The sequence below is a fragment of the Rhinoderma darwinii genome, chromosome 3 (genome assembly GCF_050947455.1).
Source record: "Rhinoderma darwinii isolate aRhiDar2 chromosome 3, aRhiDar2.hap1, whole genome shotgun sequence".
Lineage (NCBI taxonomy): Eukaryota > Metazoa > Chordata > Amphibia > Anura > Rhinodermatidae > Rhinoderma > Rhinoderma darwinii.
Window position 1 is genome coordinate 111,550,224 of NC_134689.1, and position 144,179 is coordinate 111,694,402.

Sequence of the window (144,179 nt, forward strand, 5' to 3'; positions counted from 1 at the left end):
CTTCTGACATGTCTGTCATTGTCCCTTTTTCCGTAAGTCAATGTATCGGAGCACGGGCTCAATATAAAGTCTATGAGCCCGTACTCCGGTACATCGGCTTTCCGGAAAAAGCCGAACAGAAACTAAGAGGCTGAGCACTGACACTTCTGCCGCTTCGTTTTAGTGATTGGTGGGGGTCTCAGTGCTGGGGCCCCCACCAATCAAAACTTCTGACATGTCACTATGACATGTCAGAAGTTTGTCGAACGATTAGTTAACCTTTAAGGTATGTTTACACGGCTTATTTTCAGGAGTATATTGGAGCGTAAAACGCTCGTATTACGCTTTAAAAAATACACCTGATTTCAGTGGGAAATACACTTGTCTTGTTCATTTTTATACTGCTGAATTAAAAAAGCCTTCTAAAAATATGCCACATAATAAAATGTGTGATAAGTCACTTATTAGAGTGTTTTACAAACTAATTTTCCACTGACACTACTAAAATAGCCTTGAAAATACACCTCAAAATACGATTGAAAACCCTTTCAAAATACACTTCAAAAACGCTTGCAAAAATCAGAAATGCTTGTAAAATCACTTCTAAAAAATGCCTGAATTCAGAGGTTGTTTTTTTCATTACATCAGCCTCATATTTTTTCTGCCTCAAACATATGCAGTGTGAACACGCCCTTCGGCTTGTATCTGGTATGTACTGCGACTCTAGTGCATACAGATGTCAATCTGGGCATGTGCGAACTGTGCAAATTGTTCAATGGCAATATGAGAATGCTGAACTGGTCGGTATCTTTTACTATACCGATAAAATGTGGGGGACCATTGAACAGTGAGCCTAATTATGAAATGTGTTTATATACTTGCACCTGAATATTGTTAATATGCACTTTTATAAAGAATATATAATAAACGTATGAAATGTATTGTTACTTTTGAGGTCAGTTCACACAGTGCTGATTTCGACATGGAAACCGCGTTGGATTCAGCGACAAAAAAACGCCCCAAATCACCCCCATTGATTTCAACGGGAGGCAGAGGCATTTTTTTTCCCAGATGACTTTTGACCACTCGAGGAAATAAAAAAAGGTATGCTCTTTCTTGGAGTGGTTTCCACCTCTGACCTTCCATTGAAATCAATGAGAGGCAGAAAAAAACAAAGCGGTGCTTGTTAACCCCTTCCCGACATTTGACGTATCCATACGCCAAAGTCGGGTAGGGGAAGTATGGAACGGGCTCACGGAGTGAACCCGCTCCATACGATGCCGGTGTCGGCTGTATGTTACAGCCGACAATTTAGAGTAACGAGCGGCACCGAGCTCGAGCGCGATCCCGCTCGTTTAACTCGTTAAATGCCACGGTCAATAGCGACCGCTGCATTTAAATCGTTAGAAAGAGGGGGCGACCCCCTCTAACAGCTCATTGCGCCCGCCACAATGCAATCACGGGGTGGCGATGGTTGCTATGGCTGCCTGGGGGCCTAATTAAGGCCCCCAGGTCCGCCATCTTTGAGCTCCTATTAAGCGCTGCCTCCGGCAGGGCTTAATAGAAAACTGTCAGAATCATAATATACTGCAATACATTAGTATTGCAGTATAGAGTGCAATCGATCTAACGATCGCTGGTTGAAGTCCCCTAGGGGGACTAATACAATTTTTTATACATTTGTAAAATAAATTTAAAAAAATAAATATTACAATTTAAAAAAAAAAAAACGTTTCCCCCTAGAGCATAGTAAAAAAAAAAAAACATAATTGGAACACCGTAAAAACAAAAATTGTAAACGCCAGAATCTCTATTTTTTTGGTCACCTCATGTTCCACAAAAAAATGAAATAAAAAGTGATTAAAACGTTGCATGCTCCCCACAATGGTATCATTAAAAACGACAGCTTATCCCGCAAAAAATAAGCCCTCATACCACTTAAAAAATTGTTTTTACTTGTAAAAGTAGTAAAATATAGAAAAAACTATATATATTTGGTATTGCCGTAATTGTATAAAGTTAACATGTTGTTTTAATTGTACAGTGAATTCCATAAAAACGAAGCGCAAAAAACTATGGAGGAATCGCTGTTTTTTTTATTTTCTACCCCACAAATAATTTTTCCCCATTTTCTAGTACATTATATGGCACAATAAATAGTGCTACAAAAATCTACAACTCGTCCAGAAAAAATCAAGCCCTCATAGGACTATATCGACGGAAAAATAAAAAAGTTATGGCTTTTGGAATGTAGGGAGGAAAAAACTAAAATGAATATCTGAAAAATGGCTGCGGCGGGAAGGGATTAAAAGAGTTTTTTGTCTTGTTTTTGTACCAAAAATCTCCCACATTTTTGGGATTTGGTTAATTTAGAAACACGCCTTTAAAAAATGCCCGCAAAACTGTGGAAAAAAAGCATTAAAAAAAGCTGGCACTTCAAAATCTGCTCAAAATTTCTGAAGGAATTTTGAGGCAGATTGTTTCTGCCTGGCAAAAACCTCTGTGTGAACTGACCCTTAGGGCTCATTCCCACGAACGTAGAATACGTCTGTGTGATAGCCGTAAAATCAACGGCCATCACACGGATGCATGTATTTTAATGGGGCCGTTCACATGGCCATTGTTTTAATGGACCGTGTGAAGGGTCCGTTGAAAAATAGAACATGTCCTATTTTTCGCCGTTTTTCTCATCCGAGTTTGCACTCGTTCGTGTGAATCTAGCCTTATACAGATATGGTTGCTGTATGTATATGTAGCAACATAGAACTACATTTGTATTAGTCAAATTTATGGCAAACGCAGACTTAGGTCTTATTCTTGTCCATGTTTCTCCTCTGCAAGCACTACCTGGTTTTACTTTTTCTTTTCTCTGCATTTTTTAGCAACTGATGCGTAAAAAACGGACAGCAAACGGATGTTGTCCGTGTGCTGTTCGTGTTTTTCACGCACCTATAAACTTCAATGGGGAGTCCGGTTCCGAAAAACAGACCAGAATAGGACATATGGACGCAACGGACACACGCTCCATGAAAGAACACGGATATGTAAATAGTCCCATTGAATTGCATTGGTCAGTGTGCTGTCAGTCATTTAAATGGACAGCACATGGACATGAAATACGTTCGTGTGAATAAGGCCTTAAAGGGGTTTACCAGTCCATAAAAATGTAATGCCTATCCTCAGGATAGTCTATCAATAGCTGATGGCTCAGGGTCAGTCTCCTGGGACCCCTGCCGATCAGCTGTTTTGAAGGGGGTACAGCATTTGTGCGAGTGCTGCTTTCCCTTCATTTCTACTTGCTCACTGTGAATCGTTGGCACACATTTAGAAGCGATTCACAGGTATTGTAGCCTTCTTCCCCCGTTGAAGTGAATTGGAAAATGCTGTAATACTGTGAATCACCACTACACGTGTGTCGACGATTCACATTGAGCAAGTAGAAATGAAGGGGAAGCAGCGCTCGTACGACTGCTGCACCCCCTACAAAACAGCTGATCGGTGGGGGTCCCAGGAGTTGGACCCCAACCCATCAGCTATTGATGGCCTATCCGGAGGATAGGGACTGGAAAACACCTTTAGGGCATGACCACACGTGGCGGATTTCCTCCGCAACTGTCCGCATCAATGCCGCACCTAATCCGGGTTGCGGATTACGGCTGCGGATCTGCACAAAATGTGCAGAAAATTGATGCGGACTAGCTGCTGCGGACTGCGGGAAAAGTGCTTCCCTTCTCCCTATCAGTGCAGGATAGAGAGAAGGGACAGCACTTTCCCTAGTGAAAGTGAACGAATTTCATACTTACCGGCCGTTGTCTTGGTGACGCGTCCCTCTTTCGGCATCCAGCCCAACCTCCCTGGATGACGCGCCAGTCCATGTGACCGCTGCAGCCTGTGCTTGGCCTGTGATTGGCTGCAGCCGTCACTTAGACTCAAACGTCATCCTGGGAGGCCGGACTGGAGACAGAAGCAGGGAGTTCTCGGTAAGTACGAACTTCATTTTTTTTTACAGATACATGTATATTGGGATCGGTAGTCACTGTCCCGGGTGCAGAAACAGTTACTGCCGATCGCTTAACTCTTTCAGCACCCTGGACAGTGACTATTTACTGACGTCTCCTAGCAACGCTCCCGTCATTACGGGAGCCCCATTGACTTCCTCAGTCTGGCTGTAGACCTAGAAATACATAGGTCCAGCCAGAATGAAGAAATGTCATGGCAAAAAAGCAAGACGCATCCGCAGCACACATGACATGTGCATGACAGCTGCGGACTTCATTGCGGAACTTTGAATCTCCATTGAAGTCAATGGAGAAATTCCGCCATGAGTCCGCCACTGCTCCGCAACAGACAGAGCATGCTGCGGACACCAAATTCCGCTCCGCAGCCTATGCTCCGCAGCGGAATTTTACGCCTCGTCTAAACGAACACTGCTAAATTAAAGTGTAAGTCAATGGACAAACGGCTCCACTGCGGATTAACGCTGCGGAGTGTCCGCAGCGGAATTTAAGTGAAATTCCGCCACGTGTGAACCCAGCCTTAATGCATGCACTGTTCAAATGATTTGAGACAGGACCCATGGAGTAGGGCAGAAATGTTATATTTGGTGAAAAAATTGATCCTTTACTTTTTTCACCACTACTGGAGTCCTGCCTCATAATTGGATATATCTTTTTTCAGTCCAATAATAGATTTATTAGAACTTGACTAAAATATTTGCTTTTCTGAAAGTGCAAATGCAGCATTAAAAACAAGTAATATTTTAAAATGCATTGGTTATGATAAGTTTTAGTTTGTTTAGACTGCTTGCCATAGCTGATGGATTACATACAGGTTTAGCACCCTGATTGTGGTTGCTTTCTGGTTTAACTCTGGTACAAACTCTGCGCCCCCATGCTTCGTGACTATAAATCATATAGACATGCTTAGGAGAAAAATACTAGATAGAACTTTGTGTGAAGGTACTGAATATGTTTGTTATTGTCCTAAATTGCAGTAGCCCTATACATGATACCTGGCACCAGATCTGAAATATGTGGAGTATCTGCTTTTAACCCTTTAATGAATAGCCTATTTTACCACTTAAGAGGACCAGTCACTAGGTCATATAAATTGAACTGATTAACTGACCTGAGTAGAACTGTCTTCCTGATTCCAGCGCCGTTTTTATTTTTTTTCCTGTACCCCTCCGTTCCAGCGATATGGCTAAGTGTTTTGTTTCCTCACTATATGCTAAATTGCCGTAGTTAGCCAATGGGGTGGAGCTAGTTTCCCTGCCTCTGATGCTGATAAATCACCGTGAGGCAGTTTGAGGGGGAAAAAAGCAATTCCGTCATTGTTTTTTTGTTAACTTTATTGTTTGGGTCATTACGATTATGGCGATACCATATATGTATGCTTAATATAAAAAATAAAAAACACTTTTTATGGAAAATATGATTTTATTATTGTTTTACTGCGCACTGTTTTTTAATTAATTTGATTTCACATTGATTATTTTTTTTTAGTCCCACTAGGAAACTTCACTATGCTATCTTTTGTTCGCTTATATAATTCTTTTGTATACATAAATCTGACAGGCAATCTATTAGGCCATGCCATATACATACACACGAGTGTGAACAGCAGCACAGCTGTTACCAGTCGAGCAACCACTCTTCCCGGGATGGGACACCTGTGCCGGGCTTATTTTGAAAAGGCGTATGCATCAGAATAAGGCCCCTTAGTGATCTTTGTAAAGAGGCATATTGGCGGTCACTAAGGGGTTAAAAGTTTAATGCTACAGTATGTGGCAATGAGTTTGGATTGTCATGGTTTACATTTATGGGCGCAGCCATACATAATCTGGTAAACATTGGGCTTGTGCAGACAACCTAAAAGTTTTGTGTTTTCTATTTGATAGTAATTGCACAGTAAGACACAATGCACGTGACCATAGAATTTATCCGTAATTACAGTTCGTAATTATGGACCATAATTACGGGCCCATTCACTTCTATTGCCCATAAACACCTTCCCGTACATTTACGGGAAGGTGTCCGTGCCATAGAAAGGCTCTGAAAAAGATAGGACGTATTATTTTTTGCTTTTTACAGACCGTGCTCCCATACTTTATATGGGAGCATGGACCACAAATATGGGTGGCTGTCCGCAGCCGTCGACGGCCAGCCGTGCCCGTATTCAGGGACAGTGATTAAGGGCACGGTCTTGTGCAGGGGGCCTTACTGTGTGACAACATTCTAATTGCTGTTTATGGCATAAAGCGATGAGCAGTCGCATATGTTTAGTGAGAATAGTCTCAAGCTGAGACAGGAACTTTGTGGGGTACCAGTGGTAATTGAGACCGCTCTCCCTTGCCATTTACTTTGCTGCTATTGGCGACTTCCTCATCTGCTCCGGGTGGCCTTCAATATGGTGCCGCTCTCATTCTGACTTGGCGTCTGGGTCCTAGCATGCACCAAAATTCATACCCAGCTTTCCTTGGCTATTTAAGTTCCTCCCTCTCCTTTCTTGCCAGAACAATTTGGTTCATCTAGTGTTCCTTTAATGTTTTCCCGTATATTGAATTTTCCGTGTTTTGAATTTAGCCTGTACCTTGAACATCAATTTTGCCACCTGCCATGACCTTTTAGCTTGTTACCCATGATTAACTGTAGCCGTCTGCCCAGCCCATTAGCTACGTGACTCGTTTTGTACCTTACCTTCCGCTATACCAGACCACTCTATCTGTCTCTACACCTGTTATGTTGGCCTCTCACCAAGTCAACTACTACAGAACGTCTCGTCTGAAAGCCATGTCCACTCCTGTATCACGCGTGGTGCCTACTCCACCACCTCTAGCTGCTGCATGTAGCCCTGGACTGCATCTACCTACTCCTCCATGCTATGAGGGTGACTCCAAATCCTGTAGGGAGTTCTTGAATCAATGCACGATCCATTTTATGGTGATGGTGTATCAATTTGCTTCAGACTGGGCCGAGGTAGCCTATATTCTCATATTCTCTCTCTTCTCTCTGGTTAGGCACTGCACTGGGCATCTCCTCTATGGGAATCGATTGATACTATCATGAACAATATTCCAGCGTTTCTTGCATCTTTCAGAAAGGTGTTTGAAGAATCTGGCCGGGCATCATCTGCGGCCTCATCACTTCTCAAACTTCGTCAACTCATCTCTACTGTTGGGGAATATGCCATCCAGTTTTGCACCTTAGCCACAGAACTTCAATGGAACAATAAAGCTCTTGATGCTACATTCTGGGAGGGTCTGGCATGTCGCATAAAGAATGAATTAGCACTACTACTTTGGATGATTTGATTTCCTTGGCTACAGACTCATGCAGATGGAGAGAATTAAACTTTCTGGAGAAGAATATCTAAGAAGACACGCTAAAAACCTATGTTTGTACTGTGGTTGAAAGACGCACTTCTTAAATAATTGTCTGTTGAGACCTGGAAAATTCAATGCCCAAGGAAAGTAGCAGAGACTACCCTAGGCAGTAAGTCTGTCTTTCAAAAGATAACCATACCTGTCAGTTTGTATACTGCTGGTGTTTGCTTCTCTGAACTTTCATTTCTAGATTCTTGCTCCGCAGGGAGTTTTCTCTGCCATTCGCTGGTTAATCATTATCACATTTTAGTACTCCAATTGGACAACCTGCTTTCAGTTTCTTCTGTGAATTGGAAATTATTATCCTAAATTGTCTGCCAAGTCGCCAAACTTATCTCCATGCAAGTGGGAGCACTTCACAATGAACTGATTTCATTCTATGTACTGAGAAAAACCACCAGTCCTCTTCTTCTGGGTCTGCCTTGGCTTCAAAAATATTCTCCTTTCCTTGACTGGAAATCTAGTCAGATAGCCCGATGGGGTGACACCTGTTACCCACATGTCTGCCTGTCATTCATTCGCCAAGGCTGCAAACTACCGAATCAGTTCTATATGGTATACCTAAACCCTATGCCAGTAATGCAGATGTATTTTGCAAACGTCCAGCTCTTCCACCAAATAGATCGTACGATTGTGTCATTGACGTATTACCTAATTCTATTCCTCCTCTGGGTACGGTATACACTTTGTCTGTTCCTTAGACTAAAGCTAAGTCGCAATCCCCAAGGAAAACCTGAAATGGATTTATTTGCCTGTATTCTCCTGCTGAAGTAGGTTTCTTTTTTTACACGGAAAAAAAGACCTTAAAAATTAAGAACTTGTATTGATTATCGTAGTCCAAATGTAATGATGGCAAAAAAAAAATACCCTCTGCCTGTAATTTGTGAGCTCTTTGACCATTTACAAGGGGCCAAGATTTACAGTCCAAGTAAGATTTACAGGGTGTTTACAACTTGAGCCGTATCCATGAAGGACATAAGTGGAAAACTGCATTTAACACGATAACTGGACACTTCGAGCATCTGGTTATGCCCTTTGGCCTCAGTAATGCTCCCACAGTCTTTTAAGAACCAGTTAATGCTTTAAAAAAGGAACAAAAAAAGAGAGATGGCGCTCCTCTGGGGTGATGTATGTACTGATGGTATTTTTTGTATGGTGAATGTAAAGGATCTGCCAGGCACTACTTCTGTGTATACGCCCATGGGTAATCAGTCTGCACCTGGTTCTATGTCTCTGAGACTGACTCCATCTTCCACCACTCAGGATGGCAGGCTTAGGAGTGGGAGAACCTATCACAGCCTGGCCAGACGGAGCTAGCTCCCGCCCTCTGTCTATTTATACCTGCCTTTCCTGTTCCTCCTTTGCTTGTGATTCTTCTCGTGTGGTTTCCTGGCCTTGCTGCAGCTTCTAGCTATTTGACCTTGCTTCATTCTGACCCTGGCTTACTGACTACTCTCCTGCTCTGTGTTTGGTACCTTGTACACTCCTGGTTTGACTCTGCTCGTTCACCTCTCTTGTTGCTCACGGTGTTGCCGTGGGCAACTGCCCCATTTCCCTTTGCTTGTGTCCCCTTGTCTGTTTGTCTGTCGTGCACCTACTGAGTGTAGGGACCGTCGCCCAGTTGTACCCCGTCGCCTAGGCGCCTGCAAGTAGGCAGGGACTGAGTGGTGGGTAGATTAGGGCTCACTGTCTGTTTCCCTACCCCCCTGTCATTACAGTGAAGTTGTAATCGACTCACCTGATGTAGTTGTGCAGGATCATCAGCACAACTTGACTTTATTGCTCATCTGGTGAACTTTCCGGTAAACTGTGCTAGCCTCTGGAGCGGACCCACGGTGTATGCCTCCTGTGTTGGAGTTTCCTAGACGTGGTCTTCAAACGTGCTTTTTGGGATAAAAAATAGATCCTTGTGTTGGGCGTTTCTGTGTAGCTGGTGCGTTGTTCATTACAAACCCATTGGATAAAATATGAATGATTTATTGAACATTGCGTATATTTAAAAAACAATAAAAAGAGGTGACAGAGAATGTGCTGCAACGCGTTTCAAACTCAATGTAATTTGATAATTGACTTGTTAAGGTTAAGGTTAATTCCTTAACAAGTCAATTATCACACTACATTGACTTGCATTTGCAAAGTTTGGTAACAGTATTACCATCTTTTTTAAAAGACTCTACAAGTCTCATTAGGGATCTACAAAAATACACTTGGAAGGACAACTATATGCTGATGACACTAGATGTAACATCCTTATATTCAAATATTGATCATAAACTTGGTTTAAGAGTGACCCAATATTTCTTAGAGCTAAACTGTACGCTACCAGAAGAACAAAACACATTTTTATTAGAAGGGTTAACCTTCATTTTAAACCATAATATTTTTACACACAATACTAACCTATACAAACAAAATAGAGGCACAGCAATGGAAACAAGGGTAGCACCCAGCTATGCAAATCTATTTATGGGACACTTCGAGCAACAGAATATACAGAACAACTGCATATACACAAAAAATATAATGTATTACCGAAGGTTTATTGATGACCTATTCTTCATATGGGCCGGCACTCAAGAAGAGGCTGATGACTTCATAAATCATTTAAACACCAATGAATGGGGAATACAATTTATCCCCAATACATCAAATTAAGAAATTATATTTTTAGATCTGGTAATCAGTCAAACATCAAATAAATTTATCACGAAGACTCATTTTAAAGATGTAGTTAAAAGTTTTTTAAACTTCAAGAGTGCTCACTACAAAAGGTGAACCACTAGTATCCCACACAGTCAATATAGAAGGATCATAAAAAATAGTTCATCAACAGTAATATATATAGATCAGTCAAAAATTTTAAAAGAAAGGTTTGAAGAAAACGGTTACCCACCAAGTTTGATTAAATATGCATACCAAAAAAATCTGGCTATCACACAAGACATCTGCCTTGAAGAAAAAGCGAAAGAAAAATCCAAACCTACTCTAGCACGGATATTACATGTAGATAATACTCCAGTAACTTTTTAACAGCATATAATTGTGACCACAAAGTGATCAGAAGTTCCCTATGCAAACACTGGGGTATACTTCAAAGTGATCCAATCTTAAACAAAATTATTCCATCAAAACCAGGGATCACCTTCCGCCGTGGAAGAACAATAAAAAACATGCTAGCACCGACTAGATTAAGGGCCAAAACCAATGTCTCCACTCCTCACCTTTTCAAAAAACCAATAGGGATCTTCGGATGTGCCCAAAAAAAACTGCCTATGCTGCCAAAGCATTAAGGCTGGAAAAAAAGAAATCATGTCAAACATAACTAAAGAAAAATTTCCAATTTATTCACACATGAACTGTGACTCTGATCATGTGATCTACATGATCAAATGTGAATGCATGCTACAGTACATAGGGAGAACCACTCAGACACTCCGTAGCAGGCTCAATGGACACCGGTTCAATGCCAAGAAGGGATTTCTCGAACATAGTCTATCTAGACATTTGCTACAGTAACATCAATCTAACTTTAAAAATATCAGAATTTCCCATATCGAACAGATAGACATAAATACACACAATAGAGTACAAACACTGAATAAACGGGAATCATTCTGGATCTTCAAGTTTGAATCCCTGAGTCCAAATGGACTCAATGAGAAAATAGACTCAGTCTAATTCATTATAAAAAAAGAAAGGGGGAAAAAATATAAGATACATTCAACAAGATTCCCAGAGAATAAAATATATATTTTTAAAACAATGTAACAATCCCATTATCGTGTTCTTCTCCTGGTTGGGTCTTTTGATACCAAGAGGAACTATGACGTCCTAAGAGAAACCGATAGAAGAAACTTCAATAGGAGGCACTAAAATAAGTTACCAAAATTAAACTACAACACATTTAGGGTATGTTCACACGAGGGCGTCCGTTACGGCTGAAATTACAGGGATGTTTCAGCCTGAAAACCTCCCCGTAATTTCAGCCGTACCGGCATGTGCAGGCGCTTGAACGCCGCGTCAATTACGGCCGTAATTGGCGCTGCTATTCATTGGAGTGAATGAAGAACGGCTCCAATTACGGCCAAAGAAGTGACAGGTCACTTCTTTGACGCGGGCGTCTATTTACGCGCCGTCATTTGACAGCGGCGCGTAAATATACGCCTCGTGTGAACAGACAAACGTCTGCCCATTGCTTTCAATGGGCAGATGTTTGTCAGCGCTATTGAGGCGCTATTTTCGGGCGTAATTCGGGGCAAAAACGCCCGAATTACGTCCGTAAATAGGCCGTGTGAACATACCCTTAGGGAGAAACAAAACTCACAAGAAGGACCCGTGGAATACAACATGATGTTGCCAGTAATAATATACATAATCTTGGAGGACTCTGTAATTTAAGGCAAAAGATACTTTCTTTACATATTGCTGATAAATACATTAATAAATAAACAATTAAAAAAAAAAAATGCCAGAAAACATATAATAAACTCCTTATCCAAAACAAATATGTGCCGCTGAATGAACCCAAAATAGCTCACTTAGAATGAAGCCGATTCTCGCTCACCTCTTTGAACTCCGACCCTAATAGTCTGACCCGGGTGTGAACCATATGACACGGATATTTAAGATGCATGTTTTAGTAAAAAAAGTTTATATGCCTGACGAAGACCTCAGCCCGAGGTTGAAACGCGTTGCAGCACATTCTCTGTCACCTCTTTTTATTGTTTTTTAAATACACGCAATGTTCAATAAATCATTCATATTTTATCCAATGGGTCTGTAATGAACAACGCACCAGCTACACAGAAGCGCCCGACACAAGGAGCTATTTTTTATCCCAAAAAGCACAAGAACCAGTTAATTACATTTTCTGTGACCTTTTTTAAACAGCTGTGTTGTGGTTTATTTGGATGATATACTTGTTTTCTCCCAAGATCACTATACCCATCACATTCAAGTAGGTCTGGTTCTGCAACGTCTAAGAGAGAGTCATTTTTATGCCAAGCTTGAAAAATGTCTCTTCGAGAGGTCCTGTCTGCCTTTCCTTGGATATATTATCTCTGATCAAGGACTTCAAATGGATCCAGCTAAATTGTCCACAGTACTTTAGTGACCAAGTCCCCAAGGACAATGTTTCTTAGGATTTGCCAACTACTATTGACAGTTTACACCTCATTTCTCTTCTCTGGTGGCACCCATCTCAGCTCTCATCAAAAAGGGGGTCAATGCAAAAATTTGGATACCTGAAGGAGAATCAGAATTTCTCAAACTCAAACAGCCTCCGTGCTACCAGATTAGGCGCAGTCCGTTATCAGAAAAAAGATAATGGGAAAACTTTCTCCTGTGGATTTTTTTCCAAGGCCTTCTCTCCTGCCAAGAAAAAGTATGGCATCGGAGAACGCACAATTTTGGCTATTAAATTGGCTCTAGAAGAATGGAGACATTTACTGAAAGGAGCACAGTATCCTATCACTATTTATATAGACCATAAAAACTTATCGTATCTGCAAATGGCACATTGTCTTAACCCTCATCAAGCACATTGGGCCTTGTCCATTTCACGATTTACGTTCTCTCTTCATTATCGTCCAGCATACAAAAACATGAATACCAATGGCTTATCTCGTTCATTTGACCCTGCAGATCAAGATCCTGAACTTTAATTTATCATTGATCCCTGTCGTATTTTATCAGTGGCACCTGTGAAAATTCTCAATATTCTTCCTGCAAAGGCTTTTATTCCTCCTGGTCTACGTAAACTGGTTCTCCATTGGGGTAAATTCTCCAAAATCTCTGGACATCCTGGCATCCTGGAAACACTTGATCTTGTGTCCCGTCTTTACTGATGGCCTTCTCCGTCCCAGGACATTAAAGATTATGTTGCTGCATGCACTAACTGTGCTTAAAATAAAGTTTCCCACTAAAGACCTGCTGGTTTGCTTCATACTTTGCCAGTACCTGACCCGCCTTGGTCTCCCTTCAGCTATACATCTGACTACTCTCTTTGTCAAACACATTTTGTGCTTGCACCGACTTCCTATGCATACTGTATTCGACAGAGAAATACACTTCACTTCAAGATTCTGGAGGGCACTTTACAATTTACTTCAAGTTAAGTTGGATTTATTTCTCTACCTACCATCCTCTAACGGACAAGTGGAACGGATCAACCTGGTATTAGAGAACTTTCTAAGGAATTTTGCCTCTCCTCTGCAAGATAACTGGACCAATCCCATGCTGTCGGCAGAATTTGCTTACAACAACCATACTAGGAAATCCACACAATCTTCTCCTTTCTTCCTGGTTTATGGACAACATCCTGGAGTTCCTCTACCAGGTCCAACCCTGTCTAAAGTTCCAGCAGCTAATATTTCTCATTCCCACTTTTCATGCAATTGGCAGAAGGCCAAGTAGTTTATTACTAAACTGTAGCTCGCTTCAAGAAAAATGCAAACAAGAAGCGCAGAGTTCCATTTCAAGCACATCCATTTGAGAATGTTTTATTTTGGCTCGCTTCTTGGGTCATTTTTGTTATTTTGAGACAAATCAATCCTGTCACTTACATACTTCGAATTCCTCAGTCTCTCAAAATCTCTAATTCTTTTCACGCTCTATCTCTCCTTGTGTAATTTTACCACGTGTTTTCCAACAAGCCTAAAAAGAGGGGGCATAAGGACTGTCACAGCTGCCGTTTACTTACCGGCTCTCGGCGGCTTCCTGACCAGCACAGCTCATCTGCTCTGAGTGGCTTTCCACGCCTATGCTTCTCTCTTTCTGGCTTGGCGCCTGGGTCCTAGCGCGCGCCAAAATTCACATCCAGCTTTTCCTGGCTATTTAAGGTCCTCCGTTTCCTTCTTTCTATGCCAGACGATTTTGGTTCATCTAGTGTTCCTTGAGTTCCTAGTAGTCTTAGCTTTCTCATATATTGACATTCCCATGTTTTGACTTCAGCCTTTGCATTGACGTTCTGTGCCTGCCGCCTGCCCTGACCGTTTGCCTTCTTTCCCATTACAAACTATAGGCGCTTGCCCTGACCATTAGCTATGTGACTCATTTGATACCTTGGTAGCCTGCCCTGACCTTCTGCTATACCTGACCACAATATCTGTCTCTACACCTGTTATGTTGACTGTCACCAAGGGAGACTATTCTGGGGATAGCGACCTGGGGTTCCCCTACAGCGAAATTAGATCCCTGAAAATTGAAGACCAGGAGTCTCCTTAGACTCCACTCCCCAGTTTAACCCCACGTCAAATCCCTTGGTGACAAGTTGTGTTCACAACGCCTTCCTCTGGCCCTGTGACAAAAAATCTCACAGGCTCCGTGACATGGTTGAGGGGGAAAGCTCTCCAGTTTTGATGGCTCTCACTCAATTATACTATATCTTACACCAGCAGTCAGAAATAGATGGCTCCCAATATTTTTGTAAATGTTTGTTAGATGTTTATCGTTTTGTCCATTTACACCATGCTATTATCTTAGGTAGGTTTTTCACTAACATAAAATTTTGGAGCTATTTGAAGACAATAGAGTTGACATTCTTCTTAAAGTCTAGAATGAAGACCATTAAAGAAACACTAAACACAAAAAATACACAAAAATATCAGCAATTTCTCCATTAAGCTCCTTTTCTCCTTTTGATTCTATTTTCTCATATTCCAATTAAAACTTTGAAATATAAAAATATTTATTTTCTATGTGTCCCAGAGGATCAGCCATTTCTCATCTCATCCTCACAGCGCTGTGTCTGGCTGTAATACAACTAGGCATTTATCGTTATGACAAGCACAACTGGGTTTTTCTCTAATATAAAATTTTAAAAATATTTGAGGACAGTAGAGTTGACATTCTTCTTGAAGTCTAGAATGGAGACCATTAAAGGAATACTAAATACAAAAAATTCACAAAAATACCCGCAGTTTCTCCATTAATCTCTTTTTCATCTTTGATTCTATTTTCTCATATTGCAATTAATACTAAGAAATATAAAAATAATTATTTTCTTTGTGTCCCAGAGGATCAGCCATTTCTCATCTCTTCCCCACATTTCTGTGTCTGGCTGTAAGACAACTGGCTGCAGATGAAGCTTAGTCGCCATTGTTCTGTCTGCAATAGGACACACATACTACCCCCTTTGCTACGACCCACCCCTCCATCATTTGCCAGCCAAAAATAGAACAGCAAGAAATGAACCCCTGTGTTGTCTAAGATTTTTACAAGAACACAAGGAAAATCCTAAAGACTGACAAACTATGTGGTCACGTTTATCTCCTGTTTACTTTTGGTATTCATTTTTAGATTTAGTGTTCCTTAAATGTGCAGTAGTTGAAACATAATTCCTTGAAGGGGTTGTCCTGCATTAGAAAAATCGGTCTGCTTTTTTTTCCGCGCTGCAACGTTTGGAGCCCCATAATTTTTCTCAATGCTTGGTAAAGAGGAGGCACACACAAAATGTCATGGTGTGTCCCAGTTCTGGTGCATGAGAGGATGCTGACAAAAGCGGTCTTGGTGTTCATATCTACTTGTGTTCTTATAAATATGCACCAAGCATCATATATGTAACAAATGACTTGAATATTCAAACTTCAATGTGATAATATAGTAAATATTGCTGAAGGCAATACTTTTTTAGGTTGGAATAAATGAGGATGAACATGGAAGTGCTGACACACAAGCCAATCTTCAAAGAGGGTGAGTAAAATTATATGATATTGGATGACGGTATTGCAGCACAGTCACATTCACTTGAGAATGAGCTGCAATACAAGACATAGCTCATGGACAAGAGTGGCGGTGTTTTTGGGAAAAAAGGCAGATCTATTTTTTTTAATCCCAGACAATCCATCTAAAATTCCAATTGTTTAAACAATTTATAAAATATGTTTTGCCTGCTCAAGCAATCATTACAAACGTGGCACCACGTGAACCTACCAACATTGTAAATTTAAATTTCAATAGTGATTACACATTTTTTGTGACATTTTCATAACCACTGGGAGAAGTAAATATAGTACAGATCATTCCATGGTTATCTTCTATGTCCATGTTGAGTCAATCTAAACCAGGGGCCTCAAGCACGGGGCCTGTGGGCCGCATGCGGCCCATGGGACACATAGCCGCTAGTATAGGCTCTGCTCAGAGACTCTGGAATTCCCTGACATCGCTGTCCATATATGAACAGTGATGTCTGGGGCTTCCCCAGAGCCGGAGTCCCGTGCAGAGTGCTAGTATATGCTCTGCTCCGGGACTCTGTGGAATTCCCTGACATTGCTGTCCATATATGGACAGTGTGTCAGGGTTTTCCCTAGAGCCGGAGTCCCGGGCAGAGCGCTAGTATAGGCTCTGCTCTGGGACTCTGGGGAAGCATCTGACATCGCTGTCCATACATCGACAATAATGTCAGGGGCTTCCCCAGAGCAGGAGTCCGAGTGATGTCAGGAGCACAGCTGGAGTCCCAGCGCTCTGCCTGGGACTCCAGCTCTGGGGTTGCCCCTGACATCTCTGTCCATATATGGACAGTGATGTCAGGAGCAGAGCTGGAATCCCAGGCAGAGTGCTAGAAGTGGCTCTGCTCCGGGACTCCAGCTCTGGGCAAGCCCCTGACATCACTGTGGCAGCATCTGCGGAGGGCACTGTGGCAGCATCTACGAAAGGCACTGTGGCAGCATCTGCGGAGGGCACTATGGCAGCATCTACGGAGGGCACTGTGGCAGCATCTACGGAGGGCACTGTGGCAGCATCTACGGAGGGCACTGTGGCAGCATCTACGGAGGGCACTTTGGCAGCATCTACAGAGGGCACTGTGGCAGCATCTACAAAGGGCACTGTGGCAGCATCTACAGAGGGCACTGTGGCAGCATCTACAGAGGGAACTGTGGCACCATCTACAGAGGGCACTGTGGCAGCATCTACAGAGGGCACTGTGGCAGTATGTACAGAGGACACTGTGGAATTATCTAGGGGTGTGTTGCATTATCTACAGAGGGCACTGTGGCATTATCTACAGAGGGCACTGTGACAGCATCTACAGAGGTCACTGCGGCAGCATCCACAGAGGGCACTGCGGCAGCATCCACTGAGGGAACTGTGGCACTATCTAAAATGGGGCTTCACAATCTTGACGTTTGTCTGCCAAATGTGTCTAACTGAGCTGCCGGTCTGCATTCAGCGACACTTAAACTGGAAAACTGGATTGTTGAAATAAGCATGTGGAGAAATATCTCTAATTTTAAACCTAGCAGTATTATTATAGTAATGTATTATTATTATTATTATTATTATTATTATTATTATTATAGTAAAATAGTGTTATAGTAGTTCAAATAACTAATTGATTAACAATAATTTTGTATTGTATAAAATTTGAAAGTAATGCGGCCCGTCAACTTCCCATTTTTTTTATGTGGCCCACTTACCCGCCCGAGTTTGATACCCCTGATCTAAACTGTGTACTGTGCCAGTAAATTGCAAAGTAGTGTAATTGTGCTTTTACGTGTGTATATGTAAGTATATATCACTTTCATCTCCCAAAGAAAAAAGAAGAATCCACACTTGAAACAAAATTATTTATTATATTTTAAACTATAATATATTAATAATCAATATTTAAATTACACAACTTTCCATAAAAAAACACTAAATATATATATATATATATATATATATATATATAAAATAGTGACTTAAAACATGTACCCCAGCAGACAACACACATAGCTTTTGTGTTCTGATATGTAGCTTGAGCAAATTCTTCTGCATATTTATTATACATGAAGGTTGGGCTGCTAATTAAGAAATTAAAAAAAATAACGACCATCACACTTTGCATTAATGTCTCCATCTAGGAGGGTTCACTTTTTCTTTATTCCTGGGTTGGAGGGTCTGGAAGTGACAATTGCTCTGAAGAAGTGTAGGAGAGTCTATTACACACCTCCCAAGTTATGTTAAGGAAAGGATGGGAGTTCTTGTTAATGAATTATACTCTCTATTAAAATTATTAAACAGCTTTAATATGATGAATCGGTGTTAATTTAAGGTTATAAAAATAGATTTTGTTTTTGTATTAAAAGGGGTGGTCGCGGCTGGACTGGGGTTGTCTCTAAATAAGGACCTCTTGATTACTGCACATCTGACAAACCCGGCAATGAGCTGTTATTGCTACGGGTATCAGCAGGTGGCTGAATGGGCAATCATGTAATACATGGCCGCGCTAAGTCCTCCAGGCTCCACTCTGGCTAATAGATGGTGACTCTCGTCATGAGTGAGGAACCTCTTTTATGACGAGAGTCACCATCTATTAGCCAGAGTACAGTGGTTGTCCTATGATCAAATACATTTGTTTGAAGAACCTCCCTTCAGTCCTTTGCAAAACCACAAATAATAAAATAATAATATCATGATGATAATAAATGGGAAACTAAGCTCTGCTGTTTGTAGGTTGCTAAGTTTTTATATCATTCAGTTAGACTCACCACATCTATAAAAGTGTAGCCACTTACCAGTTTACCAATTCCAGAGATCACTTATATAAAAATAACAATTCATAATAAATAAAATAAATTAAGTTGCCTCTTTCTCCACTTTTTCTTCTGTAGTAATGGGTCAAGTAGACTTTACAAAGTCCATGAGCAATGAAGTAAAATTCTTGACACAACTGAAGGACCATAAGGTCATTTCAAGATAAACATTAATTGATATTGTCCTCTAAAGATATCTTACAAAACTGATACCTATTAAAATTTGTGTCATTGGAGTATCTGTGCTTAACTTGCCATATCTGTGCTTAACTTGCCATATGATGGTTTATAATTATGTGCAGTTTCTACCGAGATTTGATAAAAACATTTTCAGCTTCCCAAAAAATGCTTTAGGATAATTCTTTTCAGTTTTAAATTCTCTCTGAAACAAAGATACAGATTTATCATGAAAACTGCCTCACCAGTTACATATATCGGATTACAGTTAAATTAGTACAGTTTTTTATTATCACTTCTATTTATTACTAGGTTCTCACATTTAAAAAAAGAAAGGGCAAGGAAGGAAGTAAGAAAAGAAAGGAAGACGCTTTTCCTACTGTTCGAAGAAAAATATACAGAATTATAAGGGTATGTTCACACGCACCTTTTTCAGGCGTAACTCGGTGTTTTACGCCTCGAATTATGGCACAATGCCACTAATACGCCTAAAAACATCTGCCCTTTGCTTTCAATGGGAATTACGATGTTCTGTTCCCATGAGCCTTTATTTTACGCGTGTCTGTCAAAATATGGCACGTAAAATGACAGCTCGTCAAAAGAAGTGCAGGACACGTCTTGAGATGTTTTTGGAGGCGTTTTTCATTGACTCCATTGACAAAACAACTCCAAAAACGGACGTAAAAAACGCAGCAAAAAACGCGAGTTGTTAAAAAAACGTCTGAAAACAGCTCCATATTTTCAGATGTTTTTTCTCACTGCGTGTGAACATACCCTAACTGTTGACTTTCTTTTATATGCCTGATCACAGCTACAAACTGTTACATTACTTTTACATAGACTTTTTTCCATACATTCCACCTTTAAAATTATTTTTTTTAGTAAATTAGCAATAAGTAAGGGAGAAAAGCAAAAGAGTATAACTGCAGAATCAGACTATACGGGATTTGTTTGTCAAAAATATAAGTCTGCATAGGAGCTGTAGACGCAAAATGGTAGGATATTTTTATTATTTGCAAAGTTGTTTTATTTTTATAAATCTTATATGAAAAATGATTGCAACGGTATACATAACCTTTAGGGGATTTCTGGTTATTCAAAATTGTGTGCAGATGGTTTAAATACAGTTAGATTAGTAATTTACCAGTGTACTGTCTGTAGCCAAAATGCTTAGGAAGCCAGTCTCACATGTAATCATGTGATCATGCTCCTGGTGTTTATCTCCTGCTTGTGTGACATCGACAGTACCTAGCCATTATATCTTAACACTGAATTAGAAGGTTGTTAAAACAAGTTCCATATGGTGTTTTCTCAGTAAATCCAATATTCAAAAAATTGGAATAGAAATCTCAATTGGGCTCCATTACTTAGCTGTCAGGCTGTCATTACCATTATATTTCCATGTGTATATTCTTTATAATATTCTAAAATTAATCTTAAGCCTAGGGCTACAAAAGGACTTTGTCAATGTTGCATTACAGAAGCATCTAAAGGAATGATTAAGTTGCACAGTTTGCAATTTAATGCAACACAACTGCTTCTTGTAGAAGTTGGCCCACCATTCTTTTTAATGGAAGTCTTGTACAACATTTTTATCACATAATAGTCTTGAGACTTTTGCTCACTTCTGGAAAAAACATAATTTTGACATAAGAAAAAACATGTTGCATGACAAAGTTGCCTGGAATTGAAAAGACCCTTCCTACTATGGGTTGATTCTATATTCAGTAAGACCCTAAATCCAAAGGAGAACTTTATCCAATTAAAGCACCTATGTTTTGACATCTTATAGCAGTGATGTGGGTCACTCTATAATGTTGCTGTCTATCCTAGTCATTACTAGTTATGACCATATATTAAGTGTAGATAATGCTAAGCAGGGTCGAACTCTAGGCACACATGTGATTGACTAGCAGAATGTCAAAAACTGTCAGTGGGCCAGAAAGTAAATCAATTCAATGGGTCCTAGGACTGCTCAGTCTAAAATAGAGGATGTGTTCACATGTCGCGGTCTATTTGAATTTTTAGCCTTAAAAAAAAACATGCCATTTTGCTACGATTTTGGGAAAATCGCAGAAAAAAAAAGCAAATTGACCGTGACGTCTGAACACACCTTAAAGAGTACTTAAGATTTGTAGTGCTTGATAAATAATTGATTCTTTTAGGCTGAGTTCTCATCTGCGTCAGGGCTCCGTTCCGACGTTCCGTTTCGGAACGGAGCCCTGACTTACACAAACAGAAAATCTTGATGGAACGTGGGAAAGAGCTCTGACGCAGATGTGAACGCAGCCTTAGTTTGGACATGTTATATAAAGAAATTTACAATCAACTCACCCCATGCTCTTCTGACTTAATTTTTTTCAAGATTTTTATTAGTTTTTCTATGCCAGGTATATTTTTTTCCAGTTTTACTAGTCCATCATGATATAACGCTACACATTTTGAACTCTGAAAAAGACAATAAAGGCCATTTAACAATAATGAAAAAGATACATTTTATACCTATAACTGATAACTACCGTAAGTTGTTCCAATTCATGCGCTAGGGTTATACTGTATCGTTTCAAAACTAGGCAATTCTGGAACAGCTAAGTAACAGCCCTTGTAGAAACTGTAGTGAGTCATATTGGTCAGCACCCAGCTTTTCCAGAAACCGTTATAACTAAGTTAAGTCTTAATTGTGTTTTAGTATGAAATACACAGAACAGGAGTGTAACAATCATAGGCACAGGGGAAGGGGTGACCGCAACTGGCTCTGGAGTGGAAGGGGACCTGCCAGCCCTAGGCCCCCATGTGCCGCTTAGTTTACTATGACAAAGCAGGGAGCCATTGACTCCCTGTCCTACCACTGATTTTGGTAGGCCACATGCTGTTTTAGTCACTGCATTGTGCCACCTGCTCCGGGCAGCAGGCAGTAGACACAGCAGCTCATCGTGTAGGACTGGTATCTACCACTATATGGTTACTATGGCGATAGTATTGGTCTTTGTATAGTGGATATTATTTAGTAATAGTAAGTTGGTATTATTCAGTCACTATGCAGTTTTAACAAGTGGTCATGGTGTGGTGGTTTTATTCAGTAACTATGTAGTGATATTATGTAAGTTATGGTTAGCTGTCATTGTATTAGCCACAACATGCTGAGGGAGCCTGAGGGTACCCGGAGGGGAGAAGAGAAGCGGTGAGGTAAGCATTCATTTTTTTTATTTTATTGTCTGTTTCGGGGGTAGGGGGATAGTCTTATGAGGGGGCAAGGCACGGTGCCTGGCACTGGCCTCTGCCTTGCTACGCCACGCAGAGTGAAATCTACGCCAATTTCCTGGCGTAGATTATAATAAATTTGTCAGTCCGTTGTGGCCTTGCCCTTTTTTGCATCATCTCGTCCCTTTCCACAAAAGTGGCGAAGGCAGTGTAAGAAGGCAAAAAGTTTGAGAGCAACTACTCCACTTTTCCTTAGCACTAGTTTTGATAAATCTCCCACCCTATGTGTGAAGCTGAATTCACACACGTTGTTTTGCTGCAGCCAGATGATAGTTTAAGGTCAATAGCAAAATATGAGGAAGCATACATACACAGCATTTTGGATTTTGTCGTGTTTATGGGGTCAGTGACATTTTTTTTACAAGATTAGTTATTTCATTTTTTTCTTGCATTTTATCCATAAGCTTAATTTTCTTTAGGATTTCAAAAATGCATGTTCAAAATGATATAACTATTCCCAGATATGTTATTGCTCCCAAATTCCACCTGAAGGGACATTTTTTTGGATCCCACTCTGTGCCAATATCCTGAAATTTGACATTGTTTGACGTAGCTGTACAAAACCTTGTTTTTTGCAATTTGTACTTTATGGAGGTTCCATTTTTTGGTACATTATCGCTTAATTTACATGAATTTTTATTTTGGCAAAAAATGCAGAAAAAAGCAGTTCCGTTGCAGTTTTTTATTTGACATTTTTTACAGCATCAACCATTAAAATTGATCCTATAAATGTGCTGTGCAGATTGCTATGGTCATGACCAAATATGTGTATATTATTTTATGTTTTTAAACTTATTTAATAAAGTTTATTTATTGTAAAAAAAATTGCATTTGTGTGTATTTCTCTACAATTTTTTTTATATAACATTACTTTTTTTTTTACTAATTTTACTTTTTTCATAAATCTAATAGAGGGATTTTTATTAGATTTTTATTTTTCAACTATAATATACTGGCATATATCTATATGCCAGTACATTAGCCTGTGTACTGACAATACACAGGCAGTTGTAAGGACATACCAAAGTATTCCCTAACGACAAGAAAAATGGTCAGACCGTCCTGGGGTCCTTCAATGGACAATGGCTGTCTGCCTTTAAAAGGTATGTCCCTTTATCGCATCACAGGTATTAACCCTCCCTTTTTTCCATTTGAATGACGCGATCAGCTATCATTGCAGCATTTAAGGCGTTAACTGCGGAGATCAGAGGTTTCTCTGATCTCCGCCATTAGAGCGTGGCTGCGGCTGTACATTACAGCCATTGCCCCAGTCCTGATGTTATGGGCAGACTTGCTATGCCCGTGCGATCAGCAGGACGTGTATGCTCGTCATGATACGGCAACGTCCTGCCACTCAAGACGAGCACACATGTCATGTGTCTTCAACCAGTTTACTTCATAGCTATTTACTTAGGATTTCGTTTTTTGTGGGGAACTGGGCTGACTTCTCTGTCAGCTGCAGGCCCTATCGTAGAGACAGGCTGAAACCTAAATGGGTAGGTTGCAGCTGTGGTAGGAGAAAAATCGGTTAGATGTTTGGAGGAGGAAGGGTAGATGGTGATACAAAAATGGGGTAAGATAGATTAGATAGGGAAGGGGAGACAGCAAGTCTTAATGGGGATTTAGTGGAAGTAGGGGTTATCAAGGCAATATGAATTTGACTAAAAATAAATGTAGACCTAGAAAAAGTAATAATGTTGGTAATATCAAATGTAAGCTGGCAAATGCAAGAAGTCTTGAAAATGAAAATTAATAAATTGGAGGTTCTACTGATGAGCAAGGGTTATGTATTATGTATGAAGTAGTGGTCAACAGAAACCTGGCTGTATGAGAGAGAAGACTGGGTCAATAATGTGGAAAGCTACACTGTGTTTAGCTTAAATAGGCTGAGGGATATGTCTTTTTGTAAAAGTCGAGCCTAAGACCAGTGCTGAATGAATACATTGGGGGAGTGTATGACAGTGTGGAGACTTTATGAGTAAATATCCATGGAGCGGGCAATAACTTTAAATTACTAATTGGAGTAATTGTTATAAGTCAACGAACATAGCTGAACAGGCAAAATATAGAACATTGCAACAAACAGAAAAGGCTATTCTGACATTACTTGGGACATAGAGGCCACTGGATGTGCTAAAAGTAAAAAACAAAAATATCCACAATTTGAGACAATTATTTAAATTAGCTGGTAGATGAACAAAACAGAGGAGATGCTTTGTTGGATCTGGTGTTATCTAATAGACAGGACATAATACCAGATTTGGAGGTCCGGGAGCACTTGGGTGTCTCTGGTCCCTGATGTTCCCAAAGAAGATTTGCCCATGCCAGGGCTTTGCCAGTAAGGAGCGAGTTTATGAAGGCGATCCTAGCGTCATCAGAGGAGAAGGCCCTGGCATGTAGTCTGAAGTGGATCTGGCACTGATTCAGAAATCCCCTGTAGGACCTCGTGTCTCCGTCATAGCGAGGAGGTAGCCGCAGGGAGCATAGGGGGTCAGCACTGGTACTGATAGGAGGTGTAGCAGGTGGAATAGCAGTAATAGGTGCGGTGACAACTGTGGCTTGAGTAACCAGCTGATGTGCAATGGCATTCACTGACAGGAGGAGTTGATCTTGCCGTGACTGAAGGTCTTGCATCTCTGCCAGCATGGCTTGTGTCGTCAAGGTCTCGGGTTGACCAGCGGGGTCCATGACCTGAGCGTACTGTCACGATCTAGGGGTATGTGCACCCACTAGGCTGCTCTGCCGTAGCAGAGAGGCAGCTGACCAAGTCACAGTCTATGCAAAAGTCTATACGAGTTCATAGCACCAGGGTACCTGAAATAGTCCAGATGCTGGCAGGGGCTCTGGCACGAATGGTAGTAGGTTGTGCCAGATGTGGCGGATGACAACGGGTGAAGTAGGTTGTGCCAGACATGGTGGATGACAACGGGTATAGTAGGTTGCACCAGACGTGGCGGATGACAACGGGTGCAATAGGTTGCGTCAGACGTGGCGGATGACAGCAGGTGCAGTAGGACACGACTCCAAATACTAACAGTCTCAGGAACACGGACACAGCACGGGATACAGGATACAGGATACAGGAAGCAGGGCACAGGTAACAACGGGAAAAGGATAACACTAAGGGACCATTTGCAAGACTGACATGGGAATACTAACAATGCTCAGGCAATAAGCAAAGGGGCAGGGCCCTTCTTATAGTCCAGTGTGATCATGGGCTAATTAATGATGATTCCCATGACTCCCTTTAAGGCCGGGCACGAGCGTGCGTGCACACCCTACAGGACACAGCGGCCTGGAGCGGAAGTGAGTGCTGGCGTCTCCTGGCGAGGAGATGCGGGCCAGCGCTCACAGATCCAAGGGGGGGGGGTAAGTAATCCCGGCAGTCCGCAGCCATGGACGCTACAGCCCCTTTAAAAGATGAGCGTGGAAATTTAATTGTAGAGAACAAAGAAAAGTCAGATTTTAAACATGTACTTTTCACAGATGGGCTGCCAGTGCCATATATCATTCAGGGGGACAGTATCAATGTTATCCACCCAATATTAACTACGCAACACTAGAGAAGCTGCGTCTGAGCAAATGAAATATTGTTAAAGACCCCAACCCAGACGGCATTCATCCACGTTTATCACAGGATTTGAGATTGGTAATTGATAGACCGTTTGGACTCCCTTGTAACAGGATCAGTGCCACAGGACTGGAGAATAGCTGATGTTGTACCAGGGTAAAAGGTAAAACTAGATAACTACCATCCGCTAAGCCTGACACCAGGGCTTAACTAGGAAAGACTGGGCCCGATAGCAAACTTTTGACTGGGGTCCCCCCTCCGCTGGGTATCACAAACCCCCCCTTGTAGATAGTGCCTCCCTATAGATTCCACTACACAGCGCCCCCCTATAGTTGGCACCATACACAGCCCCCTGTAGATAACGCTTTACACCCCCCCTGTAGATAACGCCTTACAGTCCCAAATCCCCCTGTAAATAACGCCATACAGCCTCTCTGTAGATAACGCCATAAGCCCCCCTGTAGATAATGCCATACAGCCCCCTGTAGATAACTCCATACAGCCCCCTGTAGGTAATGCCATACAGCCCCCCTGTAGATAATGCCATACAGCCCACCTGTAGATAACGCCATACAGCCCCCCGTAGATAATGCCATACAGCCCCCCTGTAGATAACGCCATACAGCCCCCTGTAGATAACACCATACAGCCCCCTGTAGATAACGCCATACAGCCCCCTGAAGATAATGCCATACAGCCCCACTGTAGATAACGTCTTACAGTCCCAAATCCTCCCTGTAGATAACACCATACAGCCCCCCTGTAGATAACGCCATACAGACCCCCCCTGTAGATAACGCCATACAGACCCCCCCTGTAGATTACGCCATACAGAGTCCCCCCTGTAGATAACGCCATACAGACCCCCTGTAAATAACGCCATACAGACCCCCTGTAAATAACGCCATACAGACCCCCTGTAAATAACGCCATACAGACCCCCCTGTAGATAACACTATACAGAACCCCCCCTGTAGATAACGCCATACAGACCCCCCCCTGTAGATAACGCCATATAGCCCCCCCAAAAAAAAAAACGGCCTATAGTTTGTCCTACAAAAGACATGCATAGGGGATACATGTCTAATCGCTGGCAGCGATAAGGAGAACGGGGGACCGAAAGTCCCCCGAAGTTCTCCATGACAAACCTCGGACTTCCGGCGTCTGCGCAGTTCAATAAAAATGAAAGAAGCGCTAATCACGCATGCGCACCAGCGCGACCGGTGTGCAAGTCATTTCAATGGAGCTGCAGACAGACCCCAGAAGTCCGAGGTTTGTCATGGAGAACTTCGGGGGACTGTCGGTCCCCCGTTCTCTTTATCGCTGGGCGTCCCAGCGATCACACATGTATCCCCTATCCTGTGGATAGGAGATGCATGTCTTTTGTAGGAACAACCCCTTCAGTGGCATCGCGCTGTAGAAGCCATAGCGGCTGCTAGCGGAGCCTCCGGCCATGGGGGGGCTGTGCCGGCGGGTGGCACTGGCCTCCCTCTTGCTGCGGGCCCCGTATCAGCCGCTACGGCTGCTATAGGGGTAGATACGCCACGGTCTGATACCTATAGCATGTAAAATATTTGAAGGTATTCTAAGATATGATTTACATGGCAGTAAATAATCTAAGCAATTTTTATGGAGCACAAAAAATAGATCATGCTTAACAAACATGCTCGGTTCCTATCCGGAGGTAAGTGCAAACCTGGATGTTGGTAATGTGGCTGATGTGATTTATTTGGATTTTGCAAAAGCATTTGATACTGTACCACACAACACCCTTGTATTGAAGCTACAGAGGCAGGGACATGTATGTTAAGAGGAAAAGAATTGGTTAAGAGACAGAAAACAAAGAGTCATTATACAGTGAAGGAAATAAGTATTTGATCCCTTGCTGATTTTGTAAGTTTGCCCACTGTCAAAGACATGAACAGTCTAGAATTTTTAGGTTAGGTTAATTTTACCAGTGAGAGATTGATTATATAAAAAAAAGATCACATAGTCAAAATTATATATATTTATTTGCATTGTGCACAGAGAAATAAGTATTTGATCCCTTTGGCAAACAAGACTTAATACTTGGTGGCAAAACCCTTATTGGCAAGCACAGCAGTCAGACGTTTTTTGTAGTTGATAATGAGGTTTGCAGATCATCTGTAAATCATTAAGATTTCGAGGCTGTCGCTTGGCAACTCGGATCTTCAGAGGGAAGGAGGTTGTCACTCAGGATTTGACGGTACATGCCATCCATTCTCGCATTGATGCGGTGAAGTAGTCCTGTGCCCTTAGCAGAGAAACACCCCCAAAATGTAATGTTTCCACCTCCATGCTTGACAGTGGGGACGGTGTTCTTTGGGTCATAGGCAGCATTTCTTTTCCTCCAAACACGGCGAGTTGAGTTAATGCCAAAGAGCTGAATTTTAGTCTCATCTGACCACAGCACCTTCTCCCAATCACTCTCAAAATCATCCAGATGTTCATTTGCAAACTTCAGACGGGCCTGTACATGTGCCTTCTTGAGCAGGGGGACCTTGCGGGCACTGCAGGATTTTAATCCATTACGGCGTAATGTGTTACCAATGGCTTTCTTGGTGACTGTGGTCCCAGCTGCCTTGAGATCATTAACAAGTTCCCCCCATGTAGTTTTCGGCTGAGCTCTCACCTTCCTCAGGATCAAGGATACCCCACGAGGTGAGATTTTGCATGGAGCCCCAGATCGATGTCGATTGACAGTCATTTTGTATGTCTTCCATTTTCTTACTATTGCACCAACAGTTGTCTCCTTCTCACCCAGCGTCTTACTTATGGTTTTGTAGCCCATTCCAGCCTTGTGCAGGTCTATGATCTTGTCCCTGACATTCTTAGAAAGCTCTTTGGTCTTGCCCATGTTGTAGAGGTTAGAGTCAGACTGATTAATTGAGTCTGTGGACAGGAGTCTTTTATACAGGCGACCATTTAAGACAGCTGTCTTTAATGCAGGCACCAAGTTGATTTGGAGCGTGTAACTGGTCTGGAGGAGGCTGAACTCTTAATGGTTGGTAGGGGATCAAATACTTATTTCTCTGTGCACAATGCAAATAAATATATATAATTTTGACTATGTGATTTTCTTTTTTTTTTTTTAATTTAATCTATCTCTCACTGGTAAAATTAACCTAGCCTAAAAATTCTAGACTGTTCATGTCTTTGACAGTGGGCAAACTTACAAAATCAGCAAGGGATCAAATACTTATTTCCTTCACTGTAAATGGTATACACTTAAATTGTACTAAAGTCAGCAGTAGGGTACCACAAGGATCTGTCTTATGCCCAATTCTTTTTTACTCTTATTTAATTACCTTGTGAATGGTTTTTAAAATTAAAGCGTCAGTTTTTGCTGATAATACTAAACCTTGTAGGATACTTTAAAACTCCACTTGATTGTAAAATATTGCCGAAAGTTCTAGATTAGCCGGCAACCTGGGCATGAATGTGGCAGATTAAATTTTATGTTGATAAATTTAAAGTAATGCTAGGCTAGAAAAATTATGCTTGTTCAGCTTGGAATAAAATAAGCCGTTGCAGTGTTGTTATTATTAACATATATACACCGTGTTCCAAATTATTATGCACATTGGATTTAAGTGTCATAAACATTTAATTAGTCATTTTTCAATTAAACTCATGGATGGTATTGTGTCTTAGGGCTCTTTGGATCATTGTAATCAATCTCAGACACCTGTGATAATTAGTTTGCCAGGTGTGCCCAATCAAAGGAAAACTACTTAAGAAGGACGTTCCACATTATTAAGCAGGCCCCAGGTTTCAAGCAATATGGGAAAGAAAAAGGATCTCTCTGCTGCCGAAAAGCGTGAAATTGTCCAAGGTATTGCACTAGGTATGAAAACATTGGATATTTCAAGAAAACGTAAGCGTGATCATCGTACTGTGAAAATATTTGTGGCTGATTCAGAGCACAGACGGGTTCGTTCAGATAAAGGCATAATGAGGAAGGTTTCTGCCAGAGAAATTAATAGGATTAGGAGAGCAGCTGCTAAAATGCCATTGCAAAGCAGCAAACAGGTATTTGAAGCCGCTGGTGCCTCTGGAGTCCTGCGAACCTCAAGGTGTAGGATCCTCCAGAGGTTTGCAAGTGTGCATAAAGCTATTATTCGGCCACTCCTAAACAATGCTCACAAGCAGAAACGGTTGTAGTGGGCTCAGAAATACATGAAGACTAATTTTCAAACTGTGTTGTTTACTGATGAGTGCCATGCAACCCTGGATGGTCCAGATGGATGGAGTAGTGGATGGTTGGTGAATGGCCACCATGTCCCAACAAGGCTGCGACGTCAGCAAGGAGGTGGCGGAGTCATGTTTTGGGCTGGAATCATAGGGAGAGAGCTGGTAGGCCCCTTTAGGGTCCCGGACGGTGTGAAAATGACCTCTGCAAAGTACGTAGAGTTTATGACTGACCACTTTCTTCCGTGGTACAAAAAGAAGAACCGTGCCTTCCGTACAAAATTATCCTCATGCACGACAATGCACCATCTCATGCTGCAAAGAATACCTCTGTGTCATTGGCTGCTATGGGCATAAAAGGAGAGAAACTCATGGTGTGGCCCCCATGTTCCCCTGACCTCAACCCTATTGAGAACCTTTGGAGCATCCTCAAGCAAAATATTTATGAGGGTGGGAGGCAGTTCACATCAAAACAGAAGCTCTGGGAGGCTATTCTGACATCCTGCAAAGATATTAAAGCAGAAACTATCCAAATACTCACAAATTCAATGGATGCAAGCATTGTGAAGGTGATATCAAAGAAGGGGTCCTATGTTAACATGTAACTTGGCCTGTTAAGTTTTTTTTGATTGAAAGAGCTTTTGATTTCTGTAAATATGTCCTCCTGATGCTGCAAATGCAACAAATTACCATTTTAGTTCTCTTTACAACCTTTAAAATGTTTTGATCTCTGTTGTGCATAATAATTTGCATTTTGAGTTTTTACTTCTAAAAAAAATCTGTTAGATTTGTTCAATAAAATTTGCATTATACTCCAACGGTTGATGGCTTGAAGATTATACTGACTGTCATTTGCATCGACTATTTAGGAAAATCAGCGAAAAATAACATTTGCATAATAATTTGGAACGCGGTGTAGATATACATGTAGTCCATGCAAAAAACTGGCACATGATTTATTCTTTACGCGTGGAGAAAAAGCGATTCAGACATCAATATAGGAAAGGGTTCTGTACAGTTACAGTAATCAAACTATGGAAAGCCCTACCCCAAGAAGTAGTAATGGCAGATATTACAACATAAAAAAAATGGCTAAAAGGCCTATTTAAGGACATATGGCATTGATGGTTATTAAAGGGGTTGTCCAGTTTTTATTTCTTTATTTATTTATTTATTTGTAGAATAGGAAATCATACAGTTTTCTAATATACATGTATTATGTGACCCCTAGCAGTCATTTAGCAACAGGGTAAAATGACATACTGTACATGTGTTGGGGCCACATAGAGGACACATGCATGGGCTAGGTGAATAGGAGTAATGCTGGAATAATGATGATCAACTGATTCACTGTCTCTACATGATTTTTAAAATGGCTGCCTGCCTCTAGGGAATGTTGTTAATAAAGTTAAATATTAAAAACACACACAGCACACAGATGAGACAGGGAGAAGAATGTAACAGCTGTTCCTACACGGACACTGACAGACATGATGATGAGATGCTGCTGTAGGTAAAAATACTTTATAATTTCTTCTCAATAACTTATTATTCACCTATTATATACCAGCGTTACGTGGATGCCAGGGGTCAAATGATGTGGGTCACATGACAACCCCTTTAATAATTTAGCAATGAATAATTGATATGATAAAGGTTGAACTTGATGGACAAGTCTTTTTTTCAACCCACATAATATATACATTTTATACCTTCAAAAACTGGTGATTGCTTAAAGAGGCTCTGTCACCAGATTTTGCAGCCCCTATCTGCTATTGCAGCAGATAGGCGCTGCAATGTAGATTACAGTAACGTTTTTATTTTTAAAAAACGAGCATTTTTGGCCAAGTTATGACCATTTTCGTATTTATGCAAATGAGGCTTGCAAAAGTACAACTGGGCGTGTTGAAAAGTAAAAGTACAACTGGGCGTGTATTATGTGCGTACATCGGGGCGTGTTTACTACTTTTACTAGCTGGGCGTTGTGTATAGAAGTATCATCCACTTCTCTGCAGAACGCCCAGCTTCTGGCAGTGCAGATCTGTGACGTCACTCACAGGTCCTGCATCGTGTCGGCACCAGAGGCTACAGTTGATTCTGCAGCAGCATTTGCAGGTAAGTAGCTACATCGACTTACCTGCAAACGCCGATGCTGCTGCAGAATCATCTGTAGCCTCTGGTGCCGATGTGTCCTCGCTCGTCTGACACGATGCAGGACCTGTGAGTGACGACACAGCGTGATCTCTGGAGAACACGGCTGTGTCTGCACTGCCAGAAGCTGGGCGTTGTGAAGAGAAGTGGATGATACTTCTATACACAACGCCCAGCTAGTAAAAGTAGTAAACACGCCCCGATGTACGCACATAATACACGCCCAGTTGTACTTTTACTTTTCAACACGCCCAGTTGTACTTTTGCAAGCCTCATTTGCATAAATAGAAAAATGGTCATAACTTGGCCAAAAATGCTCGTTTTTTAAAAATAAAAACGTTACTGTAATCTACATTGCAGCGCCTATCTGCTGCAATAGCAGATAGGGGTTGCAAAATCTGGTGACAGAGCCTCTTTAAGTACTCTTACGAACGGGTCAATTAAAATATTAATTAAAAAGGGGAGATAGAGGATACCCTTGTTTCGTTCCTCCCCTATAGCTTATAACGTAGTTATAGGATTTTTATACATTGTTCTCATGGCATCCAAAAATGCCTGCCTAAATAGTTTAATTTTTAACACTTTTCCATATAGGCCCAATAATTTTTGTCAAATGCTGAACTGGTTGCCGACACAGGGCGAGAATACTCGTCCTGAGCGGCGGGTACATGGTGCATTAGGATGAGTATTCTCGTCCTGTGTTATAGCCATTGTCCGCGCACCACGATGAGCTGGGCAGCGACTGTAATGGCTGTAATACACAGCTGCAGCCCCGCTCTATCGGCGGAGAGACGAGAAACCTCTTCTCTCCGCCGTTAACTCTTTGAATGCCACGATCAAAGCTGATCGCGGTATTCAAAGCTAAAGTGAGAAGTGGGTCTCCCCTTTTATCGCATCACAGGAAATCCCTGTGACACGATCAATGGCTATACCTGGTATGGGCAGACAGCCCAGGGTCCATTGAAGGACCCCTGGGCTGTCTGACCATATTTCCTGTTGTTAGGCTATACTTAGTTATGCCCTAACAACTGCCAGTGTACAATCAGTACACAGGCAAATGCACTGGCATATAGATATATGCCAGTACATTAAAGTTCAAAAATCAAAATGAATAATAATAAATTAATTTAAAAAAAAGTGTTGTTAAATTAAAAAAAATACACAGAAATACAAATTTTTTACAATAAATAAACATTTCAAAATACAAGTCCCAAAACATTAAATAGTATATGCATATTTGGTATTGCCACGTCCGTAACAACCTGTACAATAAATGTTATTTATGATGATCGGTGTATGGTGTAAAAAAATAAATAAAGAAAACTGCAGTGGAACTGCTTTTTTTCTAAGTTTTTGCCAAAATAAAAATTTAAATGTACCGAAAAAAATGGTAACTACATAAAGTACAACTCGTCTTGCAAAAAAACCAAGTCTCATACACCTCGTCGGACAAAAAATTAAAAAGTTATAAGTGTCAGGATGCAAAGGGGGAAATATAAAAAAAATTGTTCGGTCCTCAAGGACAAAATTGCCCGTTTCCTTAAGGGGTTAACTTGCATTAAAAATAATTGTTAAATTCTCTTGCTTCAATAAGTGCTCCTATGCTTGATCCGATATTAAAATAAACATTCACAATGTTTGACTGTGATTTTACGACTAGTATGGGCATATATTCTTGTAATCTTTTATTGTAATCTTTTTTTATTTATTAAAATCTTAAAATCTATGTTCTATAAAGAGATTGGTCTATAGAAATTAATTTGTTAAGGATCTTTCCCTGTTTTCAGTATTTGGACAGTGATTTCAGGGGCTCCTCCTGGTGCAGAATCCCCGGCCACAGAGTGACCGATGCTCTGACTGGGGATTATGCTCCTAGAGGGAGCCCCAATGGGGAATTATACAGTACACTGCTGCTACTGTAATAAGCTGCGGATTACGTTGAATTAAATGAGTTGCGGAAAATCTGCAGTGTTTACGCCTAGTGTGTTCGTACCCTAAAAGTTCTATTCTCCATTGATTTTTGAAAATGCACATGGTACTGAATGTTTTGTTAGCTTTGCACACAGAAATCCCAGAGAAAAGCCAAGTTGAAATGCTGCACTCCTTTTATTCTATTGTTCTAGGGTCTTGACAGTGGCGTAGCTATAGGGGTCGCAGCAGTCGCAGTTGCGACCGGGCCCCCAAGCCTGGGGGGCCCACAGGCCCCCTGTTGCCACGCAGCGCGCTGATACACAATTTGTATGTGCCGTTATGCAAGCACTTCCTGATTACAGGCATGGTTTGTTTAGACGTCACAGTCACATGGTACACTGAGTGTACCATGTGACCGTGACGTCACGTGAGGGGGCCTTCCAGCCACTGTGGAAGAGCCGATGCAGGAGAGCATGGAAGACTGCAAGTGAGCTGCAGAGGTGGCCTGTAATGTATGTGTGTTATATTGTACTGTCTGTTGTATTGTACTCAGGGGCGTAACTAGGAAAGACTGGGCCCCATAGCAAACTTTTGTCTGGGGTCCCCCTCCCCTGGGTGTCACACAACCCCCCCTTGTAGATAGTGCCTTTTTTACAAACCCCCCCCCTTTTGATAACGCTATACAGCCCCCCTGTAGATAACGCCATACAGCCCCCCTGTAGATAACGCCATACAGCCCCCTTTGTAGATATCTACAGAGGGGGCTGTATGGCGCTATCTACAGAGGGGGCTGTATGGCGTTATCTATGGGGGGGGTGTATGGTGTTCCCTACAGGGGGGGACTGTATGGCGTTCCCTACAGGGGGGGACTGTATGGCGTTCCCTACAGGGGGGGACTGTATGGCGTTCCCTACAGGGGTGGGCTGTATGGCGTTCCCTACAGGGGGGGCTGTATGGCACTATCTACAGGGGGGGCTGTATGGCGTTATCTACAGGGGGGTCTGTATGTCGTTATCTACAGGGGGGACTCTGTATGGCGTTATCTACAGGGGGCTGTATGGCGTTATCTACAGGGGGACTGTATGGCGTTATCTACAGGGGGGGCTGTATGGCGTTCCCTACAGGGGGGGCTGTATGGCGCTATCTACAGTGGGGCTGTATGGCGCTATCTACAGGGGGGACTGTATGGCGCTATCTACAGAGGGGGCTGTATGGCGTTATCTAGAGGGGGGACTGTATGGCGTTATCTACGGGGGGGGGGCTGTATGGCGTTCCCTACAGAGGGGGCTGTCTGGCGTTATCTACAGGGGGGACTGTATGGCGTTACCTACAGGGAGTCTGTATGGCGTTCCCTACAGGGGGGGTCTGTAGGGAACGCCATACAGCCCCCCCTTGTAGGGAACGCCATACAGCCCCCCCTGTAGGGAACGCCATACAGCTTCCCCCCTGTAGGGAACGCCATACAGCTTCACCCCTGTAGGGAACGCCATACAGCGTCGTCCCCCCTGTAGGGAACGCCATACAGCGTCCCCCCCGTGTAGGGAACGCCATACAGCCCCCCCCCCTGTAGGGAACGCCATACAGTGTCGTCGTCCCCTGTAGGGAACGCCATACAGCGTCCCCCCTTTGTAGGGAACGCCATACAGTGTCCCCCCCCTGTAGGGAACGCCATACAGCGCCCCCCCCCCTGTAGGGAACGCCATACAGCGTCATCCCCCCTGTAGGGAACGCCGTACAGCGTCCCCCCTCCCAAAAAAATGTGACCTACAGTGTGTCCTAATAAAAGACATGTATCCCCTATCCACAGGATAGGGGATACATGTGTGATCGCCTGCAGCGATAGGGAGAACGGGGGACTGAAAGTCCCCCGAAGTTCTCAATCACTCACCTCTGACTTACGGCGTCTGCGCAGCTCACTAAAAATGAAAGGAGCGCTGGTCACGCATGCGCACAAGCGGGACCGGCGCTCCATTCATTTCTACGGAGCTGCCGACACAGACCCCGGAAGTCCGAGGTTTGTGATGGAGAACTTCAGGGGACTTTCAGTCCCCCGTTCTCCCTATCGCTGCAGGCGATCACACATGTATCCCCTATCCTGTGGATAGGGGATACATGTCTTTTGTTTAATGGCAGAGCAGGGAGATACCTCACTGCTCTGCCGTAGTGTTCAGTGGCGTCCCGCTGTAGCAGCCATAGCGGCTGCTAGCGGAGCCTCCGGCCATGGTGGGGGCCCACTCACCGGGCCCACTCACCGGGGTCCTGCTTCCAACTTTATTTGCATCTTCAGGACGCAGATCCAGTTGAATGTAATCCTGGAGCAAGGAGCTGACGGCTCCTTCCTCTAGCATTCACTGTGCCGTGAGCTATTAGCGTCTCGGCGCAGACAGGTGCGATTTAGTGACGTCATCTCGCCTGTCTGCGCCGAGTCACTCAACACAGGGCAAAGAAGGAGAAGGATCTCCTCCTCCACCCGTCGTGGGAATGGGGATAGGTAAAGTAACTTTATTATTTTCCTATTATGCACATATGGAGGAATTATACTGGATAAGGATATGGTGGCAGCTATGAGGGGCATTATACTGTATGGGGGGCTAATATGGTGGCAGCTATGAGGGATATTATACTGTCTGGGGGGGGCTGATAAGGTGGCAGCTATGAGGGGCATTATACAGTATGGGGCTGCTAAGGGGCATTATACTGTGTTGGGCAGCTATGAGCGACATTATACCATATGGGGTCTAATATGGGGGCATTATACTGTCTTGGGGGCTGATATGGTGGCAGCTATGGAGGCATTACACTGTATGAGACAGCTATGGGGGCTTTATACTGTGTGAGGGCAGCTAAAGGGGCATTATACTGTATGGGGCTGCTATGGGGGCATTATACTGTGTGGGGCAGCTAAGGATGGCATTATACTGTGTGGGGCAGCTATGAGGGGCATTATACTGAATGGGGCTGCTATGGGGGCATTATACTGTATGGACACATTATACTGTGTGGGGCAGCTAAGGAGGGCATTATACTGTGTGGGGGCAGCTATGAGGGGCATTATACTGCATGGGGCTGCTATGGAGGGCATTATACTGTATGGGGCATTATACTGTATGTGGCAGCTATGGAGGCATTATACTGTATAGGGCTGCTAAGGGGGCATTATTCTGTATGGGGGAATTTATGAGGGGTATTATACTGTATGGGGTCTGCTATGGGGGCATTATACTGTGTTGGCCAGCTATGAGGGATTGTCTGGGGGCTGATATGGTGGCAGCTATGGGGGCTTTATACTGTGTGGGGCAGCTAAAGGGGGCATTATACTGTATGGGGCTGCTATGAGGGCATTATACTGTATGGGCACAATATACTGTGTGGGGCAGCTAAGGAGGGCATTATACTGTGTGGGGGCAGCTATGAGGGGCATTATACTGTATAGGGCTGCTATGGAGGGCATTATACTGTATGGGGCATTATACTGTATGTGGCAGATATGGAGGCATTATACTGTATAGGGCTGCTAAGGGGGCATTATTCTGTATGGGGGAATTTATGAGGGGTATTATACTGTATGGGGTCTGCTATGGGGGCATTATACTGTATGGGGGCATTATACTGTGAGGGGGTAGCTATGGGAGCATTATACTGTGGGGGGGGGGTAGCTATGGGAGCATTATACTGTATGGGGGCAGATATATGTGATATACTGTATGGGAGGATTATACTGTATGTGGCAGCTATGGAGGCATTATACTGTATGGGGCTGTTATGGGGGCATTATACTTTATGGGGGGCATTATACTGTATGGGGGAATTTATGAGGGGCATTATACTGTATGGGGTGTGCTATGGGGGGCATTATACTGTAAGGGGGCATTATACTGTGTGGGGTAGCTATGGGAGCATTATACTGTGGGGGGCTAGCTGTAGGAGCATTATACTGTGGGGGCTAGCTATGGGAGCATTATACTGTATGGGGGCAGCTATGGGGAACATTGTACTGTATGGGGCAGCTACGGGGAGCATTATACAGTATGGGGGCAGCTAATGGGGGGCATTATACTGTCGGGGCGGCTATGGGGGGAATTATACTGGGGGGGCTGTTGGGCAAGGCGCAGCAGGGGTCTTGTGGTGTTGGGGAGGGGTAGGGGGCCCAAGCTGAATTCTTGCACCAGGGCCCATGAGCCTTTAGCTACGCCCCTGGGTCTTGACTTCTGATAACGTGTTTAAACCCTTCCCGACATATGACGTATACTTAAAAGGTTAAATGTAAAAAAAAAAAACTATTTCCCATTCCTCCCCTAAAGCATTGTTAAAAAAATAAAAATAATAAACATAATTGGTCAGTAAAAGTATGAACTATTACAATTTAACATTAGAAAACCCGCACGGTGAACACAGTAAAAAAATAAATTAAAAAAATGCAAGAATCGCTGCTTTTTGGTCAAACTTGCATGTACACCAAAATGGTACATTTAAAAACTACATCTTGTTCTGCAAGAAATAAGCCCTTATACCGCACAATCGACGAAAAAATAAAAAAGTTATGGCTCTCAGAATGTTGCGGTGCAAAACAAATTTTATTTTTAGCAATCAGTTTTTTCTTTGTAAGACTGGGTTCATACGTAGCTCTGGAGCGGATTTTATTGTGGAAAATCCACAGCATATTACAGTAGTAGCAACTAATCTTATCCACACGCTGCATAAAAACCCGCCGAAAAAACGTTCATAAATTGACTTGCGGTGCATTTTTTTTTTTAATCCACAGCATGTCAATTTATGTCGCGGAATCGCTGTTTTCTTGTTGCGGGTATTCCCTATTGAATTCAATGGGAGGAAAACCTGCAACAAATAGCAGTTGTTGTGATTTTTTGCAGCGGAAAAGCTGTGATTCCGCCGCAAAAACTGCAACTTAGCAATCACAGGCTGCAGCGGTCACATGGGATGAAACATCATCCCAGGAGGCCCGGGTGCAGGACATCAGAGGGACGTGTCGCCATGACTATAGCTGAGGTAGGTATGAAAGTCTTGTTATTTTCTAGCGCTGCTTTCCGCAGCGGAAATTCCATGCGAAAAACTGCACCACAATGTGGTGCGGTTTTTCGGATGTAATTTGCTGCAGGTTCTAGGTCTGATACGCTGTGTAGTTTTACGCAGTTTATCAGACCCTTGTGAACCCGGGCTAAAGGTAGTAAAACATAAAAATATACCTAAAAATTTGGTATCGCCGTAATCGTATTGACTCACAGAATAAAGTTAACATGTTATTTTTATTGCATGGTGAACGCCGTAAAAATGAAACCCAAAAAACAATGGAGGAATCACTGTTTTTTCCCATTCCACTTTACAAAGAAATTGTTTTCTAGTACATTATATGGTTCAATAAATGGTGCCATGAAAAACTACACCTCGTCCCGCAAAAAAGAAAGCTCTCATATTGCTATATCAATAAAAAATAAAAAAGTTATGTCTTTTGGAAGGTGGGGAGGAAAAAGCTAAAATGAAAATCCGAAAAATGGCTGCGGCGGGAGAGAGTTAGGATGGAATAATATGTCTAAAAAATGTCCCTTGCACAGTTCAGGTAGCAAATTTAGAAAAATGTGGATCACATAATCTGTAATCAGCAAAATTCTGATATAACAAATACCCACTGTGCTGTTTGTCAGAAGCAGGGATAATTGCAGGCAAAACGAACAAAAATTAAGCAAGCAGTTTAGGTGTCTGAAGTTACGTGTTAAGCAATTACAATTCTCAGTCCCTCGACAAAAAAATTAAAAAAATTGCTATATTACTAAATATTTTTTCATGTTTTAAAGCCACATTTAGTTTTACTTACAATGCAGGATGCATCAACTGGAGCTAGAAGCTCAATTCTCTGTACAAAAGTGAAGAAATAAGAAATATCAATTTACATCATAAATAACAAGAATTCCATATAAATAAACTTATAATAAATCATTGCTTAAGTATTAATAATAAACCATTAATAAAATGTAATAAAAAGGAATTTTTACCGTCAGTGAAGCAAATGAAATATTTTGTTTTGAGAAGTAATACGATCCTTCTTCAACAAGTATGCATGAAACAGATGTCATGGCAGTAGTAGTTGTAGGGCGACTATAGGCTCCACATGCACATAGTGCAAGGACAATAAGATACAATATGATCTTCATCTTTAACAGTTTCATGCTACGTGTGACTTTCAAGCATTGTACTCTGTCATTTTAAATATGTTTTTGCTTAAGGAAATACCATAAATGGCATCAAAGATAAAGTATAAAAAAATTTTTCCCTACTTGGAAATTGGTACCTCTAATACATGACACAGTATTGCTTAATAAACTTTTCAACTTGGTTTTATTGTATTGATAATGATGGAATTTAGGAAGGGGGGAAACCACAAACGCTTAGCCACACATTATCATTCTTAGATCATTGTAGATAACAGAGAGTAGGTGTTTGCAATATATGCCCTCTGATTATTGTGGCTTTTAACCTGAAATGGACAGTAACTTTTCAAACAATTTATGCTGATCTAATAGTATACCAGATATATACTGTATCAACTTTGTAATATACTTACTGTTGCAATTTAGTTGTTTTATGCATGAAAATTCTGTGTAAAGCCTCTGCCACTAGGTGTCTCCCTTCCTGTAATCTGTTGTCCACCCCATGTTGTCATGCAAAATTTGTTCCTCGTTACAGAGCAGAGGAGACAAACTACAGGAAGTGTGGGGGTGTCTCTTCACTGTCTGCCTATGCAAGTCTATGGAGGAGGAAGCAGGAGCAGAGAGACACAGGTAAGTCTATTGAGCGGAGGAGGAGGAGCAAAGTGAGAAAGACACACACACACAGGGCCAATTCAAGCTTTTTTGCCAAAAGAGGCAAAAACTTAAATGGCGCCCCCTTTGAATTTCAGAAAACTTTGGTGTGCACATACATGTATGCAAAGACATTGTCCTGAGGTAAGTTTTTTTTTTGGGGGGGGGGGGTTTGCATCTATTTTTGGGTGGCATAAAACTGTATACCAGTGGAGCATTTGTAACTTTTGTGTCCATCTAGGGTATGTACACATGGATCAAATTTGCTGCCAGAAATTCTGCGCCAAATCATGCTCTGGAAACCTGCTGAGGTAAAAAAAAAAAAAAAGACTATACTTGCCTCCCTGTTGCTCCTGTGGCAACATGTCCCTGGTCCGCTGGATGATCTCTTTACAGCTGGCCATCTCATTCAATGTTACTGCAGCCTGTTATTGGCTGCAGCAGTCAAATGTGATGAAACATCAATGCAGGATGCCAGATGTACAGAGACCATCAGGGAGCCTGGGATGCGTTGCCACAAGAGCGCCGGGGGGGGGGGGGGGGTGGGGGGTGAGTATAGTCTTTTTATTTTAAACTATAAAAAAAATATTGTGTTATTTTTTGGGGACTTGCCATTTGTTGCAGATTTAGATAGATAGATAGATAGATAGATAGATAGATAGATGAATAGATCTCCCTCCTCGGAGACGCCAGCTGGCGCGGCCTCCCTGTCCTGGACTTCCTGCACTCATCCTCGGCCATAAAGGGCCAGCGCGTGCACTTCTTAAAAGTTCCCTACCCTATTCCCAGTTCACTCTGGACTATATAAAGGGCTCCGCCCTCTCACACCTTGCCTGAGTGTTGTTAGTAATCCCATGTTAGTCTTTGCAAATGGTCCCTTAGTGTTGTCCTGTTCCCGTTGTTTCCCGTGTCCTGCTATCTGTATCCTGTATCCTGTGCTGTGTTAGTGTTCCTGAGCCTGTTCAGTGATTGCAGTCGTGTCCTGCTACACCTGTTGTCTAACGCCACGTCTGGCGCAACCTGCTGCAGCTACTACCATCCGTGCCAGAGCCCCTGCTACCATCTGGACTATTTCAGGTACCCTTGTGCTACGAACCTGTATAGACTTTTGCATAGACTGTGACTTGGCCAGCTGCCTCTCCGCTACAGCGGAGTGGCCTAGTGGGTCCACATACCCCATAGATAGATAGATAGATAGATAGATAGATAGATAGATAGATAGATAGATAGATAGATAGATAGATAGATAGATAGATAGATAGATAGATAGATAGATAGATAGATAGATAGATAGATAGATAGATAGATATGAGAGACATAGACACCGACAGACAGACAGAATACACTCACATATACACTTACCTTTTGTAGGTAGCTGGACTTTTCACATGCAGACAGTCTGGTCAAGAACTTTGAGCCTCTTAATAGGTCAACAGTGATGGCTGCCCGGAGTTCAGTAGTCAAGAGGAGGAGGGGAAGAGAGCCTGCAGATACAGTGCTGCTAAGGAAGAGTGCACACCAGTCTCTGTTATTATCTTCTAACTGTTATCACTGCTTCATCTTGATGTGACAGGAGAGCCTGATGTAAACTTCCCTGTCCTGCTCGTACTGTCTCTGCAGACATCCTCTCCCTCTCTCCCTCTTTTCGTCCCAGACTCCTGACAGCTAATGATAGAACAGCTGAAGCAGAGAAAAGGACATGTAGGATGGAGAAACAAGGTCCTGCATGATGCAGCAATAGAGGTTTTACCCAGCACACTGGTCTAATGTTTACTACTCTGTGTGCTGGCCTCTCTTTTGCCACCCCCACGCAATGCTGAAGGCTACCACCTGAAGCCAGTATCTCAGCCTGTCTCATGGAAGGTGCGGCCCTGCACACACACACACACACCTACGTGCTGCAGCTTCATGGTACAGTAAGTGTTATATCTCACCCCAGTGCAGGATTCTCAGCTATACTTCTCATTACTGCTGTATAATGTATTTCATGCTGCTACAACTTCTACATATACATATGCTAAACAAAAGGTAAGTGTATATGTGTGTGTATTCTGTCTGTCTGTCTGTCTGTCTGTGTGTGTCGATCTCTCTCTTATCTATCTATCTATCTATCTATCTATCTATCTATCTATCTATCTATCTATCTATCATCTGTCTGTCTGTCTATCCATCCATCCATCCATCCATCCATCCATCCATCCATCTATCTATCTATCTATCTATCTATCTATCTATCTATCTATCTATCTATCTATCTACAAATCGAAAAAATGAGCAGCAACTCCAAGGTTCAAGTGAAAAAAATGGGTACTTTATTGCCCATGCGACGTTTCAGCTCCGTCCACTGGAGCCTTTCTGAAGCAAATGACTAGTGTGAATTCACACAATATAACAGAGTCTAAGCATATTTATTGGACAATTGCTTAAAGCGATTGCAAAAAAAGGTAGTTTGAGAAAAAAGGTTAGGCCTCAGGTTAGACTGCATACCTCTGGGAACCGCCTCTGTCTGTAGTATTCTACAAGGGTAGCTAGGTGAAGCTGTAGTGAGGTAACTCTCTTGGATTCATTTTCAAGTTTGCGTTTGAGATCTGTGGTAGATGGTGTAGTCAAAAATCCCACATCTCCATGTAGTCCCAACAGGATCCGCTCGACATCGCCCTCAGAGTATGAAAAAACATCGGGCTCCAAAGTACCTATGGTGTCTGTAGGTAGAGACATATTTAGATAAAGAAAAAAGGAAAAGGGCCATGCAAGCCAAATGGTCAATATAGAGGTATATACAGAATCAGGCAGCACTGGCAGCGTGTGGGTGCAAGCTCTAAGGAACAGACCAAGTTCCAAGTACATACAAATTGAAAAAATGAGCAGCAACTCCAAGGTTCAAGTGAAAAAAATGGGTTACTTTATTGCCCGTGCGACGTTTCAGCTCCGTCCACTGGAGCCTTTCTCAAGCAAATGACTAGTGTGAGTTCACACAGTATAGCAGTCTCAATCACAAGTGCTGTTTAACAGTAATCAGTGAAAATGCATTATTCCAGTTACCCCTGGAAATGAATTTGAAATTTGTAAAGATCTTGTAATGTCGGGGTAGGGAGACAGACAAGTGAGCCCTAATCTACCCACCACTCAGTCCCTGCCTACTTGCACGGCCCGTCCTAGGCGATGGCGTACATCTGGGCGACGGTCCCTACACTCAATAAGTGCACAACATACAAACAGACGAGGGTACACAGAAGCTAAGGGAAATGGGGCAGTTGCCCACGGCAACACCGTGAGCAACAAGAGTGGTGAACAAGCCGAGTCAAACCAGGAGTGTACGAGGTACCAAACGCAGAGCAGGAGAGTAGTCAGTAAAGCCAGGGTCAAATTGAAGCAGAGGCCAATAGTACAAGCAGGAACAGCAGAGCCAGGAAACCAGACAGAATCACAAGCAAAGGAAAAGCAGGAAACGAAGGCATAAATAGACCGAGGGCGGGAGCTAGCTCCGTCTGGCCAGGCTGTGATAGGTTCTCCTAGAAGAATAATAAGAAAAATAATTTTGAGACTCTGGCATGGGAAAAAAAATGAAGGAAATAATAGAAATAATGATATTGAAACATCATCTCAGAGGGAAATAATCGGATCAAATATAGTATATGTAGTGGCAGGAAGGGGGTGAAGGGAAGGTGAGCCCTAATCTACCCACCGCCCTGTCCCTGCCTACTTGCAACGACCCGCCCTAGGCGACGGGGTACAACTGGGCGGCGGTCCCTACGCTGACTAAGTGCACGGGAGAACAAACAGGGAACACGCAAGGGAAGGGGCAGTTGCCCACGGAGCGCCGAGGAAACGGAGTAGTGAATGAGATGTCGGGACCAGGATGAAGTGGAGTATACCCAAGTGAGCACGGAGGAGGAAGCAAGCCGGAGGCAAAGCAAAGCGGGTTAAGCAGAACAGCAGCAAGGCAGAAGCACGGCAGGAGCAGGCTGGAGCAAGCAGCAGTGGGGCCAGGAATCCAAAAGAATTACAAGCACTGAGGAGGAGAACACAGCAGGTAATAAAGGACAGGGGGCGGAGCTAACTCAGACTGACCAGGCCGCGATAGGCTCTCCCACTCCTGAGCCTGCCACCCTGGTTGGTGGGAGATGGTGTCAGTCGAACAGGTCTGGCCTCAGGTGTGGATTGATTAATCCCAGGAGTATACCTAGACGTAGTACCTGGCAGATCCCTAACAGTACTCCCCCTTTTATGAGAGGCCACCGGACCCTTACTAAGAGGACCCGGTTTAGTAGGGAAGAGAAGGTGGAACCTCCTGATCAATACCCCAGCGTGAACATCACGGGCAGGTACCCAAGTCCTCTCCTCCGGCCCGTACCCTCTCCAATGGACCAGGTACTGGAGGGAGCCCTGGACCATCCTACTGTCCATAATCTTGGCCACCTCGAATTCCACCCCCTCAGGGGTGAGAACGGGAACAGGAGGTTTCCTCGAGGGGGACCAGGACGGGGAGCAGCGTTTAAGGAGGGAGGCATGGAAGACGTCATGTATGCGAAAGGATGCGGGCAGCCCCAGACGGAAGGATACAGGGTTGAGGACTTCAATGATCTTATAAGGCCCAATAAATCGGGGAGCAAACTTCCTGGACGGGACCTTAAGGCGCAAGTTCCTGGACGACAACCAGACCAAATCCCCGACGACAAACCGGGGGTTAGCAGAACGTCTACTATCCGCCTGAATCTTTTGTGCGCTCTGGGACGCCTCTAGGTTCTTCTGCACCTGGGCCCAGACAGTGCACAGTTCCCGATGAACATCCTCTACCTCAGGATTATTGGAACAACCAGGGGAAATGGAGGAGAACCTTGGGTTAAACCAGAAATTACAGAAAAACGGGGAGACCCCTGACGAGTTACTGACCCGGTTATTCAGGGAAAATTCAGCAAGGGGAAGGAATGAGACCCAATCGAATTGACAGTCAGAGATGAAACACCTTAAATATTGTTTCAGGGACTGGTTAGTCCTCTCCGTTTGGCCATTAGTTTCGGGATGGAAGGCGGAGGAGAAGGACAGATCAATCTCCAACTTTTTACAAAAGGCTCTCCAAAATAAGGAAACAAATTGTACCCCTCTGTCAGAAACGATATTGACTGGGGCCCCAAGGAGACGCAGGATGTGTTTCACAAACAAAGAAGCTAACGTCTTGGCGTTAGGTAGCTTCTTAAGGGGCACAAAGTGGCACATCTTGCTGAAGCGGTCTACTACCACCCACACCACCGACTTGCCCTGAGATGGAGGCAAATCGATGATAAAATCCATGGAGATATGGGTCCAAGGTCTCTGGGGAATGGGCAAGGAACGTAGTAGACCCGCAGGTCGGGACCTAGGGGTTTTGGACCTAGCGCAAACCTCACAGGCGGCGACGTAAGCCCTAACGTCTTTAGGCAACCCAGGCCACCAATAGTTTCTGGTAATGAGGTGTTTGGTGCCCAAGATGCCAGGATGACCAGATAGAGCAGAGTCATGGTTTTCCCTGAGTACCCTTAGCCGGTATTGCAGGGGAACAAACAGTTTGTCCCCAGGGACGTTCCCGGGAGCTGCACCCTGATCAGCCGCGATATCAGAAGCTAAATCAGAATCCGTGGCAGAAACGATTATACCAGGGGGTAAAATACAAGCAGGATCCTTCTCGGAAGGAGGATTGGCCATGAAACTACGTGACAGGGCATCAGCCTTAATATTCTTGGACCCAGCCCTATAGGTAACCAAGAAATTAAATCTGGTAAAGAATAGTGCCCACCGAGCTCGTCTAGGATTAAGCCTCCGGGCCGATTCTAGGAAAACCAGATTCTTTTGATCCGTAAGGACCGTTACCTGGTGTCTGGCCCCCTCCAGGAAGTGCCGCCACTCTTCAAAAGCCCATTTAATGGCTAGAAGTTTGCGGTTGCCAATATCATAGTTACTCTCCGTGGGCGAAAACTTCCTAGAGAAGTAAGCACAAGGGCGGAGATGGGTGAGGGAGCTGGTACCCTGGGACAAGACGGCCCCCACTCCCACCTCGGATGCGTCAACCTCCACAATAAATGGCTCCTCTTGGTTGGGCTGAATCAGCACGGGGGCCGAGATAAAGCACTTCTTGAGGGTCTCAAAGGCCTGGACGGCCTCAGGGGGCCAATGGAGGACATCAGCACCCTTGCGAGTAAGGTCCGTAAGAGGCTTAGCGACGACCGAGAAGTTGGCAATAAATCTCCTGTAATAGTTGGCGAACCCTAAAAAACACTGTAACGCCTTAAGGGAGGCAGGTTGGACCCATTCCGCCACAGCCTGAACCTTGGCAGGGTCCATGCGGAATTCATGAGGAGTGAGGATTTGCCCTAAAAATGGTATCTCCTGTACCCCAAAGACACATTTTTCAGTCTTAGCAAACAGATTATTCTCCCGAAGGACCTGGAGCACCTTCCTGACATGCTCCACGTGGGAGGACCAGTCCTTGGAAAACACCAGTATGTCATCAAGGTACACAACAAGAAAATTACCCAGGTAATCTCTCAGGATTTCATTAATAAAATTCTGGAAGACAGCAGGGGCATTACACAACCCAAAGGGCATGACCAGGTATTCGAAATGACCCTCGGGTGTGTTGAACGCAGTTTTCCACTCATCCCCCTCTTTGATGCGGATAAGGTTATATGCCCCCCGTAGATCGAACTTAGAAAACCATTGGGCTCCCTGAACCTGATTAAAAAGATCTGGAATCAAAGGAAGTGGGTACTGGTTCCTTACGGTGACCTTATTCAGGTTACGATAATCAATGCACGGCCTAAGACCACCATCCTTCTTCCCCACAAAGAAGAAGCCAGCACCTACAGGAGAAGTCGAGGGGCGAATGAAACCCTTGGCCAGGCATTCTTGGATATACACCCTCATAGCTTCATGTTCAGGACATGAAAGATTAAATATCCTACCCTTAGGAAGCTTGGCACCAGGCACCAAATCGATGGCGCAATCGTAATCTCTATGGGGGGGCAACACCTCGGAGGCCTCCTTAGAAAACACATCGGCGAAGTCCTGAACAAACTCAGGAAGCGTGATTACCTCCTCCCGGGGAGAAATAGAGTTAACAGAAAGACATGACATAAGACATTCACTACCCCATTTGGTGAGATCCCCAGTATTCCAATCAAACGTGGGATTATGCAACTGCAACCAGGGAAGACCAAATACCAGATCAGACGATAATCCCTGCATCACCAGTACAGAGCACTGCTCCAAATGCATGGAGCCAACCAGGAGTTCAAAAACAGGAGTATGCTGAGTAAAATAACCATTAGCAAGGGGAGTTGAGTCGATACCTACTACAGGGATAGGATAAGGTAAATCAATAAAAGGCATTTTTAGAGACATAGCAAATTCCACAGACATGATATTAGCAGATGAGCCAGAATCCACGAAGGCACTGCCAGTGGCAGACCGGCCAGCAAATGAGACCTGAAAGGGAAGCAAAATGTTATTGCGTTTCACATTAACGGGAAATACCTGTGCGCCCAAGTGACCTCCCCGATGATCACTTAGGCGCGGAAGTTTTCCGGCTTTTTATTCTTGCGCCTGGGACAGGTGTTCAGAAGATGCTTGTCGTCCCCACAGTAGAAGCAGAGACCATTCATTCTGCGAAACTCCCTACGTTGTCGAGGGGACATGGAGGCCCCGAGTTGCATAGGTACCTCCGAGTCCTCCGTGGAGGGGCGAGGAGACGGGACCTCGGGGGGGATCGCAGAAAAGTCAGAGGGGAGCACATTGAAGCATTCAAGCTGACGTTCTCTGAGACGTCGGTCAAGTCGTACTGCTAGGGCCATAACCTGGTCAAGGGAGTCAGAAGAGGGGTAGCTAACCAGCAGATCCTTCAGGGCGTCAGATAATCCTAACCTAAACTGGCACCTTAGGGCCGGATCGTTCCACCGAGAAGCTACGCACCACTTCCTAAAATCAGAACAGTACTCCTCAACCGGTCTCCTACCCTGACGTAAGGTCACCAGCTGACTCTCGGCTAAAGCAGTCCTGTCAGTCTCGTCGTAAATGAGTCCGAGGGCAGAGAAAAAGCGATCAACAGAGGAAAGTTCAGGGGCGTCAGGAGCCAAGGAGAAGGCCCACTCTTGGGGCCCTTCCTGGAGTCGGGATATGATGATACCCACCCGCTGGTTCTCGGAACCTGAGGAGTGGGGTTTAAGGCGGAAATACAGTCTGCAACTCTCCCGGAAGGAGAGAAACGTCTTACGGTCCCCTGAGAACCGGTCAGGTAACTTGAGGTCGGGTTCTAGAGGTGAGCTGAGGGGAACTACTACGGCAGCGTCACCCTGGTTGACCCTCTGGGCCAGGGCCTGGACCTGTAGGGAGAGGCCCTGCATCTGCTGGGTCAGGGTCTCAAGGGGGTCCATGATAGCGTCAGCGTAGGGGAAATGGTAGACTAGGTAAGAGGCTTGTAAATATGTAGTGGCAGGAAGGGGGTGAAGGGAAGGTGAGCCCTAATCTACCCACCGCCCTGTCCCTGCCTACTTGCAACGACCCGCCCTAGGCGACGGGGTACAACTGGGCGGCGGTCCCTACGCTGACTAAGTGCACGGGAGAACAAACAGGGAACACGCAAGGGAAGGGGCAGTTGCCCACGGAGCGCCGAGGAAACGGAGTGGTGAATGAGATGTCAGGACCAGGATGAAGTGGAGTATACCCAAGTGAGCACGGAGGAGGAAGCAAGCCGGAGGCAAAGCAAAGCGGGTTAAGCAGAACAGCAGCAAGGCAGAAGCACGGCAGGAGCAGGCTGGAGCAAGCAGCAGTGGGGCCAGGAATCCAAAAGAATTACAAGCACTGAGGAGGAGAACACAGCAGGTAATAAAGGACAGGGGGCGGAGCTAACTCAGACTGACCAGGCCGCGATAGGCTCTCCCACTCCTGAGCCTGCCACCCTGGTTGGTGGGAGATGGTGTCAGTCGAACAGGTCTGGCCTCAGGTGTGGATTGATTAATCCCAGGAGTATACCTAGACGTAGTACCTGGCAGATCCCTAACAGTATCTAATTTAGAACTGTCAGACCTGAACACTTTGGTCGATTTAAATGAACTATGGAGGGAAAGTAACTTATCTGGAGATATAGTTGGAATTAAAGAAGATATAACTGATATTATTCCTGAATATACAGGATGGCGTAAAAAAAAGTAGTATAATGCCAAGCGTTTACTCCAATAGATGTACCTATGCATTTTTGGAGGCAATGCTCAGGGATATTGGTCTCATCGACTGGCCCTCCTTCCTGTGTGAGGACTACTTAACCAAAAGGGAACGAAAGGCATTGAAGGAATTGCAAAATCTCAAAAATATTGTGATCAAACCCAGTGACAAGGGTGGAAATGTTATAATCCTCAGGGATGAGGATTATGTCAGTGAGATAAAAAGACAACTAGATACTGATTCCTATACCGCCCTAGCAGACAATCCACTTGTAAACCTAACTGGCATACTAAATAGAAAACTTTTATTTACCCTAGATGAGGGCTTAATAAATAAACATGAGTTTCAATACTTGGAGGTAAGGGAGCCGCGAAAGGCTACTATCTATGAGCTTCCCAAGGTGCATAAAAATAGAAATACCCCACCGGGCAGACCAATTATATCGGGCTGTGATCGTCCGACAGATCACCTTGGAAAATACATAGATGATAAATTAAAACCCTTTGTTCGCACACTTCCCTCTTTCGTCTTGGACACAGGAGATCTCCTAAATAAAATTTAAAATTTGACAATTGAGGGTGAATTCCTGCTCGTCGGATTAGATGTAGAATCGTTATATACCTCGATCCCTCATGATACTGGCTTAAGAGCTGCTGCGCACTTTCTGGAGATTAGAGGAGGAGACTGGGCCCATCAAAATGAATTTATTATAGAAATGTTGGAATTTGTTTTAAAGCATAACTGTTTTTCTTTTGATTGCAAATATTATCGCCAGATACACGGAACAGCTATGGGGTCCTCTTGTGCGCCATCATATGCTTGTCTACATTTAGGGTGGTGGAAAGAAATCATTGTATACCTGTAAAGGATCTGCCAGGCACTATGTCTGTGGATACTCCCAGGATTAATCAGTCGACACCTGAGGCCAGACCTCTTAGATTGACACTGGCTCCCACCAATCAGGGTGGCAGGCTCAGGAGTGGGAGAGCCTATCGTGGCCTGGTCAGTAGGAGTTAGCTCCGCCCCCTGTCCATTTATACCTGCCGTTTTCTCTTCCTCATTGCTTGTTATTCTTCTTGGATTCTTGGCCCCACTGCTGCCTTGCTCCAGCCTGCTTCTGCCGTGCTTCTGCCTTGCTTCAGTTCCCGCTTATCCTGGTTTGCTCTGCCCCTGGCTTGCTTCCTGCTCCGTGCTCTACGTTTGTATACTCCACTACATCCTGATCCTGACTAGCTCGTTCACCACTCCGTTTCCTCACGGTGTTCCGTGGGCTACTGCCCCTTCCCTTGCTTGTTCCCTGTTTGTATACCCTTGCACTTAGTCAGCGTAGGGACCGCCGCCAAGTTGTACCCCGTCGCCTAGGGCGGGTCGTTGCAAGTAGGCAGGGACAGGGCGGTGGGTAGATTAGGGCTCACTTGTTCCCTTCACCTCCTTCCTGCCGTAACATAATAACAAGCCCATACCTAGTCTACCATTTCTCCTACGCTGACGCTATCATGGACCCCCTTGAGACCCTGACCCAGCAGATGCAGGGCCTCTCCCTACAGGTCCAGGCCCTGGCTCAGAGGGTTAACCAGTCTGACGCTGCCATAGTAGTACCCCTCACCTCACCTCTAGAACCCGACCTCAAGTTACCTGACCGGTTCTCAGGGGACCGTAAGACTTTTCTCTCCTTCCGGGAGAGTTGCAGACTCTACTTCCGTTTAAAACCTCACTCCTCAGGTTCCGAGAACCAGCGGGTGGGTATCATTATATCCCGACTCCAGGAAGGGCCCCAAGAGTGGGCCTTCTCCTTGGCTCCTGACGCCCCTGAACTTTCCTCCGTCGATCGTTTTTTCTCTGCCCTCGGACTCCTTTACGACGAGACTGACAGGACTGCCTTAGACGAGAGTCAGCTGGTGACCTTACGTCAGGGTAGGAGACCTGTTGAGGAATACTGTTCTGATTTTAGAAAGTGGTGCGTAGCTTCTCAGTGGAACGACCCGGCCCTAAGTTGCCAGTTTAGGTTAGGATTATCTGACGCCCTGAAGGATCTGCTTATTAGCTACCCCTCTTCTGACTCCCTAGACCAGGTTATGGCCCTAGCAGTACGACTTGACCGACGTCTCAGGGAACGTCAGCTTGAACGTTTTAATGTTTTCCCCTCTGACTTCCCTGCGATTGCCCCCGAGGTCCCGTCTCCTCGCTTTTCCACGGAAGACTCGGAGGTACCTATGCAACTCGGGGCCTCCATGTCCCCTCGACAACGTAGAGAGTTCCGCAGGAAGAATGGTCTCTGCTTCTATTGTGGGGGTGACAAGCATCTACTGAACACCTGTCCCAGGCGCAAGAATAAGCAGCCGGAAAACTTCCGCGCCTAAGTGATCATCGGGGAGGTCACTTGGGCGCACAGGTATTTCCCATTAATATGAAACGCAATAAAATTTTGCTTCCCTTTCAGGTCTCGTTTGCTGGCCGGTCTGCCACTGGCAGTGCCTTCGTGGATTCTGGCTCATCTGCTAATATTATGCCTGTGGAATTGGCTATGTCTCTAAAAATGCCTTTTATTGATTTGCCTTATCCTGTCCCGGTAGTGGGTATCGACTCCACTCCTCTTGCTAATGGTTATTTTACTCAGCATACTCCTGTTTTTGAACTCCTTGTTGGCTCCATGGATTTGGAGCAGTGCTCTGTACTGTTGATGCAGGGATTATCGTCCGATCTGGTATTAGGTCTTCCCTGGTTGCAGCTGCATAATCCCACGTTTGATTGGAATACTGGGGATCTCACCAAATGGGTTAGTGAATGCCTGACGTCATGTCTTTCGGTTAACTCTATTTCTCCCCGTGAGGAGGTAAACACGCTACCTGAGTTTGTTCAGGACTTCGCTGATGTTTTCTCTAAGGAGGCCTCCGAGGTGTTGCCCCCTCATAGAGATTACGATTGCGCCATCGATTTGGTACCTGGTGCTAAGCTTCCTAAGGGTAGGATATTTAATCTTTCATGTCCTGAACGTGAAGCTATGAGGGAATATATCCAAGAATGCCTGGCCAAGGGTTTCATTCGCCCCTCGACTTCTCCTGTAGGTGCTGGCTTCTTCTTCGTGGGGAAGAAGGATGGTGGTCTTAGGCCGTGCATTGACTATCGGAACTTGAATAAGGTCACAGTAAGGAACCAGTATCCCCTTCCTTTGATTCCGGATCTTTTTAATCAGGTTCAGGGGGCCCAATGGTTCTCTAAGTTCGATCTACGGGGGGCGTATAACCTTATCCGCATCAGAGAGGGGGATGAGTGGAAGACTGCGTTCAACACGCACGAAGGTCATTTCGAATACCTGGTCATGCCCTTTGGGTTGTGTAATGCCCCTGCCGTCTTCCAGAATTTTATTAATGAAATTCTAAGAGATTACCTGGGAAATTTTCTTGTAGTGTACCTTGATGACATACTGGTGTTTTCCAAGGACTGGTCCTCCCACGTGGAGCATGTCAGGAAGGTCCTCCAGGTCCTCCGGGAAAATAATCTGTTTGCGAAAACCGAAAAATGTGTGTTTGGGGTACAGGAGATACCATTTTTGGGTCAAATCCTCACTCCTCATGAATTCCGCATGGACCCTGCCAAGGTTCAGGCTGTGGCGGAATGGGTCCAACCTGCCTCCCTGAAGGCGCTACAGTGTTTTTTGGGGTTCGCTAACTATTACAGGAGATTTATTGCCAACTTCTCGGTCGTCGCTAAGCCTCTTACGGACCTCAATCGCAAGGGTGCTGATGTCCTCCACTGGCCTCCTGAGGCCGTCCAGGCTTTTGAGACCCTCAAGAAGTGCTTTATCTCGGCCCCCGTGCTGGTTCAGCCCAACCAAAGGGAGCCATTTATTGTGGAGGTTGACGCGTCCGATGTGGGAGTGGAGGCCGTCTTGTCCCAGGGTACCAGCTCCCTCACCCATCTCCGCCCCTGTGCTTACTTCTCTAGGAAGTTTTCGCCCACGGAGAGTAACTATGATATTGGCAACCGCGAACTTTTAGCCATTAAATGGGCTTTTGAAGAGTGGCGTCACTTCCTGGAGGGGGCCAGACACCAGGTAACGGTCCTTACTGACCACAAGAATCTGGTTTTCCTAGAATCTGCCCGGAGGCTTAACCCTAGACAAGCTCGATGGGCGCTATTCTTTACCAGATTTAACTTCTTGGTTACCTATAGGGCTGGGTCTAAAAATATTAAGGCTGATGCACTGTCACGTAGTTTCATGGCCAATCCTCCTTCTGAGGAGGATCCTGCTTGTATTTTACCCCCTGGTATAATCGTTTCTGCCACTGATTCTGATTTAGCCTCTGACATTGCAGCTGATCAAGGTTCAGCTCCCGGGAACCTCCCTGGGGACAAGCTGTTTGTCCCCCTGCAATACCGGCTAAGGGTACTCAGGGAAAACCATGACTCCGCACTATCTGGTCATCCTGGCATCCTGGGTACCAAACACCTCATTACCAGAAACTATTGGTGGCCTGGGTTGCTTAAAGACGTTAGGGCTTACGTCGCCGCTTGTGAGGTTTGTGCTAGGTCCAAGACCCCTAGGTTCTGACCTGCGGGCTTACTACATTCTTTGCCCATTCCCCAGAGACCTTGGACCCATATCTCCATGGATTTTATCACCGATTTGCCTCCATCTCAGGGCAAGTCGGTGGTGTGGGTGGTAGTAGACCGCTTCAGCAAGATGTGCCACTTTGTGCCCCTTAAGAAACTACCTAACGCCAGTCAATATAGTTTCTGACAGAGGGGTACAATTTGTTTCCTTATTTTGGAGAGCTTTTTGTAAAATGTTGGAGATTGATCTGTCCTTCTCCTCCGCCTTCCATCCCGAAACTAATGGCCAAACGGAAAGGACTAATCAATCCCTGGAACAATATTTAAGGTGTTTCATCTCTGACTGTCAATTTGATTGGGTCTCATTCCTTCCCCTCGCCGAATTTTCCCTGAATAACCGGGTCAGTAACTCGTCAGGGGTCTCCCCATTTTTCTGTAATTTCGGGTTTAATCCAAGGTTCTCCTCCGTTTCTCCTGGTTGTTCCAATAATCCCGAGGTAGAGGACGTTCATCGGGAACTGTGCACAGTGTGGGCCCAGGTTCAGAAGAACCTAGAGGCGTCCCAGAGCGTGCAAAAGATTCAGGCTGATAGAAGACGTTCTGCTAACCCCCGGTTTGTCGTCGGGGATCTGGTGTGGTTGTCGTCTAGGAACTTGCGCCTTAAGGTCCCGTCCAGGAAGTTTACTCCCCGATTTATTGGGCCTTATAAGGTCATTGAAGTCCTCAACCCTGTATCCTTCCGTCTGGAGCTGTCCCCATCCTTTCGCATACACGACGTCTTTCATGCCTCCCTCCTTAAACGCTGCTCCCCGTCCTGGTCCCCCTCGAGGAAACCTCCTGTTCCCGTTCTCACACCTGAGGGGGTGGAATTCGAGGTGGCCAAGATTGTGGACAGTAGGATGATCCAGGGCTCCCTCCAGTACCTGGTCCATTGGAGAGGATACGGGCCGGAGGAGAGGACTTGGGTACCTGCTCGAGATGTTCACGCTGGGGTATTGGTCAGGAGGTTCCACCTTCTCTTCCCCACTAAGTAAGTCTTAGTAAGGGTCCGGTGGCCCCTCATAAAAGGGGGAGTACTGTAAAGGATCTTCCAGGCACTACGTCTGTGGATACTCCCAGGATTAATCAGTCGACACCTGAGGCCAGACCTCTTAGATTGACACCGGCTCCCACCAATCAGGGTGGCAGGCTCAGGAGTGGGAGAGCCTATCGTGGCCTGGTCAGTAGGAGTTAGCTCCGCTCCCTGTCCATTTATACCTGCCGTTTTCTCTTCCTCATTGCTTGTTATTCTTCTTGGATTCCTGGCCCCACTGCTGCCTTGCTCCAGCCTGCTTCTGCCGTGCTTCTGCCTTGCTTCAGTTCCCGCTTATCCTGGTTCGCTCTGCCCCTGGCTTGCTTCCTGCTCCGTGCTCTACATTTGTATACTCCACTACATCCTGATCCTGACTGGCTCGTTCACCACTCCGTTTCCTCACGGTGTTCCGTGGGCTACTGCCCCTTCCCTTGCTTGTTCCCTGTTTGTATCCCCTTGCACTTAGTCAGCGTAGGGACCGCCGCCAAGTTGTACCCCGTCGCCTAGGGCGGGTCGTTGCAAGTAGGCAGGGACAGGGCGGTGGGTAGATTAGGGCTCACTTGTTCCCTTCACCTCCTTCCTGCCATAACAATACCCTCATCCTCTCTTAAGGAAGTGCGCATCCACTTGGCTTAGATATATGGACGATATCCTTTTATGTTGGAAAGGATCGATTGAATCCCTAGAAAGTTTTATTAAAGAATTAAACACTAACAATTTGAATATTTTCCTGACGTTTACTTATAGTAAAAATACCATCAGTTTTCTTGACCGTAACATCTATAGGGAATAAAATAGATTAATAACTACTACGTATCGCAAACCAACATCAGGCAATACCCTATTAGCGGCAAGTAGCCATCATGTTACTTCTCACATCAGGGGGATCCCAATAAGCAAATTTCCTCGAATTTGATCTAATTGTTCGAAATTCGAAGACTTTAACAGTGAGGCACAAGATCTATCATCCCGTTTTGAAAATAGGGGGTACCCTAGAAAACTAATAAAGGGATATAATAGAGCCTTAAGACACAATAGACAGGAAAGCCTTAAAAGAGTAAAAAAGAACAACAGTGATAATAGAGTTAGATTTATCTCAAGGTATGGGTCCCATTGGGACCTATTACGAAATCTAATGATAAAAAATTGGCCACATCTAACATTGGATAAGAGAATAAGCCTAATAGTTGGAGATACACCAAGCATGGTCCCTAAAAAGGCCCCTACCTTGAAAGATATTTTAGTCAGTTCTGAGTTCAAAAAACGAACCCTGGAAAATGAATCATGGCTACAAAAACGTCCAAAAGGAATGTATTTGTGTGGCTCATGTAAGTGCTGTAAATATGTGCTCAAGTCGGATACTTTCTTTGATAGTGAACATAAAAGGGAATTTAAAGTTTATAATTTTATCAATTGTCGTTCTACCATGGTTGTGTACTCAATTATCTGCCCATGTGGGAAACAGTATATTGGGAAAACTAAACGAGAATTACACATACGCATAAATGAACACATTTTGGATATTACCAAGGGAGAAATGAAAAACCCACTGGCAGTACATTTCAAAACACATCATAAACAATCACCTACTGGTTTGAAATTTATGGGGATTTACCAACTTTTTGGAGATAGAAGAGGAGGTGATCGTAATCGTATACTTTTACAGAAGGAAACCATGTGGATTTACACATTGGGTACCTTGAATCCTAGGGGACTTAATAATGAAATAAAATTTAATATGTTCCTTTAATTTTTTATTGGAAGAGAGCACATGGACTTCCACTGGGATGGCCGCTTACCAGCGTCTCAAGTGGTTTCCATCTGCCCACTCCTACCTAAACTAAATAATCCAAATCGGATTATAAGACAAAAACTGCTCTACTCGTCTTAGTTCAATTGATCTCTTACACGTTGACGTGATAAAAGAAACTAACTTTATACGTTGAATATCCCATTGTCTAATTAAGAAAAATAATAAAATATAACTGCAAAATTGCTGACTTCGTCATCGAGCAATTAAGATATAACTCGTTATTGATATAAGAGGACTCATTTCATTTATAGACAGACATAAAAAATCCTTTGAATTTTTTTATCAAAGGTTAAAATTATAGAGGGAATCTGATGCATGACGCCTCCCATGGTCGGTGGGGACCCGGTCTCACTGCCTTTTTAAGCATAGGACCAATTCCCTGCCTCCTCTCGGACGCTCCATGGACTCTCCCTATACACATTTGGCTATTAAACTAAAATTATATAATTAATTAATGAATAAATATTGATGGAGGAATTATAATTCTTTTCGTCTGAATTATTGTTTGTTTTTTTTGCCCTATGGAGACACACCACTGATTACCTATGACCTATACAGGGATTATTGATAATACCCTGCAAGTATATATTAATAACAAAAATATGGATATTGTAATGACAGGGATAGGGAAACAGACAAGTGTGCCCTAATCTACCCGCCACTCAGTCCCTGACTACTTGCAACGACCCGCCCTAGGCGACGGGGTACAACTGGGCGACGGTCCCTACACTCAATAAGTGCACGACAGACAACCAGACAAGCAAACACAGAACAAAGGGAAACGGGGCAGTTGCCCACGTCAACACCGTGAGCAACAAGAGTAGTAAACGAGCCGAGTCAAACCAGGAGAGTACGAGGTGCCAAACGCAGAGCAGGAGAGTAGTGAACAAGCCGAGTCAAACCAGGAGTGTACGAGGTACCAAACACAGAGCAGAAGAGTAGTCAGTAAGCCAGGGTCAATACGAAGCAGGGACAAGTAGTTCAAGAAGCTGCAGCAGGGCCAGGAAACCAACAGAGAAGAATCACAAGCAAGGAGGAACAGGAAAGGCAGGTATAAATAGACAGAGGGCGGGAGCTAGCTCCATCTGGCCAGGCTGTGATAGGCTCTCCCACTCCTAAGCCTGCCATCCTGAGTGGTGGAAGATGGAGTCAGTCTCACAGACATAGAAGCAGGTGCAGACTGATTACCTATGGGCATGGATACAGAAGCTGTGCCTGGCCGATCCTTAACAGTACCCCCCCCCCTTTTATGAGGGGCCACCGGACCCTTTCTAGATGGACCTGGTTTATTGGGGAAACGAAGGTGGAACCTGAGTCCTGACCAATACCCCAGCGTGAACATCCCGGGCGGGTACCCAAGTCCTCTCCTCAGGCCTGTATCCTCTCCAATGGACCAGGTACTGGAGGGAGCCTTGGACCATCTTGCTGTCCACAATCTTGGCCACCTCGAATTCTACCCCCTCAGGGGTGAGAACGGGGACAGGAGGTTTCCTCGAGGGAACCAAGGACGGGGAGCAGCGTTTAAGGAGGGAGGCATGAAACACGTCGTTTACTCGAAAAGATGGGGGCAACTCCAGTCGGAAGGAGACAGGATTGAGGACTTCAATGACCTTGTACGGCCCTATAAACCGGGGAGCAAACTTCTTGGACGGGACTTTAAGGCGCAAGTTCTTTGACGATAGCCACACCAGATCCCCGACCATAAACAAGGGGTTAGCAGAACGTCTTCTATCTGCCTGAGTGTTTTGTATGCTCTGGGACGCCTCTAGGTTCTTCTGAACCTGGGCCCAGACTGTGCACAGTTCCCGATGGACGACCTCTACCTCGGGATTGTTGGAACTACCAGGTGAAACGGAGGAGAACCGTGGATTAAACTCAAAATTACAGAAAAAGGGGGAGACCCCTGACGAGTTACTGACCCGGTTATTAAGGGAAAATTCGGCGAGGGGAAGGAATGAGACCCAATCATATTGACAGACAGAGATAAAACACCTTAAATATTGTTCTAGAGACTGATTAGTCCTCTCGGTTTGGCCATTAGTTTCAGGATGGAAGGCAGAGGAGAAGAACAGATCAATTTCCAACTTTTTACAGAAGGCTCTCCAAAACAAAGAAACAAATTGTACCCCTCTGTCAGAAACAATATTGACAGGGACCCCATGGAGACACAGGATGTGTTTGACAAACAAGGTAGCTAACGTCTTAGCATTGGGTAGTTTTTTGAGTGGCACAAAGTGGCACATCTTACTGAAGCGTTCTACTACAACTCACACCACCGACTTGCCTTGAGATGGAGGCAAATCGGTGATAAAATCCATGGAGATATGGGTCCAAGGTCTCTGGGGAATGGGCAAAGAACATAGTAAGCCCGCTGGTCGGGACCTGGGAGTCTTGGACCTAGCACAAACCTCACAAGCGGCGACGTAGGCCTTAACGTCTTTAGGCAACCCAAGCCACCAATAGTTTCTGGCAATGAGGTGCTTGGTACCCAGGATGCCTGTAAAGAAGTAAAATATGAAATTTTTTCCTATTTTCTGTTGTCTAAAACCTGGGTGCGCTTATAGTCAGGTGCGTCTTATAGTCCGAAAAATACGGTACATAAATACAGCACAAGAACAAACTCAATATGTAAAACATAAATACAGCACCAGAACCAAGCTCAGTACATAAATACAGCACCTGAACAAAGCCAAGTAAATAAATACAGCACCAGAACAAAACTCAGTACATATGCACAGCACCAGAACCAAGCTTAATATATATAAAGCACCAGAACTAAGCTCAGTACATAAATACAGCACCAGAATCAAGCTCAGTACAGAAATACAGCACCAGAACGAAGCTCAGTACATATATGAATACAACACCGGAACCAAGCTTAGTATATATATATATATATATATATATATACATATATATATATATATATATATATATATACATATATATATATACAGTACTAAAACTAAGCTCAGTACATATATACAGCACTGGAACCAAGCTCAGTACATATATACAGCACTAGAACAAAGCTCAGTACATAAATACAGCACCAGAACAAAGCTCAGTACATAAATACAGCACCAGAGCAAAGTTCAGTACATAAATACAGCACCAGAAAAAAAGCTCAATATATAAATACAGCACCAGAACAAGGTTCAGTACATAAATACGCACCAGAACCAAGCTCATAACATATATACAGCACCAGAACCATGCTCAGTACATAAATACTGCACCAGAACCAAGCTCAGTATATAAATACAGCACCAGAACCAAGCTTAGTACATACATATATACAGGACCAGAACAAAGCTCAGTACATAAATACAGCACCATAATAAAGCTCCATAGATAAATACAGGGGGCGGAGCTTGACAGCGAGCGGAGAAGGCGGCTTGAGTCGGAGCTCCCGCTTCAGCCTGACTTACCCGAGCTAATAGCGGGATAAGACACAGCAGCATGGTGAGGACCAGGAAGAACAAGGGCAAAGACCTTTCTGGCACCCCGAAACCGGGGAAAAATCAAGTCGATATGGACAAGTTTCTGAGGAGGACTCTCGATCCCTTTCCGATGCGTGCATCCAAGATGGCGCCGGACAAATGGAGCTGCCACGCGGCTGCAGAAGACTCTGATGCCGGCAGCACAGCAGATCGTTCACATGCAGGGGGTGAGTCTGCTTATGCCCCTGTGTCCAGAGGATTCATTAAGAGGGTTCTTTTTAAAGCCCTGGGTCCCTTAGGGTATGTTCACACGGCGGGGGTCCGTAACGGCTGAAATTACGGGGATGTTTCAGCCTGAAAACATCCCCGTAAATTCAGCCGTACCGGCATGTGCAGGCGCTTGAACGCCGCGTCAATTACGGCCGTAATTAGCACTGCTATTCATTGGAGTCAATGAATAGCGGCTCCAAATACGGCCAAAGAAGTGACAGGTCACTTCTTCTACGCGGGCGTCTATTTACGCGCCGTCATTTGACAGCGGCGCGTAAATATACGCCTCGTGTGAACAGACAAACGTCTGCCCATTGCTTTCAATGGGCAGATGTTTGTCAGCGCTATTGAGGCGCTATTTTCAGACGTAATTCGGGGCAAAAACGCCCGAATTACGTCCGTAAATAGGCCGTGTGAACATACCCTTAGCCAAGCATTTGTCAGAGATAAAGCTGACTTGCGACATATAGGGGACAGGGTGGACATGCTTGAGGCAGCACACACTGAGGTTGTCAAGTTTTGAGAGGCTGTTCAAGAAACTTTGCATATACAGCATGACCACATTAATATGGCTTTGATACAAGCTGAAGATCAGGAAAACAGAAGCCGCCGCAAGAATATTAGGATTCGCGGCCTTTTTTTTAGAGTTCATAGCTCATGAGGTGCAACCTAAAGATGCAATGTAGATTTTTATTTCTATATTGGGTGCCGATAGAGCTACCTCGAATCGCATTGAGCGTATACATCGTGCCTTGAGGGCTAAACCACGTACACAAGATCCACCTAGAGATGTAATCTGTGGTCTTCTCAGCTATGTGGATACAGCAGCACTTTTAAAGATGGCAAGGGCATCAGATGGAATACAATATGACGGTACTTCTATTCCTCTTTTCCAAGATTTGGCGTCTTTCACTCTTGCCAAATGTCGCATATTGAAGCCGCTATTGGATATGCTGAGAGCTAACAACATTCCGTTCTGTTTGCTGTATCCTTTTGGTGTGGCAATCATTAAACATGATAAGCAAATTGTGATTAGGAAGCCAGAGGATCTTCGTGTTGCCTGGGATTTGCTGGGCTTACAACCTATAGACATTCCATCGTGGCTCCCCTGGCTCAATCGCCAAAGATACCTACTGTACGTGAGGCTGTTGCCTGTACACAGGTGTCTGGTCATTGCTCGCCAAGAGTGAAGAAAAACACTCTCATGTCCCAAAGAGTGGATTCGACCTGAGGACTCTTGCTTGTTTTATAGTAAATATGTCTTTGCGTAACTATTTGTACTAGTGGATGACTTGTTTTTTAGTTTCCTTGCTCCTGAACGGGATTCGGGAGATTAATAATCATATCTCAAATGTTATAAGTTGATTACTGATTGTTTCTTGGTCCTCAGATATGTTTGTATAAGGTATTATAATTGAACTCCGAAGTGTCTTATTTGTATTACAATAGAAATATAAAAAGCTGCTTGGGTTGGGTTTGGGTTGCCGTGCCTTGCGATCAATCTCATGTTTTCTATAGTGACCCCCCAACACTTTCCTTGCCTGTCTTCTTTTCCTTTATTTCGGGTGATGCTAATTGTTTTTCTGGCTATTGCAACTACACACTCTTTCATAGTTCTTGTTTTATTCCTTTTTGGAATAGGGTTATTTACTATTCTACTAATTTTATGTTATTTCTGTCATGTCATGGGGAATAAGAGGATATTAAGGTGGATTCTCATGGGAAATGGCTGATCTTAAGATTGTGTCGCATAATGTGAGGGGTCTGAATGTGCCACAGAAGCGAAGTCAAGTTATCAGAATGTTGAAAAAACAGGCTGCACATGTGGTTCTTCTACAGGAAACGCATTTTAAAAAAGGAAAAATTCCCAATCTCCCTACCAGAGATTTTACATCCTGGTTTCATTGCTCCTATCATGCGGCATCTAGGGGTGTTAGTATAACTATACATAAATGCATACCGTTTTCATTGCTAGCACAATTAGACGATCCGGACGGTAGATACTTGTTTATAAAAGGGAAAATTGGTAACGCAGTATATACTTTCGCTAATCTATATTCTCCTAATGTGGGACAGTCTTCTTGGCTTATTCGGAACCTGAACATTTTACGTGATTTTTCTGAAGGCATCCTAGTGGTGGGAGGTGTCCTGAATTTACCCCTCAATCCGATTTTGGACACAACGGGATCACAACATGCTTCGTATAAGACATTAGCACATGTGAATAGGGCTGTGAGTTCCTTACATTTGACAGATGTATGGAGATTAATGCATCCGTTAGATAAGGATTACTCTTATTTTTCACCCACTCACACTACATATCACAGATTAGATTAGATTTTTCTTTCACAGAAGTATACTTCCTTAGTTCGCTCTGCGGATATAGGCCATATTTTATTATCGGACCATGCCACAATCTCGGTGTCAATAAGTTTAGTAGGTATTCCTAAGGGGGATTGGTGTTGGCGACTCAATGACACTCTTATAGCAGATAAGACTAATGCCCATAATATTGAAAACCATTTATCTCAATATTTTGCACACAATGTCTCAGACTCTATTTCCACTCCGATTGTGTTGGAGGCTCATAAATCGGTAACCAGCGGTGAGCTTATTTCATTAGGAACACATGTAAAGAAAAAGCCAACTGCTTTACCAGATTCTTTGTTCTCTCAGATTGCTCTTTTAGAGGGTGTACACAAAAAGACAGTGGCCATCTCTTCGTTAGCAGAACTGACCAGTCTTAGGGATAAGGTGAAAGACATTCTTAATGTTAAATCTGCCTAATTCATACAAATTTCAAAATATAAGCAATATGCTCATGGTGACAAGGGAAATAAAATGATGACGGCCTTAATTCACAAACAACAAGCAAAGACTTTTATCCCAGAGATTAAAAAGGCATCAGGGGGAGTGGTCTCGAATACGACTCATATTGCAGAAGCTTTTCACGCTTTTTACCATAATTTATATAATTTACAACCCTCGTCCGGGTCTGCCCCATCGGTCACTAAAAAGATTTCTCTGATCTCTAATTTCTTAGAGGCCCTTGACCTTCCAAAAATAGATGGGGAAGATCTAGACACTCTTAGGCCTCATTCACACGGCAGGGTTTCCCGGCCGGGTGCCGGCCGTTCATAAATCGGCCGGCACCCGGCTGCATTAGGAATGATAGACCCCTAATGGGGCTATTCACACGACCGATTTTTTGACGGCCGGGAAATCCGGCCGTCAAAAAATAGGACATGCTCTATCTTTGCCCGGGCACCCGGCCGCCCGGCTCCCATAGAAGTCTATGGGGCCGGGTAATACCCGGCCATCACCGGAATGTGTTCCGAGTGATGGCCGGGTTTCCCGGCGCTTGCGCTCTATCTCCTCCTCCTCACAGCGTAGAGTGCATGTGAGGAGGAGGAGTTGATGCCATTCTGACGAATGGCATCGCTGTACACTGTGTTGCAGGGCCGGGGTGTACAGCAGGTGGAGGGAGCGCTGCGCTGGCTCCCTTCCCCTGCTTGTTAAAAGCACCCTGGCTCGGCGACACCTTCGATGGCGCCGCTAGTAGCAGCAGCTGCTGCTGCTGCGGCTGCTACTACTGCAGCGACGCCACTATAGCAGAGCAGGGAGGTATCTCCCCGCTCTGCTATGTGCTAGCCGCACTTTAGCTCCTTGAAGGAGCGGAATCCCCGTGTTTTCGGGGATTCCGCTCCTGGACAGAGCGCTTGATGTCTCTGTCCATATCTGGGCAGTGACATCAGGGGAAACTCCTGAAGCGGAATCCCCGAACACATGGGGATTCCCCTTCAGGAGCTGCCGCTGATGTCACTGTCCGGATCTGCCCGGCCCGGCACGGATGCATAACTTTATGCAAACCGGCCGGGCAAAATGGCCGATTTTACCGGCCGACACTCGGGCTCGGGAACGACCCGGTCGTGTGAATCCCGCCTTACATGTCCCTTTACAGAACTAGAATTAGAAACATTTTTGAAGTCCATTCCTTCTGGGAAGAGTCCATGGCTTTTCGGTGGGGTATTATAAAAAGTGCACATTACTTCCTCACTACACTGCACTCTGTAATTCCCTGCTCAGAGGTGATAGTCTCCCAAAACAGGCATTAGAAGCTCATATTACAATATTACCTAAAGAAGGGAAGGATCATACATGTTGTAGTAGTTACAGACCCATTTCACTCTTGAATACTCACATAAAGTGGTGGGCTAAGGCTTTAGCAGCTAGATTAGGACCCCTGCTTCCCAAGATTATAGAAAGGGAACAAACTGGTTTTATAGACAGGGTAAAGACAACACATGTAGAGTTCTTAGACTGATTGAATAAGCTAAACTACATAAGATCCCCTTGGTCCTTATAGGTACGGACGGCGAGAGGGCTTTTGATAGGGTCAGTTGGGCTTATTTAGAAGCTACCCTGCAGAAATTCAGTGTCCCTCAGATGTTTATTCAGGAGATATTTTCTTTGTATAAGGACCCGAGTGCGAGAATTAAGGTTAATGGGATCCTATCCAAGCCTTTTAACATCAATAATGGCACACGACAGGGGTGTCCTTTATCTCCCTCTTTGTTCATTTTGGTAATGGAGACTCTAATTCAAAAGATACGAAAGGATCCTCAGGTACAGGGCATTAGGGTTGGTTCTTACACACATTCCACTGCAGATTTTGCTGACGATTTACTGATTTTAACTACACACCTTGTAACTTCGATTCCTCATCTTACAGGTCTGTTTCATTCTTTTGGGGAAGTGTCTCATTTTAAAGTTAATTTTTTGAAGTCAGAGATTTTGAATATCTCCACTCCTGAAACGTTTATTGATCCTCTCAGGGTAAATTCTTTGTTTAAGTGGCCTGATAGCAGCTTGACCTACTTGGGTATTCAAATTACTAAAGATCCAGCAAATTTATATACTTGTAATTATACGCCTTTATTTTTGTCTATACAGACCCAATTAAGAGAACTTAACCCCTTCCCTCTTTAGCCACTTTTGACCTTCCTGACCGAGCCTCATTTTTCAAATCTGACATGTGTCACTTTATGTGGTAATAACTCCGGAATGCTTTCACCTATCCAAGCGATTCTGAGACTGTTTTCTCGTGACTCATTGGACTTTAAGTTACTGGCAAAATTTGCTCGATATGTTCAGTATTTAATTGTGAAAAACAACAAAATTTAGCGAAAAATTGCAAAAACTAGCATTTTTCTCAATTTAAATGTATCTGCTTGTAAGACAGGCAGTTATAACACACAAAATTGTTGCTAATTAACATCCCCCATATGTCTACTTTAGATTGGCATCGTTTTTTGAACATCCTTTTATTTTTCTATGACATCACAAGGCTTAGAACTTTAGCAGCAATTTCTCACATTTTCAAGAAAATTTCAAAAGGCCATTTTTACAGGGGCCAGTTCAGTTGTGAAGTGGCTTTGAGGGCCTTATATATTAGAAACCCCCAAAAAGTCACCCCATTTTAAAAACTTCACCCCTCAAAGTATTCAAAACAGCATTTAGAAAATGTCTTAACCCTTTACACATGTCACATGAATTAAAGCAAAGTAGAGGTGAAATTTACAAATTTCATATTTTTTTGCAGAAATAAATTTTTAGTACAATTTTTTTTATAACACAGAAGGTTTTAAAAGAGAAATGCAACTCAATATTTGTTGCCCAGTTTCTGCAGTTTTAGGAAATATCCCACATGTGGCCGTAGTGTGCTACTGGACTGAAGCATCGGCCTCAGAAGCAAAGGAACACCTAGTGGATTTTGGGGCCTTATTTTTGTTAGAACAAATTTTAGGCACCATGTCAGGTTTGAAGGGCTCTTGCGGTGCCAAAACAGTCAAAATCCCCCAAAAGTGACCCCATCTGGGAAACTACACACCTCAAGGAAATTATCTAGGGGTACAGTGAGCATTTTGACCGCACAGGTTTTTTACAGAAATTATTGGAAGTAGGACGTGAAAATTAAAATCGACATTTTTTCAAAGAAAATGTAGGTTTAGCGATTTTTTTTCTCATTTCCACAAGGACTAAAGGAGAAAAAGCACTGTAAAATTTGTAAAGCAATTTCTCCCGAGTAAAACAATACCCCACATGTGGTAATAAACAGTTGTTTGGAGACACGGCAGGGCTGAGAAGGGAAAGAGCGCTATTTGGCTTTTGGAGCTCAAGTTTAGCAGGAATGGTTTGCGGAGGCCATGTCACATTTACAAAGCCCCTGAGGGGACAAAACAGTGGAAACCCCCCACAAGTGACCCCATTTTGGAAACTACACCCATTGAGGAAATTATCTAGGGGTATAGTGAGCGTTTTGACACAACAGGTTTTTTGCATAAATTATTGGAAGTAGGCCCTGAAAATGACAATCTAAATTTTTTCAAAGAAAATATAGGTTTAGCTAATTTTTTCTCATTTCCACAAGGACTGAAGGAGAAAAAGCACCATAAAATTTGTAAACCAATCTCTCCCGAGTAAAACAATACCCCACATGTGGTAATAAACGGCTGTTTGGACACACGGCAGGGCTTCGAAGGGATGGAGTTCCATTTGGCTTTTGGAGTTCACATTTAGCAGGAATGGTTTGCGGAGGCCATGTCACATTTACGAAGTCCCTGAGGAGACAAAACAGTGGAAACCCCCCACAAGTGACCCCATTTTGGAGACTACACCCATTTAGGAAATTATCTAGGGGTATAGTGAGCGATTTGACCCCACAGTTTTTTTGCAGAAATTATTGGAAGTAGGCCCTGAAAATAAAAATCAACATTTTTTCAAAGAAAATGTAGGTTTAGCTTATTTTTACTCATTTCCACAAGGACTGAAGGAGAAAAAGCACCACAAAATTTGTAAAGCAATTTCTCCCGAGTAAAATAATGCCCCACATGTGGTAATAAACGGCTGTTTGGAGACACGGCTTGGCTTAGAAGGGAAAGAGCGCTATTTGGCTTTTGGAGATCACATTGAGCAGGAATGGTTTGCGGCGGCCATGTCACATTTGCAAAGCCCCTGAGGGGAAAAAACAATGAAAACACCCAAAAAGTTACACCATTTAGGAAACTACACCTCTTGAGGAATTCATCTAGGGGTGTAGTGAGCATTTTGACCCCACAGATGTTTCATAGAATTTATTAGAATTGGGCAGTAAAAATAAAAACAATCTTTTTTCCTCAATAGACATAGCTTTAGCGCAAATTTTTTCATTTTCGCAACAAATAAAGGAAAAAAAAGAACCCAACATTTGGAAAGCAATTTCTCCCGAGTACGGCAATACCCCATATGTGGTCATAAACTGCTGTTTGGGCACACGGCAGGGCTCAGAAGGGAAGGTACCGCCATTTGGAGTGCAGATGTTGCTGGATTGGTTTCTGGGCGCCTGTGGGCCCAAAACAGTGGAAACCCCCCAGAAGTGACCCAATTTTGGAAACTACACCCCTCAGTGCATTTACCTAGGGGTGTAGTGAGCATGTTAACCCTGCAGGTGTTTTGTAGAAATTAGTGTGAACTCGATGTTGCAGAGTGAAAATGGGATTTTTTCCACTGATATGTGAATAATATGTGGTGCCCGGCTTGTGCCACCATAACAAGACAGCTCTCTAATTATTATGCTGGGTTTCCTGGTTTTAGAAACACCCTACATGTGGCCCTAATCTCTTGCCTGGACAGTCGACCAGGCTCAGGAGTGAAAGCGTACCATGTAAAATTGAGGCCTAATTTGGCGATTTACAAAGTATTGCTTCACAACTGCAGAGGCTCAGATGTGAAATAATAAAAATAAACCCCTGGGAAGTGACCCCATTATGGAAACTGCACCCCTCAAGGCATTTATTATGGGGTGTAGTGAGCATTTTCACCCCACAGGTCTTTTCCATAAATTAATTCGCTGTGGATGGTGCAAATTAAAAATTTATATTTTTCCCTAGATATGCCATTCAGTGCCAAATATGTCGTGCCCAGCTTATGCCACTGGAGACACACACCCCAAAAATTGTTAAAAGGGTTCTCCCGGGTATGACGGTGCCATATATGTGGAAGGAAACTGCTGTTTGGGGACGCTGTAGGGTTCAGATGGGAGGAAACGCCATTTGGCTTTTGGAACGTGGATTTTGCTTGGTAGTAGTTTTGTTTGGAGTCTTACTGGTGTTTCCGTTTATAATGTAGGGCATATGTAAGCCGGGCGGAGTATATAAGGGGCATAGTCAGGTGGTATAATAATGGGGTAAAAAAAAAACAATAAAATGATCCATAGATGTGTGTTACGCTGTGATACAATCATTTCTGCACAGGCCGGTGTCGCACTGATACAGTGAAGGAAATAAGTATTTGATCCCTTGCTGATTTTGTAAGTTTGCCCACAGTCAAAGTCATGAACAGTCTAGAATTTTTAGGCTAGATTACTTTTACCAGTGAGAGATAGATTATATTTTTTTAAAAAAACAGAAAATCACATAGTCAAAATTATATATATTTATTTGCATTGTGCACAGAGAAATAAGTATTTGATCCCCTACCAACAATTAAGCTTTCAGCCTCCTCCAGACCAGTTACACGCTCCAAAATCAACTTGGTGCCTGCATTAAAGACAGCTGTCTTACATGGTCACCTGTATAAAAGACTCCTGTCCACAGACTCAATTCATCAGTCTGAATCTAACCTCTACAACATGGGCAAGACCAAAGAGCTTTCTAAGGATGTCAGGGACAAGATCATAGAACTGCACAAGACTGGAATGGGCTACAAAACCATAAGTAAGACGCTGGGTGAGAAGGAGACAACTGTTGGTGCAATAGTAAGAAAATGGAAGACATACAAAATGACTGTCAATCGACATCGATCTGGGGCTCCATGCAAAATCTCACCTCGTGGGGTATCCTTGATCCTGAGGAAGGTGAGAGCTCAGCTGAAAACTACACGGGGGGAACTTGTTAATGATCTCAAGGCAGCTGGGACCACAGTCACCAAGAAAACCATGGGTAACACATTACGCCGTAATGGATTTAAATCCTGCAGTGCCCACAAGGTCCCCCTGCTCAGATGAGACTAAAATTGAGCTCTTTGACATTAACTCAACTCGCCGTGTTTGGAGGAAGAGAAATGCTGCCAATGACCCAAAGAACACCGTCCCCACTGTCCAGCATGGAGGTGGAAACATTATGTTTTGGGGGTGTTTCTCTGCTAAGGGCACAGGACTACTTCACCGCATCAATGGGAGAATGGATGGAGCCATGTACCGTCAAATCCTGAGTGACAACCTCCTTCCCTCCACCAGGACATTAAAAATGGCTCGTGGCTGGGTCTTCCAGCACGACAATGACCCAAAACATACAGCCAAGGCAACAAAGGAGTGGCTCAAAAAGAAGCACATTAAGGTCATGGATTGGCCTAGCCAGTCTCCAGACCTTAATCCAATCGAAAACTTATGGAGGGAGCTGAAGATCTGAGTTGCCAAGGGACTGCCTCGAAATCTTAATGATTTACAGATGATCTGCAAAGAGGAGTGGGCCAAAATTCCATCTAACATGTGTGCAAACCTCATCATCAACTACAAAAAACGTCTGACTGCTGTGCTTGCCAACAAGGGTTTTGCCACCAAGTATTAAGTCTTGTTTGCCAAAGGGATCAAATACTTATTTCTCTGTGCACAATGCAAATAAATATATATAATTTTGACAATGTGATTTTCTTTTTTTTTTTTTATATAATCTATCTCTCATTGGTAAAAGTAACCTAGCCTAAAAATTCTAGACTGTTCATGTCTTTGACAGTGGGCAAACGTACAAAATCAGCAAGGGATCAAATACTTATTTCCTTCACTGTATATGGCGTCCTTTATTATCCCCCTTTTGGTCCAAACTCCACGCCTTTGTAGTTTGGGGAATTTTGCTAGGAAGTGTCGTCCTGGTATAATACGGGCACCGTCGCTTCCAGCGGATATGTTTGGGCCCTCCCTTTCCTGGTTCCCTAATTTTAGGTCCTTGATAAATCGCCTCTTCAAACAGAAGAAATGTTCCCCTCGGGCACAACTGCATATTTTTTTATTTCCTGACTTATTGGAGCCATAACAAATTTTATTTTTCATAGACGTAGCGGTATGAGGGCTGGTTTGTTGCGGGACGAGCTGTAGTTATTATTGGTACCATTTTGGGGTACATGCAACTTTTTGATCACCTTTTATCCTATTTTTTGGGATGCCAGGTAAACAAAAAAACGCATTTCTGGCACAGCTTTTTTCGTTTTTTTTATACAGCGTTCACCATGCGTTATAAATTACATGTTAACTTTATTCTGTGGGTCAGTACGATTCCGGCGATACCTATTTTATAGGACTTTTTTATGTTTTACAACTTTTTGCACAATAAAATTACTTTTGTAAAAAGAATGTATTTTTTCTGTCGCCAAGTTGTGAGCACCATGACTTTTTAATTTTTTTGTCGACGGAGGTGTATGAGGGCTTGTTTTTTGCGGGACGAGCTATAGTTTTTATAGGTAGCATTTTTGGATACGTGCGACTTTTTGATCACTTTTTATTCTAACATTTGTAGAGCAAAGTGACTAAAAAACAGAAACTCTGGTAAAGTTTTTTAAGTTTTTTTTTTACGCTGTTCACCGCGTGCAATAAATAATATAATATTTTGATACCTCAGGTCGTTACGGTCGCGGCGATACCAAATACATATGGTTTATTATTATTTTTCAATAATAAAGGACTTGATAAGAGTAAAAGGGGGATTGTGTTTTATTTAATTACTTGAAACTTTTATTGTTTTCAAACTTTTATTATTTGCACTTTTTTTTTACACTTTTTTATACTTTTTTTACACTTTTTCTCAAGTCCCACTAGGGGACTTGAAAGTCCAACGGTCAGATTTTTTTTATTCTAATACATTGCACTACCTATGTAGTGCAATGTATTAGATCTGTCAGTCATTCACTGACAGCAAGCCGATTAGGCTTCGCCTCCCGGCGGGGCCTAAATCGGCTTCCGTAATGGCAGAGCAGGAGACCATTGTGTCTCCTGTTGCCATAACAGCAGTCGCCAGTCCTGATTGCCTGTCAGGGCTGGCGATCTGCTAGTAACCGCTACGATGCAGCAATCGCTTTCGATTGCTGCATCGAAGGGGTTAATGGCAGGGATCGGAGCTAGCTCCGGTTCCTGCCGTTACAGGTGGATGTCAGCTGTACAGTACAGCTGACTTCCACTGCTGATGACGCCGGATCAGCTCCTGACCCGGCGCCATCTTGCCGGAAGCTACGGAAGCCGATCAGGCTCCGCCGCCGGGCGGATCTTGACCGGCTTCGGTGCTAGGCAGACCGGGAGGCCAGTATTAGGCCTCCGGTTGCCATTGCAGCCACCGGAACCCCGGCAATTTCATTACTGGGGTTCCGATGAGCTGCAAACACCTTAAGTGCAGCGATCGCGTTTGAGCGCTGCACTTAAGGAGTTAATGGCGGGGATCGAAGCTAATTTCGGTCCCCGCCGTTACAGCCGGATGTCAGCTGTAAGATACAGCTGAGATCCGGTGATGATGGCACCGGCTCAGCTTCTGAGCCGGTCCCAAACATTTGGCGTATATGTACGGCAAGATGCGGGAAGTCAATGCTTTCCATGACGTACATTTACGGCAAATGTCGGGAAGGGGTTAAAGTACCATATTTGTCTTGGATGGGATGCAAAAATCTTTTAAAAACGTTTACAGTCCCTAAACTTCTATATTTGATACAGACACTTCCGATATGGCTACCTAAAATGTTTTTTGATAGGGTACGGAAACACTGGGTACAGGATACAACTAACGGACCATTTGCTAAACGAACATGGGTAGACACAACAAAGCTTAGGCACAGAAAGGAGGGCAGGATGGATTTAAGTAGGACAGGGTGCACAGGGATAGTCTAGGGAATGTTATAGTGGCCAAGTGAAACTGGATAGTAGAGAAGAGAAAAGATTGATCCAGCGCTGATATAGGTTTAAAAGGGAAAAGCACGTCCCATGTTTATTGTAGAAAAAATTAAAATTGGAAAGGAGACGCAGTCCCAAGGCAAAGGTAGGAGATGTGTGGGTAGATACCCAAAGCCTACGCGTTTCGAACGCGGTCTGCGTTCTTAGTCATGGCAGGAAGGTGTTGAACGTGTGTCTGGGACTCCACTATATGCACAGGATATCAGCTGTTGAAATTAGTATGCAAATGCCGGTAATTAGCTCCGAGTAAAACAGAGAAAAAAGGCAATTAATGAATAACGAATAACGGAGTGGCAATGCGGGGAATAAGTAAAAGAATTTATCTGAATTTGTATATTTTGAACAATGTAGTTACTTTAACTAAATAAGTAAAATAAATTTGTGTGCAATATTATACTAAACAAATTCAAATTAAATATTAAATTTAGGCATATGGTGGAGGAGACCGGGACACACGATCAAAGAAATAAATTTGTATTTTATTTACTCGAAAATATACAAAGTACAACAAAATATGAAGTCAAAAATTAAAAACATTAAACAGATAGTTAAATGTTGTTAAAAGAGAAGCAATTGAAAAAGATATAACCATATATCATAATGTCAAATATTTGAAAAACTGCATATGACAGAATCACGATGAATGCCTAAAGAATAAACAATTAATGTATACACGGGAGAAGGTATTTGAAACACTATACATAAATAATTATAACATATATTAGCATGTCCTTTGGACTATTTGGTGTAAAGCATTAGTGTATAGATGAATTAATTTTTTAGAAGTATCCTTTATATACAATTAAGCTTGGAGAATGTAAATTTAAATAGGTTGTGAACCATTGAGGATATAGAATTCAAAGAGGGAGCTATAATATGAGTATGTGCCGCATAATGGGACACGAAATCAATGAAATACAACAAGCAGATGCACTTGTAAACTACATAAAGATGGGGGAACTCTTATTTGAATATATAAGATAGAATTTATATGTTGTTCTTGAGGTGTAATTTGTCGCAAAATGCATATATAATATAGAGCGTAGCAACGTATAATAAGTCAAGAACATAAGGCATGGATCTGCTAATATATCATAATATTAAGTATTTGTCTGGCATGAGATGCATGTAAAATGTAGATCATTGAAAAGATAATATATCGGGTATGAGAACTCAAGGTCAAACGCAGTAATGTTGCTATAAATCGCATAGTATGAAGAGGGTTCTTGATATTCCTACGAGAATAATAGTTGTTATTAGCCACACAAAATTGTGGCTACGTGTCACTATAATTTAATTGATTTATTTGAAGCTTACATATATTGTGTGAAAATGCTGCGATGCTGCTGTAAATCACATAATGTAAAGAGAATTCTCAATATTCGTAAGAGAGTAATAGTTGTTATTAGCCACATATAATGCATATACAATATAGAACACAGCAGTGTATAATAAGTCAAGAACATAAGGAATGGATCTACTAATATATCATGATATTAGGTATTTGTCTGACATGAGATGCATGTAGAATGTAGGTCATTGAAAGGAGAATATATCGGGTATGAGAACTCAAGGTCAAACGCAGCAATGCTGCTATAAATCGCATAGTGTGAAGAGGGTTCTCGATATTCCTGAGAGAATAATAGTTGTTATTAGCCACACAAAATTGTGGCTGCGTATCACTATAATTTTGAATGAATTTATTTAAAGCTTACATATATTATTTGAGAATGATATTTACCACAAGGGTGAGTAAAAACTAATTAATTATCAGAAAATAATAAGTTGCATTGTGGCTATAAAGACAGAAATCACTGACATTGGAAATGTCAATGTAAATATTAATGAGAACAATAGAAGGCAAATATAGATATTCTCAATATTTAGTAATGGAACATAAGTTCTTTTTTGAGGTTAAGTCCTTGGGGAGAGCGAGTTTCCAGATTATAAATCCAGAAAGCCTCTCGTGTAAGAAGTCGATGTTTAAGATTTCCTCCCCTAATTGTCCCTCTTACTTTTTCAATGGCATAGGTGCTGAAAGTATTAATATTTCGATTATGGCATGTAATGAAATGCCTTGCTGCATTGGAGATGTTAACAATAGAGGGATTCCTGATGTAACTTAAATGTTCTAAAATGCGAATCTTGAATTTTCTTGTGGTGCACCCTACATATTTAAGTTTGCACGTTGTACATTCAATGATATATACAACATAATCGCTATTACAGTTGATATAAGATTTAATTGTAAAAGTGTTAGTTTCTGTAGAATTAGAGTATTGTTTGTTTATTTTGACAAAAGTGCAAACCTTGCAAGGGTTGACACCACATTTAAAAAATCCCTTATGTGTCAACCAGGATGGTTTGGGAGAATCCATTGTGAGAAGTGATGGGGACAATATATTGCCTAACGTTTGTGCTCGTCTGGAAACTATTCTACAACCGTCTTTCAAAAGTATATCTAATTTAGGATCCTCACATAGCAATGGAATATATTTCAAAACCATGTTTTTGATAATGTTAAATTGTTTATTGAATTGAAGTACAAGAGTTGGAGTATTGCTGTTCATAGTATAATTAGTTGCGACTGCTTTAGTTTTGTCTGCAAATAGTAGGGATTCTCTATTTTTAGTTCCAACTATATTTTTGGCCCTAGTTAATGTCCAATCTTTGTACCCTCTAGCACTAAGTCTCTGACATATAGCGGATTCTTCTTTGATATAACCTGTGTGTGAACTACAATTGCGTTTTGCACGCGTTAGTTCACATATGGGAATTGCAGAGATGGTATGAGTAGGATGGCAACTAGAGGCGTGCAATATAGTATTGCCTGACACGGGTTTGCGATAAATAACGGATTGGATAGTGTCTCCAGCTTTGCAGGACAATTTAAGATCAAGGAAATTTATGGATGTTGCATTCTGATTTTCAGTAAATCTGAGATTCGATGTGTTGTTGTTAAGGAATGATAGAAATTGCGGTATGGTAGACACATCTCCCTCCCAAATAAACAGGAGATCATCAATGTATCTACCATACCAGTGAATAAATTGGGAGCATGGATTAGTATGGGAGAAGATATGAAACTCTTCCCACCAAGCCATGGTGAGGTTGGCAATGGATGGAGAAAATTTTGCCCCCATAGATACGCCCCTTTTTTGTAGGTAGAATTTACCTGCGAAATTAAAGTAGTTATGTAACATGAGAAATTGGGCTGTCTCTACCAAAAATGCCTGCAAAGCTGTATCATAGCCACTGTATTTATGCAGATGATAAGTGAGAGCTTCAATGGCAATTGCGTGTGGAATACTAGTGTAGAGGGAAACAACGTCGCAGGATAACCAGGTGAAATTTTGGTACCATATTTTGTTGTGAAAAGCCTGTAGGACATCTTTAGTATCCCTAAGGTGTCCTGGTACTCTAGTAACTAGGGGTTGAAGAAAGGTATCCAGCCATTCGGAAGTTCTTTCTGTCAAGGATCCTATACCTGAGACAATTGGACGCATGGGAGGGGGATTGATTCCCTTATGGGTTTTGGGTAGAGCATGTAGTATGGGAACGATGGGGTGTTCTACCAACAGATATTTGTGTTCTTTGTCTGAGATAAAACCCTGAACTGAACCTTTATCTATTATTTTTTTAAGAGAAATACTGAATTTTGTAGTTGGATCTTGATGTAGTATGGTATATGTGTCTAAATCATTCAATAATGTCATAATTTGACTAATATAAACATCTTTGTCCATGACTGTAATGCTCCCCCCCTTGTCTGCCATGCGAACAACAATGTCTGAATTGTCCCGTAAGGTTTTAATAGCTTGTTTCTCCAAAACTGATAGATTATGTGAGGATCCTTCAATTTTAAGTGATTCTTGGATCTTGTAGAGCTCACGTTCCATGACTTGTTGGAATAAATCCATAGATTCAGTGCGGGATTGGATGGGATAAAATCCCGGATTCTTTACTTCAAATTTAGTTGTCATCAAAGGGGACTGGTTGGTGCACTGTCCTGCTAATTCTTCAAGATGTAATAATGTGGTTTGTTCTGTGAAGGATAATGTTTTGTAGACATTAGTAACCACTGGCGTTTGAGACGGTATTGGTGGTGAAATTGTCAAGGATTCTTCTGGGGTCAGGAAATGCCTTTGGATAGTGAGGTTGCGGATAAACTTGTTTAAATCAAGAAGAGTATTAAATAAATCAAAGTCTTGGTTGGGTACAAAATTCAACCCTAATGACAGGACCTTGATTTGAGATTTAGTTAAGGGGGTGGAGGAGAGGTTGACCACATCTAAAGTTGTTAGTGTTTCTGGTTCCTCAATCTCCTGGGTAGTGCGATGTTGGCTTGACTTATGTTTTCTACCCCCCCTCTTCCCACGTTTTTTGAAGCATCTCGTATGCCAGTGTGGCTAAATCTTGATGGTGTGTTAGCTCTGGGTGTGTCAAAGTCCGATTCCTCTTCTGCTCCATCCGTAGTTTCGGCTTCTGTAGAACTGAAGCTAACTTTGCGATAATCCGCATGATGTTTGTATGAAGAGCGCCTGTTCCTTAAGATTGATTTCGTCTTATATTTATTGAAGTTGGACTTGTGCCAGGTGTACACCTCATTTTTACTGTAGTCCTGGTTATCTCTTTGAAATTTGTTTTTCTTCATTTCTGCGATAGATTTTTCTAATTGCTCCAAGTGGTCATTGGTTCGTTTTTGCAATACCGAAAAATCAGGTGAGCTGGAGGATAAATTAATCTCCTGTTTTAGTTTACTGATATCAATTTGTAGTTCTGATAGTTTGGTTTGTTCCTGTTTGGTAATAAGCCGCATAAGACTGATGGAGCAATCAGTTAAGATACCATTCCATTCTGTGGAAAATTCATCTGAATAAATGTGAGTTGGTATCTTTTTAAGTCTCAGACCTCGTGGAATCATATTTTTAGAAATATAGTTTTGGAGGGTGGTTAGATCCCACCAAACTTTAGTTTCTGTAACTGATAGCTTTTCTAATTCTTTGAATTTATTATGCAGCGAAACATTGGATAGATCAGAAAAATCAGAATCTCCAAACACAATAGCTGCCATTTCAGCCCTTGACCGTTGGGGTGTTTGAGACATAGACATATTGTAATCGTATTGTCCTTAGAGTAATAAAGGTGAATACTTATTTGCAAAGGATCAGATGATAATGGTATTCTTCAATGCTTCTTTAAAAACATGCATGAACAGAGATTATTTGTTGATAAGATGCATATACATGCGTACAATTGTATATATGCCACGGGAATAATGGTTGATGCACTCGTGGTGAAAATATTTTTGAAGCAACACTGTTATCAAGAGTGCTCACGTCTTCAAGATGTAATGACATAAAAGTCAGAATAGTACGAGTGCATATAACAACTAGATCACCAGTGTGCACGGAGGATATGCCGTAATAGGTAGTATAGAAACAAGGAGAAACCTCCAGCTCACCGGTGAGCTGGAGGTTTCTCCTTGTTTGAAACTGGATAGCGGTGATCGGCGGCCGCCATGGTTACACTCAGTACATATATATAGCACCAGAACAAAGGTCAGTACATAAAAACAAAACAAGTACCAGGCTCAGTACATAAATACTGACCAGAACCAAGGTCAGTACATATATACAGCACCAGAACAAAGCTCGGTACATGAAAACAAAACAAAACAAGTACCAGGCTCGATACATAAATACAGCACCAGAACAAAGCTCAATACATATATACAGCACCAGAACAAATATCAGTACATAATTACGCACCACAACCAATCTCAGTACATATAAACAGCACCATTACCAAGCTCAGTACATATATACAGAAGCAGAACTAAGCTCATTACATATATATACAGTACCAGAACAAAGCTCAATACATAAATACAACACCAGAACAAAGCTCAGTACATATATACAGCACCAGAACAAATCTCAGTACATAATTACGCACCACAACCAATCTCAGTACATATAAACAGCACCAGTACTGTAAAGGATCTGCCAGACACAGCTTCTGTGTCGACGCCCGTGGTTAATCAGTCTGCATCTGCTCCTAGGTCTGATAGAGTGACTCGATCTGCTACCACTCAGGCTGGTAGGCTGAGGAGTGGGAGAACCTATCACAGCCTGGCCAGACAGTTCTAGCTCCTGCCCTCGGTCTATTTATACCTTTATTTGCTTCTTGTCTTTGCCTGTGATTCTCTCTTGTTTCCTGGCTCTGATGTTCCAGCTATTACTATTGACCTCTGCTTTATATTGACCCTGGCTTTACGGACTACGCTCCTGCTCTGCGTTTGGTACCTCGTACATTCCTAGTTTGACTCGGCTCGTTCAATACTCTTGCTGCTCACGGTGTTGCCGTGAGCAACTGCCCCATTTCCCTTAGCTTCTGTGTACCCTTGTCTGTTTGTTTGTCGTGCACATATTGAGCATAGGGACCGTCACCCAGTTGTACGCCGTCGCCTAGGACGGGTCGTGCAAGTAGGCAGGGACTGAGTGGCGGGTAGATTAGGGATCACCTGTCTGTCTCCCTACCCCGTCATTACAGTTACCAAGCTCTGTACATATATACAGCAGAACCAAGCTCATTACATATTAACAGCACCAGCACAAATACAGCTCAGTAAAGAGATAATGTGCAATTTACGTTTTACCCCTGCCATATATTCTCTACGCCGTGAAACTACAGCTCCTAGTAAGGCCTTACATCCTAAGAACGTGGATACAATTGAGTGCCGGAGGATTGGGTTGCTTCCTGATTCCGCGAACCGACTGTCATTGTAACAACCGGTTCGGGTGAAACTGAGAAAACCAGCCAGATCCCACCCCTGGTTATATCTATAAAACAACATGGACAGGAACTGTAAAGTATTTCTTGAAAAACTTAACAATGTAACATATGAGAAACTAATCATTTTAGTTTTTTATTTACATTTTCTGTTGAACATTTTTTAAGTAATGCCCCCATCAAGCTATTGTCCTACACTTATCATGTACGTCGGGAAAGCTCCCAATGTATACGATAAATGTGTCCATATGGCTTAATTAGCCCAATGGAGACCATAGTGATGGGCTGGTATATGTTTTTTTTTTAAGGATGGCATAGCGTAGTTGACTACGCTATTCCATCTTAAGGGATCCGCAAAAAAACATATATCGCACATTCTTTTTTAACTGTATGGCATCTGTCACAGGTACACATCAAATTACATCTCTGTCCATAGATGGAAAGCTATGTCAGAAGCTTCCCAATGCTACCTGATGCTCTGCCCCTGTTCTTTGGCACTGGGAAAGCTCCTGACATCACTGTCCATATATGGATGTCAAGAGCTTCCCCATGGCCCAAGTCCCTGGACAGAGCTTCAGGTAGCGCTCTGCTTAGAGGGGCTGTTTGGGTAATGTATCTTACTTTATGCCCATAGGATACGTTGCAGCCTTCTGTTGGAGGTACAGTATCCGATGAAAGGCAATAACGAGATGTGAATGGGGCCTTCTACAGCTGTTGAGCTGCCTGTGTCTGCTACCATAGCTAAAAAAAAAATGTATCTTGTTTTCTTCACAAACAGCACTTAATGCATGTAACTGTGTCACAGAGGAAGAATTAAAACCACAACTGATAAACAAAATTGTAGATGTAATATAAATATTTGTTAGATCTAGTAGATAGTTTGGAATCTAGTCATGTTTCAAAACTCAAAATAGGCAATTTACCAGGCTGATAAATTGTGTACATTTTTTTATCATTTCAAAGAGTAGTTTAAATATTCTTCATGCCCATAAGTATGCAGATTGATAAATAGATTGTAGGTTCTCAATGTCACTACCTCTTTTTCACTTACTGTAGATATGATGTACGTTTCTGCTGTGGGTGTTCAGAAATGTAGGGAAAATTACAGATACATTTTGTAAATTATCTTAAATCTGTAATTGGCTTATACATTTGATTCATCACAATTTGTAGTGTACAGTGAAATTCTAGTGAGAAAAAAAAAACCTTTAGAGTATGTGCACATGCAGCAGATTTGTAGCAGAAATTTCTTCGACTGAAAATCCTTTTAAGGGTATGTTCACACGTCGTTTTTTTGCAGGCAGCAATATCTGCCTCAAAATTCCTTCAGGAATCTTGAGTCAGATTTTACAATGCTTGCACTTTCTTTGCCATGGTTTTTGCGGCGTTTTTCGGCCGTGGCCTTTGAGTGCTGCGGGCTAAAAACTTTTTCTCTGCCTCCTATTGATTTCAATGGGAGCTCAAAGACGGAACTGCGGGAAGAAGGAGCATGTCGTTGAAATCAACGGGAGGCCGTTTTGGAAGTTTTTTGGTGTGCTTTCCGACACGGTTTCCGTGTCAAAAGCAGTGCCACAAAACTCAGTGTGAACTAGCCCTAAGGTATCTGAATTGTGTTGTTAGTGCAGCATGTGCATGGATTTCTGAAAGCTCCATTCAGATGAATAGGAGTATTTCAGAAATGTGTGCAATAAATCTGCTGCGTGCGAATATACACTTAATACATTTTTTTGTACTAGCGTTGTTATTTCTTGGAAATCAGTCACTTCCCCTATCAGCTCCAATGTGCGTCCACAATGAGGGATAATAGATTTCTTGAAGAGAATTTGGCTTTAATGTCTTGATTTGAAGAAGACCATGTCTTTTATGGTAGCTTTCAAATAGGTATTAAAGGGGTTGTCTCAGAATCGAGAATTATCACCTACCTAAGATAGGTGACAATTGACTAAACGCTGGGGGCTCCACCGCTGGGATCCTCACAGACAGGGCCGCCATCAGGAATTTCAGGGCCCCCTACAGCTAAATTTTCTGGGCCCCCCTACCGTGGCACCGCCTGTTAACGGTACTCCATCCAGCACTATATCATGGTACCCCTTTCAATTAGGTTTGGCCGGGCCTCTCACATCAGTACCCCTAATACCCCCCCTGATGGCGGCCCTGGGTAGCATGGGGGTCGTCATGGGGGCCGTCAAACACCGCCGCCCGTGCGACCGATCGCGCGCACCCGCAAACTCCCGCGCATGCGCACCGGCGACCACCTGGAACCGCGCACCGAATTTTGAGGCAGATTTTGACCTGCCCACACTATCTTGCCACGTTTTTTGCCAGCGGCGATTTCGGACAGCAGACAAAAAACGCAGCGAAAAATGCATTTTCTGCCTCCCATTGATTTAGATGGGAGGTCAGAGGCAGAACCGCGGCAAGAAAGGACGTGCTGCTTTTTCTTTTTTCCGCGACTGGTTCCCATTGATTTCAGATTAAATCAATGGGAGGCGGTTTTGGAAGTTTTTTTGTGCTGATTCTGACGCAGTGTCCGAGTCAATATCAAGGCCCAAAAACTCTGTGAACTGGGCCTTATTGTTAGGGCTTATTCAGACGAACGTGTAATACATCCGTGCAACGTGTGTGATTTTCACGCGCCTCGCACGGACCTATGTTAGTCTATGGGGCCGTGCAGACTGTCAGTGATTTTCACGCAGCGTGAGTCCGCTGCGTAAAACTCACGACATGTCCGATATTTGTGCATTGTTCGCGCATCACGCACCCATTGAAGTCAATGGGTGTGTGAAAATCCCGCCCAGCACTTCCGCAGCAGTATAAACTATGAATGACAACAGAAAAGCACCACGTGCTACAAACATACAGAGTGTCATAATGATGGCGGCTGCGCGAAAATCACGCACCCACGCATCATACGCTGCTGACACACAGAGCAGTTATCGACCTTTTGCATGCGCAAAACGCCACATTTTTGCGCGCGCAAAAAACACACGCTCGTGTAAATCCGGCCTTAGGGTAGGAACACACTAGGCATGAACACTGCGGATTTTATGCAACACATTTTATTGTGGAAAATACGCAGCGTATTACAGTCGCAGCCGAGTGGATGAGATTTGAACAAATTTCATCCACACGCTGCAAAAAAAATTGACCTGCAGTGTGGCTTTTTAAGCCGCAGCCTGTCAATGTATTCTGTGGAATCGCTGCTCCTCTGTTGCGGAAATGCTGCGGTTCTGCCGCAAAAATCACAAATGAGAAAAAAAAAAAGGCACTTTTTTAAATTTATAAAAAAGTTTAGACTTACCCCGGCCGTAGTCCTGGTGACGCGATCCTCTATTCTTAGCGCAGCCCGGCCTCCTGTCATGACGTTTCATCCCATGTGACTGCTGCAGCGGTCACATGGTCTACAGCGTCATCCCAGGAGGCGGGGCTACGTTCAGAAGAGAGAGATGCGTCACCTAAACTACGGCCAGGGCAAGTCTAAACTTTTTTTTCCCTGCAGGATTCCCGCAGCGGACATGCCTCACCAAACCTGCGCCACTATTTGGTGCGGTTTTGCTGTCGGAATTCCCTGCGGCTACCGGGGCGGATAAGCTTTTGGGCCTTGATATTGACTCGGACACTGCGTCAGAATAAGGAACCAAACAACTTCCAAAACCGCCTCCCATTGATTTAATCTGAAACCAATGGGAGCCAGTCGCGGAAAAAAGAAAAAGCAGCACGTCCTTTCTTGCCGCGGTTCTGCCTCTGACCTCCCATCGAAATGGGAGGCAGAAAATGCATTTTTCGCTGCATTTTTTGTCTGCTGTCCTCAATCGCCGCGGGCAAAAAACGCAGCAAAAAAACACGGCAAGATAGTGTGGGCAGGTCAAAATCTGCCTCAAAATTCTGTAAGGAATTTTGAGGCAGATTTTTTTCTGCCTGCAAAATACTCTGTCTTCAGTCCAGACGTCCAGTTCTTCACCTCCAGCCAGGCTCCAGGTAAGTTGTGTCCATGTGTGTGTCCGCGGCTGCGCGCGCTTCCGATCGCGGGTGCGCGCCCTTCCGTGCTTTCGCGGGTGCGCGCGCGGGCAATCTAGAGTGCGGGCTTTCGTGGGTGCGTGCTCGCGTACGCTCGCGAGTGCGCACGCGCGGGAGTTTCCTTGTGCGCGCGCGCGGTTCGCCGGCCCCCACGACGAGAGGGGGGCCCGCAGCTCACGACATTCTGTGGTGAAAAAAACGGGCCCCATTGCAGGGGCCTGTTTTTTTCTACCAATGGCAAGTCGCGGCAGTTGCCGGGCCCCCCTTTCAATTAGGTTTGGCCGGGCCCCTCACGCCAGTACCCCTAATACCCCCCTGATGGCGGCCCTGCTCACAGATCACGAGAAATTGAGTCCCAAACCCCCAAACTCTTCTCACTGCACCTCTCACAGTGTGGAGGACCTTGCATGGAGCCACGCTGCACTTGGCTGTTTTCGTCATTCCCATAGACTTTGAATGGTGCGGCAGTGCGCATGCTCGACAGCCGCTCCATTCAATGTCCTTCTCACTTCATTCGAGCAGTGAGGAGGAACCCGGAGGGTTTTGAGACCGCCGTTCTCGCGATCAATGCGGTTTCCAGCAGGGTATAGGTGATAATTGTCGATTCTGGGAACATTTCTTTAATAACAATGAGCTTTTAGTACAAACTATGGACGAGATGTATTATGGGATTTGCACCAGTTTTCTGCTGGAAAAAAATTGCAACTTTTGGCGCACTGCTTTTTTGCTAAAAAAAAATTGCAAATTACAAAACACAATATAAAGTGGGCGGGGCTTAGCAGTCCCAAATAATTACTATAATTTACACCAGAAATTAGAGTAAAGTATAGCAGAAGATCAGCCATGACCTGTCGTAGATTTTAGTATGCGAAACACTAATAGCCCAAGATTCGCCACATTTTTTAAGAGGCGTGCGCCTCCTATTAAAATTAGACCATCTTACTCCAACAGGCTTCAGTTTAAGACTGGTCTATGAAATGCCAGTCTTACTGAATTACCCAACTTTGCAATTTTGTTCAAAACCATTACTTCCTCATGTTTATGTTAACTATTTATCAGTGAATGTAGTTCTGAAACATGCCTCTCTACAGAACCTGCTGTCTCACCCAGTGGCGTAACTATACGGGTTGCAGCGGTCACAATTGTGACCGGGCCCCAGAAGCCAAGGTGCATCAATAAAAAAGTTACTATAGTACCTGGGGCCTATGTAATAAACTACACAGGCCTCTGTTACTATAGTAACTGACGGTACTTACCCTCCTCATTCCAGAGCGCAGTGGAGGTCCTGATGTCACAACACTGTGTGCAGCGCATGATGTCACGACGCTGTGCGCTGCGCCCAACATCCCAATGCTGAATGGAGTCAGGAGCTCTGCTGCGGCCGAAGAGGAGTGTAAGTTTAATATCACTGTCTACTGGAGCTGATAGGTCGGGGTCTGGCTCCCAGGACCCCCGCCAATCAGCTGCTTTGAAGGGGCCACAGCGCTCGTAAAATGTGTGATCCTGTCTCATGGGCCCTGTATCTAAGTCTACCACACGGTAGGCTTAGATAGGGAGCCCCAGCAGAGAGTAATCTTATACTGTATAAGATTACTGTCTGCTGCGGCCCTGTATCTAAGCATCTTATCAACAGACTGTGCATGCTGCGGCATGTAAATTCTGCACCGCAAGCTAGTATCCGCACTGTTATTTTCTAGAACGTCTGCACTAAGTTACCTAAAAAGCAATAGAAACCAAAGAAAATAAGTATTCTGTAGCTATCCACTGCAACCTGTCCGCAGCGGAATTCTGCAGCAAACCCATCACGTATGAACGTGCCCTTAGTGTTAGTCTTTCTCAAGCAATTAAACAACAGTGCACAGTGCAATATTTAAAGGGGATATGACGTAATCACAGTACTCAAATATGCACATTTACAAAAATATCAATTAGGCCAGTACATAGTTACATAGGTTGAAGAAAGACACAGGTCCATCAAGTTCAACCTCTCTCACTCAATTGCACATTATTCATTAATTACAACCCTCAATGCAATTCTTCAGTAATTAAACATGAAACTTTTTTTTTTTTTTTTTTTTAAATGTGACATAGTATCACTACCTCTTGGGGTAGGGCATTCCATAGTTTGACTACTCTAACTGTAAAGAACCCTTTCCTATATTGAGGTCTGAAACTTTTTTCTTCCACATGCAATGGATGTCCCCTAGTCCTTTGTAGAGTCCTTGGAAAGAACAGATTATGTGCTAGTTCTTTGTATTGACCACACATATACTTGACAACTTGACACGTGACAGGTTAATAAGATCACCTCTAGGGCATCTTTTTCCCTCCTATCCCATATAATAACCTAGTCGCCCACCTTTGAACCCTCTCCAGTTCTCCTATATCCTTTTTACAATTTGAAGCCCAAAACTAAACTCCATATTCAAGATGTGGCCTTACAAGGGATTTATAGAGTACTAATATTACATTTAAATCGCTGGTTTATCCCTCTCTTTATAACTCTAAAATCCTAGTTGCTTTTGCAGCTGCTGCTTTACTTTGAGTGCTGCTCACAGTGGCGTAGCTGTAGGGATCGCAGCGGTCGCAACCGGTCCCCTAATCCCGGGGGACCCACAGGCCTCCCTTCGCCAGACTAAGGCTGATTGTATTATTACTTCTTTAATAAATTCCCTGCTTATATAGTTAATTTGCAGCATTGTGTGTATCGAGAATCTGCCTTCCGATCTGACCCCATTAGACTTTTATCTTTGGGGTCATCTGAAGGCAATTGTCTATGCTGTGAAGATACGAGATGTGCAGCAACTGAAACTACGGATACTGGAAGCCTGTGCTAGCATTTCTTCTGCGGTGTTGCTATCAGTGTGTGAAGAGTGGGAGAAGAGGGTTGCATTGACAATCCAACACAATGGGCAGCACTTTGAACACATTTTATAAGTGGTCAGAAACTTGTAAATAACTCATGAAAGAATAAAGTAACGTTAAAACCAAGCACACCATTGTTTTTCTTGTGAAATTCTCAATAAGTTTGATGTGTCACATGACCCTCTTCCCATTGAAAAAACTAAAGTTGGATACAAAATGGCCGACTTCAAAATGGCCGCCATGGTCAACACCCAGCTTGAAAAGTTTCCCCCCTCCCATATACTAATGTGCCACAAACAGGAAGTTAATATCATCAACCATTCCCATTTTATTTAGGTGTATCCATATAAATGGCCCACCCTGTACTATGCCACAATTATCTCCTGGTTCTGCCACTCGTAATTAAAGGATAGACCGGGAGAATTCAGCTTTGAGAGAAGCGTAGGCGGGACACTGTGATAACAGAGGTTACTAATTAGTAGTCATAATTCATTACAGGTCAGCTCCAGCCTCCAGGCAAGTTACAGAGAAAACACTGATAAGAGGGCTAGAAGTTACTCTATTCAAAGTCTAAGGGAATGACGGAAACAGCCGAGTAGAGCACTCAGCTGTTTCAGTCATTCTCATAGACAATGAATGAAGCAATGGGCGCATTCTCAACCACCACTTCATTTAAGCTGCTCCTCACTGCGGGGAGTTCAGTGAGGAGGATCAGGGGGTTTGGGACCCCCATTCTCAAGATTGGTGGGGGTCCCAGCTATTAAACAATTATCACTTATCCTGTGGATAGATGATAATTTTTGATTCTGAGGAAAACCCTTTTTAAATAGGTAGCATTTAATAAAATTATTAACTGCCCAGGTTGCGTTTATCCTCTGTAGGAGGACATAAGAGGCAGCAATCCCTTTGTGGGGGCACAAAGGGTGTATTATTACTGTGTGAGGCGCAAAGGAGGACACAATTACTGTGAGGCACAAAGGAGGACACAATTAGGCACCATGCACACGACAGAATGAGCATTAATATGGTCTGGGGAACAAAGGGGCCACTATTACTGTGTGTGGGCAATGAAAGTGTCATTGGGGATAGCAGCATTATGAGCAGTTTGTGTGCAGAGACGAGTCGTAGCTGGTAGAAGTCATCATGGTGATCTCGATCTGGATAGAGAAGAAAAGGGAATGCGGGCAACTACAATCAGAGAAGATGTCACTTGAGAGTCACTTGATATAACTGTACTGTATTCACTTTTCACTGTGTATATGACCATTATTTGGTGAATGCATTATTTAGGTATACTATCACACATAGAGTTGTGCCACTGTATCTAAGCCTACTGTGTTCTAAAAGTTGTGTTATGGATATGCTGTCTCCAATATTTATTATTCTTATGGGGGAGGGTGATAACATATGTGGTAGGGCTTGTGCCCCTGATCTTTTAAGACTCTGGCAATGCCCCAGGCTGCACCAATGGGTTACTTAAGAGATTCAGCAAAGCAGCTGACAGTAAGGACGGTCTGCGGCCAGCGTCCCAGAAGAGAAGTGCGGAGGGGTTGGGGGGGGGGGCCCAGCTGAACTATTGCACCTGGGCCCATGAGTCTTTAGCTCCACACCTGGCTGCTACTTAGCTTATGTGTAATCAAAATGGCCAGGGTTTTCTCTTGTTCTGTTATCCTCAGTTTTATTCCATTTAATATATATGCATTAATACTACTATTCCATCCTAGGTGCATTACTTTATGTTTATCAATATTCAATTTTATCTGGCATATTCTTGCCAATGCTGCCATCTTATCTAGGTCTTTCTGTAATATTTTATTGTCAAGCTGAGCTTTAAGTACACTACAAAGTTTTGTATCGTCAGCAAAAAGTGACACCTAACCATCAATCTCATCCGCAAGGTCAGAAAAGAGATTAACCCCTTCCCGCAAATGGGCGTTACTGTACGTCCTTTTTATCGGTGCCTTCCCGCAAAAGGGCGTACAGTAACACCCTGCATTCAAACTGTCACCATGTCACTTGACATGATGACATCACAATGATTGTTGCTGTCCGTGACAGCTAACTATCACAGTTATCCAGCACAGGACATATCAGAGCAGTCCCGTGTCGGCGATCGCTGTGGTTGGTCAGTCAAATGTGACAGACCAGTCACAGCTGTCAATGACGACATAGTGCCATTTCCCGGCTCTGAGAAGCTCATTGAGTGTCAGATTTTTGCAGTGCCGGTCATCAGTGTAGTGTAGTGTAGTGTAGTGTACTGTGTGTCAGAGTGTTTCTGACAGAAAAACCTGTTTAAAATATAAAAAAATCTCCTCTATACTCACCCTCCATGCCCTTCAGCTGATCCCTGCCTAGTGTGAAGGACACTGTCCGATCTGTGAAGGACCCTATCAGATCTGTGAAGGTCCCTGTTAGATCTGAAGTCCCTGTCAGAGTCCCTGTCAATTTTGTTTAAAAAGTTCCCCAATTTTACCCTATACTCCAGCTTCACGTCACCTGTTAATCCTGCTTACCTACTGACGTCCATCACCTGCTGATCTCCATCACCTGCTGACCATTTACTTGCGGACTTCTGTCCCTACCTACTCCGTCTTCTCCTGTATTTTTAGCAAGTTTTCTTGTTAAAAAAAAATAACATAAAAAAATAAAAAAATAATTTAACAGTTATTTAGCAATTGTAGCGAGTTTTGTTAGGGGTAGCACTAATTTATATAAGCTCATTACCTGACCTCTATGTCTTGTCACCACCTGTGACCTATACAGTGCGCTCCGTCCTGCTCCTGTATTTTTAGGGATCACTTTTTTTCTAGTTATTTTAGTTATATAAAAAATATATTTTAAAAATTATTTTTAGGGAGTTTTATTAGCTTTATAGTTATTATATACTGTACCATACCAATATGGCCCAGAGATTTTATAGTCCAGAGCATATGCCATGCTCCGACACCGACTCTGCAAGTGATGATGAGATGGAATTTGTTCTTTCATCTTCATCTAGCGAGTCTGATGAGCCCCCCCCCCCCCCCCACAGCGCAGAAGAGCAATTGGTCCTGCGCAGCCGAATTCAAATGAGGCAATGTCGGTACCCGCTGTAAATTATACCCCTCAGGTTCCCAACTTTACTGCCTCCTCAGGGATCCAAGTAGAGACAGCGGGGTTCAGGGAGTTAGATTTTTTTAATTTGTTCTTTTCTGAGGAATTTGTTTCTGCGATGGTTCAGCAGACCAATTTGTATGCAGAGCAGTTTATGGCCAGCAATCCCACCTCATATAATGCCAGAGTTCAAAACTGGACCCCCACAAACCCAGTGGAACTCTGAAAATTTTGGGGCCTATTGTTAAACATGGGCCTCATAAAAAAAAACACGTATCCGGGACTACTGGTCCTCTGACGTACTGTACAATACACCCCTCTACAGTACGGTGATGAGCAGAACACGTTTTGAGGCCCTGCTCAAGTTCTTGCATTATAATGACAATTCCCATTGCCCACTACCCCAGGACCCCCATTATGACAGGCTATATAAGATTAGGCCTGTCATCGAACACTATAATATAAAATTTTCAGAAAATTACACCCCTGAACAAAATATAGCGGTCGATGAATCCCTCGTAAATTTCAAAGGGAGGCTGCACTTCAGGCAATACCTCCCAAACAAAAGGGCCCGTTACTGCATAAAAATATACAAGGTGTGTGAGAGCGCCACCGGGTACACACACCGTTTTAAAATTTATGAGGGGAAAGATTAAAAAATTTAACCCCCAGACTGCCCCTTTCTTGGTATCAGCGGCAACATAGTTTGGGACCTGATACACTCTTTACTTGGTCAGGGATATCACCTATACGTGGACAATTTTTATAATAGTATTCCCCTCCTAAAGTCTCTTTCATCCAGATCCACCGTGGCCTGCGGCACCATCCGGAAGAATCAGAAGGGCCTCCCCAAAACCCTGCTGGGGCAGACGCAGAAAGGGGAAAGTAGTGCCGTCTGCAGCGATAATCTGCACTTTCTTAAATTTAAGGACAAAAGGGATGTACATATATTGTCCAACATTCATAATTCTAGCAGCAGACCTGTTAGGGTATGTTCACACGGCAGCCTCCGTTACGCTTGAAATTACGAAGCTGTTTTCAGGAGAAAAAAGCTCCGGAATTTCAGACGTAATGGCATGTGCAGGCGTTTTTCGCTGCGGCCATTACGGACGTAATTGGAGCAGTTTTTCCATGGAGTCAATGGAAAACGGCTCCAATTACGTCTCAAGACGTGACAGGCACTTCTTTGACGCGGCCGTCATATGACAGCGGCGCGTAAAAAAAATGACCGTCGGCACAGTACATCGTAAAACCCATTAAAATTAATGGGCAGATGTGTGCCGACGCTTTGGAGCCGTATTTTCGGACGTAATTCGAGGCTAAAACGACGCCTTCAGAAAGGTCCTGTTGGACTGAAACGTCGCACGGGTGATTAAAAAGCTGACATATGTTGGAAGTGCTGCCTCCTCATCTATTTTGTCTATCCTGGGGATATGCCATCCATGTTTAGTGTCTGGACAACCCCTTTTAAGCCTACCTTGTGGCAGGCTTAGATACAGGGCCCCAGCAGACAGTAATCTTCTACTGTATAATATTACTGTCTGCTGGACCCTGTATCTAAGCCTACCTTAGGCTTAGATACAGGGTCCAACAAACAGTATCACACATGGACTTGGGCCCTGTATCTATGCCTACCATATGTGTTAGGCTGTGTTCACATCACCATTGCCCTTCCGTTGAGGGGTTCCATTGGAGGTTTCTGTTGGGTAACCCCTAAACGTAACGGCAAACTGAAACCTCAGCTTCCGTTTCCGTCGCAATTGATCTCCATGGTGACGGAAACGTTGCTAAAGGTTCTCGTTTGTCACTGTTGTGACAGGGACCCGTTGTTCTTGATGTAACCAATAGCACAGTCGACTGCGCTATTGACTCCGTCAAAACAACGGAACCAATCAATGGTCAGGGAAACGGAAGCTGAGGTTTCAGTTTGCCTTTCCGTTGAGGGGTTACCTGATGGAAACCTCAGATGGAAGGGCAGCGGTGATGTGAACAAGCCCTTACTAATGTTTTTTTTTGTGTTTGTATTTTTTTACAGGTTCGGTTGTTGGAATACATCAGATTTGAGAATTACTTCAATGCTGAATTTTTTTTATTATCAATAAAATGGTTAATGAGGGTTGTGTGGGGGTTTTATTATTTCAATAAACCAGTTTTTTCTATGTCTTTGTATTTTTTTGAAACTTTATAACTACCGCCTTATTAATAGGTGCTGGCTGATTGACATCGTCCATTACTAAGGCGAGGTTTAGTGTTAGCCAGTGCAGAGGCTAACCCTAATCCCCATTATTACCCCGGTACCTACCACCAACAGGGGTGCCGGGAAGAGCTAGGTACGGTCCAGTACCCGACCCTCTGTAGTAATGGTCGGGCACAGGGGCGGCCACAGGCTGGTATTATTAGGCTGGCAAAGGCCAAACATAGTGGCCCTTCACACCCTGGTAATGCCAGGCTGCTGCTGCTGCTGTGTTGTATCTGGCTGGTTATGAAAAATGGGGAGGAACCCACAGCATTTTTTTTAAATAAATAAATCATTGGAAAGAACGATGAGGGGTTCCCCCATTTTTATAACCAGCCAGATACAATACAGCAGCAGCTGGCAGCATTACCAGGGTAAGAAGGGCCACTGTTTTTGGTATTTTCCAGCCTAATAATACCATTATTGAGCAATGTAAAAAGTCTAAATACTATTCTTCTAAACTTGATTGTAATACAGACATTAGTCATCTGGAGCAAATATCTTTTATAATCAGGTTTCTTGAGGAAAAGTCTTCAGAATATCAGTTAAAAGAATACTTCCTTGGCTACAAAAGTCAACATACTCCCTACAAATTCCAGGGCTATTTTTGTGCTATGTGGGTGTCATAATCAGAATTTAGTAGTTGCGATGCAGCTTGATCTAACCAATGGTCAAAAGCTCTTTTTGGTTTTATTCAATGCGTTTACAATGTTTTTTGGGGTTCGGCAAAGCGATGGATGATTCTGTCAGATCATGTATCTGGTTTTACTGTGAAACCTCTGTGCACCAAAAGATTGGAATGTAGAATAAACTGTATAAAGCCATGGATACATAACATTGTAGGTATCCAGGAGGCAAAATTTGCCTTTGCAGAAGATCCCAGTGCAGAATCAAAAACGAGTCATGAGGCACTGACACTCTCAACAAATTGTTTAATTTGAGATTATAGTGGCATTAAGAGTATGGTATGACCCTTTTATTCCAGATTGACATAGTCATTAAAGCCATGCAAAATGAAAGTGCTTGAATAACTTAGATAATGGTCCTACAATGTTAGAAAGTGGTTTCCAAAAACTCCACACATATATCAAACCTACTTGAAAAATTGAGTCATACAATCCACAAATGTACGATAAGAATAATATTATGAATATAAAATATACATTTTATTAGGAGAATTAAAAAACAGACTGAAATAAGGACATAGATACAGCTCTGAACTGGTCAACACTCAATTAATGCAGCATAAATGTAGTAACGCCTATGCTGGATGCAAGATCCTGATGAATATGTAGCATAAGGGTTGTGAAAAAGTAGAGACAATGCATGCTGGTAGCCACAATAAAGTTAAACAGCAGACCTATGAATGTCTGTATGTACCTGAATGCAACTAATTGTAAATGAGTCCAATGTATTATACGTGTGATGTACAGAGATACTTCAGATGATCAAAATGAACAAAATCAGAAGCCAATGGAGACTGAATCTATATTTAACCAGTAAGGACCGGGCTATTTAAAGCCTTCAGGACCAGACACCGTTTAGCCCTTTTTAGCACGCGTTAGTTAAATGGCTATAACTTTTTTATTTGTTGGGCTAGCGACGTGATTATTGCGATGTTTTTTCCGTAGACAATGTAGGTTTCTTTTTTATCATTTTTATACACATCCTTTTTGTTATTTTAGAATTTTTGTTCTTAAAGTTTGGAAATAATAGTAAAAAAATAAGCTTTTTTACTTTTCAGCTATTTTTTTGGGTAATAACATAGATTTACCCTAAAATAGACCTTTTATTTGTGATCGTCATTGTCTACCATAAATTTTAATATATTACATCTCTATATTAGGGTAATTGGGTCCGGGCTAGTGTTACGACAATGATTGGCTGGGGGAACGTTTTTTTGGGGGTGGGTATTTTATGTCTATTTATTATTAGTATTAATTTTTTTTGCACTTTACTTTACTTTTATTTTTTTTATTACTATAGTCTGTCCCTCAGAGGTTAAAAAAGATCTTTGGGGAACTTTATATATTTTTTTTCTTTCTTTTACACCATCTTTTTCCACTGTAACTGGAGCTGCACAGCAGCCCCAGTTACAGGGGAAATCAGCTTTTTCATAGTGACGATTGTCACTAAAAGGGCTGTTCTGGGTCTAGTAAGACCCAGCAGCAGTCTGCCAGTCACATGAACACCAGGCCGCTGTCTCTATTCCCATACACAGCGTTCGTTGAGCGCTGTGTACAAGTGATCAGAGAAGACAGAAGCAGCAAAAGCTGCTTCTATCCTCTCCTCAGGGTTCCCGGCAGTCACTGACAGCCGGAGACCCGACATTCAGCTTCCCGATCACTCGGGCAGCAAGTTAAAACCCGCGCCATAAAATGTCTATGGCGCGGGTTTTAAGGACCCTGACCACTGGCCGTAAAAACACAGCCAGTGGTCGGGAACCTGTTAAGCTGCTTTTACCATGTGCAGTAAGTGAATACAGTAAGAAAGGGAGGAAACCTCCAGCTCACCAGTCTGATGCGTCTCCGGACTCTCCGCTCGGATCCCCGCTACGGCTGGCGGTACACAATAGCAAAAACAGAAGAAATGATCCAGCGCTGAGTCGTGCTTTGGTTAAAAAGGAAGAAGTATTCCCACTTTTATTGGGGTGTTGAGATTAAAATCGAAAGGAGACGCAGTCCCAAGATGTGTGTTAGTAGTAGGCGGTTTGCCCTGGCCTACGCGTTTCAAGCACGTACTGTGCTCTTAATCATGGCAAAGAAATTTCTTTGCCATGATTAAGAGCACAGTACGTGCTTGAAACGCGTAGGCCAGGGCAAACCGCCTACTACTAACACACATCTTGGGACTGCGTCTCCTTTCGATTTTAATCTCAACACCCCAATAAAAGTGGGAATACTTCTTCCTTTTTAACCAAAGCACGACTCAGCGCTGGATCATTTCTTCTGTTTTTGCAGTAAGTGAATAGGTAAGGTACAACCAAAGATATCAGCATTATTATTAGATAACAGTTGCAAAAAATTACAGACAATGAAAAGGTGTCTTACCAAAAAAAGTATGTAAGGAGTGTGACCAGCTGCCTCGACGCGCGATTCACTAAAGTTCTCCTCAGGAGAACATATATATATATATATATATATATATATATATGTCACATATGTATGTGATAGACAAATATGGTGCTTTTTTTCTGGTCCCTTAATTAGGTGCTCCTCTCAGGTCATAGAAGGAATAAAAAGTAGAACATTGCCCACGTGGACAGCAGTTTTAATAATTTTTAATGTTCTACAAAAGATTGATCCCTGAACATACGGCAAACAGTCCCATATATCTGATGGAGTGGAAAAAAGCCTCAGTTCAGGTAGGACTTGGTTTTGTTTTGTTTTTTTGTAGTGGCGTCCAGTTTGGCACAATGTACAAAGGGCACTGTGGCACTATCTACAGGAAGCAGTTTGTGGAAATATCTACAGGGAGTGTGTGGCACTATCTACAGAGGGCACTGTGGCAATATCTACAGAGGGAACGGTTGCACTATCTACAGAGGGCACTGTGGCCCTATCTAAAAAGCGGGTGTGTGGCACTATGTACAGAGGGCATTATGGCACTATCTAAAATGAGTGTGTGTGGCACTATCTACAGAGGGCACTGTGACATTATGTACAGGAAGCAGTGTTTCGCAATATCTACGGGGGGTGTGGCACTGTCTACAGAGGGCACCGTGACATTATCTACAGAGGGCACTATGACACTATCTGAAAGGGGGTGTGAGGCATTATCTACAGAGGGCATTATGAGGCATTATCTACAGAGGGCATTATGACGCTATCTAAAATGGGGGTGTGTGGCACTATCCACAGAGGGGTGTGTGGCACTATCTACAGATGGCACTGTGGCACTATCTATAGACAGCACTGTTGCATTATATACAGGAAGCAGTGTGTGGGAAGATTAACAGGGGGTGTGTGGCATTATCTACAGAGGACACTGTATTATTATCTACAGAGGACTGTGTGGCACTATCTACGGGGTGGCTCTGTGGCTCCATCTACAGGTGGGCTGTGTGGCTCTATCTACAGGGGGCTGTGTGGCTCTATTTACAGGGCAGTGGCACTATCTACAGAGGGCACTGTGGTACTAACTACAGGTGGAGCACCATCTACAAGGGGCACTGTGTGTGGCACTATCTATGCTGGTTTTTACATTACCAGTAGTGGTCAACACATATCACTAGCCCTAGTGATAAAGTGAGACATCACCTGCCAGTAAACAACAGAATTACCAGAGAGAGATACTGGCCACCATAGTAGTCAGCCAAACTAGTGCAGAAATTTTTGTTTGTTTATTTGTATGCAGAAATTCTGGGTGGAAATCCACGCACCATTAGCCACACCCACCAGAAATGCCACGGACCCATAAGATACACCCACCAAAGAAGCCATACTCTAAGTGCATGTTCAGACGTGGCAGAGTTTTTCCGCTGCAGATGTTGGTGCAGATTTGAGGCAATTACACAACGAATCTGCACCAATATTTGCAAATTTGACAGGTAATTCAGACGTTGCAGAAAACACAGCGGACTTGCCACAGTCTGAAATACGCAGTGAAATTCCGTTTCTTCTCTGCAACAGACAGTGCATGCTGCGGACTGAAAATTCTGCACCACAGCCTATGGTCCGCAGCGGAGTTTTCCGCAACGTCTGAACTAACTTGCCTAAAAATGTATTGAAACAAATGTAAAAAACGGCCGCTGGAGAATTCCACTGCGGACTGTCCGCAGTGGAATTCCACAGCAATTCCGCCACGTCTGAACCTGCTCTAAGTGTCCCTGTTAACATTTTCAAATGTTAGCAACTATGATGTTAGTGCACCTGATAGTGTGCCCTAACAGCAGGCTTACAGAACAGAAAGTCCTGGGGTCCTTTCTAGGTCCCCTGTTCTGACTGCAGAGGGTTCCTCCAGTCTCTGATCGATTGTCTTTCTAACGACGCAATCGCAGAGGGGAGTCCCCTTTGATAATTCATCTGATCCCAGCTGTATGCACCAGGCTTCTCTAAGAACAAGAGCTGTAAGTAACAGCTCCCGCTAATAATCCTTTACTACAGCGACTCAAAAAAAAACTTTGATATAGATATTGGACCTGCACCACCTTCCGTCAAAATACAGTGGGTGGTTGGGAAGGGGTTAAGGTACAAAAATATTAATGACACATGTTTACTTATTGTCCACTTTGCCGTGACATAGTTATTTATCTGCAAAATAGATCAATGTTACTTTAACTGAAATAGAGGTGGTTTTAAAAAAAAAAAAACAACCCACATTTATCTGATCTGGCATTTGGCACTTCATTGTCTATAAAAATAGATGATTTCATTTTTATGTGTCAGCCTTAAGATCAAATAAAGATTGCTGGTAAGTCTAGGCAAAAATGGATTTTCAGAGCAATCTTTTAATATCAAAGCAATATTTTATCTTTTATATTTGTGGTATTAAAGATTTGCTTAGTCACGTGTATAATGACTTATAACAAAAATGTATAATTTTAATGGGAATTATATTAGAATATTTCATATGAGCGTCACCAGAAACTGTTGTTTATAATAAATAAGCGCGATGGAGGAAATTAACCCCTTAATGACCAGCCTATTTTAGACCTTAATGACCAAGCTATTTTTTAAGTTTTTCCATCGTCGCATTCCAAGAGCTATAACCTTTTTATTTTTGCGTCGACATAGCTGTATAAGGTCTTGTTGTTTGCGGGACAAGTTGTATTTTTCAATAGCATCATTTTGGGGTACATACAATTTATTGATTAGCTTTTATAAACTTTTTTTTGGGGGGAAAAGAAAAAAATCAGAAATTTTGCCACACTTTTTTGCTCCCTAAATTTACGCCGATTACGTGTGATATAAATAACACAATAACTTTATTCAGCGGGTTGTTACGATTGCAACAATACCACATTTGTATAGATTTTGTATGTTTTACTACTTATACATAGTAATAACCCTTTTTTTTCAAATTTATTTGTTTTTGTGTCTCCATATTTGAAGAGCCATAACTTTTTTATTTTTCCGCCAATGCAGCTGTATGAGGGCTTTGTTTTGTGGGACGACTTGTCGTTTTTATTGGTACCATTTTGGAGTAGATGCGACGTTTTGATCACATTTTATCAAATTTTTTTTAAGGCAGGATTCAAAGAAAACAGCAATTTTTGCATTGTTTTTTATTTTATTTTTTACGACGTTCACCGCGCTGGTTAACCCTTTCCCGACCGATGACGAAAATGAACGTCATGGTCGGCTGCTAGATCGCGCACCATGAGGTTCATTTTCGTCAGTGTTTCAAACTGTCACTCTGTGTAAACACAGAGTGACAAGCCCGCGCTGACAGCTGCCCTAAGACCTCTGACACATCAGTCTTGCCGGTCAGCCGACCATTGCCGCTGATTTTGGCAATTAACCCCTTAAGTGCGGCGACGGAATGCCATCACCACATTTAAGTGGTTTGGAGCACATCAGCAGCCCCCACTACGTGATTGTGGGGGCTGCCGATGCTTGTTGTGGCAATCGAAGGCTAGACAATAGCCTCCGGGTTGCCATGTACGGAAGCCTCGGAGGAGCAGCCTCCGGCCGGTCCTCCTCGGCTTCCTGTCAGAGTGACAGTTACGTCACAATGACAGTTAGAGTACATTACACTAGTGTAATGTACTCTAGCAGCGATCAAAGCTGCAAGTCTCGTAGTCCCCTAGTGGGACAAGTAAAAAAAGTAAAAATAAGTAATAAATATATTTTTTTTTTAAAAAGTGTAAAAATGAGTTATGAGTTCTATAAACACAAAATGCTTTTTTTTCCTATAATAAGACTTTTATTATAGAAGAAAAATGAACACGTTAAAAAAGTACAAATATTTGGTATCACCGTGTTCGTAACGACCCCAACTATAAAACTATAATGTTATTTTTCCCGCACGATGAACACCCCAAAAATAATCAATAAAAAACTACGACAGAATCGCAATTTTTTTGGTCACCGCCCCTCCCAAAATAAAGAATAAAAAGTGATCAAAAAGTCGCATGTACCCAAAAATAGTACCAATAAAAACGTATCCGTCCCGCAAAAAACAAGCCCTTACACAGCTTTTTTGACTAAAAAATAAAAAAATTATGGCTCTCAAAATATGGTGACACAGAAATTAATTTTTTTATAAATAAGTGATTTTATTGTGCAAACGCTAAAAAATGGAAAAAAAACCTATATACATATGGTATCGCCATAATCGTAACGACTCGCAGAATAAAGTAAAAATTAAATTTATAGCCTACGGTGAATGCCGCAAAAAAAAAACTAAAAAACGTTGGCAGAATTCCTGGTTTTTGGTCAGGATTGGAAAAAAATAAAAAGTGATCAAAAAATCGCATGTACCCCAAAATGGTACCAATGAAAACTACAGATTGTCCTGCAACAAATAAGCCCTCACACAGCTCCGGTGGAGAAAAAATAAAAAAGTTCTGGCTTTCAGAATATGGCGATGCAAAATGTGCAGAGTGTCCAAAAGCAGATAAGATCGAGCACCATTTATCAGTGCGTCACCAGCCACTTATCTATGAAATATTATTTATTTACCCCATTATTGTACCCTCTTATTATGCCCTGATGTACCCCGCACAGATTACATATGCCCCCACAGTATAAACTGAAATATCAGCGAAACCCCAAACAAAACTACTACCAAGCAAAATCTTCTGAGCCCTGCAGCGTGCCCAAGCAGCAGTTTGCGCCCACATATATGGCATCGCCATACCCGGCAGAACCCCCTTAACTTTTAATGAGGTATTTGTCTTATGTGGCACAAACTGGGCACAACATATTATGCACTAAAATGGCATATCAGTGGAAAATTGCAATTTTCACTCTGCACCATCCGCTGTGCATTAACCCCTTTGCGCACTATGACTTAATTGCCCATCATGGTGCGGGGGTTGATGTATGGAGTTCATTTTTCTTCTAAAGTAATGTAAAAAAAATGAACAAAATTGGTATCGCTACGTCCGTAAAAGTCCGAACTATTACAATATACCATTATTTAATTCTCACTGTGAACACCTTAAAAAAATTTAATAATTGAAACCGCCAAAATCAATTATTTTTTTTGTCACCTTAGCTCTAAAAAAAATTTAATACAACTTTTTAATCACTTTTTATGTACCAAAAAAATGGTACCAATAAAAACGACAGCTCCTCCCACAAGAAATAAGCCCTCACACCACTCTATTGATGGAAAAATAAAAAAGTTATGACTCTTGGAAGGCAGGGAGTGAAAATCTAAAATAAGAAAGCAAAAAATGGATCAGTCCTGAAAGGGTTAATTCATTTCTAATGAAAAAAACGTATGACCACATGTGGGGTATTTCCGTACTTGGGAGAAATTGCTTTATAAAAAATGAGAAAATTCAACATTTTAGTGGAAAAAGGTTTGATATTAATTTTCGCGCCCTAATTCTAATAAACTCTGCAAAAGACCCGTGGGGTCTAAATGCTCACTATACTCCTAGAAACATTCCTTGAAGGTTTTTCCAAAATGGGGTCACTTTTGGTGGGTTTCCACTGTTTTGGTCCCTCCAGTGCATTGCAAATGTGACATTGCACTGAAAACCATTCCAGCAAAATCAGAAATCCAAAGTCCAAATGGCGCTCCTTCCCTTCTGAGCCCTGCTGTGGGTCCAAACAGCAGTTTATTACCACATATGGGTATTGTTGTAATCGGGAGACATTGCTTTACAAATGTTGGGGTGCATTTTCTTCGTTATTCCTTGTAAATATTAAAAATTTCTATGTTGTTTCAGAAAAAAAGTAGATTTTAATTTTTACAGACTAATTCCAATATATTTAGCGAAAAACCTGTGTGGTCAAAATGCTAACTATACCCCTAGATAAATTCCTTGAGAGGTGTAGTTTCCAAAATGTGCTAACTTTTGGGGTGTTTCCACTGTTTTAGTCCCTCTAGGGCGTTTGCAAATGCGACATTGCACCGAAAACCATTCCAGCAAAATCAGAAATCCAAAATCCAAATGGCGCTCCTTCCCTTCTGAGCCCTGCTGTGGGTCCAAATAGCAGTTTATTACCACATATGGGGTATTGTTGTTACCGGGAGACATTGCTTTACAAATGTTGGAGTGCATTTTCTTCGTTATTCCTTGTAAATATTAAAAATTTCTATGTTGTTTCCGAAAAAAAGTAGATTTTAATTTTTACAGACTAATTCCAATATATTTAGTGAAAAACCTGTGTGGTAAAAATGCTAACTATACCCCTGGATAAATACCTTAAGGGGTCTAGTTTTCTAAAGATGGTTGTTTATGGGGAGTTTCTATCGTTCTGGCAGCTCAAAGCTTCTCCAAATGTACAGTAAAACATTTTCAATCAAAATATGAGTCCTGAAAGCCTCCGGGTGCTCCCTTCCTTTTGGGCCCTGCCATGTGTCCAGGCAACGCATTAGAGCCACAATGTGGGTATTTTTGAAAACAGGAGAAACAGGGTGATACATTTGGTGGTGTGTTTCTTCCTTTTCATGTGTGCTTTACAAAGAAATCGGTCTTCAAACTGATACTTTAATGAAAAAAGTGAAATTATTTTTTTTTTCACCTGCTATGTATTAAATTTAGCAAAAAAACTGTGGGGTAAAAATACTTCCTATATCCCTAAATAAATACCTTAAGGGTTCTAGTTTTCTAAATGGGGTCATTTATGGGGAGTTTCTATCGTTCTGGCAGCTCAAAGCCTCTCCAAATGTACAGTGGGGCCAAAACCATTTTCAAGCAAAATATGAGTCCTGAAAGCCTCTGGGTGCTCCCTTCCTTTGGGGCCCTGCCGTGTGTCCAAACAATGTATTAGGGCCACAATGTGGGTATTTTTGAAAACAGGAGAAACAGGGTGATAGATTTGGTGGTGTGTTTCTTCATTTTCATGTTCGCTTTACAAAGAAATCGGTCTTAAAACTGATACTTTTATGAAAAAAGTGAATTTATTTATTTTTCACCTGCTATGTATTAAATATAGCAAAAAACTGTGGGGTCAAAATACTTACTATACCCCTAGATAAATACCTTAAGGGGTCTAGTTTTCTAAATGGGGTCATTTGTGGGGGTTTCCATCATTCTGAGACCTATGAGCCTCTGAAAACCTGGCTTGGTGCAGGAAAACAAAATGTACTTCAAAATTTATAAAATTATTATTCAATTTGTAAGTTTTCTAAATTGCTGAAAATTTGTTTTATTTTTTCAAAAGTGCTGCCAAAATAGAGTAAAGAGATGTAAATATATATTTAATTAAAAAAAATTGTACAGTATGTGTGTACATATGTGACATATTGCAGTTAAAAATAGGGGAAAATTTTAATTTTTACAAAATTTCTTCCATTTTTCTATTTTTTAATTAATTTCCACAAATTGTATCAGTCTACTTTTACCACTAAAATAAAGTACAACATGTGACCAAAAAACAATGTCAGAATTACTTGGATATTCAAAACTTTCACAGAGTTATTCTCTGATAAAGTCAGACATACCAGATTTGACAAATCTGGCTTGGTCATTAAGGTCCAAACAGGCCCGGTCATTAAGGGGTTAATCAACTTTCTACACCAGTTTTCTCATGTAGAAACATCGCAAATGGATAAAAAGTTGCAAATATTGCGACTTTTGAGCCTTTTCCAATTTATTTGCCTTTTACTAAAAAGTGTGTGGAGCTTTTGAGAAATGTGTCAGAGTCACTGGCAGCCCAACGCGTTTACTATCATTTACGCCAGAAACTGATGGAAATTATATCGGAAAGGAAATCTAAACCAGATACTGGCTGGCGTCGACTACACTCAATGTCGCATGGACAGCCGAAGATGTGTCAAATTTATTAAGAGGCAGGCGCCTCTTAAAAAATTTGACGCATCTTACTCCAGCTTGTTTCGTATTAAGACTGCCGAATAAAATGCCAGTCTTAATAAATTGCTCTGTATATGGATATGTATATGGATTTAATTGCGGAAAATCTGCAGCGTATTACAGTAGCAGCAGAGTGGGTGAGATATTAACAAATCTCATCCACACGCTGCGTAAAAAATATGCCCAAAAGACATTCATAATTTGACTTGCGGTGCATTTTTTTAAATCCGTAGCATGTCAATTTATGCTTTGGAATCGCTGCTCTCCTGTTGTGGGCTTTAACCGCAACAAATAGCAAATGTTGCTATGTTTGCGAAGGTAAAATTGCGATTTTTCTGCAAAAATCACAACTCAGAAAAAAAAACCTGTTTTTTTTGTGAATAAAAAAGTATATACTTACAGCCTGTTCATTGACATAGCGACGCTTTCTTCTGTTCTCCTTTCAGGCCGGCCTACTGGGATGACGCTTCATCCTATTTAACTGCTGCAGCCAATCACAGGTTGCAGCAGTCACATGAGCTGCAGCGTCAACCCAAGACCGGAACAGAAGAGACCGTGGCTGTGACAACAGATACTGCGGTAAGTATAAAAAAATAATTCAGACACTATTTGCCGCAGCGGAATTTCCGCCAAAAAATCTTCTCCACAACTTGGTATTCCCTGCAGGTTCCAGGACAATTACACTGTGTACTTTTACACAGCGTATCCGCCCTGTGTGAACATGGCCGTAGTGTGATGCACACTGCGAAAGCAAAGTGGTCCACATTTATCAATGTATTTGCAACAAACGTTGCGTCTCTACTCCACACAGACCCTGGCGTAGAAAGAGAGTAATATTTGCCAGTGAGAAAATAAATAACAGTGGTGTATCTTTGTGTCAGATTTATCAAAGTGGCAAATGCAGTCATGAATTTGTTGCAACATATAGAATGTCAATAAAACAGTCTAGCTATAACCTAGGCTTCATTCATATCTGCTCCGTTCATGGGTTCCGTCTGACCTTTCCGTCAGGGGAGCCCATGAATGGAATCCAAACTGAAACAAACGGAAACCACAGTTTTCCGTTTGCATCACCGTTGATTTCAGTGGTGCCGGATCCGATGCAAATGGTTTCCGTTTGTCACTGTTGTTTAAGGGTTCCGTAGTTTTGACTGAATAAATAGCGCAGTCAACTACGGTATTGATTCCTTCAAAATGACGGAACCCTTAAACAATGGTGACAAACGGAAACCATTTGCACTGGATCCGTCACCATTCAAATCAACGGTGATGCAAACAGATACTTGTGGTTTCCGTTTGTTTCAGTTTTGATTTCGTTTATGGGTTTCCCTGACGGAAAGGTCTGACGGAACCCATTAACGGAGTCCAAACGCAGATGCGAACGAAGCCTTAGAGAGTGGCTTAAATTAAACTACTTTTAATAAACGGGGGCCATTTTTGTTTTAAAGGGGTTGGCTTCTGAAAAAAACATATTTATCACCTATAACTAAAGATTCCCTTATATTGCGTTCCTTTTTAAAAGGACTGTTTCATAAGCAAATGACATATTATTTAAATTGGGTTTTTATTCAAAAATATTTGGAAGGATGGAATCTGACAGCTGATCACTTGTCACAGGTGTATAGCGGATAGTTGGACACATGCAGGTAATGGGTAGCTGGACACAGGCAGTTAGCTGGACATAGGCAGGCAGCGGGTAGATGGACACAGGAAGGTAGCGGGTGGCTGAACACAAGCAGGAAGCGGGTAGCTGGACACTGGCAGATCACTGATAGCAACAGCGGACTGGATACAGGCTCGTTCAGGCTGACCACAGATAGCAATGGCGGACTGGATACAGGCTGGTAGCGGACAACCGGATACAGGCTGATAACTGATAGCAATAGCAGACTGGATATATAGAATAATCAAAAGACTATTCAATTAAATATCTCAGTAAATTTAAAAATGTAATAATTATTACATCCAAGGTAAGGTATGAAACAAAACAAAAAAAAATAAAAAAATATTCCAGGACACTGAGATGCAAAAATAAGTTACATGTATTATATATATTTATGTTAATACAAAAATTGTATAGATACCATTTCCCTGGTTTTACTTCTTCATGACTGCCATACGGCTATAAACGTTCCATCTGCCGATCCCCTGTGCAGTTGTCACGTATATAAACGTTGGCAGCATGGAACAGGGTTTAATAAGTGCAGTGCTGCTTCAGTGTGAGCAGTGCTGTACTCTCATGTCTGCCGGGGCTTTGAGAGCCCCAGTTAAACCCCCCAATGTAGATAGCACCACACACAATCGCCTGTAAATAGCGCAAAACCCTCTGTAGATAGCGCCACCTAAGCTCCCTCTGGGAGCGGAATCAACGGCCAGCGCTCTGGCCGGGCATTCCCCTCATAGAGAGAGCTCCCAACGTCTCTCCATCCCCGCTGTAGACAGTGCCACCCCCCTGCATAGCAACCTCCCTGCTGCAGATAGCATCGCACCCCCCCCCCCCCACCCATTGTAGATATCACCCCCCCCCCCCCAAACTCCCTCTAGGAGCGGAATCCCCGGTGTCAGATCGCTCTGGCCGGGGATTCCGCTTCTAGAAAGAGCCCCTGATGTCATTGTCTATACTAGAGAAGCCCCTGTGTCACTATCCATATATGGACAGTGATTTCTGGGGCTACTCCTGGAGCGGAATTCCCAGCCAGAGCACTGCCGACGCTCTGGCAGGGGATTCTGCTTCTAAAGTTAGCCCCTGACTTCACTGTCCATATATGGACAGAGACATCAGGGGCTCCCTCTAGGAACGAAATCCCCAGCCAGAGGGACTCCGCTCCTACAGGGAGCTACAATGGTGCTAACTACAGGAAGGAGGTGCCATTTACGGAGGGACGTGCTGGTGCTATCTGCAGGGAGAGTGGTGCTATCTGCAGGGGAGTGGCACTATCTGCAGGGGGTGGCATTATCTGCAGGGGGATGGTGAAATCTACAGGGGGTGGTGCTATCTGCAGGGGGTGGCTCTATCTATAGGGAGGATGTTGCTATCTACAGGGGGAATGGTGCAATCTACAGGGGGTGGCACCATCTACATGGGGTGGCACTATCTACAGGGGGTGTGTTGTTATCTACAGGAGTGTGCTATATACAGGTGGTATGGCACTATCTACTTGGGCACTGTGGCATTATATGGGCACTACCTACAGGGTACACTGTGGCTCTATCTACATGGGCACAGTGTTTGGCACTATGTGGGCACTATCTACAGTGAGAATTGTGGCACTATGTGGGCACTGTGGCACTATGCACAGTGGGCACTGGCACTATCTACAGTGGGCAATGAGACACATTGATGCAAAACAGCCATGAAAATCTGATAGCTGATCCGTTGTTAACTGCCCTTTTTTTCATGTCGTCTGAATATAGCCTTATAGCCCTCTTCACTCTCACCTCACAATGATCCAGGCCGACGGAGAGAGAAGACTAATTGTTACAAAGCTATACAGTGTAAATATATGTATATATCTATATACATATAATATAGATAAATATATATAAAAATTACCAAAAAGTTTTTTTTTCACATTTTTCGTGATTTGTCTGCTCATAATAGAAATTTAAAACATAGAATTAATTAAACTAATCTAGAAAATGAAAACCTCATAATTCTTGTAAAAAAAAAACAAAGTAAAAATAGTTGTAATATTCAAAGCGGTTGCAAAGATATTATTGTTTAAAGAAGTGCATATCAGAAATGGAAAGTTTGGCCAGGACACAAGGGCATAAATGACCCTTGGTAATGAAAGGGTTAATACCATAAATCAGTCACACAAAAACAGTGCATTAAAAAAGACCACCTAAATCACCTGGTCAGGCTATCACAAAATTGCTAGAACCACAAATAACTATAATGATAAGAAGAAAGAGATAACATCCTTCAATGTAAGCAGCATTATATTATAGGACCCTAATTATACACACTAATAAATCCAGGAATCTAACATATACGGCATTATAGTATAGAGCCTCAATGATGGAAGTTCAAGAGCAAAAATATAGATTAGAAACTATTGCAGTTGCAGTGAGGACAATGAGGATCAAAAAATGTCCCTTTACTTAAAGGGGTTATCCGGTGACCAAAAATTGCATTGCAATAATATATTTATGTGAAACGAAGTAACTTACTAATGTACTTTAATTGAAAATTCTGTACTAAATGGTGCAGTTCAAACCTCGTGAATTGTTCCCGGAAGTCTTGGAGCTTTTCTAAGAATGATGAAGCTCCGACACTGCCCCAGGTGACTGAGGGCTTCATGTGCTGTTCGTGAACATGACCGCAAGGGGCTGTGACATTGCCTATTGCTTGAGTCCCGAGAAGAGCATCAGCTAGTGCTTTGCTCGCGACTCTATCACTGCTCGCGACATGCATATTTGGTCAATTCAGGGGTTTCCTATCGCTGGAGTTCCCGAGCAGAGCATCAAGTGATGCTCTGACTTCGGACTACAGCACTTCTGCCAACGTCACTGTCACTGTCGGCATCAGTACTGGAGTCCCTGAGCAGAGCATCAGCTGATGCTCTGCCCCGGGACTCCAGACATGCTCCCGATGTCACTGTCCATATATGGACAGTTACAGTGACGTGGGCAGAAGTGCTGGAGTCCCCATTCAGAGCATCAGCTGATGCTTTGCTCGGGGACTCCAGTACTGCTACCGACGTCACTGTCCATGTATGGACAGTGACAGTGACGTTGGCAGAAGTGAGGTAGTCCCCAGGCAGAGCATCAGCTGATGCTCTGCTCGGGAACTCGAGCAATAGGAAACCCCTGAATTTACCAAATATGGACGTCGGGAGCGGTGCTGGAGTCCCAAGCAAAGCGCTAGCTGATGCTCTGCTCGGGACTCAAGCAATAGGCAATGTGACAGCCCCTTGAGACCAAGTTCACGAACAGCACAAGAAGCAAGCCCTCAGTCACGTGGGGCCATGTCGGAGCGTCATCATTATTAGAAAAGCTCCAGAACTTCCGGGAACTATTCACAATGTTTGAACTGCACCATTTATTTAGTACAGAAATTTAAATTAAAGTACATTAGTAAGTTACTTAGTTTCATGTAAATATATTATTGCAATGCAATTTTTGGTCCCTGGATAACCCCTTTAACTTCTCCATGTTCAGATGCAGAGTATGCACATTAATCCTGAATGAAATATACTCATCTATTTGTAGACATCTTTATGATGCCCCATTTTTCTTTTGCAAGCACGTAGTGAGAGGGTCTTTGACCCATTTCTTTTCATTAGACCTGGTTCAAAGTGCAAAATGTCACCATGGAGCATACAGGCTGGCAACAGTAAGTGCTGAAATATGTAGGCGGAATTATCTCCAGTCATGTATTCAAGAACGTTGTAGAGGTTTCTTTTTTAGGAGGAAAATACTGTGTCCAGGTCTGTGTTGTCGTAAAGCTGTTTCAGGCAGCAATGGCTGGTCCAGGTCTGTGTGGCCAAAGGCATTTCAGGGCAGCAATGGCTGGTCCTGGTCTGTGTAACCAAAAGCAGTTTCAGGCGGCAATGGCTGGTCCAGGTCAGACGCATGGTGTGATGATGTCACTCAAATCCGTGTCAAAACAAAACAAATAAGCTGATTGGCAAACGCGTTTCATTCCATCTGGGACTTCCTTTTTTTTTTTTTTTCTCTTTTAGTTTCAGACTGGATACATGATACATGCTGGTAACGGATAACTGGATATAAGCTGATAACTGACAGCAATAACATACTGGATACAGGCTAGTAACGGACCCCAGAATACAGCATTAGCAAATGGGACACAGGTGCTTACAGGAACCATCGCTGGATAACACTAGATTGTTCCAATATTGCTCAGGCACCTGGTGGATAAGTGAAGGTACTTTAAATAGTCCTGGGGGGGCAACAGGGATTGGTGAGTCACTTCGGAATTTTGCGCACTGGCCCTTTAAGAGGCGGCCGGAGTGCGGGCGCACTAAGAACAGTGCTGCTGCTTGTGGGGGACATAAGCAGACGCCGGCCGCCTGGAGGAGGGACATGCTGTCGGAGAATGTACGAGACCCAGTGACGAGGACCGTCGGCAGGAGCGGGACCTGTAGCTGGCATTACAGCACTCCCCTCTTCTTGGGCTTAGCTCCAGAATGGAATTTCCTCAGGAGCACTGTGACCAGGGGTGTAGCTAGGGGGGGCAGGCGGGGCATGTGCCCCGGGTGCAACTAAGAGAGAAGGTTGTGGGGGAGCCGGGCCGGGCGCACAGGGCCGCACATACCATGTGTCAGGTTGAGCAGCAAACGAGAGGCCACCACACAGACGCTGTAAACATTGGATCAGTGTTCATCACGTAGGACTTGTTTCTCCACCCTGCATGTCCCTTCTCTGCTCCAGCTGTTATATCATTAGCTGTCAGCAGTCGGGGACAAGCAGGGGGGAGGGGGAGGAAGTCTGCAGAGAGTACAGTACAGTACAGGCAGAAAGCAGATCAGGGAAGTTTACATCAGGCTCCCCTCCTGTCATATCGGAGCTAAGAAGTGATAACAGCTAGAAGCTAACAGAGCCTGGTGTGCACTCTTCCTGACCTCCACTAGGGGCAGCACTGTATATGCAGGCTCTCTTCCCCTCCTCCTCCTGACTACTGAACTCCAGGCAACCATCACTGCTCACCTATTAAGAGGCTCCAAGTTCTTGACCAGACTGTATGTGAAAAGTCCAGCTACCTACAAAAGGTAAGTGTATATGTGTGTGTATTGTCTGTCTGTCTATCTGTGTATGTCACTATCTATCTATCTATCTATCTATCTATCTATCTATCTATCTATCTATCTATCTATCTCATATCTATCTATCTATCTCATATCTATCTATCTATCTATCTATCTCATGTCTATCTATCTAAATCTGCAACAAATGCCAAGTCCCCAAAAAATAACCCAGTATTTTTTCATAGTTTAAAAGAAAAAGACTATACTCACCTCCCGTGGCGCTCTTGTGGCAACACATCCCTGGTTCCCGGATGGTCTCTGTACAGCAGCCAATCACAGGATGACAGCTGTACAGAGACCATCCAGAGGACCAGGGAGGCGAGTATAGTCTTTTTCTTTTTTAATCTTAGCTGGTTTGCACAGCACGATTTGGTGCAGATTTTCTGGCATATTTCCCTGCGAATTCTGAGTTGCATTTGCTGCAGAATATTATCCATGTGTACATACCCTAAATGGACACAAAATGTACAAATTCTCCACTAGTATACAGGTTTATGCCACCCAAGAACAGATGTAAACCCCACCAAAAAATAATAAATAAAGCCAAAAACAAACCATATACCTCAGCACAGTGTGAAACTGCACAGGAGTCTTTGCATATATTATACTGCATGGGGGCATCTGTGTGGGCATTATACTGTATGGGGCATCTGTGGGGACTTTATACTGTATGGGTGCATCTATGGGGGCATTATGCTGTATGGTGACAGCTATGGGGGCATTATACTGTGTGGTGGCAGCTATGGGGGTATTATACTGCGTGGGGGCATCTAGAGGGCATTATACGATGTTGCTACGTGCACCGCATTCGTTTTCCCTCTTTGTGATACTTGAAAGTTGGGAGGTATGATGGAATCCCCCGTCAAACCATTGCCGACGCTCTTCCTCGGGATTCCGCTCCTGGAGTAGCCACTGATGCCACTATCCGTATATGGACAGAGACGTCAGGGGCTCCCCTAGGAAGCCCCAATGGTGCTGTGTACAGGGAGGGGGGTGTAGCGCTATTTAGAGGAGGGTGGGTGTGGCACTATCTACAAAGGGTGGGTGTGGCACTATCTACAAGGAGGGGAGTGTGGCATTATCTACAGGTGGGGCTGTGTGGCACTACCTACAGGGGTGTGTATGGTGCTATTTATAATGGGCTGTATGTGGCACTATCTACAGGGGGCAAGCTAAAACCCGCGCCATAAATAGTCTATAGCACGGGTTTTAAGGACCATGACCGCTGGCTGTAAATACACAGCCAGTGGTCGGGAACCAATTAAAGTAGATTTTTTTGAAGATTTTTTTAAAGTCTAGCTTGACCTTCAGTAGACCACACAGAGCTCTCCAAAATCTTGAGGTGAACTGTACACTGCGTTCCGATACATTATGACGTGGCAAGCTATGCAAACAAAATAAATGCTGTGTAAAGAGACTGGCAAGACATGAAGCAGAAGAGAGAGAGAGGTAGATCTGAGAGAGGTAGATCTATCACAAAGTTCATCACTATGTATGTATGTTTAGGGTCCCTGTCTATGGATGTTATCTGTTATATTTCTGTTTGCGTTTCAGCACAAACCGCAATCCACTTCACCTGTGATTACCGGATATAAGCCTCGAGGCAGTAGTATTCCTCTATTGACAAGCCATGAGGAAGGACGTAGTATATGTCTAAAACGCATAGGCAACATTCTTGATATATTTCCTTGTACCTGGAAGCGATTCCCTGTTTTTATATTTGGAATAAAATTGAAACTCACGTTTCATTTTAAACTTTAATGCTCAGGATCATCTTTTCTCTTTCTTTCTTGCTTCATCGCCGTGTCCCATCGCAGCGATCCTTGCCCTGTCTGTGGTTGAAACCTGCTAAATGGTGAGCTGGAAGATTCCTCCATAAATTTCTTCTTCTATACGGTCTAAATCCATCCGTGCTCTCATATAATTTGCCAAGAAGGTCAGTGTTAGTGACCCTATTTATATAAACACCAGGTGAACAAGGATTTTATGGAATACGCATAACCAATATAAATTAATTTATTTATGCAACACGTGGCTGTGGAATTTCGTTTTGGTTTTTGTTTTTAATCAAATTTACTTCTTTGAACTGGACTAAAGCTATAATTACAATCAGTGGTCGCATTGGGAAAATTGCAAATACGGATGACAGTGATTGTACACTTAAAGAACTGTTTCACGAATTGGAGAAATTATCAGCACATGAGGCACGTATATGGTGGGATTTAACAACACTCCGCAATTATATTGCAAAACAAGTAATCCCCAGGGGTTTACGACTCAGAAAAAAATCCACATTTAACTACTCGCAAGAATTCAACACTGAATGGAATTCTATACTATCGGATTGTTCATTGAAACTAATGGACCTTATAACCAAACAAGAAGAAAATAAATTGTTGGAGTTAGAAGTGGATATTTCCCAGCTAAAGACTAAACTAAACTCCTCCTCCAGCTCACCAGATTTTTCAAAAATGGAACTACGTACCTCCCAGTATTTGGACAAGCTCAACAAATCCATTGCTGAAACTAAAAAAAGCAAGTTCCAGAGAGACTTACGAGACTATACTAACCATGAAGTCTATGACTGGAATAAGAGAGATAGATCACGCAATAGGATTAAACCTATCCTAAAAAATCGCAAGTACCAAAGGACGCAGGGGGGCAATCTGAACAGGGTCAGCTTTAGCTCTTCTGAACCGGACTCGATGGATGGAGGAAACGATGGATCAGACAGCGACAACCCTAGATCCAAACATTTCCAAAGTTACAAATCTGACACCAGTTATAACATGAAAAAACGGGGGAGGAGAGGTGGCAGGAAGCACAACTCATATAGACCCAGATCAAGGTCACCGCCTGCGGAACCGCAGGAATTAATTCCTAATATAGATGTGATTAACCTCTCCTCCTTTGAACTTACACCAGCTCAAAATAAAGTGTTATCCCTGGGTCTGAACTTTGCTCCAAGTAGAAACTTCGACACCTTCAACACATCGTTGGATGTGAATAGATTCATACGTAACTTCACTGTGAAAAGACATTTCCAAAACCCTCAAACAGAGATAGGGGACATAGAAGATTCGTATCCAAATTCGATTGTCCAGGACCTCAGTCCCCTTTCATTTCAGGAGCATAGAACTTTAAAATGTCTAAAAGATCTGAACTCGGAAGTTCCTACTCAAAACACCAGTTTATCTGCAAACTTTAAAACAAAGAATCCAAACTTCTACCCCATTACATCACGAACTGATTCAATGGACAGATTCCAGTAGGCGATCGAAAGAGACTTACAACTATTGGCTAATACTTCGAAATCACAAGGAAGTGATCATAATCTGTCAATACAACTTAAGACTGCCATAAAATCGTTAGAAGACAACAAGGACATCATTATAAAAATGTCAGACAAGGGGTTAGTATTATTGTCATGAACAAAGTTATGTATAAAACACAAATTTCAAATCCATTGGCAGACGCAGACACATATAAACGTCTTGAATGCAACCCAATCATCATCTTCAAAAAAAATGTTAAAAAATTAATTGACGATGGCATTAGAGAAGGATTAATAACTAAAAAACAATCAGACTACATCCTTGTAGAATTCCCCATCACACCGATTATACATGCCCTACCCAAGACCTATAAAGGCATTAATCCCCCACCCATGAGACCTATAGTCTCAGGCATAGGATCCCTTACAGAAAGGCTGTCAGAATGGCTAGACTCCCTATTACAGCCTCTTGTTTTGAGAACTCCTGGCCACTTAAGTGACACTGGAGATGTCTTACGCTCTTTTCATGACAAAATTTGGCACACAAACAAATATTCCTGGTTAAGCTGCGATGTCATCTCTCTTTACACAAGTATCCCTCATGATGTAGCATTTCAAGCCTTACGTTACCATCTAACGACCTATAGTACATATTGTCAGGAACTGTAAACATACACACTGGAGGTCTTGGCATTTCTAATGTCTCACAATTATTTCCAATATCATGGCCAATTTTATCTCAAGTCAATGGAGTCTTAATGGGGGCACAATTTTCGCCATCATTGGCTAACTTAGTAATGTCATGGTGGGAAGAATTCACCATTTTCTCCATGGACAACATGTACGGAACCTCCATCCATTGGTGTGGCAGATACATCGACGATCTCCTATTCATCTGGGAGGGCGATGTATCTGCCATTCCACAGTTCATTGAATACCTCAATGATAATTCATTGAATCTCAGATTCACCTATTCCCACGACAAAGATACCAATCGGTTCCTGGACTTGGAACTTACGGGTACAGAGGGCAAACCTATTTGCTCCAAAACGTACCGTAAACCTATTTCAGGTAATACTATCCTTCTCGCCATAAGTAGCCATTCTAAACAGACAATTTCATCTATCCCGGTCGGGGAGATGTACAGGGCCAAGAGGAAGTGTAGCACTGACAACAGTTATAAAGCAGAACAGAAACTTATATGTAACAGACTCCGTAAAAGGGGATATCCTGATTGGTCCTTAAAAAGAGCAACTTCAATAGTTTCAAATAAACCCCGTAATTTTCTCTTGTCTAAACCTAAACCTCCAATTAGTTAAGAACAACAGAAACCGACTTTGGTCTTACAGTACAGTAATCAGTTCCACGTAATTAAACAGATTATTTTGAAATACCTATTTTAATGGAAGATGACCCATTGGAAACTATTCTTAGAAATGGTTGTCGCATAGTACCACGCAAAGAACAATCATTGGGCGATTCACTCTCCCCTTCCATGTTCTCTTCTAATGAAACTAAAGTGGCGTGGCTCCAACATAAGGGCTTTTTTAGATGTGGTTCTAACCCATGTAAAATCTGTTCCTACGCCAAACCCACTAAAGTATTTCGAGATTCAGATGAAACCAATAAGTTTTCAATACAATCATATATCAATTGCAACAGTGTGGCAGTGGTGTACATTATCAAATGCACTATGTGTAATCTACTATACGTAGGATGCAGCAGCAGAAAATTTAAAACCAGAATCCTAGAACACCTCGGCTATATCAGGAATCAAAATCTTACAAATATTTTCAATGCTGCCAAACATTTTATAATACAACATAATAGATCAGTCTCCACATTCAAATATTATGCAATAGAGAGTGTCACTACTCCTATCCGAGGAGGTGACATCAAACACAAAATTCTTGCACGAGAAGCGTACTGGATCTACACTCTAAAGACGAGATTCACTAAGGGTAAATCTCAGAAAGGAACTTATGTTCCATTATTAACCATAAGACACCAGAGGTTATTTACAAAATTGACGTTATCCTGACAAAAGTTTATGCACAGCCCAGGGCCTAAGATCATATTAATCCACCACTGGCATCTAGCCAGCACAGGCAGACCACTACAATACAGCAGGTAGAGCAAAGAAACCAGCCCAGGCTGGCCGCTTCAAAACAGGCTTTGAAGTTTCACCTGGAAAGATGTGTTAAACCATTTTCAGTGTTAATGCTGCGATCTATGATACTAAAGTAATACAGTAAGTAGAATTCTTTAAATCTTTTCCATACTTCAAACAGCACTTTAACAAATAAACAACAAATGTTTTCCTATTTAAAAAAATTAATATATTGCGTGTTTGTTGTGTAAAGCTAGTAATGAGAAAAACTCGGATAGATTTTTTTGGGGAGGCGTCTTTTTATAGTTCGCCTCAGGCAGCAGAGAGGCTAGGTTCACCCCTGTGAATCCTGTGGAGGAACTGGACTGAGGACTGCTCAACTATGTCCTGTAAAAAGTGGGGACTGAGGCCCGTACCGCAAAGTCCTTAACCCCTAGGCGCACCAGGACGCAACTGTACGTCCCTGCTGCCAGTGTCTTAGCGCACAGGGACGTACAGTTACTGAGTGGGTCCCGGTGCACGCTGTCGGTGGCAGTGTGCACCGGGAACGGCAGGGACAGCTGTCCCCAACAGCTGACACTCCCCAGTCACCGGCATTGGACCCGTAAAAGCGGTCCAATGTCGGCGATCGATGTAATTGGTGGATCTGTACAGACTCACCCGCCTTACCCGATGCCTCATGTCACCGGAATGGACCAATAGCAGTGGCCATTGCCGGCGATTGCATTGATAGGTGGGTCTGAACAGACCCACCTATCATAGAGCATTCTCAGCCGGGGGTGGATGAAGGGGCGGGTAAAACCCCCTCCCCTGACAACTAACACTCCCTAGTTACCGGCATTGGACCCGTAAAAGCGGTCCAATGTCGGCGATCGATGTAATCGGGATCAAGTGTACCCCTGTTCAAATGTCTAAAAGACAAAAAAACAGTGGCATGAGGGACGGTCCGAAAAAAACAGCGGCACCTTCCCAAGACCCTCATCGGCCAATCCCTGCAAGTTGGAGAAAGCAGGGCATTGCTGCAGGATGGGATCCTGTGTTTTAAATACCGGGATAAAAAAGATGTATGCATGCTGACATCTATGCATGATGCCAGGTGCACCCCTGTCCCCACACGTGGATTCACAACCTCCACAATGAAGCCTGTGTGCATTCAGGCATAAAATAAATTCATGGGGGGTGTTGACCTGAATGCGGAAAAGCAAAATTTGGTAAAAAAAATTGTCTATGTACCCTGTACAGATGGCACTGTACAATTCATTTCTAATTTTCCGGAAAGCTGGCCACCCGGGTACCTACTTGGAGTACCAAGAAAAAATGATTACATTTTTATTGCTTGGAGACGAGGTGGGGGAAACATCTGCTGCTTCAAGTAGTTCTTGCCGTATCGTTCCTTTACAAGTGAAGTGCCTGCAACTCCAAAAAAACGGCGGGCACAAAAAAGGTGCCGTGTCTGTGTAAAAAATTGTATCCGTAAGGATACCATATATCAGTGCGAAACCAGTCCATCAAAACCCGGACTCTGCATGAAGAACTGCTTCCGCATCTTCCACACCTCCCTGGATTAAAAAAAATTATACTTTTGAAACCCCCACACCTTCCTTTATCATTCTGGTCTTTTACCCATTTATAAAATTGGACACTCTAAAAAAAAATGTGTTACAAAACTAAAAACCCTCATTATACCCCTAGATGAATACCTAATACTATAACATATGTGTATGATCTGCACAAGTTTTTAGGCCTATGCTTGTGGCTAAAAATCATCCTAGTAAAAATAAGGCCTCAAAATCCTTGTGGTGCTTCTTCACTTCCAGGCACTGCTATGTGTCCAGACAACATATTTAGACCACTTTGGGGGTATTTCTAAAGTCAGAAGAAATACCCCAATAAATATTGAGGCGCATTACTTCACTTATATGTTGTGTCTGAAAAATCGGCCCAAAAAAATGGCGCATTTGTAAAAAATGTAACATTTTATTTTGCAAGCCAGAAAAACTATGGTGGTCATAAAAGTGATCACACCCCTACATAAATTCTTTGAGGGGTGCAGTTTCCAAAATGGGGTCACTTCACTGTACTGGAGCTCTGCAAACGCAACATGGCACCTGAAGACCATTCCAGCAAAATCTGTGCTACAAATTGTGCTCCTTCGTTTCTGAGCCGTGCTGTGGGTCTAAACAGCGGTTTATTACCACATATGGGGTATTGCCGTAATCGGGAAAAATTGCTGTACAAATATTGTGGTGCTTTTTCTCTGTCATTCCTTGTAAAAAATAAAAAATTCTATGTTTTTTCAGAAAAAAAGTAGATTTTCATCTTCACAGTCTATTTCTACTAAATTCTGCAAAAAAACTGTGGGGTCAAAATGCTAACTATACCACTAGGAAAATTCCTTGAGGGGTGTAGTTTCCAAAATGGGGTCACTTTTTGGGGGTTTCCACTGTTTTCATTCCTCAAGGGAGTTGCAAACACGACATGGCACCGACAAACATTCCAGCAAAATCTGCGCCCAAAAATCCAATGATTGCTCCTTCGTTTCTGAGCCGTGCCGTGGGTCTAAACAGCGATTTATTACCACATATGGGGTATTGCCATAATCGGGAGAAATTTCTGTACAAATGTTGTGGTGTTTTTTCTCCGTCATTACTTGTAAAAATTAAAAAATTCTATGTTTTTTCCGAAAAAAAGGAGATTTTCATCTTCACAGTCTATTTCTACTAAATTCTGCAAAAAAACTGTGGGGTCAAAATGCTAACTATACCACTAGGAAAATTCCTTGAGGGGTGTAGTTTCCAAAATGGGGTCACTTTTTGGGGGTTTCCACTGTTTTCATCCCTCAAGGGCGTTGCAAACACGACATGGCACCGACAAACATTCCAGCAAAATCTGCGCCCAAAAATCCAATGATTGCTCCTTCGTTTCTGAGCCGTGCCGTGGGTCTAAACAGCGATTTATTACCACATATGGGGTATTGCCGTAATCGGGAGAAATTGCTGTACAAATGTTGTGGTGTTTTTTCTCCGTCATTACTTGTAAAAATTAAAAAATTCTATGTTTTTTTCAGAAAAAAAGTAGATTTTCATCTTCACAGTCTATTTCTACTAAATTCTGCAAAAAAACTGTGGGGTCAAAATGCTAACTATACCACTAGGAAAATTCCTTGAGGGGTGTAGTTTCCAAAATGGGGTCACTTTTTGGGGGTTTCCACTGTTTTCATCCCTCAAGGGCGTTGCAAACACGACATGGCACCGACAAACATTCCAGCAAAATCTGCGCCCAAAAATCCAATGATTGCTCCTTCGTTTCTGAGCCGTGCCGTGGGTCTAAACAGCAATTTATTACCATATATGGGGTATTGCCGTAATCGGGAGAAATTGCTGTACAAATGTTGTGGTGTTTTTTCTCCGTCATTCCTTGTAAAAATTAAAAAATTCTATGTTTTTTCAGAAAAAAAGTAGATTTTCATCTTCACAGTCTATTTCCACTAAATTCTGCAAAAAAACTGTGGGGTCAAAATGCTGACTATACAACTAGAAAAATTCCTTGAGGGGTGTAGTTTCCAAAATGGGGTCACTTTTGGGGGGGTTTCCACTGCTTTGGCACCACAAGATCTCTTCAAACCTGACATGGTGCCTAAAATATAATTTTAAAAAAAGGAGGCCCCAAAATCCACTAGGTGCTCATTTGCTTCTGAGGCCTTTGCTTCAGTCTGTTAGCACACTAGGGCCACATGTGGGATATTTCTAAAAACTGCAGAATCTGGGCAATAAATATTGAGATGCGTTTCTCTGGTAAAACCTTCTGTTTTACAGAAAAAAAAATGTATTACAAATGAATTTCAGCCCAAAAAAATGAAATTCTAAAATTTCACCTCTACATTGATTTAATTTCTGTGAAACGCCTAAAGGGTTAAGAGACTTTGAGAATGCTGTTTTGAATACTTTGAGGGGTGCAGTTTTTAAAATGGGGTGATTTATAGTGACTTTCTAATATATAAGGCCCTCAAAGTCACTTCAGAACTGAACTAGTCCCTGAAAAAATAGCCTTTTGTAATTTTCTTGAAAATGTGAGAAATTGCTGCTAAAGTTCTAATTGTTGTAACGTCCTAAAAACTTAAAAGTATGTTCAAAAAATGATGCAAACATAAAGTAGACATATTTTGTGTGGTATTACTGTCTGTTTTACAAGCAGATACACTTAAATTTAAAAAAATTCTATTTTTTGCAAATTTTCTTAGAATTTTGGTGTTTTTCACAAATAAATATAAAATTTGTCGACTAAATTTTTTCACTATCATAAAGTACAATATGTCACGAGAAAACAATCTCAGAATCGCTTGGATAGGTAAAAGCATTCTGGAGTTATTACCACATAAAGTGACACATGTCAGATTTGAAAAAATGGGCCGTGCCACAAGGCCAAAACAGGCTGCGTCCTAAAGGGGTTAAAACAGTGTGGACTAGTAGAGAATAGTGGGACAGAGTAATTGTGAGAAATTCCTCCTCCTGCAACCAGAACCATACAAGTGTCACACTGTATTCTACAAGCAAGCAAGTTAACTGTGCAATTTCTACCATTGTGTTTCCTGTTTATTATGGTTACAAGTCAAGTTAGTGATACTTAAAGAGACAGTACTCCATTTCTAGCAAGGAATTCGGCTGGACTGCTTGTACAACCCAGTGGTCACACACCATACTCACACACAGAGTGCTGTGTGATGTGTACGCTGCATTCTCAAACTTGTGGGTGGTTGGATTTATCATTGAAAAGTAGTGACACAACAACCACGAGGGCCCTTGGAGTAGTAGGGCACAGCTAGACTTAGTGACTAGTACAACCCAAAAAGATATGTGAAGGTGGGGGAGACTGTGATAGGGAAAGAGCCTCCCAGGAAACCATAATGACATTATAAGATGTCAGTCACAAAGAACGTACGCCAACTTTAATGGCCCAGATGGCGTTTCTGACGGTTTCATCAAGAATCTGCTTATTACATCATCTGTTCACTATCTGTTATACTATCCTGATGAAAACACATGCAAGTAAAATACTGCAATGTTGTGAAGAAAATAAAAGGGTACTGTCCAACTGCATTTGAATTGTTTGCTGCAATCAATCTTCATTTTTAAAAAAGGGAACCCGTTACACGCTGTTTAGAGAAATGCAACACAGTGCCATTTAAGTCAATGGGACAAGACATAGCACTACAGCTACTTTGTTATATCGATTGGTGGGTGTCCCAGCAGGAAACTCTACTAATCACATGGGGCTCACTAACGGGCCCTTTTACATGGGCCAATGCTTTCTCTATGGGGATGAATGATCGGTAATACGATCGTTCGGTCCCCAATAGTTTGCTTCGCTGTCGGCAACACATCCCCTGTTTACACGAGGAGATATGCTGCAGACAACAATCATTTAATAGGCTGCACAAACAATATTATCAGCTAACGAACGAGCGCTTGCTCATTTGTCGGTTGATCGCTGACCTGCTTACACGGGCCAATAATAATCTACACATAAATCAGTGGTTTACAGTTTTCGCAAGCCAGTCTGCTGACATTATATTATTTTATACAATTTTTATGTTTAGATCCTATATCTTTTTCGTAGGTTCAGGGATTCTTTTGGGAACACATCTCTGCTTTTCTGTATTTAGTGATTTACTCAATTGTAATTAATTTGCAGTGACACCTTGTGGTCACTCTTTAATTTGCACAGAATTATTATTTTTTTTATAATTGAAAGTTAGGAGGACCATTCCTAAAAGAATGATTTATACTCTGTTTTGAAATGTAAATTAAGTGTTAATATTTGTGAGCGAAACATTGTAATTTTTAACCCTTTCACTGCATGAGATATTTTTCCTTGTGTTGTTTTCATTTTATCTTCTATAATATTTAGAATATTTGCTATTCCATCCCATCTTATAGAACACAAATATTTTTTTTTATCTTTTTCTTTTTTACAGTTTATAATATTTAAAGAGATGTCATTCCTGAATGACGGTGAACATGAAAGAATAAATCCTCATATCCACGTCATTTTGGTGGTGCTGCGATTTCTTCACTTTCGCTAATGGCAAGGACTTTGATCAAGTCCCTCGATTGGACATTTTTCACATATGTGCTCTTCTACATTTCTAAATATATATGTAATCGGGAACCCCGGGTCCACATGTGGAACAGCTATACTAATTCCTTTCTACTAATATAAAATACATGAATGAAAGCTGTGAAAAGAGTTGTTTATATGTCTTTCTTTTCCATTGATGATGTCACTCTAGATATCAGGACGATTGTCCTTCCCCATACAGTTGATTTTTATATGAAACAATACAAGAGATCTATTATCGTTGGAATAATGACAGTTATTCTTAGCGATGCACATTGAGATTCCGGCGCTTGTGCGGTAGACTGTGCTTCATGGAGTCACGTGGCAACGATAGACTTCCGGATAAGCTGTTTGACATGCGCAGTGGCGCTGCAGGAATGCCATGTAATTAACGATCACATGGTCTGATACTATCAACATACCACTACGGATTTACATACTCCGATTGGTGAGTGGCCCTGAAACCCCAACTTTGACACACGTTATTGCATCTTTAATTAAACAGTAATCAAGTATATATGTATATATATATATATATATATATATATATATATATATATATATATGTTTATTGTAATGTCTGATCCTGTTTTTATCACTGTATACTTGTCACAAACAGAAACTCACTGTTGTTATAATTGATGAACCTTTTATACTATGTACACTTATGGATTTTAAACTTGTACAATGCTTTATTGATTATTCATTATGTAAGGTCGGACAGAAATGGACAGAAATGTTGGACAGAAATGTTGGACAGAAATGTTGCATCTGTTTGTTAATTTAATAAATAAACCACATTTCATTTTGCCATACCGGAGTGCTGCGGGATTTCTTCATATATATATATATATATATATATATATATATATATATATATATATATATATATATATATATATATATATATCCATATACATATATATATATATATATATTTATATATAGATATATATATATATATATATATATATGTAGACGAATGGATCCAGCAGCACCGGTATAATGTGGGTGCAAGCCAGCGAGAGCAGACCAAGATCCCAATTGTGTACGGTACAAAAAATAGGCAGCACTCCGTTCAAGTAAAGGTGAAAAAGAGGGTACTTTATTGTCCCATAGACAGCAATGTTTCAGCTCCTTCCACTGGAGCCTTTCTCAAGCAACTAACATGTGAGTGATACAGTGTATAAATCCTAGTGTCAATCAACAATCAATTAAATATCAATAAGATCAGAACATGTATAAATACATTAATAAAAAGGCAATTTTCAAAGCAACACACATCAATAAATAAAGTGCAAACAAGTCATGTACAAGTAAGATGGATACTGAAAAGTACAGAGTCTAAAAGCAGCAATCTCTTCAAAGTATCCAATACATAGAAGTGGGAACATCTGTGAAGTGCATATGTGCATAATAAAAATAATTAAAACCAAGATCACCTCATGGAACCTCCTCATCACGGCGCCGCCATTGAGAAAACTAGAATGCGCAACTGCGCAAGCGTGAAGAATTACAGAGAGTCTCGAGCATCAGAAATATCAGAATGACGGCCCAACATCCAAGACGCAGACGCGGCCATCTTTACTGTGGGAACGGTAAGGTAATCGTGTTTAATGTAACACAAGAACTCTAATATACTGAATGGTTCCATATAGAGGTCCCTCAAAATGCGTGTGCAGTGTACATCTATAGTATACATAGAAAATATAAGGAGATAAGTAAGGGTGTATCACGTAGTAAACATGTAAGACTAAACAAAGACAGCGACCCCTACAGTCAGTAAAGCAGAACACAAGTGTCCACTTTACTATGGATAGTGAATAGAGATTGAAAATAATGGCAAATACACCTGACAATGTCCTTATGTCTACATCAGGCACAGGAAGTACAGGCACCAGAGATACAGAATGCATCTATGTGCTACAGTGTAACCTCAAATTCCTATATACATAGATTTTTTTTTAAACGTAAACTATCCATATAACGACTGTGAGTGAAAAAAGAAAGGGGGGAAGAGGACACCCACGTTCACTGATCAGAGTAATGCTATTTCTGGAGTCATTAGACGACATTGGCCGATGTTAGGAAATTGCCTGACACAGATTCCAGAATTTAATAACTTACCTTTGTTCTCTTATCGTCGATCTAGAAATTTGAGAGACAAATTGGTTAAGGCCGGTTTTGGTTCTCAGAAGGTAGATAGACAAACATACCTTTCTAAACCTAGGTTAGGCTGCTTTCCATGCCTGAGCTGCATTAATTGCAGTCTCATGCTGAAAGGCTCTTCCTTTACACATCCACATGCTAAAAAAATCTTTGATATTCGCCATTATCTCACATGCAATTCTGATTACGTTGTGTACGTTTTACAGTGCCCGTGCTATCTGCTATATGTTGGTGACACCACATTGGATTTGAAAACTAGGTTGAACCAACATCGCTACACTATAAGAAAAAAGCGTCAGGATTTACCCGTATCCAAACATTTTTTGGATATGGGACATAATGAACATCAATTAAGATTTTTGATCCTTGATCACATTCCCCCTCTCAGACGTGGTGGTAACAGAACCAGATTATTGAAAACCAGAGAACTGCAATGGATAGACAGGCTTAATATTCTTAAGCCCAATGGTCTTAATGTAGATTTTTCTCTCAGTGGACTAGTGTGAAGGAAATTGGTCTTTTTCTTTGCTCGAATCCATCAATGTTAGGATTTGACGTTTTTTATTGGTATACATACATGTTACATTTTAAATATTTATATATATTTTATTTGTTTTTCAGATTCTCTCATGTTATGTTGAAGATCACCTCTGGAGTTACAAGTCATCATGAATTTCTATTCAATAAACTAAGCCTTTTTTTCATTAAAAAAAAATTCTGTGCTGTATTGTGTCTTTGGGCATCATGTGAGATATTTTTTAATGGTTTTATTTCCTATATTTATACTTGCTCTATTGGGTCTCTGATAGTGGGTGTCCTCTTCCACCCTTTCCTTTTTTCACTCACAATCTTTATATGGATAGTTTACGTTTAAAAAAAATCTATGTATATAGGAATTTGAGGTTACACTGTAGCACATAGATGCATTCTGTATCTCTGGTGCCTGTACTTCCTGTGCCTGATGTAGACATAAGGACATTGTCAGGTCAATTTGCCATTATTTTCAATCTCTATTCACTATCCATAGTAAAGTGGACACTTGTGTTCTGCTTTACTGACTGTAGGGGTCGCTGTCTTTGTTTAGTCTTACATGTTTACTACGTGATACACCCTTATATATCTCTTTATATTTTCTATGTATACTATAGATGTACACTGCACATGCATTTTGAGGGACCTCTATATGAAACCATTCAGTATATTAGAGTTCTTGCATTACATTAAACACGATTACCTTACTGTTCCCACAGTAAAGATGGCCGTGTCTGCGTCCTGGATGTTGGGCGCATGCGCGGCCGTCATTCTGATATTTCTGATGCCCGAGACTCTCTGTAATTATTCACGCATGCGCAGATGCGCATTCTAGTTTTCTCAATGGCGGCGCCGTGATGAGGAGGTTCCTTGAGGTGATCTTGGTTTTAATTATTTTTATTATGCACATATGCACTTCACAGATGTTCCCACTTCTGTCACGGACACTGGGTTTGTGGACCCACTAGGCCGCTCCGCCGTAGCGGGGAGGCAGCTGACCAGGTCACAGTCTATGTGAAAGCAAGATAGCAGACAGTAATGCTTAGGTACCTGAAATAGTTCGGACGGTGACTGTGGCTTCAGCACGGATGGAGGCAGGTGCGGAAAGTGGCGCCAGACGTGGCGGGCAGTATCCGATGAGCAGATGGCACTTGACGTGGCAGATGACACTTGACGTGGCAGATGGCACTTGACGTGGCAGGTGGCACTTGACGTGGCAGACGACGTGGCAGGTGGCACTTGATGTGGCAGATGACACTTGACGTGGCAGATGGCACTTGACGTGGCAGATGACACTTGACGTGGCAGATGGCACTTGACGTGGCAGATGGCACTTGACGTGGCAGATGACACTTGAACACGGGTAGGCACAGGAACAATGCGGAATACAGGAACGGTAACAGGGCACGGGTAACAGCTGGAACAGGAGACACTAAGGGACCATTTGCGAGACAGACAGGGAAAGACTAACAACGCTCAGGCAAGGATCAGAAGGGCTGGGGCATTCTTATAGGGCAGGAAATCATGTGGGTTAATGAACATTGTTTTCATGTGCAAGCGCTGGAGCGGAAGTGAGCGCTGGCATCTCCTAGGAGGGAGACGGAGGCCAGCGCTCACAGATCCATGGCTGCGGGCGTCGGGAGGTGAGTGAACCCGACGTCCCGTGGCCATGGGCGCTACTACTTCTATGTATTGGATACTTTGAAGAGATTGCTGCTTTTAGACTCTGTACTTTTCAGTATCCATCTTACTTGTACATGACTTGTTTGTACTTTATTTATTGATGTGTGTTGCTTTGAAAATTGCCTTTTTATTAATGTATTTATACATGTTCTGATCTTATTGATATTTAATTGATTGTTGATTGACACTAGGATTTATACACTGTATCACTCACATGTTAGTTGCTTGAGAAAGGCTCCAGTGGAAGGAGCTGAAACGTTGCTGTCTATGGGACGATAAAGTACCCTCTTTTTCACCTTTACTTGAACGGAGTGCTGCCTATTTTTTGTACCGTATACATATATATATATATATATATATATATATCCATATACACAGGCTCGAACAGAGGAAGAGGGTATGTGAGACAGTGACAGGTAAAGTCATTGAGGGAAGGTATATTTCCCCTAGAATCCTGTCATATGTATCCTAGGCTCCAGGGAATGACTAGTTCTTGCAATAGAAAGCTCTAGTTTTCCAATCTCGGCTTAAGGAAAAGCCGGAAAAAAGGGCCTGGAGTTGGGTTGGAGAAGAGCAGGGCGGGTTCCCCAATCCCTAGTCCATCTCTGTATGTAGGACAAAGCTGCTGCTCAATTAGCTGCACCTGTAGCCTGTGTATAAAAAGGTGCAGACACAGTGTGTGGGAGTCTCACCCCTGACTCAGACTGGAGACTACTAAGGCTGGAGTAGCCTGTATGCTATGTGAGTAAAGACCTGTGTTACTTTGTGTCCAGTGCCTGGTAGGAAGGCACTTGGTATAGTTAGATAATATCTTGTTTAGTTAGTGCTCAGACGAGCAGGATTTATTTTGTATTTTGCCTTGTTGTACAAGAGGCTGTTTCTTTGACAAGAATAAAAACACAGGCAAAGCCCTGTTATGGCTTTTAACTCCTTAACGCCGAAGGACGGATATATCCGTCCTCAGCAGCTGCTAGTTCGCGCAGGAGGACGGATATATCCGTCCTGTGATGGCGCGGGTACTGAGACTGTACCCACGCGATCAGCGGCAGGAGCACGGCTGTTATACACAGCCTGGCTCCTGCTGCAACTGCCGGAATCGAAGCGCGCTCCGATTCCGGCAGTTTAACCCATTAAATTGACACTATTGACAGCGGCATCTAATGTGTTTGACAGAGGGAGGGAGCTCCCTCTGTCACCCGATCGGCGCCCCCCGCAAACAAATCGCGGGTCGCCGTCGGGTTTCCATGACAGCCGGGGGTCTAACAAAGACCCCCTGGTCTGTCTTCAGCAACTGCCGGTTAGGCGATACCGGAGGCATCCTAACAGATTGCCTGTCAGTTTTACACTGACAGGCAATAATGCTTTGGTATACTAAGTATACCAAAGCATTATATATGGGATCGGCACATCGCATAGTGAAGTCCCCTGGTGGGACTTTAAAAAAAAAATTCAATCAGTTAAATAAAGTTTGTGGGAAAAAAATAAAATAAATTACAGTCAAAATCAAATAAAACTACTTTTTTTGCCCAAAAAGTGGTTTTATTCAGTAAAAGTGTCAAAACAAATCACACATACACATATATGGTATCCCCGCGATCGTAACAACTTGACCAACAAAATGAACACATTAATTAAACCGCCGCGTGAACGGCGTCCAAAAAAAACGCAAAAAACAACGGCAAAATTCTCTCTTTACTCCCATTCCCCCCATAAAAAATAAAATAAAAGTTAATCTATAAGTCCTATGTACCCCAAAATAGTACTAATGAAAACTACACATTGGCCCGCAAAAATCAAGTCCACATACGGCCACATCGACGGAAAAATAAAAAAATGACGGCTCTTGGAATGCGGCGATGCAAAAACAAGCAATTTTTTCCTAAAAGGCTTTTTATTGTGCAAACGTAGGAAAAACATATAAAACCTTTACATATTTGGTATCCCCGTAATCGTGCCGACCCATAGAATAAAGTTAACATGTTATTTACGCTGCATAGTAAACGGCGTAAATTTATAACGTGAAAATGAATGCTGGAATAGCTGCTTATTTTCAATTCTCTCCTAAAATAAAGTTAATCGATATCTTATAAGCATCTAAAAATGGTACAATTACAAAATACAACTCGTCCCGCAAAAAACAAGCCCTTATACGGCTATGTCGACGGAATAAAAAAAAAGTTACGACTCTTGGAATGCGACCATGAAAAAACAAAAAATAATCCTTGGTCATTAACGTGCAAAATGGCCCGGTCATTAAGGGGTTAATGCACGGTGTCCCTGTCTCTGGCTACAAAGAAACCGCTGTACCAACCTCTCCTGATGCTAAACCCTCACATATGGTGGCCGATGCGGGCACGGTCTTAAAGAGACATACACCTATTTAAAAGGACTTTTGCTGCTCCAAGTGGAAAATCGTTGCTAGGGGCAACAACACAATTTTTTCTCCCCGAGAGTGCTTGGAAGTGTATGTCTTGGGTGAAGGCGGCAACAGGGCTAAAAGAGACTGTTAAAATGGATGAAATACTTAAACAGCTGATTCAGGCTAATATCAACCAGGGGAAGATAAGCACAGCTCTGCAAGAAGCCAGCGCGACTCAGCGAATGGTGCATGAGGAAGCCATGCGTGCACAGGCTGAAACCAATATTCTGCTGGGTGAAGCCCACAGACTGGCCTTAAAATAACAGCAGCAAATTAATCGCTATTTGCAAGACCAAATTCAGGCCTCAGTGGAGAGGTCAGCGGGGCCTCATGGTTTGCGCCAAACCACTCGTGCAGCGGTACAGACATCTCTGCAGAAGATGACATCCACCGACGACGTTGAGGCCTATCTCATGGTGTTTGAGCGAGTGGCAGAACGAGAGAAGTTACCTTCAGATCAGTGGGCAGCAGTGGTGGCACCTTTCCTAACCGGAGAGCCGCAAAAGGTGTACTTTGATCTCAATGAGCAGGATGCCAAGGATTACTCCAAGCTGAAGGGTGAGATCCTTGCCCGTCTGGGTGTTAATATGAATGTGCGTGCTCGACGGGTGCACAACTGGACTTTCGTGGAACACCTACCTGCGCGATCACAAATGTATGATCTTGTCCATCTTGCAAGGAAATGGCTACAGCCAGAGGAATCAACCCCTGCGCAGATCGTGGAGAGAGTGGTGCTTGACAAATACATCCGCTCCTTACCACCGAAGGTTCAGCGTTGGGTCGGTCAAGGAGATCCTACAGATGCGGAACAGCTGGTGAACCTGATTGAAAGGTACAGAGCTACTCAGGATCTACTCCAAGAAGTACCGCCTGGATGTTCTAACCCCAGGAACAGCAAATCGTGTGGAGCACCCGGTAAGACTGTTCCATTTACTAGAGGGGTGAGAAATGGCTTTAAGGGAGGTGGCTCAGAAGGGGAGCAGACGGAGGGAAGAAATCCCAGAGAGACACTGAAGGCCAGACTAGGGTCTCAAGTTGGGGACCGGGGCCGCATACAGTGCTGGCGGTGTTATGGACCTGGGCATATTGCTGCCAATTGTCCCCTGACTACTGAGCCAATGGACTGTGATGCAGCAAGGCGAATATCCTTGTTTGCACGTCCTGTTTGTTCTGCTGAGACTGTTTACGAGACTGAGCAACAAATGTGTGTCGTAAAAGTGGAAGGGTGTACTGTGAGTGCCTTGCTGGATTCTGGGAGTCTGGTTACCCTGGTGCATGCCAGCCTGATAGACCCTGGAACATTCAGCGGACATAGTATAGGGGTCCTGTGCATACATGGGGACACTAAAGAATACCCCACCGCTTTGGTCACTCTAGAGACTTCCTGTGGAACCGCTTGCCATGAAGTGGGTGTGGTCAAGTCCCTGATGCACAGTGTGATCCTGGGGAGAGACTTCCCAGTGTTCTGGGACTTGTGGAGGAAGAAAGATGTAACCTCCACTGTAAATGTAAATGATGGTATTAATGTGTGCGCTGTGATTAGCCCAGAACCCTTTAACGAAGATGCTGAGGTGCCAGCAGTAGGGGTGACCACTGAGCCTGATAAATTTCCTCTGTCTGTTTTTGCTGGTGAAACAGATGAGCAGGAGGAAATTTCTGAGATACCAGAGTTAAATGTATCGCGTAACAATTTTGGGACCGCTCAACTTAGCGATCCCACATTGGTAAAAGCCAGGGAAAATACTAAGGTATTAAATGGAGTGCCTCAACATCCAGGGGCTGATAAGGTGTTTCCACACATGGCGGTTAACCAGGATTTGCTGTATCGGATAGATAACGTACGTGGGGAGGTTGTTGAACAGCTGGTGATACCCCAACCGTAACGTAGAACGGTGTTGGACCTGGCTCATAAACACGTGCTGGATGGACATCTAGGTTGCGAAAAGACCAGAGAGTGTATCTTACAACAATTCTTCTGGCCGGGGGTATATACGGAAGTTCAGAGGTACTGCGAGTCCTGCCCGGAGTGTCAGATAACGGCTCCTATGCCACATTTTAGGAGTCCGCTGGTGCCTTTGCCTATCATTGGGATCCCTTTTGAAAGAATTGCCATGGATCTGGTCGGCCCTTTAGTCAAATCCTCTAGAGGACATCAATATATCCTAGTGGTGTTGGACTATGCCACACGCTACCCTGAGGCAGTCCCTTTGCGAAATTCCTCTTCAAAAGCCACTGCAAGAGAGTTGTTTTACATGTTTTCCCGTACTGGTTTACCTAAGGAAATCCTTACCGAACAGGGAACTCCCTTTATGTCCAAAATCACCAAGGAATTATGTAAACTGCTGAAAATTAAACCCCTGCGTACCTCTATATATCACCCTCAAACTGATGGTCTTGTCGAAAGATTCAATAAGACATTAAAAGGCATGTTGAGGAGGGTGGTTAGTAAGGATGGGAAGGATTGGGACTGTCTTCTGCCCTATTTGATGTTAGCTGTACGTGAAGTTCCTCAATCATCCACAGGGTTTTCTCCTTTCGAACTTGTATACGGCAGACAACCCCGTGGTCTCCTGGACATAGCCAAGGAAACCTGGGAGCAATAGTCCACACCTTATAGGAGTGTAATTGAGCATGTCACGTTGATGCAAGACCGAATCGCTGCAGTCATGCCGATAGTTAAGGAACACTTGGAGCAAGCTCAGGATGCTCAGAGCAGGGTGTATAACCGAACAGCTAAAGTTAGAAATTTTAACTCTGGTGATCGAGTGTTGGTCTTAGTGCCAACCGTAGAAAGCAAATTTCTTGCTAGATGGCAAGGGCCGTATGAGATAATTGAAAAGGTGGGGGATGTAAATTATAAAGCTTACCAACCAGGTAAAAGGAAGACAGTGCAGTTATACCATGTAAACTTAATTAAGCCATGGAAAGAAAGAGAGACCCTCGTGGCAGTAAGGACCCCCTATAGTCCTAACCCAGATGTGTATGTGTCAGAATCCCTCGCAAAGCCACAGAAACAGGAGACAAAAGAGTTTGTGCAGAGAAACACAGACGTGTTTTTAGAACTGCCAGGACAGACCAGTATAATAAAACATGACATTGTGACCGAGCCTCAGGTTCGGGTCCACTTGAAACCCTACAGAGTCCCTGAAGCTCGTAGACAAGCCATATCTGACGAGGTCAAGAAAATGCTAGACCTTGCGATTATTGAAGAGTCAAAAAGTGAATGGTCAAGTCCCATTGTATTGATTCCGAAACCAGATGGGTCATTGCGTTTCTGTAACGACTTCCGCAAGTTAAATGAGATGTCAAATTTTGACGCATACCCAATGCCAAGAGTTGACGAGTTAATAGAGAGACTGGGCCATTCAAGGTATTTTTCAACACTTGATTTAACCAAAGGCTATTGTCAAGTACCCCTCACGGAGGGCGCCAAAGAGAAAACTGCGTTCATCACCCCGGATGGTCTGTTTCAATATATTTGTTTACCATTTGGGCTACATGGGGCTCCAGCGACCTTTCAAAGGTTAATGGACATAATCCTCAAACCCCATCGTCGGTATGCTTCGGCATATCTGGACGACATTATAATCTTTAGTGATGACTGGGAAAGCCACTTACCAAAAGTACAAGCAGTACTAAACTCCCTCAGAGCCGCGGGGTTAACAGCAAACCCAAAGAAATGTTCCTTAGGCTTGGAGGAAGCACGGTATCTGGGGTGCATAATTGGGAGAGGGGTGATAAAGCCACAGGTCAACAAAGTTGAGGCTATCCAAAACTGGCCCCAGCCCTCAACCAAAAAGCAGGTCAGAGCTTTTCTAGGAATTGTAGGTTATTACCGCAGGTTCATTCCAAACTTTGCCAGCACAGCAGCGCCCCTGACAGATCTTACCAAGGGAAGTAAGTCTGTCATGGTCAAGTGGGACACGAAGGCTGAAAGCGCCTTTCAAGAGTTGAAACTGGCCCTGTGTAACCAACCAGTCTTAGTCACTCCTGACTTCAAAAAGGAGTTTGTTGTCCAAACTGATGCTTCTAATGTGGGGCTCGGAGCAGTTCTGTCACAAGAGGTGGGTGGTGAGGAACATCCTGTGACCTATTTGAGCAGAAAACTTACCCCGGCTGAGAAAAACTATAGCATAGTTGAACGGGAGTGCTTGGCAATTAAGTGGGCACTTGAGTCCCTGAGATATTATTTATTGGGTCGTCGGTTTAGGTTGGTTACAGACCACTCTCCTCTTACCTGGATGTGTCAAGCTAAAGAGAGAAATGCAAGAGTTACACGGTGGTTTCTTACTTTGCAGAACTTCAAATATACTGTGGAACACAGAGCAGGAAAACTGCAGGGCAATGCTGATGCTTTGTCTAGGACACACTGCCTTGTAGCTAAATGTGTCCGATCCCACAGGCTCGAACAGAGGAAGAGGGTATGTGAGACAGTGACAGGTAAAGTCATTGAGGGAAGGTATATTTCCCCTAGAATCCTGTCATATGTATCCTAGGCTCCGGGGAATGACTAGTTCTTGCAATAGAAAGCTCTAGTTTTCCAATCTCGGCTTAAGGAAAAGCCGGAAAAAAGGGCCTGGAGTTGGGTTGGAGAAGAGCAGGGCGGGTTCCCCAATCCCTAGTCCATCTCTGTATGTAGGACAAAGCTGCTGCTCAATTAGCTGCACCTGTAGCCTGTGTATAAAAAGGTGCAGACACAGTGTGTGGGAGTCTCACCCCTGACTCAGACTGGAGACTACTAAGGCTGGAGTAGCCTGTATGCTATGTGAGTAAAGACCTGTGTTACTTTGTGTCCAGTGCCTGGTAGGAAGGCACTTGGTATAGTTAGATAATATCTTGTTTAGTTAGTGCTCAGACGAGCAGGATTTATTTTGTATTTTGACTTGTTGTACAAGAGGCTGTTTCTTTGACAAGAATAAAAACACAGGCAAAGCCCTGTTATGACTTTTAATGCACGGTGTCCCTGTCTCTGGCTACAAAGAAACCGCTGTACCAACCTCTCCTTATGCTAAACCCTCACAATATATATAAAATCAATATATGCACTCCAGATAGCATTAGTACTGCGGGCTAGGTACGGTTCAAAAAACGACCCCCCCCCCCATAGGTAATCAAATAGGCAGCTCCATAATATGTATCAAAACACAGAAAAAGGAGAAGAGCTTATAGCCAGGAATATATATAAAAAAGTAGAAATTTTATTAACATATATAGATAAACTATTTTTTTTTTTAAAAGTGTATATATATATATAATACAAGGGCAAGACCCTAGTAAAAAGGTTAAGGAGCGATTATCAACATTGCTAATACAGAGAATGGGTTGGCTATACTACCACAGATCAAATCCTGTCATATATTAAAATGTAAGATTCCTATATGGAAAGTAAGAGAACAGTTGAAAAGAATGTACCAACTCTATATTGAATTTAAAACAATGAACAGGGTTCAACCATCTTAATCAGGTGCTAGTGCAGAAATAAGTAAACTAAAGTGGCAGTGGCTCACCCATAATGTAATGTAGTTGAAGTCCGGTAAGCGCTCCAGCACAAAAGCCCCAACGCGCGTTTCGCTGTCAAATTTGCTTCCTCAGGGGGAGATGTGTGTATGTGTCCTATGTCTTACTACCCTTTTATAGTGTGTACATCTACAGAATGTAGCGCCCATGGCCGCGGGCCGTCGGGTTTACTCACCTCCCGACGCCCGCAGTCATGGATCTGTGAGCGCTGGCCTCCGTCTCCCTCCTAGGAGATGCCAGCGCTCACTTCCGCTCCGTTCGACTGGGTCCCTTAAAGGGCCAGCGCGCGCAATTAGGAAATCGTCATCACCATCAACTGCCACGATTTCCTGGTCTATAAGAAGGCCCCTGGCCTTCTAATCCTTGCCTGAGCATTGTTAGTCTTTCCCAGTCTAACGCGCAAATGGTTCCTTAGTGTCTCCCGTTCCAGCTGTTACCCGTGCCCTGTTACCGTTCCTGTATTCCGTATTGTTCCTGTGCCTACCCGCGTTCAAGTGTCTTCTGCCACGTCAAGTGCCATCTGCCACGTCAAGTGACATCTGCCACGTCAAGTGCCATCTGCCACGTCAAGTGTCTTCTGCCACGTCAAGTGTCTTCTGCCACATCAAGTGCCACCTGCCACGTCAAGTGTCATCGGATACTGCCCGCCACGTCTGGTGCCACTTGCCGCACCTGCCTCCATCCATGCTGAAGCCACAGCCACCGCCCGGACTATTTCAGGTACCCAAGCATTACTGTCTACCATTTACTTCTGCTTAGACTGTGACCTAGTCAGCTGCCTCCCCGCTACGGCGGAGCGGCCTAGTGGGTCCACAAACCCGGTGACCGTGACAGTACGCTCAGGCCATGGAACCCGCTGGCCAGCCCAAGACCCCAGTACAGAAGATTCAGACAGAGATGCATGACCTACGCACACGTCAGGATCAACTCCTTGAGGCGGTGAATTCTATCCTGGTCTGCCTGGATCTACTCGCTGTTCTTCCTCCTGAAGCTGTTGCCGTGCCACTGCCTGTTGCTCCCCCTGTTTGTTCCGGATCCTCAGTTCCTCTGCCTCTTCCTTCTCGCTACGACGGTGACCGCAGAGCATGTAGAGGATTTCTCAATCAATGCACGGTGCATTTTAGGCTACGGCCTCATCTCTTCCCCTCCGAGGAGGCCAAAGTGGCATTTATTATCTCCCTCCTCGCTGGCAAGGCCCTCGCATGGGCGAACCCAATCTTGGAGCAACAAGGACCTGTATCCTCGGACCTAGCCTTGTTCCTGCAGTCCTTTTGTGCCGAGTTCGAGGAGCCGGGCCGAACATCCTCTGCCGCAGCCACTCTGTTGACCCTCAAGCAAGAAGGCTCCACAGCAGGGGAGCATGCTATCTCCTTCCGTACCCTAGCAGCCGAGCTGGCATGGAACAATGAGGCACTGGTGGCGACCTTCTGGCAGGGACTATCCTCTCACATCAAGGACGAACTGGCAGCCCGCGACCTTCCTTCTACCTTGGATGCCCTCATCCTGTTAGCCACCCGGGTTGATATGAGAATCCGGGAGCGCTCTCTAGAGGTTCGTCAGGAGAGCCGGGCCCACAGACCAGCACCCTCTGCCCAGAGACCACTATTGTCCACTCCTAGTGCGCTACCTGAGGAACCCATGCAGGTAGACAGAGTCCGGTTATCTGAACAGGAGAAGCAGCGCAGACGCTCCTCTGGACTTTGTATGTATTGTGGCCTCAAGGGTCATTTTGTGCGCCAATGCCCACAGAAACCGGGAAACTCCCGTACCTAGGGTTGGTTGGAGAGGCAATTCTAGGTGTAACGTCTCCAAACGTTAAAACCTCTTCCAAATTATCGATACCTGTGGCCATCGTCACCGGACAGTCCTCACATCCTTCCTCCGCCTATCTTGACTCTGGGGCGGCTGCTAATTTTATCCACCAGGATCTAGTGGATCGGTTTCAACTACCCACAGTCCGTTTGGAGAGACCCCTGGCAGTTGCTTCTGTGAATGGTCTACCGTTGCCTGATCCGATCATGCTCATCACTGAGCCGTTGACATTACGGGTCGGAGCTCTTCACTCAGAACAGATCTCCTTCCTGGTACTACCCAAGGCTATCAATCCTATCCTGCTGGGTCTGCCATGGCTCCGTCTACACGCCCCGACACTCGACTGGAGTTCTGGAGAAGTTCTTCAATGGGGTTCCAGATGCCATAGCCATTGCCTGTCACAAGTCCGTCCTGTTGTGCCCCCTCTGCCTCAGTCACTCTCCGATCTACCTTCTCAGTATGCCAGTTTTGCGGATGTCTTTTGCAAACGAGAGGCTGTGACGTTGCCTCCACATCGGAATTATGACTGTCCCATTGAACTGGTTCCCAATGCTTCTCTTCCCCGTGGACGAGTATATCCTCTCTCCTTGCCAGAGACTTTATCGATATCAGCCTATATCAAGGAGAATTTGGAGAGGGGTTTTATTCGAAAAAATCTTCCTCCCCGGCTGGGGCAGGATTCTTCTTCGTTAAATGGCTTGTAGCAGTTCCTATGTAGTATACTTGATAGAATGTCCTTGCCACCTGCAATATGTTGGCAGGACAACGAATGCTTACGTACCAGAATGAACAACCATAGATTCAATGTCAATACGGGTTTTCCTAAACACAGCCTTTCCCGACATTGTGCCTCTTTTCATAACAGACAGTTTGAAACATTAAATATTATCCCTATCGAACACATTTCATGTGATGTTCCCAATAGATTCCGTAAATTGAAACAAAGGGAGAACTATTGGATTTTTAAGTTACAGACATTGAATCCACGAGGTCTTAATGACATTTCAGAATCTTCCTTGGACTGATGTCCTATTTGGCCTATAAACTTATACAGAATTCTATTGAGTAATGTTTTGTCCAATTTACTAGTGACTTTATTTGTTACATTGAAACCCACTATTATTATGTGGTTAGAAAACTGACTGATTTGGTTCACATGGATATATGTGGATATATATTTATATCTATACGAATATACACAACGTTGACCCTTGTTATGTGCCTCCTCCTTTCGATTTAATATCAGGAATTGGAACACTGTTACCTTAATGTTTTTTTAGATCATATTGATGACGACCTCCTTGGTTGCCGAGATTACGGAGACAATAGCGTATATTATTGTAATAACCCGTTATTTTCTTTTGGGTGCTTAATAAGTTACATTTGTTTGCCCCCAAACAACTACTTTATTAAATATTTTTCTTTTTCATTAATAGCCCTCTGAGACTTTGCTATTAATATAGTATTGACTATGTAGACAACACAGACATCCAGAAGCGTCGTTCATATACGGCATACTTAGTGACATTTATTTATTTATTCTTGTCCCTTTTTCAATATATATAAATTTTGGGTAACATTTGTTTCACCTACTGTTTATTATCTATGCGCGTATATTATGTATTTTATTATATTATTACCATTTATATTAACCCGATTGTTGCCCATAATTATATTTGTTTACCCCTAAATAACTATCTATTAATATTCTGCACTTTGTTAATAGCCCTTTTGATATTTCGTTATTAATGGAATATTGGCACTTCTCATCATTGAGGGCCACCTAGACAACATAGATATTTAAATATGGCACCCTTTCAGTGCTGTTATTTTGACCTTACAAATTGTTGTTTGCTGCCTAATGACAAAGATATTTTGCATCATTTCGAGCATTAATGACCAAAGATTTACATTGAAAGTCGGTCTGCATGCTATCAATAGTGATAGTAATGTGAACTGTCCTCATTATTTATTAATAATCAAACAACTGACGTTTTTTCTTAATATTAAATTTTTATATATATCAAATTCTAGAGCAAATTCTTTTCATACTCACATTTCCTTACTTACTTTTTTCTTCGACAAATAGCAACAGATAACTATAATAGTGTTTCTTCTGATCGTAAAATCGCATGTTAGGTCGATTTGGCTACCAGTGACACCTTGCGTTTTTGAACACCCGTTTTATGCATCCGATGGTTTTAACCTTTTTACATATTTTATTTCTTTTACTTTTAACATCATCTAAACAAGAATGATTTAGTATTAGGGACATGAAACATTTATATGTACTGCACTAATAATATACATGTATGTATAATTTTTTTACAAATTGTAAAAGGGCTCTATATACATATAACTATATATATATATATATGCTCACTTTCTTACTACACACTCACCCACGTGTGTACAAGGGCTGGTATAATAGCTGGGTTTCACCTACTTGGTCGCCCACTATTACTACCGCCTTTATAATCAGGGTCACTAGGGTTATGCCTAGTTCCCCTACCTTTTCCTTATACTAACGTTGATCTAATTGCTTTAGCGGCTACTCAAGGGAATAGGACCGTACAATAAATACAATTGTATAGTAAATAAAGGGTAATATTTATTACTAACAATAATCACACTTGCATATAAAATACACCAAACTAAACACAGAACACAGTAACTGATCACAGTATAGTATCAGTATACCCCAATACACATAACACGTTAATATATACTGAGTATACTCACACTATACGTAGTACAGTATAAACACGGTATCCTATGTTATGCCTCCACCCACATACCTAAACATACACATGAATACAGTTACGTTACAATCTAATACACGCTAACTATTTCTGCTCACTCCCTCCTAATATAGCTTTCCCTATACTCTAAGGGTTAATAGCAAGGGTTACCAGGGACAGCAGGAGGATAAAGGGTTAACTTAGGAAAGGGTTAAAGTAAGGAGGGGGAGAACATAACGTGTAGCTGCTGCTACACGTGGATACTTAGCAGTCCATGTGGTACAAGTTGGTGTGGTCTCTCAGCAAGGGCCATGAGCAGGCCAGGAGGGAAGAGGAGACCCTTAGTGGAGTTGGGGAGCAGGAACAAGAGAGTGAGCTTTGGGAAAGATTGTCCTTTTAAACCTCCCCGTGCACTCCTGTGTGACCTCACAGGCTCATGCACGTGAAAGGGAGGGGCCTGGGCCACATGGAATACCATTATCTAATAGGGGGATGGGTATACACCTTTCTGGAGGGACAAATCTATATATTTCTACACTCACATGTATATAGATAGAAATATATAAAACACTTCCCTTTACAATCCCCCTGTTGTCGGGAACACGACAATGAAATTTGTGGAAGTGTTTGTTCTGTATTACCCCCTCAACCTTGTTACTGGTAATGGTCGTAGATGGAATGAAGTATACTATTGGACCTAGATACGTGACATCAGCTAGCTCCTCAAGGACACTTTCCCGCCAATCCTCCGACTCTGGAGTCTAGTGTCAAAATAAAAGAAACCTCACAGTTCATAGTCCATAGAACGAGGTTGAAACAAAACCTTCACAGTCCATACAACTCAGTCTCAAAGTCGATTGAAACTCCAAGTCTCTATCCTTGATCTTCTTCTTTCTTATAAATCTTTTCCACTTTAGCGGCGTCAGCAGGTCTTTTAGCGGCCGATCCCATTTGAGCATGCCAACCCGTGTAAGGCTACTTGTGCCCTCACACGGTCAGCCTTGGAATGGCTTAGCCCGCCTTTCGACAACCTTTGTACGCAATCCGTTATCTTTCCAAATCTTTTCAGTATCTTGATTGAAGACGAAACAATCTTTGTGACTTGTGCCCTCACACGGTCAGCCTTGGAATGGCTTAGCCCGCCTTCCGACAACCTGTGTACGCAATCCGTTATCTGTCCAAATCTTTTCAGTATCTTGATTGAAGACGAAACAATCTTTGTGGGCCGATATCCATGTCTCTATCATGGCAGGTTAACATCCCCGAGGAGGAGATGATGTCTTAGTACCCAGGAATCTACTGTGGGGTGGAGCATCGCCTTCCATTTCCCCTCTGACATTCAATCCATCATCGTATTGACCATACCAGTTCTCAGGTTGAGGTAGCAAATACCTACCAGGGTGTGTGTGTACCTTACCTGTCCCTAAGGGTTCCTACACACTACCCACTCATACATACAAAATTTAAAATAATCAAACATACAAAAATATTCCGCCCCAAACCATAGGTATATGTACATATAGAGATTCATGCTCAACCAGCATCTCTCACTACTCCTCCATAAACACGTGAAAGGTACACATGTAAATGGGGTGACTACAGGCTGTAAATATATGTCCACCTACACATACATACTCACTCGCTGTGGGACGGGCACGTCCTCACTGAGTATACCTATGTTGCGGACACATATCTACACCTAGAATGTCTATACGTACACCTTGAAAGTTTTTGTACGACACATTGATACATATTACATTACAAAAATATATATATATATACATAAACTTCACGATTACGGGTCGCAGGACAGTATTGCTGTTATGTCCTTAGTCCAAGTTCATGCTTTTATGCCTGACCTAATTTACTTGGTCGGCAAGTCCTTTCACCCATCAGTACTATCACAGGGTGGATGAGCAGGTTGAAGAAGAAAATTGCTTTGGGGTTGTAGCCAAACAGGCTCTCCCATCAGGACACCTCTGAGTCTCTTTTCAGGGAATGGGATGGAGGCTCGATTCTCAGACTCTCTAAGCTCCTCCACGATATCCTCTTCCTCACTGAACTCAGGATCATCTGGAGTCTTATAGGAGCATCTGAGCGGATATCGAGCCTCTACTCAGGGGTGACTGGAGTTCTTCTGTTCTGCTACATCGATACCTGTGATAAATCAAAAAGGTACAATGCTCCTTGGAGGAGTATTCCTCTTCCGGTGCAATTAGTCGCACAGATGGTGTGGTAAACATATTGCACTCGGTACCAACCCCAATACCCTTGACCCATGTATCTTAAGCTTGAAGAGGGTATTGGGTTGACCTTCATCTCACAGGTCCCCTCAGTATCTCAACACTGGTGTCTAAGCACCCGGTCCTAACTACCTTGGCAGAGGATCGTATCCTCCTCCTTCCAACATCCATCTGTACAGACAGATATGGATGGCTGCCCTTACAGGTTAGGATATCTGAGGGGAGCTGTAGATGATGTACCATTTTGTGGATCTTCACAATTCTCATATTTGTGGAACTATATTCCCATCTTACCAAACCCATTATCTTAAAATCAAGATATGGGTGTATTGCCAGGGTAACCTCCCCCTGTCAACCTTTCCTAAAGGACCACTGCAGTTAAACACAAAGGAATCAGCCATTTGTTCGCTGTTTTTAATTGCACTCGCATTAGGCCTCAGATGGAGTTGTGATACCTGTCTGAACCCCCCAGGTCTAGGTGCACAGAATAATTTATGTTATCTGTTCGCACTGCTCAACCTGAGTTCACAGTATAATAACAACTTCAACGTTATCCTAATAGAGAGCAATTAAAACATTGGGCGATTATAGATGTAAACAAGCAAATACATCACTATTCATTGGCTGGTTCTTCAGTTGTATTCCTGGAGTGGTTTTCTAATTATGCATTATAAATACAGGCAACACCCATATAGTATAAGTACATAACTACTGATAACCAGGAATATACCACAATAGAATCTGTGAAGGAGCCACAAAAGAAAACACAATGACAACGAAAGAACTGTGAACAAACAACAGAGCATACAGGAAAAGGGAGACCATAAACACTTAAGTATGGACATGTAAATTATGGCCTACTTAAAATTCACAGTTGAATTCCAAACCAGTTGTGGTTCGTTATTCAGTTCTTTGAACACATGGTTTAGCAAATGTGTGGGGGAGATACTCATGTAGCCATTTTGTCCTTTCCTATAGTCACAATTTGATGTAATGTGGCCATTTTCTATTGTTTCATTACTAGGCTTTCCACGGTTGCTCATACCATGGCAGTTTCTAGCAATATGTCCCATCTGACCACATTTAAAACATTTAACAGGACCACCTTGCTTAGTACCCAAAGACTTGCAGTACTTTGCAATATGGCCTGAGCCGGCACATGCAAAACATTTAACAGTACATGCTCTGCTGGACTTAGGGCAGTCACCAGTGCATGATCTCTTAAAGTTCTGCATGGCTAGGGCCGCACTTCTGACTATCGTACGCTTACATTTGTGTAACACTTTCGTAACAATGTTACCTTTAGGATTCCGGATGGGATCACGATTCGGGACATCTGATCCATCACTCTTTCTACTCCCCCCTTTTTGCCCTGTAGAGGGCTAACTTACAGCAGAATCAGGCCTTGAAAAAGACAAGGCCGGTAACATTTTTGAGAAATCTTTTATGATGTTTTGCATACTGGCAACCAATTGTGACCTAGCAGCAAGCTCATCATTTAACTTGGCAATGATCGCATCCGTAGATGCCGCCTTATCCTTAAACGCATTGATCACAGCATAAGACCCAGTCAGCTGTGCATCAATATCATCACCACGATTTTTCAAAACTATCACCTGCGATTCCAGCATGCAAATTTGCTTATCTCTATCAATGTTACATTGAGCATTCTCTGCCAGTTGTGTCTGCAAAGCAGAAACCTGCTTCACATTGTTGACACAACATTGGCAGGGAAGATTTGGGGAATCACTCTTCGTTTCTGAGTGATCAGGCTTCCACGTCTCTTCATAAACACATATCAGTTTAGCCAGCATGTGGAGCCTTTTGGAGGTTTTGTTAAAAACACTCCTCTTGCTTATGCACATCTTATCATGCGCATAAGCCTCATCCAGCAGAGTGGACCACAGCATTCCTGCTGACTTGTATGTAGTGGGGGGTACTGGGTTGAATGAACTTTGTTTAGAAAGTTTTTTAAGTGTGGAGAAATCTGTGGTTACTGCAAAAGACTCTAATGTGTTGCTCAATCGCACGACGATTTGTCGGCGTAGATCAGCACACCGCAAAGCAAAATAAAAACGTTAATACTTTAGAAAAATAAAACAAAAAACAATAGGTTCGCTGTTCTCAGTTGTATCCTGTATTAAAGGAACAGTGTCATCACAAATAATTTTTTTATATGTTAAAGATGTTAGTGCCTTAATATAAACGTTTATTTTCATTTGTGTGTTTGTGTTTTACTGTTTCTTATTTTTACACTTTTTCTTCCCTATGGGGGCTGCCATTTTTTGTTCCATTTCTGTGTGTGTCGATTAACGACACACACAGACATGGAATACGGCAGCCACAGTCCCATAGGGACTGCGAACGGCTCCCGTCCCATTGACTGCCGTGTACGGCGTCTGTGTGGGAACTGCGCATGCGCCGCTCCCACACAGTCCTATTCGAAATTGGCGCCGTCCGGCGCCATTTTCCTGTGGACCGGAAGTCGCGGCCGGACAGTAATATTACTACTTCCGGTCGCGGCTTCCGGACTTGTGCACATGGAACAGCGGCAGCAAAGGGAGCGGACGGGCCGGAGGGAGCCGCGGCGGCAGGAGCAGGTAAGAGATTTCAATGTATGTTCGTGTTTGTGTGTGTTTACTACTGTATGTAAACCTACTACACTGTGTGTTAGCTCAAAAAATGGCGACACACAGCGTAGGAGGTTACACCGTTCAAACCCCTCGTTTATCCCGGCACTAGCCAGGATAAAGGAGGGGGGGATGCTGAGAGCTCACTAGAGCGAGGGCTTTTAACCCAATGTTGCAATGCTGCAATTTTGGGAACTAGCTCCATCTAGTGACCAAAAATGGGTAGTATTATAAATTAGAAAAAATTTATAATATTTCCTGACTCGCGAAAAAAATAAAAAAAATTTGAACAATGTTTAATCACCCACACACTAAATGTTTAATTTTTAAAAAAAAAACATGTTTTTCTGGCAACACATTCCCTTTAAGCCTTAAATAAAATTGCATTACTCGTCTGAACTTCAAAAAGGACTAGGCGCACAGCATAACACGACACTACACCGTGTACGTACGTTACCTGTCCACGCCTCTCTGCCTATCTTAGTTCACGTTTTAACACAATTTTATTGTACAAAACACAGAAATAAATTGAAACCAGTTCGGGCCTTGGCTCGCCAAATGTAAAAGGACTCTATATACATATAACTATATATATATATATATGCTCACTTTCTTACTACACACTCACCCACGTGTGTACAAGGGCTGGTATAATAGCTGGGTTTCACCTACTTGGTCGCCCACTATTACTACCGCCTTTATAATCAGGGTCACTAGGGTTATGCCTAGTTCCCCTACCTTTTCCTTATACTAACGTTGATCTAATTGCTTTAGCGGCTACTCAAGGGAATAGGACCGTACAATAAATACAATTGTATAGTAAATAAAGGGTAATATTTATTACTAACAATAATCACACTTGCATATAAAATACACCAAACTAAACACAGAACACAGTAACTGATCACAGTATAGTATCAGTATACCCCAATACA

General features: G+C 42.9%; 1 long non-coding RNA gene across 1 annotated transcript; it reads left to right on the forward strand.

Annotated features, from left to right (window-relative positions):
• Positions 1-31,537: 31,537 nt before the first annotated feature.
• Positions 31,538-111,663, forward strand: LOC142751068 (uncharacterized). Its single transcript, XR_012882699.1, has 3 exons — positions 31,538-31,613; positions 40,862-40,956; positions 111,553-111,663. It is a non-coding gene; the product is annotated as an uncharacterized LOC142751068 (long non-coding RNA).
• The last annotated feature ends 32,516 nt before the right edge of the window (positions 111,664-144,179 follow it).